The 144,179-nt window shown below is 34.2% G+C and overlaps 11 protein-coding genes, 3 non-coding genes and 1 pseudogene across 19 annotated transcripts; 9 read left to right on the top strand and 6 right to left on the bottom strand.

The window, feature by feature from the left end:
• Window positions 1–5,759: 5,759 nt before the first annotated feature.
• Window positions 5,760–6,587, top strand: LOC112097366. The gene has a single exon (XM_024182563.1). It carries the CDS (start codon window positions 5,760–5,762, stop codon window positions 6,585–6,587), a length of 828 nt encoding a protein of 275 aa, XP_024038331.1.
• Window positions 6,588–19,249: 12,662 nt separating this feature from the next.
• On the top strand, window positions 19,250–19,352 carry LOC112097511. The gene has a single exon (XR_002905043.1). It is a non-coding gene; the product is annotated as a small nucleolar RNA R71 (small nucleolar RNA).
• Window positions 19,353–30,843: 11,491 nt separating this feature from the next.
• Window positions 30,844–36,436, top strand: LOC18038885 (uncharacterized protein At5g02240). The gene is made up of 7 exons (XM_006429049.2): window positions 30,844–31,276; window positions 32,416–32,687; window positions 32,783–32,819; window positions 32,922–33,019; window positions 33,218–33,279; window positions 35,860–35,983; window positions 36,104–36,436. The coding sequence occupies exons 1-7, from the start codon at window positions 30,994–30,996 to the stop codon at window positions 36,221–36,223; spliced, it is 996 nt and encodes a 331-aa protein (XP_006429112.1). The 5' UTR covers window positions 30,844–30,993; the 3' UTR covers window positions 36,224–36,436.
• Window positions 36,437–36,979: 543 nt separating this feature from the next.
• Window positions 36,980–41,252, top strand: LOC18038778 (UPF0161 protein At3g09310). Its single transcript, XM_006429045.2, has 4 exons — window positions 36,980–37,253; window positions 37,361–37,423; window positions 37,511–37,651; window positions 40,676–41,252. Exons 1-4 carry the CDS (start codon window positions 37,052–37,054, stop codon window positions 40,732–40,734), a joined length of 465 nt encoding a protein of 154 aa, XP_006429108.1. The 5' UTR covers window positions 36,980–37,051; the 3' UTR covers window positions 40,735–41,252.
• On the top strand, window positions 37,908–39,625 carry LOC112097228 (annotated as a pseudogene).
• Window positions 41,253–48,742: 7,490 nt separating the features above from the next.
• On the bottom strand, window positions 48,743–51,791 carry LOC18038777 (scarecrow-like protein 9). 2 transcript variants are annotated; one of them, XR_002904900.1, is made up of 3 exons: window positions 51,615–51,791; window positions 48,934–51,478; window positions 48,743–48,842 (listed from the first exon to the last, which is right to left on the bottom strand). XR_002904900.1 is itself a non-coding variant. In XM_006429042.2 (2 exons), the coding sequence occupies exon 2, from the start codon at window positions 51,252–51,254 to the stop codon at window positions 49,011–49,013; it is 2,244 nt and encodes a 747-aa protein (XP_006429105.1). In that variant the 5' UTR covers window positions 51,255–51,478; window positions 51,615–51,791; the 3' UTR covers window positions 48,743–49,010. The 2 variants fall into 2 exon arrangements, 1 of the variants encoding a protein (XP_006429105.1); XM_006429042.2 differs by having other exon boundaries at window positions 48,743–51,478.
• A 16,737-nt stretch (window positions 51,792–68,528) lies between these two features.
• On the bottom strand, window positions 68,529–73,217 carry LOC18039035 (oxysterol-binding protein-related protein 3A). Its single transcript, XM_006429039.2, has 10 exons — window positions 72,972–73,217; window positions 72,272–72,365; window positions 71,796–71,912; window positions 71,622–71,694; window positions 71,199–71,317; window positions 70,856–70,977; window positions 69,855–70,031; window positions 69,412–69,556; window positions 69,104–69,282; window positions 68,529–68,918 (listed from the first exon to the last, which is right to left on the bottom strand). The coding sequence occupies exons 1-10, from the start codon at window positions 73,067–73,069 to the stop codon at window positions 68,672–68,674; spliced, it is 1,371 nt and encodes a 456-aa protein (XP_006429102.1). The 5' UTR covers window positions 73,070–73,217; the 3' UTR covers window positions 68,529–68,671.
• A 4,204-nt stretch (window positions 73,218–77,421) lies between these two features.
• On the top strand, window positions 77,422–80,514 carry LOC18039566 (RHOMBOID-like protein 1). 4 transcript variants are annotated; one of them, XM_024181477.1, is made up of 6 exons: window positions 77,422–78,081; window positions 78,186–78,349; window positions 78,549–78,712; window positions 78,800–79,056; window positions 79,639–79,753; window positions 80,152–80,514. In XM_024181477.1, the coding sequence occupies exons 1-6, from the start codon at window positions 77,741–77,743 to the stop codon at window positions 80,272–80,274; spliced, it is 1,164 nt and encodes a 387-aa protein (XP_024037245.1). In that variant the 5' UTR covers window positions 77,422–77,740; the 3' UTR covers window positions 80,275–80,514. The 4 variants fall into 4 exon arrangements, with proteins under 4 accessions (XP_024037245.1, XP_006429099.1, XP_024037246.1 ...); XM_006429036.2 differs by having other exon boundaries at window positions 79,627–79,753; XM_006429037.2 differs by having other exon boundaries at window positions 78,017–78,103; window positions 79,627–79,753.
• A 116-nt stretch (window positions 80,515–80,630) lies between these two features.
• Window positions 80,631–89,131, top strand: LOC18039738 (ribonuclease II, chloroplastic/mitochondrial). 2 transcript variants are annotated; one of them, XR_002904802.1, is made up of 15 exons: window positions 80,632–81,088; window positions 81,823–81,979; window positions 82,113–82,226; window positions 82,311–82,388; window positions 82,457–82,588; window positions 84,015–84,236; window positions 84,405–84,587; window positions 85,057–85,119; window positions 85,202–85,308; window positions 85,392–85,541; window positions 86,249–86,408; window positions 86,516–86,911; window positions 87,395–87,619; window positions 88,349–88,542; window positions 88,631–89,131. XR_002904802.1 is itself a non-coding variant. In XM_006429034.2 (14 exons), the coding sequence occupies exons 1-14, from the start codon at window positions 80,814–80,816 to the stop codon at window positions 88,469–88,471; spliced, it is 2,385 nt and encodes a 794-aa protein (XP_006429097.1). In that variant the 5' UTR covers window positions 80,631–80,813; the 3' UTR covers window positions 88,472–89,131. The 2 variants fall into 2 exon arrangements, 1 of the variants encoding a protein (XP_006429097.1); XM_006429034.2 differs by having other exon boundaries at window positions 80,631–81,088; window positions 88,349–89,131.
• Window positions 89,132–104,027: 14,896 nt separating this feature from the next.
• LOC112097476 lies at window positions 104,028–104,134 on the bottom strand. The gene has a single exon (XR_002905008.1). It is a non-coding gene; the product is annotated as a small nucleolar RNA R71 (small nucleolar RNA).
• A 16,836-nt stretch (window positions 104,135–120,970) lies between these two features.
• LOC18038946 (expansin-A4) lies at window positions 120,971–123,083 on the top strand. Its single transcript, XM_006429032.2, has 3 exons — window positions 120,971–121,228; window positions 121,338–121,656; window positions 122,367–123,083. Exons 1-3 carry the CDS (start codon window positions 121,078–121,080, stop codon window positions 122,674–122,676), a joined length of 780 nt encoding a protein of 259 aa, XP_006429095.1. The 5' UTR covers window positions 120,971–121,077; the 3' UTR covers window positions 122,677–123,083.
• Window positions 123,084–126,776: 3,693 nt separating this feature from the next.
• TRNAK-UUU lies at window positions 126,777–126,849 on the bottom strand. Its single transcript has one exon. It is a non-coding gene; the product is annotated as a tRNA-Lys (tRNA).
• A 142-nt stretch (window positions 126,850–126,991) lies between these two features.
• Window positions 126,992–129,396, bottom strand: LOC18038945 (ABC transporter I family member 20). Its single transcript, XM_006429030.2, has 7 exons — window positions 129,113–129,396; window positions 128,889–129,022; window positions 128,435–128,554; window positions 128,220–128,315; window positions 127,930–128,082; window positions 127,713–127,790; window positions 126,992–127,575 (listed from the first exon to the last, which is right to left on the bottom strand). The coding sequence occupies exons 1-7, from the start codon at window positions 129,339–129,341 to the stop codon at window positions 127,339–127,341; spliced, it is 1,047 nt and encodes a 348-aa protein (XP_006429093.1). The 5' UTR covers window positions 129,342–129,396; the 3' UTR covers window positions 126,992–127,338.
• Window positions 129,397–137,143: 7,747 nt separating this feature from the next.
• Window positions 137,144–139,364, top strand: LOC18039234 (trafficking protein particle complex subunit 4). The gene is made up of 3 exons (XM_024182220.1): window positions 137,144–137,353; window positions 137,453–137,621; window positions 138,971–139,364. The coding sequence occupies exons 1-3, from the start codon at window positions 137,294–137,296 to the stop codon at window positions 139,165–139,167; spliced, it is 426 nt and encodes a 141-aa protein (XP_024037988.1). The 5' UTR covers window positions 137,144–137,293; the 3' UTR covers window positions 139,168–139,364.
• Window positions 139,365–139,583: 219 nt separating this feature from the next.
• On the bottom strand, window positions 139,584–143,044 carry LOC18039233 (probable serine/threonine-protein kinase PBL11). Its single transcript, XM_006429028.2, has 6 exons — window positions 142,638–143,044; window positions 141,667–141,992; window positions 141,162–141,297; window positions 140,871–141,013; window positions 140,632–140,755; window positions 139,584–140,313 (listed from the first exon to the last, which is right to left on the bottom strand). The coding sequence occupies exons 1-6, from the start codon at window positions 142,687–142,689 to the stop codon at window positions 139,898–139,900; spliced, it is 1,197 nt and encodes a 398-aa protein (XP_006429091.1). The 5' UTR covers window positions 142,690–143,044; the 3' UTR covers window positions 139,584–139,897.
• Window positions 143,045–144,179: the final 1,135 nt, after the last annotated feature.

Raw genomic sequence — 144,179 nt, 5'->3', positions numbered from 1 at the left:
TAACATAAAATAATTTTATATATAATATAGTCTGTACTACAACAGACATAATATTATGTTTTAGTTTAAGGTATACAACGTAATGCAATATTATTAATTTGATATACATAAATGTGTTAATTTTTGTCAACTATGGAGTTGAAAATGTCTTAGGGATTCAAGTCCCTATGTAGATTTAAAAAGCAAAAAGGTGACCGACAAAAAATAAGTAGGTTTGTTGGCAAGCAATTTGAACTAGGCTAATAAATATTTCCTTCATAAAGTTATAATCTAAAAAGATAAAATCTCATGTGTTGAAAATAAAAAGTTCTAAATTTGAACCTACTTGTGTGAAGAGGAGATTGAGTTACCGTTATGTTAAATTATAATAATAATAACAATAATAACAATATTATAATATAAGCAGGTCTGTTATTGTTCATATATGTGAATTGTTGCTTTCTCAACAAGTGGTCGACCCAGACACTTAATGGGGAAGACTTTGTTAAAAAAAAAAAAAATTTAATTTTGAGTACCTATTATGTTTTTATTGTTCATTTAAGTACATTTAAAGTCTCAAAAAACTCAATTTCTATTTTTTTTTCTTAAAATTTAAAAAATGATAGTAATAAATTATTTATTTTAAATGTTAGACTTTATTGTGACCACATTTGTGAAAGTATTTTTTTTTCTAAGTAATCCCTACCAAATATCATTTGTGAAAGTATACTTCTTTTAAGTAATCTCCACCAAATATTTTAAAAAATAAAATTATATAGTTATTGGGATTTGAACCAAGTTTTCAAAACTACTAAATAATACTCTTACTACTAAACTATAAGTATTTTATCATATAAAAAATGTACCTACTATCATAAATTTGAATCCAAAAACTTTTTCAATAGGCACACCCTTTGGTACACATGTGAGTCACCAATTAATCAAAACAATAAAAATTTCAGCTGAAGGAAGCTTGAACTAATTGATAAGTTTGTTTCTAGAAGAGAAATGAATTATAATATTATTAGCAAAGGAAGAAAAATATATAGACATTAGCGGGAAGAACACTTATATTTGTTAATAATAGAAGAATATTAATGGGGAGAACGCTTTCATTTGTGAATAATAAAGGCCTGTTCGGTATTGTTTTTAAAATGATGTTTTCTGAAAACAAAAATGAGAACAAAAATAGTGTTTTGTAGTCACTGAATTTTGAGTTTAAATATGCGTCTGATATCATTTCCTGTATCATGTATTTTAAAATTGAAAACAATAATATGTGTTTGGTGAACACATCTGAAAAAGGTAAAAACAGTGAGTATGTGTTCGATAATATCATTTTCAGAAACAATTTTTAATAAATATTTAGCTAATATTTATAGTTAAAAAGTACAACAGGTAACGTTCATTATCCCTTCTTTTAACAACACAAGCAAATGATATCATAAAGCAACCATAAAAGCATTTACCATACCAGATCCCAGGATTGCTTTGAATTGATCTTTGGCACATCGGCTCAATAAAATAATTAACTACATTTATTTTGAGAACCAACATTGTCAATCTGTCATCCATTGGTAATATTTTCACATCTGAAATACATACTAGTTAAGATTATAACTTATTTCTACATCTACACAACTTTGATATAATCCTGCATTTGCTTGGGTGTAGAGCGTCTCCAAATTCCTGCTAAAGATTGAATGACGAGGGCTGGAAACTGCACATGGTACTGCTATCACCGGGTTTCCAAAGTGCTGAGAGGCAAGAACAACTCCAAGCACCGAGTTCTGATACATGAAAGCATTAGAATAAGACTTAATGATAATTAAATAAGAATAAAAGAGGCTAGCTCCTCTATGAAAGTGTTATATGATTGACAGCAGACCCAAGAACCATGATTAAACAAATGAGAGGTCATTTTGCTTTTAATACTTAGCTATATGCATTTGCTTTTCTACATTCAATTATTGATGTGGAACGCTGTAGGGAATCACTTTTAGATAAAATAAGGAGCTTTTCTGTTTTAGAAATTGACCAATACATAATAATAATTATCTGCATGCCAACCTCAATAGAGATGGTTTGACAAGATGCCATATCAATCCCGAGCATCATTTTAAGTACATATCCAAAGAAAAATCCAGATGCATGAAGAAAAAATGCTGCTAGCCTAGCATCACTCGCGGACCAGATATAAGGATTAAAGAAGCAATATGAGCAATTGCATTGCCATAAAAGAATTGCAACAGTTCCTGTAGTAATGGGTAGCATTAAGGGAGTGAAAAACTTAACCAAACTTTGGAAACATTGATTTAGAAATGCACCACCCAGTACAGGAAGAAGCACAGGACATAGCACAATTAATACTAGCAGTTTAGCAAACAAGAACGTTTAGAAAACAATACTGCAATAGGAGAGCTCACCTGCAATATGGACATTAACAAACCCATAGCATTTACTGCAACATATTGTCCATAATGTTTAATGTTTAATGATTGACACTAAAAAGTGTACATTTAAGGAAAATTATCATTGCACCACCTTTATTTTGTCTTATGTTCATCCAACCACTACAAAATTCTAACATGCACTTTGCACCACCTTTCTTTTCACATTTGTATCAATTAGCCACTTTTACATTAACACTATTAAATAATTTTAATAAAATGATAATTTTACCCCCAAATAAATTAAAAGACTATTTTATCTTATAAAAATTTTTAAAATTATAATTATAATCATAAAAATATCCCTAAATTTAATTAAAAATAAATCCCAAATAGAGGTGCTCATCTGATTTTTACGAAATTTAGATTTTACAAAATTTTAATATTTATTTTTATTAAAAATTATAATTTTACAAAATTTTAATAAAAATAAATGAATTTATTTATTAAAAAATTATAATTTTGTAAAATTTTACTAAAATAACTGAATTTATTTCTTAAAAGAATAAATCCAAAAATTTTAATAATTTAGGGGATTTTTATTAAATCCCAAAATTTTGTAATTATTTTTATAATTATAATTTTATATTAAAATAATTTTGATTAAAAATAAAAATTTTAATTTTGGGATTTATTTTCATTAAATTTATGGATTTTTTTATCATTTTAATTTTTTTATTTTTTAAAATTTTTATAAAATAAAATAGTCTTTTAATTTATTTAGGGGTAAATTTGTTATTTTATTAAAATTATTTAATAGTGTTAATGCAGAAGTGACTAGTTGATACAATGTGAAAAGAAATGTGTGCAAGTACATGTTAAAATTTTGTAGTGATTGGATGAATATAAGGCAAAATAAAAGTGGTGTAATGATAATTTCCCTATATTTAATAAGGATAAAATTATTAGTTTTTCACTTATTGTGTCGATTAATATGCTCATTATTTCTAAATTATTTTAATACTCCCTAAATATATTTTTATGTTAAATTAATTCGCAATATGTTAATTTTCATCTTGTAAATATTTTTCAGGAATAAAGATGGAATTGAAATTGAAAGTGGGAACAAAGAAGGACAGCTGAAACAATTTGAAATTCATCAATCGATGAGATGTTATTAAAAATAAAAAAATATAAAAAAAAGAAAAAAAAGAGATTGACAATCATGTTAGTGATGGTCAGGAGGCCATCACACGTCTTGACAATCACATTCTTCAATGTGTGTGTGTGTGTCTATATAATAATAATAATAATAATAATAATAATAATAATAAAAATAAATAAATAAATAAATAAAGATAATGCATTCCTTACCTATAAAAGGTAAGGAAATGCACGGAGCAAGGCATTCAGAAGCTAGTAGAGTTGAGCAGAGAGTGCTTAAGCCAAGAGAGAATAGAATGCAACTGAGGAATTGTGTCTTTTTCTTCTTTTGTTGTGTAATTAACTTTCTTGTAATATATTTCAAAAGTTTGTCAAATAAAAAGAGTGTTTTGTTTTCTTTCAATATGAGTGGCTAATTTTACTAAGCTGAGGAGAAGGCGGAAGATCATAATTTCAAATTATTAAATTTATTACTTTCTCAAGTGAGTTTTTAAGTTTATTTTATTCTTTTCTGGTTATTTTTATGTGATGTTAATTTATAGATTCTCTTGGATCCATATGGTATTTTGACATAATGTCGACACATTAATACAGTTGTGACACATTAGGTACTTTATTTCATATTTATCCACACACATAAGTAGTCAAAAATTAAAGGAAAATTATCATTCATACACCCTAAGATTACATCGTTATCAAAATTACTACAAAACTTTTAGAGTGTATCAGCCGTCCACTCTTAGATGACAAAATATATCTCCCAACCACCATTCCGTCAACTGTCGTTTACTAGTGCTGACGTCATAAGGGTAATATGGTCTTTTAAGATAGAAGCAGTTATAGGAAAATATGACATGTTAGCCATTTACCAGACGGCTGAATGTTTTATTGGACGACACGTCGTTTCACGGGATGACATGTCATTTCATCCATGCAAAACAACGTCGTGTTAAGGGGAAAAAAAGAACGACGACGTTTCACATTGGCGCATCAAAAAGCTTCATTGCAGCCACACACCCAATTTGTTCCTTCATCGAGAGATAGCTTGCACGCATACCAGCTATTCCTACTTATTTTTGTTCCCTTTTCACTAAATACGTTCAATATTTAACCATCAAACAAGTGTAGCTGACATCTGTGGAGGTTGAATTGGAGTTTGAATCAAAGCGTAAGCTGATAACGCTTGAAGACAACAAGTGAAGGATCGAGTTGTTAGGTATGTTCATATATCATACTTGTTTCTTGCAATGCATCTATTATTTAATCAATAGATGTAAGAACTTGTAAAAAATTATTTGAATTTGTCATTTTTTAACTAATGTTAGAAACCCTAGACTGTAGAAACTAACGAAATAGTGAGGAAAGTTTTGTATGTTAATTGAAGTCCTTTTTGCTGTAGAATCTCGTTAATTTCCTATTTTTATTTTTGAAAAAGCTTGAGTTTGGATTTAATTAGGTTATTCTTTATTGCATTTGATATGACAACATATGTCTCCAATGAAGTTAGTGATTCATTTCAAAGGAGAAAAACATTGTGTAGGTTTGATTTACCCTGAAAGTTGTTCTGTTGATAAAATAAGGGTTGAAGCATTAAAGATAATAGGAGTGCATGGGTTAAACGAAGCTGGACAAATCTTGTTAGCTGTTATGAATCCAGATAACAAAGCGAAGGTTGTGGTGGATTCCAATTTTGGGTTAAACAGATTATTCGGGATACATAGCTCAATGGGTTTAAACACATTTGAAGTTGAAGTGGTGCCAGTGTTATACCCTCAATATCCAGATTCTCCATTACTGCAATCGTTGATGTTTAACTTAGGGATACATCTGCCTTTAGAAGTTATAACTACATTAAATGATCAGTTTAATAGAGCAGAGCATCAGAGTACTTCCAAAGTTAGGCATCCAACTAAAGATGAAGATGACTTGTTATCAAATTGGCCAGGCAAGAGATTAGACAGTGGTGATGATGATGAGGGTGATGATGAGGAACCTACTGTGCCTGTTGAAGATGATTTGCTATCAGAATGGTCAGACAAAGGGGTTGGCAGTAATGATGATGATGATGGCGAAGAGGGTGATGGTGAGCAACCACCACCTACTGTGTCTGTTGATGATATTGCGCTTGTAGAGGACAGTGATGACAATGATGGCAGTGAGGGAAGCTAACATGACAGTGATAGCGATGCAGATATTTTTTTGGATGATAATATTAGGGAGTTCCAAATGGTTGTTAATTCTTTAGATGAGGACATGAATTTAGGCAATATGCAGTTTAGAAATTATTTAGAAAAGCATGAGTATAAGTTAGATGCTAATGGAGTACATAGGATGGGTGATGTGTTCAGGGATGTGGATTATTTCAGAAAAGTGCTGCATGAGGTGATGGTTAGGAAATGGTTCAATATTAACATCAAATACAGTGAACCGAAGAGATATTATGCAACTTGTAAAGAGCCTGATTGTCCATGGTTTGTTAATGGTGCGAGATTGAATGACCGAAATGGATTTTGGTTGCGAGGATACCATAAAAAGCATGAGTGCAGGCTTACTAAGAAATCTGTGAAGGCGACTTCTACATGGATTTCTGAAATGATAAAAGGACATGTTGCTATTGATGCTAATGTCAAGATATCTCTTCTTAGGACTTATATCCAGGAAAAATTTAGATTGAAGATTGAGAAGCTAACAATGTTTAGGGCTAGAGAAAAAGCAAGGGTTTTGGTGTACGGTGATCATTCTAAGGGCTATGAGAAGCTATTTCAGTATGCTGTAGCCATTCATCAGGCTGATCCAGCAGCCATTTGCAAGGTGTTATGCGATGCAGTGAGTTATCCCAAGAAATGTTTATTTAAAAGATTCTTTGTCGCATTTCCTGCACAAAAGAATGCTTTCCTCAATGGTTGCCGACCCTTCATTGGAATTGATGGCTGCCACCTGAAGGGGAAATATGGAGGAGTGTTATTGGCTGCTATTGCTACAGATGCTAACAAAGGGATTGTCCCATTGGCTGTATGTGTGTGCGAAATTGAAAATATTGAAACATGGACCTAGTTTCTTAAACATTTGCACAACTATTTAGATGATGAAAGGCAAGTCACATTGATTAGTGATAGGCAAAAGGGACTGTTGAATGCGATTCCAAACACATGGCCTTCTGCCTATCATAGGGCATGTTGTAGGCATGTGTATGCTAACTTTGCTAAAGACCATGTTGGTGCCAAGTTGCGGAATCTTTTTTGGAGGGCAGCCAAAAGCAGTAACATGCATGACTTTAATGAGGCAATGGCATTGATTAAGGAAGAAAAGATAGCGGCTTATTGTTGTGCAAATTTTAATGTACTCGCAAGCGCACGAATCTATTGTAGTATAGACTAATGGTGACGAGTGTCGATCCCACGATGAGGTGGATTTTAATTATATATAGAATTAATTTTGTAAATGGGTAGTTGGATTTATGGTGGAAATGATTTGGAATATGCTAATACTTAAATTAAAATGGCGAGAATAAATTCTAAAATTGGAATTGCAATGGAGAGAATAAATTGAAGAGAAAATCTATTAAATTGACGTACTTGGGTATCTGGATCCGTATCAACATTCATCATGGGCTAAATAATCCGTATTAATGCCAATTAAATCATGAGGGGGGAATCCACACCTCATGAACCACGCTCTAATCAATATGGTGCTAAGGGCTTATCGTGCCAAATAATAATAACTTTGTACCAGAAGGCCGGTGAAACCAAGGCGGTACTAGACAAGATTAGTATTATTTGTCGACGAAAAGTCAAAACATCCACAAAAACTAGAGGGGAAGAGAAAATAAATTTATCAAATAAAGCCCATGACACATGTTGAGACTTCACCTTCAACCCAAGCTTGAAAGAAAATTAGCCACTCATAATTGAACTAGGGGCAAAATGAGAATTTATTAAAATACGAAGAAAATACAAGATGGAGAAGGAATTACAGAAAATGGATCCCAAAAATGGATTCAGAGATATCAAATTAGGGGGGAGAGGCCCCCTTTTTATAGATACATGGAGTAAATCATAGCCATCGGATTAAAAACAGTTTGGACGCTCAGGATTGCGCCACGTCATCAGTCAACAGTCCACGGTTTGACCACGCGGATGAACAGTAACACGGTTTGACCCGACTTTGAACAGTAACGCGGTTTGACCCAGATGAACAGTAACGAGGTTTGGTTGAAAATAATCCTGTGTGATGCATGCACCGTATGCAAGATTTTTCGTCCACTGATATGCTGCCACGTCACCATCAACAGTATATAAGAATTTTAGTCCAACAGGATCGTGACACCTCATCAATCAATGCCACGTCATCAGTCCGTCTATGTGAACAGTGTCGTGAACAGTAACGTATACAGTACCGTACACGTGAATAGTACCGTACAAGTGAATAATGCCATTTTTCCTTTTATGCTTCTCTTAAGGTTTTCGACCGTCCTGAGTTCAAAAGTGATGTCCGTTTTGCCATCTGATTTCTCGTTTATTGTGAAATGACTATGATGCCCCTAAAATACATAAAATACTTAATTAAAATAAAACACATGTAATTAAATCACAAGAAGGTTAAATACATAAAAGTAAGGGTTGTTAGTAAGACTTGAAATGTAAAATGACAGTTTTCTCCTTTATAAATATGCATTTTCTAACACTCAACACACCCCCAACCAGCTTATTGCTAGTCCCTAGCAAATGAAGCGAAAATAAAATTCAAATTCAAAATGATTTTTTTTTTCTTTAAATTTAGAAACACTCGTGTTTATTCAATCAGATTAATGATAGCAATCAAATAAAAGTATAAGCATTATCTCCAGTCTAAAGTAACATCACACCTACATCAATCATCCACATGAATCAGCCCAGTAGACTTTGTTATAGCTACTTTCAAGAATGACATGTCAAACCCTAAAATCTCACTGGAAGTAGTGACACTCTCACAAAGAAATTAAACCCAATAAAAATAGTCACTCCAATGAATGGTAATTGAGAGAAAATAATGAAGAAGTGATATCACATGCTCTCGCCAAGATGAAATAAATATGCCCTCAGCTTAAAAATAATACAATCTCAAGTCAAATAAAAATTGTTAGTCAACCCAATTTATTTATTTATTTTTTATATGCACCACTACATCTTTTTAGCCCATATAACTAGCTTCTACTTCATATTATAGTTCCCTAAAATCAGGAAGGACTTTTATTAGGATGTAACGTAGGCTAGGGACATGGTTAACAAAGAAAGGAAATAAGGAAAACAAAGTGTATGTTTGAGAAAAATGCAGAGAATTTTTTTTTTTTGGAAGTTGCAAGGTGGATTTCACCTATTATTGTTATTTTTATTCTTTTAAAACAACAATTTTTGTTTTGTTGTTTTTTTTTTTTTGCTATAACTTCACTGAACAACATAATTATTTACATTTTCTCAAACATAAATAGGTGATGGAACTTATAAGATATCGTGTAATACTCCAAATCGGAGTGGGTCAAGATGATAAGTTGACAAAGAAAATATTTTTTTTTTAAAGGCTCAAAAGGGTTAACTATGGATATTTAATAAAAGGGATGGCTAGAAAGGCTCAAATGGATCAAAGATGGCCTTTCCATCGTCTTTTAGGGCTCTAAATAACCTTCCATATCTACTAGTTAGATGGGCCTCCAAATGTAACAATACACATTTTTTTCTTTTTTTATTTTATTTTACAATTTTTTTTAAGGGTTAACTCAAAAGCAATTTAGAGATCGTGTGTAAAATAATAAACTGCTAAGCTGTATAAAGAGTGGGCAAAAGGGGTATTCTCCAAGAAAAATAATAGGCTCAAAAACTTACTTGGTACTTATTATGACATGTTCATTCCTTCAAGCAACTCACATTTGTCTCCGACATCAACATGTAAAGTAGCAAACATAGCGTAACATCACTTAAGACTAGGGATGGCAATGGGCACCGCCCGCAGCGGGTTTGCCATTACCAAACCCAAACCCGCACAAAATTTAAATTACCAAACCCACCCGCAACCCGCAGCGGGTTTTAATTTTTTTAAAAAAACCCACCCGCAGCGGGTTTTAACAATTACCAAACCCGCAATGGTATCCGGCGGATTTTTTGCGGGTTTCCGTATTTAAAATCACAAATATTTAATATATAAATTTATAATAATAACCTCAAGTTCCATATAACATATTCAATTTTATATTTAAACAATGTAAATGAAAAATTAAAATTTCCACATCAATTCAACACAAATTCTCAAATTTAAGTATAAATTATACAAATCTATTTAAAAAACACAAACTAATATCTAAAAATAATAATTACATTTCATATTATCATTTAAAACAAGATCAAAGAGAATATATTTATTTTATTCACCACCATAAGCACCCATCTAACACAATGCCTAAAATAATAATTAAGATTAATATTTTCAAATACTAATTCGAAGGGAAATGCCTTTAGTTTTCTTTAGGTTATGACTTTAGAATAAGAGATGAGCCATATACACACATACACAACTTTGAGCCTTTTGCTATTTGGTAATTTGATTAATTACATTATTTTGTTTATATATTTTTATATTTAAATTAAATTAAAAATATTTGAAAAAAATTATTGCGGGTTTGGTGGATATCCATGCGGGTATCCACCGGGTATAAGGTTAATACCAAACCCACCCGCATCTATATGCGGGTTTTAATTTATAATACTAAACCCGCCCGCAACGGATAAAATTACCCGCAACGGGCGGGTTTTGGCGGGTGGGTTTGGGCGGGTTTGCGGATTTGCGGGTACAATTGCCATCCCTACTTAAGACCAAAGATAATACAAATACTAAAATTTGAAATTAATCATGTCATCCAATGTTAAAACAAATCACAAATTTTTTTTTTAAACAACATTCTACCCCCCAACCTATTCTAAACATGAAAGGAAAATATGCATGCAGAAATGTGAAAATGATGCATAAAAACTAATTAGAAAAGTTACACGTAAAATGATAGAAAACGAAAATGATTTTTTTTTTTAAAAAGATGCGTTTCTAGAGGAACTACACTCCATATTCAGCCATCTTCGACTCAAAAGTTGGAAAATGTATATTTATAGAGGAGAAATTAAAAAGAAGAAAAATAAACATAAACACATAATAAAGAAAAAAAAATGTCTGAATTTTTTTTTTAAAGTTTTTTTTAATAATTTTTTTTTAAAACGATGAAGATGCGTTTCTAGAGTCACTACACTCCATATTCAGCCATCTTCAACACAAAAAGTTAGCAACAGTTAGTTTCTACAACTAAAAATTAGTAAAAACTTAACCAAAATTCCACAATTGTCGACTATTCCCCCCCCCCAACCAGAACGAAACATTGTCCTCAATGTTTGAAATGAAAGAAGTAGAGTTTAGAAGACATCACCTGGGTGGTGCAACACAGAAGAAAATATTTACAGGCGGAGAGTTAAATCTAATTTGTACTTCTTACTGCTGCTACTGTTACCATCATTATTTGGACACTCCAACACAAAGGTCCAGGGGTCTGGCTCCGGTCTATAAGCTTGTAACCGATTAAGTAGCTCATTAGCAGTGTGAGCACAAATAAAGAGTTTTTTCACATTAGTGGGAATAAAATAATTTTTTATTGCATGGTTAAGAAATGCGATAAAGTCATCATAAAAGTTATTGACATTTAACAAACCGATGGGTTTCTGGTGGATGTGCAGATGGGCCCAAGATGCTAGTGTGATAAGTGCCTCTAGTGTTGCAAGATCTCCTGGAAGGAAAATAAAAGCATCAGCATGATTAAGCATTTCAATTATTCTTTCTTGCATACCTGAGACGACTAACTCTTCTCCAGTTGATGAGTCAGACGAATTGCCTAATGGTTTTAGGACTCTTGGGATAATGCCTAACACTTGACTTCCTCTGATAAAAGCTGCTTCTGAGACCATTTTTGATAACCCTCGGTTACCTCCTCCATATACCAAGTGTAATTTTCTCGCTGCTATGCTTCGACCAAGATCTATAGCTGCCTCAACGAACTCTTTATGTTTGCCATAGGTAAATCCAGAAAGCACACAAATGTTCTTGAATTGTCTATTGGGAGTAGCTGCCATTGTGATACTTTTCGAAAACAATTTGTGAGTGCTTGACAAAGAAAATCACATTTAAGAGTCTTGGTGATAGTGGGTCACAGTTGTGTATGAGGTAACATGTCAGTGTCAAATAACGCGTAAAGCACGTGGCTCGCAAGTCAAAAAGAAAACAGTAAAAAGGAAAAAGCAAACAGTAATAAAATTATTAAAGACAATAATGCAAACAATAAGACAATAGTGAAATAAAATAACAATAAAGTAAAAGGATATTTACAGGTAGTTGCGACTGTGGCTCACATCTTCCTTTGGTTTTACGTCCAGAAACGGCTTGAACGCCCTCTATGGATCGAGGATAGGCTTCATATCCAGTTTTCTTATAAACTGGCAAACAGGGTCGTTTATAGTCAGATTCTCGAGACTATATCGTACATGCTCTTTCTGGAATAATGGCCATAACTGGAGAATCGCTCCTTGCACATATCCACTGGGATGCGTTTCAAGAGACAAAAGGATATCATCCAATGACTCCTTATTCAAGCCATCCCTAATGAATTTAATCTTATCTTCCCTGTTATCAGACATCATTCCTAAAGAACATGGGTTTTTATTGCAACTCATTCTGGCACACTTATGACAAGCAACAGAAATTTTTCGAGCTCGTCGTTTTCTTGCATAATTTCATTTACCACAACCAGGCATGTATGCAATAAATTTTGGAGGTAACTCACCTGCCAATCGTACTTTAGCCTCGATTAACCAACGGATGTCAGCAGGTATGTTATTCCTTATGAATAATCGCATGCGTTCGGACCGAGCTTTATAGATCGTAAGGAGGGCATTCTGAGGAAGTGAAGGGAATCGCTTGTGAAGTTTCGCTAGAATCTCGTTTTTGTCCATACCTTCGCCTCAGAATATCAGTTATTATGGGAAACTGAAGTAACCGACTTGATTGTCACGGAGTACCGTTATCCGCCACTTCACCGGGGTAACAAACTAAAACACACAAACAGAAAAACAAATTAAAACACACAAAGAAAATTAAAATCGTCCTCTTATTGAATTTACCTCAAGCTCCAACTGGATGTCGTAAACACTTCTCTCAATGTCTCTGAGTTGGCTTTCTAAACCCTCAACATAGGCTACTAACTCTAGTGGTTGTAGAGCCCAAATGCGATGTATTTTACAAAATTGAATCTGCCTTTTGAGATGAGTTTTGACACGTTGAAGTGGTTTAAGAATGTTCAGGAGGAACGGTCTAAGTAAGGTACTCATGATTAAAAACGATAAAAGAAAACTTAATAGTTAAATAAACACACTTACGAAAAAATAATTTCAATTAGCAGAAGAATAATATAAAGAAAGAAAAAAAAATCAAATCAACGAAAAGAAAAAAAAATCAATTCAAATCTGGTGGGTCACTCAAATTTATTTCGGTGTCTTCTCCATGTGGTTGGTATTCTAGATATGGCTTTAATCTTTGACCATTAACTTTAAACGTGACACCATTCTTTGGGTCCTTAATTTCAATTGCCCAATGTGGAAAAACAGTATGAACAATAAATGAGCCAGACCAACGAGAGCGTAACTTACCTGGGAATAGGTACAAGTGAGAATTGAATAAAAGCACTTTCTGACCTGGAGTGAATGATTTTCTCATAATTTGCTTATCATGGAAGACTTTCATTCGTTGCTTGTAAATCTTGGCATTTTCGTATGCATCATTGCAAATTTCTTCAAGTTCTGCCAGCTGTAATCTTCTTTCTGAGCTGGCTTGCTGCATGTCAAAATTAAATTTCTTGATGGCCCAATATGCACGATGCTGGAGTTCCACAGGTAGGTGGCAAGCTTTTCCATATACTAGCCTGTAGGGTGACATCCTAATCGGGGTCTTGAAAGCCGTTCTGTATGCCAATAATGCATCATCAAGTCTTAATGACCAATCTTTTCTGTCCGGCCTCACCGTCTTTTCTAATATGTGCTTTATTTCTCGATTGGATATCTCAACTTGGCCACTGGTTTGCGGATGATACGGGGTTGCCACTTTGTGTGTGATTGAATACTTTGTCAAAAGTACTTTGAATGCTTTGTTACAAAAGTGGGCACCACCATCACTGACTATTGCTCGAGGGAATCCAAAGCGTGAAACAATGTTGCTTTTCAAAAATCTTATCACCACCTTGTGATAATTGGTTCTGCATGGAATTGCTTCTACCCATTTTGATACGTAGTCAACAGCAACCAATATGTATTGGTGGCCAAAAGAAGAGGGAAATGGTCCCATAAAGTCGATACCCCATACATCAAAAATCTCAACCACTAAAATTGGATTTAGTGGCATCATATTCCTTCGCGTAATGCTCCCCATTCGTTGACACCTATCACATGAAGAACAGAAAGTGTAAGCATCTCGAAATATAGTTGGCCAATAAAAACCACATTGTAAAACTTTAGTTGCTGTTTTCTTAGCACTGAAATGGCCTCCACAAGCTTGTTCATGGCAGAATGAAAGAATATTCTGAATTTCATTTTCTGGGACACATCGTCTAACAATTTGATCAGCACAATACTTGAACAAATACGGGTCATCCCAAAAGAAATTCTTTATTTCTGCAAAGAATTTAGCCTTGTCTTGCTTGGTCCAATGCTCTGGAAGTTTACCTGTAACAAGATAATTAACTATATCAGCATACCAAGGTAATACTTCCACACTCATTAATTGTTCATCTGGAAATGACTCATTTAATGGTAATGATTCTATAATTGTGTCAAAATGGAGACGAGAGAGATGGTCCGCCACAACATTTTCTGTCCCTTTCTTATCTTTGAATTCCAAGTCAAATTCCTGCAAAAGTAACACCCAACGAATTAGTCTAGCTTTTGCATCTTTCTTTGTGAGAAGATATTTAAGAGCAGCATGATCTGTGAATATAATTATTTTACAACCAATGAGATAGGATCGAAATTTTTCCAATGCAAACACTACTGCTAGCATTTCTTTTTCAGTAGTTGAATAGTTCAAATGTGCATCATTTAATGTCATACTAGCATAGTAAATAACGTGGGGAATTCGATCAACTCTTTGTCCTAATACTGCTCCTACTGCATAATCAGATGCATCACACATGAGCTCAAATTGTAAACTCCAGTTTGGGGGCTGAATGATGGGTGATAATGTCAACAATTGCTTTAGTTTTTCAAATGCCACAAGACATGAATCATTAAAGACAAAAGGTGCATCCTTAGCAAGTAAATTGCATAAGGGTCTAGAAACTTTGCTAAAATCTTTAATGAAACGTCTATAGAAACCAGCATGCCCAAGGAAAGATCTTACTTCTCTGACTGTTTTGGGTGGAGGAAGATTAGAAATGAGATCCACCTTGGCTTTGTCAACCTCAATACCTTTGCTCGAAATGATGTGACCGAGAATAATACCTTGTTTTACCATAAAATGACACTTCTCCCAATTTAAGATCAAGTTCTTCTCAATACATCTCTGCAGAACTAGTGTTAGATGATGTAAACATTGATCAAACGAATCACCAAACACAGAAAAATCATCCATAAAGACTTCAAGGAATCGTTCAACCATATCAGAAAAAATGCTCAACATGCATCGTTGAAATGTAGTAGGTGCATTACATAATCCAAATGGCATTCTCCTATATGCAAATGTGCCAAAAGGGCAAGTGAAAGTAGTTTTCTCTTGATCTTTTGGTGCTATGGGAATCTGATTATATCCTGAGTAGCCATCTAGAAAGCAATAAAATTCATGGCCTGCTAATCTATCAAGCATTTGATCAATAAATGGTAAAAAAAAATGGTCTTTACGTGTGACAGAATTCAACTTTCTATAATCAATGCATACACGCCATCCTGTAGTTACTCTAGTGGGTATCAATTCATTATCAGCATTCGTAACTACTGTGACTCTTGACTTTTTGGGGACAACTTGTACAGGACTGACCCATGAACTATCAGAAATTGGGTAAATGATACCTGCGTCTAATAGCTTAAGGACTTCTGTTCTAACAACTTCTTTCATGTTAGGATTTAACCGACGTTGCATCTCCCTAGTAGTTTTAGCATTTTCATCAAGGTGAATGTAATGCATGCAGTCTACTGGGTTTATACCTTTTATGTCTGCTATGATCCATCCTAATGCCCTTTTGTGCTCTTTCAAAACATCTAACAACTTACCTTTTTGTTCGTCATTTAGGGATGATGAGATGATTACCGGTAGAGTACTTTCTTCTCCCAAAAACGCATATTCCAAAGTGTTGGGCAATGGTTTGAGCTCGAGTTTCGGTGGTGATTCTGATGATGGAATGAGTTGCTTCTCTGATGGTGCTAGTTGCTCAACTCTTGACTTCTATTTATTAGTGTCCATAGATGGTTCTAAGTCAAGTAGGGCGTTGACCTCATCGACCGATCTGTCAATATCAAAATCCAAATCAAAGTGAGTTAAACATGTTTGTAAAGGATCATCACTAAGGTTTGAAACAAAAGTATTATCAACTAATGCTTCTATTAAATCCACATCAACAATTCCATCATCTGCATTGTGAGGTTGTTTGATAATGTTGAAGATATTCAGCTCCATAGTCATGTTGCCGAAGGACAACTGCATATTTCCAGTCCTGCATTGAATGTGAGCATCCGCAGTTGCCAAGAAAGGTCGGCCTAGAATAATGGGGATGTGCTTCCTCGAGTCCTGTATTGGTTGAGTGTCAATTACAATGAAATCAACAGGAAAATAAAACTTGTCTACCTGGATAAGCACGTCCTCCACAATACCACGAGGTATTTTTGTGGACTGATCTGCAAGTTGTAACACCACTGGAGTTGGGTGTAATTCTCCAAGTCCAAGTTTCGCGAATACTGAATAAGGCAACAGATTTACACTAGCTCCTAAATCCAACAAAGCATTCTCAATTGTGTGGTTCCCTATACTACATAAGATAGTGGGGGAGCCTGGGTCTTTGCATTTTAAAGGAATTTTATGTTGGAGTATAGAACTAACGTTTTCTGTTAAAAATGCCTTCTTTTGAACATGCATATTTCTCTTTTTAGTACAAAGGTCTTTAAGAAACTTGGCATAAGATGGAAGTTATTTAATAGCATCAAGCAAATGGATGTTAACACTTACCTGTTTGAAGATTTCGAGAATCTCACCTGTGGATTTTCCTTTCTTTCCTTTCGCTAACCTCTGAGGAAATGGAGCTTTAGGAACATATTCTCGTGGGTTGGTTTCTTCTTTTTCCTCCGGTGGTGAGTCCTCAACATTCACAGGCATAATTTGATTTTCTTTTGTCACCGGCATCTCCACTTTGTTGTCGACTTCTTTTCCTTTTCGCAAGGTCATTACTGCTTTGACTTCTCCATGCTGCTGTGGTGAACTGGTACTTGCTTCATGTACTCCTTTAGGATTAGGTACTGGTTGACTTGAAAACTTACCTTTCTCAACGGTCATTGCCAAGGTCTGAATAGAAGAAGCAAGTTATCCCACCATCTTCTCGAGGCTTGAAACTGATTGGGCTTGTGAGTTGAAGCCCGCTCTCAATTCATTTCGTAGTCCATCAATGGTGCGGTTCTGTTGCTCAATCGTAGAGTGAGTAAGATTCTTGAGATTCTGGAATGAATCCTCCCATGGTCTAGGTTGAGAGTAGTTCTGGTTCTGATTGTATGGTGTAAATGGGGGCTGAGAGGCTTGAGGATTTTGCGGAATTGGTTGCATTGGTGGAGCTGGAGCTGCTGGTCCATTCTGTTGGAATCCTTGAGACCATGAAAAATTGGGGTGGTTGTTGTGCAAATTTTAATGTACTCGCAAGCGCACGAATCTATTGTAGTATAGACTAATGGTGACGAGTGTCGATCCCACGAGGAGGTGGATTTTAATTATATATAGAATTAATTTTGTAAATGGGTAGTTGGATTTATGGTGGAAATGATTTGGAATATGCTAATACTTAAATTAAAATGGCGAGAATAAATTCTAAAATTGGAATTGCAATGGAGAGAATAAATTAAAGAGAAAATCTATTAAATTGACGTACTTGGGTATTTGGATCCGTATCAACATGCATCATGGGCTAAATAATCCATATTAATATCAATTAAATCATGAGGGGGGAATCCACACCTCATGAACCACGCTCTAATCAATATGGTGCTAAGGGCTTATCGTGCCAAATAATAATAACCTTATACTAGAGAGCCGGTGTAACCAAGGCGGTATCTAGACAAGACTATTATTATTTGTCGACGAGAAGTCAAAACATCCACAAAAATTAGAGGGGAAGAGAAAATAAATTTACCAAATAAAGCCCATGACACATGTTGAGACTTCACCTTCAACCCAAGCTTGAAAGAAAATTAGCCACTCATAGTTGAACTAGGGGCAAAATGGGAATTTATTAAAATACGAAGAAAATACAAGATGGAGAAGGAATTACAGAAAATGGATCCCAAAAATGGATTCAGAGATATCAAATTAGGGGGGAGAGGCCCCCTTTTTATAGATACATGGAGTAAATCATGGCCATCGGATTAAAAACAGTTTGGACGCTCAGGATTGCGCCACGTCATCAGTCAACAGTCCACGGTTTGACCACGCGGATGAACAGTAACACGGTTTGACCCGACTTTGAACAGTAACGCGGTTTGACCCGGATGAACAGTAACGCGGTTTGGTTGAAAATAATCCTGTGTGATGCATGCACCGTACGCGAGATTTTTCGTCCACTGATATGCTGCCACGTCACCATCAACAGTACATAAGAATTTTAGTCCAACAGGATCGTGACACCTCATCAGTCAATGCCACATCATCGGTCAATGCCACGTCATCATCCGTCTATGTGAACAGTGTCGTGAACAGTAACGTATACAGTACCGTACACGTGAATAGTACCGTACATGTGAATAGTGTCATTTTTCCTTTTATGCTCCTCTTAAGGTTTTCGACTGTCATGAGTTCAAAAGTGATGTCCGTTTTGCCGTCTGATCTCTCCTTTATTGTGAAATGACTATAATGCCCCTAAAATACATAAAATACTTAATTAAAATAAAACACATGTAATTAAATCACAAGAAGGTTAAATACATAAAAGTAAGGGTTGTTAGTAAGACTTGAAATGTAAAATGACGGTTTTCTCCTTTATAAATATGCATTTTCTAACACTCAACAGTGGTCTCTCCATCCAGGATTATATGTGTTGGAGTATGGGTTGTAATTTGATGGTTTTCTCATTATACCTATGGCATTGGCTTGATCTGAGTATGAGTCAAGGTCATGTGGTTCAGTTGATTTAGCAGTCGATAACGATGCTATTTGTCGAGCAAGACCTTCAACCATCTCTTTGACTTCTTTGATTCCTGAAGTTGATTCGCCAATTTGAACCTCATTCACTCCTTTAATTCTTCTAGTAGTCCTGAGTGATCGATTCCGTTGTTGGGAATTATCTGCTTGTCGCTGGAAGAATTCCCAAATTTCTGATGCACTTTTTGACATTAGCTCTCCCCCACTTGTTGCCATTAGCCATTCTTGCACATTTGGTAGTAATCCCTCTAAAAAGTATTGGCATTGGTGCCATTTCTCGTACTCATGATGTGGACACTTCAAGAGTAGCCCATTAAATCGCTCCCATGTTTCGAAAAATTGTTCGTCTTCTCTCTGGGTAAACTCCGAGATTTCCCTGCGAATAGCATTGGTTTTATGCACTGGGAAATATTTATTCAAAAATTTAGTTACCATTTGTTCCCATGATGAAATGCTATTAGCAGGTAAAGTATTTAACCATGAACGAGCTCTATCTTTTAAAGAAAATGGGAATAGTCTAAGTTTAACATCATCGTCTGAAAAAATTTCATATTTAAAAGTTTGACAAATGGCATGAAAATCATTCAGATGATTATATGGATCCTCATTTTCTAGGCCATAAAATGTTGGGAGACAATTTAGCACACTGGGTTTTAATTCAAAACTCCTAGCAGCTACATTTGGGTATCTTATGCATGATGTGCTCAAATTAGCTAAGGGACTAAAATAGTCTTTAAATGGCTTCTCCTGTGGTGCTTGTAAATCCATTTCAAATTTATTTTTAATGTGCTTTTGTGTGCGAAGTGTTTTTTCTAATTCAAGGTATATAAGTTCAAGATTAGGTAATAATGACCTACGACCATGCATGCAAAACAAATAAAATAAAAATAAAGATGGGAACAAAACAAATAAAAATAAAGAAAAGAGAGAAATTACGATACTAACCTTATTGCGCTATTACAACCTTTCTATAAAAATACACAAAAATAAATACGTGAAATAAATTAACTAAAAATAAATTAATAGGATAAAAAAATTACAAAGAAAAATAAATTCAAAATTAAATTACAGAATTTTAAAGAAGAGAAAAAGAAAAGAAATATTAACCTTTAAATGTAGATTCACTTTTTTTTCTTTTTTTTAATAAAAATAAAAAATACAAGAAAACAAATAAAAGAAATTATTCACAAAAATTAATTATATGAATTAAAAGTACTTACCTCCCCGGCAACGGCGCCAAAAATTTGTTGTGCAAATTTTAATGTACTCGCAAGCGCACGAATCTATTGTAGTATAGACTAATGGTGACGAGTGTCGATCCCACGATGAGGTGGATTTTAATTATATATAGAATTAATTTTGTAAATGGGTAGTTGGATTTATGGTGGAAATGATTTGGAATATGCTAATACTTAAATTAAAATGGCGAGAATAAATTCTAAAATTGGAATTGCAATGGAGAGAATAAATTGAAGAGAAAATCTATTAAATTGACGTACTTGGGTATCTGGATCCGTATCAACATTCATCATGGGCTAAATAATCCGTATTAATGCCAATTAAATCATGAGGGGAGAATCCACACCTCATTAACCACGCTCTAATCAATATGGTGCTAAGGGCTTATCGTGCCAAATAATAATAACCTTGTACCAGAGGGCCGGTGAAACCAAGGCGGTACTAGACAAGATTAGTATTATTTGTCGACGAGAAGTCAAAACATCCACAAAAACTAGAGGGGAAGAGAAAATAAATTTACCAAATAAAGCCCATGACACATGTTGAGACTTCACCTTCAACCCAAGCTTGAAAGAAAATTAGCCACTCATAATTGAACTAGGGGCAAAATGAGAATTTATTAAAATATGAAGAAAATACAAGATGAAGAAGGAATTACAGAAAATGGATCCCAAAAATGGATTCAGAGATATCAAATTAGGGGGGAGAGGCCCCCTTTTTATAGATACATGGAATAAATCATAGCCATCGGATTAAAAACAGTTTGGACGCTCAGGATTGCGCCACGTCATCAGTCAACAGTCCACGGTTTGACCACGCGGATGAACAGTAACACGGTTTGACCCGACTTTGAACAGTAACGCGGTTTGACCCGGATGAACAGTAACGCGGTTTGGTTGAAAATAATCCTGTGTGATGCATGCACCGTACGCGAGATTTTTCGTCCACTGATATGCTGCCACGTCACCATCAACAGTACATAAGAATTTTAGTCCAACAGGATCGTGACACCTCATCAGTCAATGCCACGTCATCATCCGTCTATGTGAACAGTGTCGTGAACAGTAACGTATACAGTACCGTACACGTGAATAGTACCGTACAAGTGAACAATGTCATTTTTCCTTTTATGCTCCTCCTAAGGTTTTCGACCGTCCTGAGTTCAAAAGTGATGTCCGTTTTGCCATCTGATTTCTCGTTTATTGTGAAATGACTATGATGCCCCTAAAATACATAAAATACTTAATTAAAATAAAACACATGTAATTAAATCATAAGAAGGTTAAATACATAAAAGTAAGGGTTGTTAGTAAGACTTGAAATGTAAAATGATGGTTTTCTCCTTTATAAATATGCATTTTCTAACACTCAACACTTATAATTGCCTGGAAAGAGAACTGTAAGGGTACACTTGGTCTATACATGCATATGACAGAAATTGTAAAGTTGAGAAAACTGACAATAATGCATCCGAGTATTTCAACAGCTGGATTTTGCCTTATAGAGATAGGCATGTGCTATCGATGCTTGAGGAGATTAGTTGTAGACTTATGAAAAGATTCACAAAGAAAAAAAATGAACCAAACACTTGGGCAAAATCTGTTGCTCTGAGGATTTATAAAGAGCTGAATAAATCTTACAAGAAAGGAGAGAAAATGACTGTGCACCCTTCGGGAGACTTGAATTTTCAAGTCATGGATAAATCTTATTATCCAGCTAGGAAGTTTGTTGTGAAATTAGAGGATAGAACGTGTGACTGTGGGTATTGGGAAATTGCCGGTTTACCTTGCTCTCACGCCATGGCTTGCATAGGTTATGCGAGACACGAAATTGAGGAGTACATACTATTTTGCTTCACCAAGCAAGCTTACATTAATACGTACTTGGTTATGTTTAGTCCAATTCATGATGAGCGTACATGGGACCGTGGTGAAAGGCCACGAATTGATCCCCCAATTGTGCAAAAAAAGATTAGGAGACCAAAGAAATATAGGAAGAGAGCAGCAACTGAACCTTAAAAATGCAACAGGAGATTCTTTGTCAATTGTTCAGTTTGTAGTGGCTCCAACCAAAATGTAAGATCTTGTCCATTGAGGTCTTCTGTTGCACAGGCAGCTCGAGCAAGGAGTACTAATTCTCAAGTATGTTGTTTATATTGTTTTCATTGTTATTTAACATAATAGTCATCGCATTTTTCTAAAGGTCACGCTAACTAAGCATGGTGATCAGCAGTATGCAAATGCTTAACTTGACTGTTTATATTGTTTACAGTTCTCAGCCGGAAATGTTTCAACCCAGCCAGCAAGTTTTTCAAGCCAACCAGCAACTCTTTCAGCCCAGCCAGCAAGTTTTTCAAGCCAATTAGCAACTCTTTCAGTCCAGCCAGCAAGTTTTTCAAGCCAACTAGCAACTCTTTCAGGCCAGCCATCTTAGCAGACAGTACAAGCAAGTGGTCCAGGCGAGGGCTCCAATATTGGATCAAAGAAAAGAAAAAATAAAAGTACTACTGCAGTTGCTGGAACAACCAAAAAAAGAGGTTGAGTTTCATTAATTTGTTTTAATATATAATTCACAGTTCATAATGCATACATAAGAGTTTGATTAATTTTTTCTTTTGTAATTTACGAAGGAAAAGGAAAACAGAAGTCAACACATCCCAAGCTAACCAATTCCAAAATCCATCACAGTCGTCAACTGTAATAAGTGCTTTAACATGAGTTTGATACTCAATATGTTGGGAAACATGTCATCAATTTCAGTTTCTTAAACACTTATGTTGGTTATGTTATTTCATTTTGTCAATTTCAGTTTCCTAAACTTAACTATGCTCTTGCATGAGCTAAACCGTGTTTTGGATTTTTATTGAACAATAATTTGAAGAAGATATGTTATTTGCACGGTTTGGATGTTAATTAATTACACTATCACTGTTTCGATTGATTATTGACAACATTATTGTTAAGGATATATTTTGTTAGGAACATTACATGAGCTAATCCATTACTGTTGAAACTTTATTACAAGCCATATTACTTTCTCATAAAGACAGTTACAAATACACACACCAACAGAATTAAGATATATTTAAGCCTTCCTTCAATGAGTTTCAACCTCTTTTTTATTTTCACCACATCATCATTTAGCTTCAGGTTTTGCTCGTATGCCATCTCATCATTAGTAGTCGGATATATGAGAGATTTCGTAGTGAACCATTCCCAAAAATCACAGTGCTTCACTCCACAATGCTTCCACCTGCATGACCAAAACAATGCATTAAGATTTTGCAATGTAGTTGACACCATGACCACTGCTTGCACGTCACACTTGCAATATTTTGGCTGACATTTCACTTTTTTATATCTTTTAAATCTACTAACACCAGAACTTGATGCTTCACTGGAGGCCATTTTCAAGGAAATGTGCTGTTGATTTATTGATGTTAAGGAGTAGCAATTTTTTTATTTCTTTCAATGAGGTGTGTGTTGTTGTTGTTGTTGAGGAGTATCTAATTTGGGTTCTTTCAATGAGGTGTGTGATGATTTGTTGTTGTTAAAGAGTTGCTAATTTTTACTTGCTTTCAATGAGGTTTGTGTTGCTGTTTTTGGCTCATTATATAGCCAAAATTGTTACCGTTGTTGAGTCCAACGGCTACATTTATCATTGTTTCATCTTTGGGGTAGTCTTGCCTTTTTAACATTAATTTCATGTTTAAGGGCAATATCATCATTTTGTTTCAATTCTGTTAAGTTGTAAACGGCAGTTGACGGAATGGTGGTTGGGAGATATATTTTGTCATCTAAGGGTGGACGACTGATACACTCTAAAAGTTTTGTAGTAATTTTGATAACGATGTAATCTTAGGATGTATGAATGATAATTTCCCAAAATTAAATGATATAATAATTAACTGGTTAAAGTGAGGCAAAATATAGAAAAATGAGAGAGTATTAAAATTATAGTTTGAATATTGAGAGTGGATCTTGTAACCTTAGCATATTTTTAAATTGATTTCGAGTGATTTCTTTTCTTGCAACTAATTTTCTTTATTTAACAAATTGACAATTATATTTTAAATTCTCTGTGGTTCGACCCCGGACTCACCGAGTTATATTATAACTAGACACTCTTATACTTGGGAGTAATACACTTTTTAGTCGTGTTATTTAAGTTATGTAACTACCAAAGTCATGTTTAAGTCTAGAATTAAGTTGTAAATAGCTATCTAACTTAAAAAACAATTTGGACTCAATACTTTATGAATTTATCCCAAAGAGAAACGAAATCACAACAAATAAAGAAAAGAACAAATAAAATCAATCAACAGTCATATGAACAAAACTCAGAAAAATAAAATCAATTAAAAATCATATGAACAAACCTAAAAAAAAAATCAATTACAATAATATGAACAAAACATAGAAAAATAAAATCAATTAACAACTATATGAGCAAAACCTAAAAAAAAAAATCAATTTACAATCATATGAACAAAATAGACGAAGCAAAAGTTACCCAAATAAATGTCGCAGTAGTAGCACCAACAGCACCAGCTAAATCAGAAAAGAGACGAGCACCACCACCACACAAAGCCAAGATGCTGCAGCTGTAGCATCAGATTTCTCTCTGAACCTAGCAGCAGTCGTTGATGCTAAATTACAACAGCAATAGAGCATATATGCACCAGTAGTACCACACCGAGCCGAGACGTAGCAGTGGCAACTTTCTCTCTCAACACAACAGTCGATTCTGCTTGAAGAACAGTGACATGGAGAGAGGTGTGACGGTCAATTGTGGATGAAGAAGAAGAGTATTCATGGAGTGAGAGAGTGCAGATTTAAATCTGGATTATCAGAGGGTGGTTAAAGAAACATAGAATTTTGTTTTATAATTTATTTTGTAATATAATTTGTGATTAATTGAGAATGTGTTTAACATGTTCTTAGTCTTATACCTATAAATTAAAATATGAATTCTTTGTTTTATAATTTGTTTTGTGAATCTAATTGACCGAACAAGTATTTAATTTGTATTTCCAAAACAAAAATGAAAACAAGCTTATGAAAATGATACTGAACATGCCTTAAAAGAACATAAATAGAGGTAGCATTTTTATTTGGTGGAATCCACATCTACGATCAATGATTTACAACACTCCTTGGATTCACCATTTAATTATTAGATGTGCCTAATACTGCCTCGTTAAAACCTTGCTAGTAAAACCCAGTAGAACAAAACCTAATTGAAAGAAAAAGAGTACAATGAACGTTAAAAAATGATTATATAATTCTTTTCTTCAAAATATGCTCCCCTTGATAATGTTGGTTGTGCTTTAAATTATGGTTCTTCTCTTATAAGATTGCGCTCCTCTTGAGAGTGCTCTTGCTGATGAGTACTTCTCTTGATGGCAACATGTATTAATCTAATAGTTTGTTGAAGCGACACATGTTGATACCATATATTATTTTCTCAAATGTAGATGTTGGTAAATCTTTTATAAATATGTCAGCTAAATTACTCGTTGAGCGTATCTGTTTGATATTAATCTTCTTACTTTGTTGAAACTCATGAGTATAGATGAATTTGGGCGAAATATGTTTTGATCTATCCCTTTTAATATATCCTTTAATAAGTTGAGCTAGACATGCAGTATTATCTTCATATATCACTATTAGGATATTTGAATATGAAGATATTCTACAAATACCTCAAATATGATGGATTACAGATCGTAACTATATGTATTCTCGACTAATTTCATGTATTGCAAGAATTTCAGAGTGATTAGAGGATGTTACAACAAAAGTCTGTTTTGTAGACTTCCAAGAAATTGTTATACCATTAAACATAAAAACATATTTGTTTGTGAATGAGCTTTATGTGGACAAAATAAATAACCTCCATCAGCATAACGAACAAGATCTAGATTTTTTTGTTAATTTATTAAAATAAAATAAAACTAAATCAATTGTTCTTCGATGATAACAAAAAATGTGTTTAACACTATTCAAGTGTCTTCTAGCTCGTTCGGAGTTGAATCTAGCTAACAAGTTAACAAAAAATGCTATGTCCAATCTGGTACATTGTGCTAAATACATTATAGCATCAATTGCATTTAGACATGATATTTTAAGACCAAATATCTATTCATCCTCCTTTTTAGGACGAAATAGATCTTGTTTAGGATCAAGATATCGAACCATCATTGAGGTACTTAGTGGGTAAGCTTTATCCATGTTAAAGCGTTTTAAAATTTTCTCAATATAAGTTGACTGATGGATAACGATGTCATTAGGTTTGTGCTTGGTTTGCAACTTGTGACAATAATTAGTTTTCCCAAATTTTTCATTTCAAATTCATTTTGTAAATAGTCAGCTGTGTTTTGGAGCTCTTTAGAGGGTTCTTATTAAATTCAAATCATCAACATAAACTATAGTAATAACAATACTAGATTATGATTGTTTTATAAAAACACATGGACAGATAGAATTATTAACATAACCCTCTTTTATCAAATATTCACTGAGGTGATTATACCACATGTGTCTAGATTGTTTTAATCCATACAAATCTTTTTATAGCTTTACTGAATATAAGCTATGATATGATAACTGACAAGATTTTGGCATTTTAAATAAGTTGTCACCACATATATGAGATGTATATCATGATTTTCTGATACAGTCAAACCAATTAAAAAATCAAAATGTAATTACATACGTTACTGGAGAATATGTCTCATTATAATCAATACCAAGTCTCTATGAAAAACCTTGCACAATAAGTCGTGCTTTATATTTTATGACATTTTCATTATGTTTCCATACAAACTCCCATTTGTACCCTATAGGTTTGACACCCTCAGGTGTTTACAATATAGGTCCAAATACTTCACGTTTGGCTAAAGAAGTCAACTTTACTTGGATTGCTTCTTTCCACTTAAACAAATCATGCATCAGTCTACATTCATCAATGGTTTGCAGATTATGATCATTTATAATGTCAGTGGCTATTGTAAATACAAATACATTATTGATGATAATTTCTTTATTTCCAGCCACTTTTAGGGCTTGTGCCATATCTTGGGCATGTTCATTTTCAAGAGGTCTTTCAGTTTGTTTGGTCTCATCAAGGACTAAATGCCTATTCAATAGATTACCCTGTATATAATCAACAGAAATCTTATTATTTCTATATTCAAGTGCCTTTTCAAGGCTTTGTTCTTCATGAAGAGTTTGTTATTGTTAGGGTTTTTAGTTTTTTCATAGACCATTTGCTCTTTTGAAGCAATTTTTTCTTTTAGATTTTTAATATTGTTTGCAATATAACCCTATTTAATTATTTCTCTTTTTCGTGGAACACTATTTTTTGAACCCATTGGTCTACCATGCTTCGGCGTGCCATATGCAATTCTTCAGCTGCACTTTTCATTAATTGTTTTTCAGGTATAATGACTTGACTAGGCACATTAGCAGTTGATATATATGCTTTCATTACTTTTACCACATCTGTAAATGCATCTAGTAATTGTTATGCAATTTATTACAAATGAACTATCCTATGCACTTCATTTTCACTTTAAGATGTGTATGGATATAAATGAGACAAACGGGTCACTTTCCACTAAAAGATCATGCCTAACCTCATGGATCTTTTTTCTTTCTCTCAATATAGGAAAATTTCTCTCATCACAATGACAATCCACAAATCATGCAGTAAATATATCACCCATAAATGGTTCCAGATATTTAATAATAGATGGTGAGTCAAATCCCATATAAATTCTCAATCGATATTGGGGTTTTATTTTAATAGATTGTAGGGGCGCAATTAGTAATTATACTACACAACCAAAAGTGCATAAATGAGATATATCTAGTTAATGTCCTAATATTAATTACAATGGGGAATATTCATAATAGGCAATAGGCCTCAAGTGGATCAATGCCACATTGTGCAAAATGGCATGTTCCCATGTTGAAATAGATAATTGACTTCGTAATAATAAAATTTTAGCAACCTATAGACGTTTCATGAGAGATTATACTAATCCATTCTGAGGATGCACATGTGGTATTGGGTGTTCTACATCAATCCCGATTGTCATGCAGTAATCATCAAATGTTTTTTAAGAAACTCATCAACATTATCTAAACGTATGGTCTTGATTGGATAATTTAGAAATTGTGCATGTAACATGATTATTTGTGCGAGCAATCTTGCAAATGCAACATTACGTGTAGATAATAAACAAACTTGTGACTATTGTGCAGATGCATCAATCAAAATCATAAAATAACAAAATAGACCACTTGGTGGGTGAATAAATCCATAAATATCTCCTTGAATCCTTTGTAAAAATGATTGAGATTCAGAATTAATTTTACTGGGTAATGGTCTAATTATTAATTTTCCTTGTGAACAGGCAGTATAATTATTCTCATTGGACAATAAAATTTTCAAATCTTTCAATGCGTGTCCAAAGAGTTTTCAATAATTGCACGCATTATTGTTGATCCAAGGTGACCAAGACAATGATGCCAAAGTATAAAAGATTTTGGATCATATAATTTATACCTTTAATGACTACATAACTTTCTGTTAATTTTATCGTCGTATAATATACGGCAGATAAGAGAATTAAAATCTTTTCTAATATTTGTTTATTTCCAAGCATATTAGAAGTAATGTATGGATATTCTACATTATTCTCATTCATTGTCTCTATATCAAAATTATTATGATGAATGTCTTTAAAACCAAGTATTTTTTTTTTATTTAGGTGAATATAGAGCATTATAAATATCTAATTTAATTCCTTTCGTTAATATGATCATTGATCTTCTTGTACCTTTAATAAGATCTACTGAACCTGATATTGTATTCACACATGCTTTAATTAAATTTGAATTAGAAAAATACCTCTTGTTTCGAAGAATCGTATGTGTAGTTGCACTGTCAATCAAATAAATTTTTCCATCAAATATTTTATTGAAATCCATATCTAGAGTGAGGTCGTGCTGATAATGTGTTATAAATTTGAATGTAAAACTTTTTCAATTGGTACACCTCTTGGTACACATGTGGCATAACAATAAACATGTCAACAGAAGCAAGCTTGAGGCAATGGATAAGTTTGTTTCGAGGAGCTAAATGAATTGTAATGTTATTAGTGGAGAAAGAGCAATATATAGGCATTAGTGGAAGGAACACTTACATTTCTTAATAATATAAAAACATTAATGGAAAGACCACTTCCATTTGGTGGAATCCACATCCACAATCCACAATTTACAACACCCATTTTTTTATTTAACTCCTTCAAAAGAGGCTTAAGATACATTTTAAAAGAAAAAAAAATCATAACATAGGAGCCCGTGATCCTAACTAAAACTGTCAAAATAGGTCGTCAGGTCATATCCGTGTCGTGTCAAATTTTGGTCAACCTAAAAACGGCTCATTCAATAATCATGTCAAAATATTAAGACCCAAACCTGACACTGAAAAATAAATAGGTTTTCTAAAATATCTATATATTTAACAAATGTTACACACACACACACACACTCTAAACTATTACACATTTACACTATTAAAGTTTTAATTATATATATGAAAATAATACTATATATTAATGTCATAAAATATATATGTGTACCAATATTTTACACATTTACACTATTAAGTTCTAAATCTATATGCAATTTTATAAATAAAACACTTATATATGTTTATCATTCCAAAAAAATAAAAATAAAAAGAGAGAATTATGTCCAATATTTAAATTTTGATGATAAAAACTTAGAAATTAATTTAAAAAGAAAAATATAATCGTGTCATTGATCAGCTAAATGAGTTAAGAAATTTAATCATAACCCAACATGAAAAAAAATCATGTCGATTCGGACTCGACCCATTTAATAATTGTGTCAAATTTAATAGACTATACCTATTTATTTATATCATATTAGTATCAAATAATCGGATCGTGTCAAATTTTAGAATCTCTAGTCTCAACATGGTTACTAGGGAGGTCCACTGCAAATATAGGAAAAAAAATAATGGTCGGATTATTTTTCTTTTGTTAAAGAAAGGGGAGGCCAGCGGGTACGTACTCTAGCATGTATTGTACCCCTAACGGGCTGAAACAAAAGGCCGCCTTATTGGCCTTAAGGAGGAAGGCCTACCCAAGATCGGGCTCGATCAGGATCCATTAGCCAGGGGTTAAAGCAATTGGGCTTTAATAGCACATTAAAGACTTGGCCAACCGCAGAAGTCTGTAAAATTGAACAAAAATCAAATGAATTTCTTTAAATTCAACTCGATTACTTAAACGCCTAATTAGAGTCAATTTTGGCATCAAAATCTAATGCAACCAAATCCTTTTCTTTTCTTTTTTTTTGAATGGCTAATGCTACCAAATCAATTATACTAATCTTCAATCAAACGGTGTTAATCATTAATGACTGACGAACTAATACTATTCCAAAAAAAAAAAAAAACCGAAGTAATACGAATATAATCAACTTTGAGTAGTCTTAATTAGTCAGATTATCAAAAACTGTGGAGCAGCGCGTGGTAAAAAATGGTGAGTGGAAAAAACTTACGACAAGAGATAAGGTGACATCAGAGAGAAGAGGATAAGAAAATCAATGTAACAACCAACCAACCAACCTGATTGATTAACGGCTACGAAGGAAAAAGGAGGGGCAGTTGCGCGTCGCTCGTCACAGTTTCGCTCCTGTGATTGACTGACGGCCGGATGGACAAGTAAGCTAATTCTTGATCAATGGCTACGCTTACACGCGTCACATTCATTTCCGCATCGTCACCATCAGGCAGCATTGGTCACTCTCGTAATAAATGCCGTCAGGTGGCGTCATCAATACCATTCCTCAACAGCCTTCCAGAATTTTCTTCTCACGCTTTCCGCGCTCGCTATTCTCCTTCTTCACTAACATCACTTCCGAGAACGAGATACCGAAGGAGTTGCGTCAGTAAAACCGAAGCAGTCAAAGTTTTATCGATGGCTAAGAGTACCGTTCTTGTCACCGGCGCTGGTGGTCGAACCGGTAATTTTTTACCTTTTTTTTGTTTTCTTAATTATGTGATTATCCAAATTAATTGTCATTTTTTAGCTTGCTATAAAATCCTATATCCCGTGATCATTTTTCGCTGGCGTCAGAGTGCGTAAGCTTTTCTTAATTCTAAATTTTAAAATCTGTTGAATACAATTGAGTTGATGGATTAGGAGCCTAATTGTTATGTTTAACAGTCTGTTTAGTACATCACTGCAAAACAGTGACTAAGCAAAACTGTTTCCGTAGTTGAAACTTAGCCAACATGAGCTTGTTAGTTACCTACTCAACAGTATGAGATTTTTTGTTTTTTTCCTTTTTCTTGATTTTGTGGTGAATTTTTGATGAGGTAAAATTACAATTAGGCTCTAAATACGCAGGCAGGTTACAGGCCTAGAATTGGTGCTGTTGGTTGAGATAAGCTTGTCAAAGTTGGTTGTTTGGTTTCCGTTTCATTGGTTGATCAGTTCAACTGGATCTGGATGCCATCTCTTTTTATGACTTATGATCTAGTTTTGTCTCCTCACACTGGTCTATTGTTGTGGCTTCCTTTGCATTTTTAGCTAGCTTGCTGATTTTGATGAATTCCCATTCACCAAAAGTAATTTTAATCCATTGGGTATGTACATTTTGCTCATTCCATAAAAGTGAAGTCAGTTAAATGATTAACAAGCTTGTTACATGGTGAATTTTAAGGGATTGAGGAAAAAAAAAAACTACATATTCTTGCAATTTTACATTTTTCTGTCAGATATCCAATTGGTGACATATGATTGCCTGATGCCTTTTTATTTATTAGATGGAATTGATTTCATTGTACCAAATGGCAAATGGACATTTGACAAACGACAATGCTTGAGTTTTGTTGTCTATCTGGGACTTTCTGTTAATTCACTAGATTATTGCGGTGTAGTAATCATCGATCTGTGTATATTCTCTGATTATAACATGAATACAAGTTTCACTAACATTTAAATTATTCTGGTATGACATATAGTTGCTTTCTCTGCAGAAATGAAAAGGATAAAGACATACATAGTTCCTTCTTGTCTTATGGATCATCAATTTATCATTTCTTCTTCTTTTCTCTTCATTTTTCTCTATTGACATCTTCCCATTGCGGACTTCGGCAGGTCAAATAGTTTATAAGAAATTAAAGGAGAGGTCAGAGCAATATGCTGCTAGAGGTTTGGTCAGAACTGAGGAGAGCAAGCAGAAAATTGGCGGAGCAGATGATCTTTTTATTGGTGACATAAGGGACTCTAATAGCATCATTCCTGCAATCCAAGGAATCGATGCTCTCTTAATTCTCACAAGTGCAGTACCAAAGATGAAACCTGATTTTGATCCTGCCAAAGGTGGAAGGCCTGAGTTCTACTTTGAAGAGGGTGCATATCCTGAACAGGTAATATTTACGTGTATTCTTGTTTGAGAATTCTGACATTTATTTTTTTCTCCTTGTTTTCTTCCTTACTTTAATGAGATATGTTTGCTTCTTAGGTTGATTGGATTGGTCAGAAAAATCAAATTGATGCTGGTGAGTATCTACTTTCTTTCTTTTCATTAATTCAAAATACTTCGTTTTACTTTTTTTTCGCAAAATTAAATAGTAGATGAATTAAACAATTTTCATGAACAGCTAAGGCTGCTGGAGTGAAGCAAATTGTGTTGGTTGGATCGATGGGAGGAACAAATCTTAATCATCCCTTGAACAGTTTGGGCAATGGCAATATATTGGTTCGTAATCTTTTCTTATATATTTTTAGATTAATAACTTGTAGCTATTTAGTCTATGTTTTGTTAGAGTCATTCCTTGTTTGTTGTATGAATCTATCTTTTAGTTTTTCCCCTTTGTTGTTATGCCTATCTTTCTTTTTCAGAGGGGGTAAACAATTTTCGAAGAGAACTGCTGTTTTAATTATGCTCTGTTTACAGGTTTGGAAAAGAAAGGCTGAGCAGTATTTGGCTGACTCTGGTATTCCATACACAATTATAAGGTATTCAAATTATAATTCATGTTTATTATCATAATAACTTTATTTTTCAAGAAAATTAATAAAATTTGAAAAACGTGTGGAATGGGGAAAAAAACATATTTAGATAGAAAACTAGAAAAGTATAACTTCAATGTAATATTAAAACATTACTTAAAAATAGAAAAAAAACAACTATAATGTAATCATACAAATAGTTCTATGATTTTTCTTTTCTATTATTCTTGTGGGACCAAAAAATAGAAAGAATAATTTGTTTTGTTGATAAGGTGGGACCAATAAATTTTTGTGTTTTGCATTTGTGAATAATTTGTTTTGTTGATAAGGTGGGACCAATAAATTTTTGTGTTTTGCATTTGTAAAGAAAAAGTGAAAAAAAATGTATACTACTAATTTTCATATAAAAACAGAATTGATTCAAAAGTAAAGTCTACTGAACATGTTTAACTCTTTTTCGTGTTTGTCAAAGAAAACACTATTAGTAAAAAAACAAAAAAAACTGCTTCCCCCCTTCCCCTTTTTTGCCAATTGTTTTCAATTTTACAAAAAGAGAAAAAAGGTACAACTTGGTTGGGAAGCCTTATTTTTTACTAAGATTTTGTGTTCTATGAAAATGAGTTCTATTTGGTTTTCAATCTCTCTTACAAATGTGAAAAAGCACAATACTTGCTTTCTCTCTTAAACTGCAGCTTGAGTGTAGGTCCCACATTCTATTTTGCAAATATTATATGTAAAATTTCAAATATTTAAATCTCACATGTCGTAAGAAAAAGATATTTTTTTTAAATTTTTTTGGTACAAGTAGAAGAAAAATGAAAAATAGTTTTCCATACAACTTTTTACTACATAATCTAATTTAATTTATGGACTTAATGTATTCTTAGAGAATCACCCAGTTGATTGATCTCTGCATATGGTTCAATTCCATAGGAATAATTAAGTCTTCTCTTCCATCTCTTTGTTGATCCTTTTATAGTATTTCTCTTTCAAAAATTTCTTACAGAGAAGAGAACAAGCATTGTAAACTTAAAAGAAGAAAAAGAAAATTATTTCTTTTAGACCATTTGGGTGGATGAATTTGCTTGTTGTTCCACATTACTCTATCAATTTAACTTTTTGATAAACCCTTTTAGTTACAGATTGACAATTTGTTAAAGCTCTTAAAATATGATAAATTCTTATGATGTTTAGTCAATTAGGCTGAGGAAAATGATGGTTCATCTGTGGGACGATTATTAATTTTCTTTTCTTTTCTCATTATTTTTAATCTATTTGATACCAACTTTAACTGTGAGGCACTGTTTCATCAAAATAATAAGATTAGTTGTATCTGCCAAACTTGGCAATGTCTATTTGTCCTCTTTTTCAGAGGACTGGAAGTGTTGAATCTTGAAGCATTATTTACTATTTATTTATCATCACATAACAACATTTTTTATTTCCTTTTCTCTATGCACATTTGTGATTCTTCTACCACAAATTTTTTTTCTCTTCGGTCTGAGAAAGAAAAAAACATTTTGAAGAAAGATAACATAAAACAACGGACTGAGGTTGAGAGGAAAGAAAAATTGAAGAGAGTACTAAGTATAATTAGTGGGGTCCATTAATGAAAAAAAAAAAAATCCATTTCATCCTTCAACCTTGAATCAAGCTTTAATATGATAGTTAGAATTTTGTGTCAAATCGTTATGCATGGGCAAGAAAAAAAGAAAAAGAAAAAGTTGACTGCTGTATCTGCCCTGTCCCTTTTATATATAGTGAGCAATTTTGCCCAACATATGGTGAGCAAACAGGCACGTACCATAATTCTGTGACTTGCTATTAATAGTGTTGAAGTGTACCATAATTCTGTGACTTGCTACTAATAGTGTTGAAGTTGTGGATTAACTTGATAACACTATGTAATAGTGTCGCTCACCATAATGTGAGCAATGTTACCCACTAGATCATTACTCATTCTTAATCCTAAATTTTTTCTAAGCAAAAGTCCAGTACAATTATCACGAAGTGGTGGATATCCAAGGAGTGTGTTGTGAAGTGTATCTCCACCTTGAGAATCGGGTTGGGTAATAGACGCCAATCAATTTGGAGGGTGTAACACACACACATCAACCTAGTTGTCTTCAAACAAAAGTTTTGAAACAACGCCTCACAATTCCATTATTCTGTTTTTTGATTCAAACAATAGTTTCTAAACTCAAATGGCTTCTTCGATATACAAATCATCATATATTTCTTGAAAGTTTTGGGTAAGAAAAGATCATTTGATGATCCCTCCTCCCAATTTGGTGCATTTGATGTGCAAAAGGCTACTGTAAATATGTAATAAATTGCTCTCAGTCACTCTATCTCTCTCTCTCTCTCTCTCTCTCTCTCACTCACACACACACACACACACAGAGGCAGGCTCGCATAGATTTGAGACATGAGATGCATCCCAGGGTAGATTAGCTCAGGTTGACCTCAAATTGAAACCAATGCAAGGGTGGTGATTTTGGCAAGCTATTGAAGTAACATGTTGCTCATTGTAAGTTATTAGTTATTTAATTTTAGACCTCTGAGACTCTTCTGTTTATTGTCTAGGGCCGGAGGCCTTCAGGATAAAGAAGGTGGTATCCGAGAATTGCTTGTCGGTAAGGATGATGAACTTCTTCAGACAGAAACAAGGACAATTGCCAGGGCCGATGTTGCCGAAGTCTGCATTCAGGTATGAACATAAGAATTGTGCTAATGCAAGAATGCACATTAATTTATTTCAAGATAATCTCAATCTTTTTAGAGTAATGTGAGTGGTTATTTACATGCGCTTTTTGTTCTCCCTCAACAGGCACTACAGTTTGAGGAGGCCAAATTTAAGGCATTTGATCTGGCCTCAAAGCCTGAGGGAACTGGCACACCCACAAAGGATTTTAAAGCTCTCTTTTCTCAAATTACTACTCGTTTCTGAGTCTCAGTCGCCATTCTCCTCCTGAGTTTTTATGTTAGAAAACTGTAATGCCTTGTATTAAAAAGGGGAATGAATAAATGAATGCCGAAGATTTCTAAAAGCTGGTGTAAAACAATTTTATGCGAAAGATATTCTCCGCACTTGCATTGGATAGTTGTCTATTGGTATTGGAACTTTTCACATGGATGAATAGAGTGGATTCGGTGCTTTTGATTTTCAAGCTTCTCCTAAGGTAAGATCAAATATAAAATATATTAAGCGCTGAAAAAGGACTTCTCTCTCTCTCTTTTTTTTTTTTTTTTAAATAGTTCAAGTTCTCACAAAAGTATTGAGGGGGCTAAATGTTCTTAATATTTATAAAATTTTTTTTATTGCGAAATACGAGTGGAGTATAAAAGTGAGAGATTATTTGTCTGGATATGTATTTTACAGAATTTAATATAATAATATAAGTTTCAATTATGTATATTTGATTGTAAATATTAACATAATATATTTGTTATAATAATAATTATTATTAATATTTGTATAATATAGTAATTTAATGTATAATCAATATTAAAAAAAAAAATACTTCACTCATTAAAATTCGAATCCGTGACTGGAGACTAAAACGACTGTTAGAGCGATATCTCAACGTCACACATTAGTTTGATTTGATACTCGGGTGCTCACTTCTTTTGAATTTTTGTTTTGCAGTTGTCTCTAAGTTACGTAAGCGCCGTCGTTTCATCCAACTTTAAAAAAAAAAAAAAAAAAAAAACTCTAAATCAGTAAATCGCAAAGTGAGCGCGCAAATGAGCTCAACAGAAGACTTGGACAGTTGAAATGGCGGTTTCACTTAACTGCCATAACAAACCCTTGTCCACCTCGCTTCATTTCCAGAACCCTAATTTCAGTTCATCCAAATATCACCGTAAAAACCAAAACCATATTTCCGCTTTTCGCCTTCCCGCGAAAACCAAAACGCACCGTATCGTAACCGTCCGTGGATTGGGCACTGACTCGGATCCGAACACTCCGCAAGAAGGTCTGAGGTCCCCCTCACTCTCTCTTCTCTCGACAGAAAAAAAGGAAAAAATTCAATATTTTAACTTCTTGACTCTGAAATTTGATGGGTTTTGGATTTTTAATTAGATGATAAAGAGGTCAATAGTTTGGGAGTCAGAGCTGCACTATCTATGCTGAGCTTTTACAAAAGTAAGTCCCTTTCGCTTTTTATCTTGTTAATTTTTGAATTTTTGGTGAATTCTATCAAATCATTGAAATGGGTATTGGTGAAAACAGGGGAAATCTCGCCACTGATGCCGAGGAGTTGTAGATATGTGCCAACATGTAGTGAGTACTCAATGCAAGCGTACAAGAAATATGGAGTTGTAAAGGGCACTGTCTTGACTGCTTGGCGTCTCTGTCGCTGCAATCCTCTTGGTAATTCAGTTGCTTTATTCTCCTTTTTGAAATTCATTTTTGGAACCCTTTTGTCCGTTGTTTACGTTGGTTGGTTTAGAATAATAGCTTCTTGGATTGAACTTTTTGATAACAAATAAGAAATAGCAAAATAGGTCATATTCAAAACCATCTAACTCTTTCTTTAGTCTAACTCATAAGTACTATCATTTTGTTTGTGTTTGTGCATTTGTGTCTCTTTATGTTTGGCCTAGGTTTAAAATTCAGCAGTTCCAAGATTCTGTCAACTTTACACTTGGAATTGCTTATTGGATTCATAAAAGAGACAAATTCATGATATAGTCTACATCAATGCTCTAAACACGGTACAAGAGTGTTGCTTCTAGGGGTTTTAGCTTGCTTCTTAATTTCTTGTTAAATCTATCATGGAAAAAAGCATTAATAACAAAGTGAAAATACATGAGGTTACGAGAATCACTCCTTTCTTCAGCTCAACCACTGAGTTTTCTTTCCCTCTAACTTTATTTGATACATATTGGTTCAAGTTTCATCCTATAGAACGCCTCTTCTTCTGTCAGGTCACTAATTTAACGGCTGATTTTTTCCACTCAATAATTTTCCCCAAGCTTAAGCACTTTCTTTCTATTACTCTTCTTCACTGTCTTCCTCTTGCCGATAGTCTCATGTGGCCCTTAGATGCCGCAAAACCAGCCATCTACTACTTCCCAAAGACGGTGTTTCAGTCACTGTTGCTGAGTCTAACACCGACTTCAATTATCTCTGTGGAAATGCAATTCATGAAGCTGTTGAATTTCTTCCTTTGACACCCTTGACATCCCAGTTGTCAACCTCTGACGATAAAGCAGCGGTAATTGCTATCCAAATAACAATGTTTCCAAATGAAGGGTTTTGCATTGGCATTTCAACTCACCATATTATATTCGATGGAAGAAGTTCAGTAATGTTTATGAAGTCTTGGGCTTCTTAATGCAAACAAGATGAAGAAAACCCCTCTTTATCACCAGAACTTACTCTATCGTTTGACTGGACTGTCATCAGAGATCCAACGGGGATTGACATGGTGTTCATTAACAATTGGTTAGCTTTTACTGTGTCAGATACCAATCCCAACAAACGAAGCTTGAAGAGTTTGCCAAGCTTTGTCGATTTGGACAATTTGGTTCAAGCTACATTTGTGTTGACATGTGAAGATATTAAGGAACTTAGGGATAACATATTGTCTGTTTTGGATAAGGTTAATGGAAATGAAGTGAAAAAATTCGACAAACTACATTTATCAACTTTTGTGCTTACAGGTGCTTATGTATACTCTTGCATGGTTAAAGCCAAAGGAGCAGAAAACAATAGAGATGTTTTGTTTGGGTTCACAGCAGATTATAGGAAGTGTTTGGATCTCCCAATCCCAATGAATTATTTCGGTAATTGTGTTGGGACTCGTGCCATGGTTGCAAAAACTAGAGATTTCATGGAGGAAACTGGAGTTTTATTTGTTGCAGAGAAGTTAAGTGATATGATCAAAGAGTTAGAGGATGGATTAACTCTAGAAGGATTTGAGGAAAAGCTTGTGAAGTTAATGCCCATGATGAAATCAGTAGCACAAGGAGCACAGGGGCTTGGGGTTATTGGCTCCAACCGCTTTGATGCTTACAAATCTGATTTTGGGTGAGGAAGGCCAGAGAAGGTGGAAATTTTGACAGTATTCAGCGCAGGATCTATCTCTTTGGTGGAGAGTAGAGATGGTCCTGGGGTTGTCGAGATTGATTTGGTCTTAGAGAAGCAAGAGTTGGATATTTTTGCTTCTTTATTTGAGCAGGAGCTAAAAGAGCTTATTTAAGTTAGAAAGCTATTTTTAGTAGCCAGATTGCGAGTCTATAAACATTTGAACTACTGGTTGGTATTTTTGGCGTGAGTTTTGTATGTTATAAAAGACCTACTTTCTTTGATGATGTAAGACACCCCTTCAGATACACATAATTAGGCTCCCAATGTCAGAGTTATTAAGCATATAATGTCATTTTGAAGCTTTCGACAAGATCCAAAAAACTCTTATTTTCTCATCATACTTATTAAGTTTCATCTAGAACTTTTGTTCTCAATCTCTTTTGCTTTCATTTTGCCATTCAATTAAAACCAAAGACATCAAGTTTTGTGCTTCTAGTTCTTAATGGTCCATAATTAATATCCTCCATATGGTTTTTTCAGGTGCTCTTTGTTGACTTGAGTATTTTTCTTTTTGTGTGTGGTTAGGAGATCCATCAGATTTTGAACTGTTCATTCCCTTGAAGCTTAAAAGTATTCAACTCCCAATAAAACTCTTAACATCTGTCGTTTTTTCATTTTTTAATTATTTATTAAACACAGACTACTATCATATAATGAATCACACCATGATCTATAGAACTAAGGACATTTATGTTCATTCCCAATGGTTTCTCTGAATGTGATGTATATCTCCTCTTTTACCTTAACCTGGTATTCCTTTCTCTTCCCACATTATTTATTCCTTTTACCCTAAGAAAAAATTTATTTTGTGGTGAGCTAAGAGAATATTTCAATAAAATTTCAAACTTGTCCCTTTTCTAACTTGTTGGCTAGAGCAAGCCAATAACTAGAGGGCCATATGTCAATAAAGAAGAAAGAAGTACAATTTAGTGGTGTAATGAGGTTGGATGTTGCAAATAATGAACTAAATATTGCTCTAGATTATGCTAGCGTGCGTTTTTTTTTTTTTTTAATATGATATTTTTGAATTAGCCTGAGATCGCAATAGACTTGAATGTCTAAATATGGAAAAACATGTTTTTCTTTTTAAGATTTAAATATAAGTGTTAAGTTGTTTGTCTTTCTAAAATTAAAAATAAAAAGGAGAAATCTAGAAACCAATTCTTACACATCTTTGCCCTTATGAATTTTAACAATTATACTGAATGGATAGCTCTTTCTAGCCAAGGTTGACGTTTTTTTCCAATTCCTTACTATATGAGCTTTTCCAGATTACTTCTGAAATAATTCATTTTTCTTTAGGTGGGTCCGGATTTGATCCTCCTCGATGGTTTGATGAGGAAAGTCCACCTGAAGTATGACAGCATATAGTCTAATAGCTGCCAAGCAAAATGGTACTTTTCAGAGTCTTGAGGCTAAAGGTTCAGAGAACAATTGCTTATTTGGCCAAGTAAGCGGTAGGCATGCGGATAAAGTACTTACTTTGCATTGATTCTTTTTTCAGTCTGTGTCCCAAGATTGTAAATTACACTTTCATACTCAAGAATACAATGTAGAGTCCCTGCTTAATTATGAGTTTTTCTTAATATACAATTATATAGTGGTTTACTATTAGATTTTATGTGTTAATTTTCAAGGCTTTTGGCTAGAACAGTTACAGTTTGCTGGGCTCTCAGTCTTTTGTTTTGCAAATTTATGAAAACTTCAATCCGGATCCCTGAAGCCTTGACAGCTAGGTAGAAAATAGTTATTAATGTAATTAGCCACAGTCTTCTTTATTCGCTGACGTCAGAGAATTAGTATGTTGTTGTCACAGACTTGAGCTTTAAAGGAATTACTAGATTTGTAAATCGAAATACCAAGATATAGTGAGAAACTAGACTCGGTGGTGTCTGATTTCTGAACTGATGTTTGGTCCTCTGAAAGATCTCTCTTTTATATAGTGGTTCTTGTCTATGTATTCTGTTCAGAATATGGTTGAATCAGAGTTTTCATTTGTATTTATAGCCAAAAAAAGAAAGAATAACTTTTCATATGGAACAGCTCTTGCCATGGAACTTGTATACCAGAGGCTAAACAACTTAGACAAATATTTATCTACCAAATATTCTCGAGAACTTGTTGAGAAAAGGGAACTTCCAGAAGTGTTGTTGACCTTCATGCCTAAATTATCGTTCTTTCCTTTGTATCTTCTTTATATTCATGTAAACTCTGTTCTTGTTTTCGCTTACCTTAAGTTTTATACTTGTTGTACAAAATGTGTAAAAGCCAACAAAGGAATGCGCATGAATAGTGAAGTTGAAAAGTCATGCTTCCCAATAGTAGGGAGCAGGAGTCATACTCCCCAAGAGCGGGAACCAATAGAAACCGTGCTCCCCAAGAATGAGGACTAACAGCCATGCTCCTAAAAAATGGAGACTAGGAGCCATGCTCCTCAAGAGTGGGTACCATAGTCATACTTCCGAAGAGTGAGGACTAGAGATTGTGCTCTATCAAGTGTAGGGACTAAAATTAGAATGAGGACTAACAGCCATGCTCCTCAAAAGTGGAGACTAGGAGCCATGCTCCTCAAGAGTGGGTACCACAGTCATACTTCCGAAGAGTGAGGACTAGAGATTGTGCTCTACCAAGTGTAGGGACTAGAATTCATGTGCTCTAAGAGTAGAGAATAACAAAATAAGTCATGGACCATAAGCTCATGGGGACCGAGTCTATGGTCCCATGAGCTTATGATTTATAACTTATTTTGCTATTCCCTATTCTCGAGATGTATAAATTCTGGTCTTCACACTTGGTGGAGCACGATCTTTGGTCCCCACTCTTAAAAAGCATGGCTCCTGCTAAACACTCTTGGGGAGCATGGTTACTGGTTTCTACTCTTGGGAAGTATGGTTGCTGGTCCCTATTCTTAGTTGTTGGTCTCCATTCTAGGGGAGGGTGACTCCTGCTCCCCACTCTTAGGGGGCATGGCTTCTACTCCCTACTCTTGGGGAGCATGGCTTCTGTCGGTCCCCACTCTTGGAAAGTATGGTTTCTACTGGTCTCCATTCCTGGGGAGTATGGCTTCTGCTCCCCATTCTTGTTGAGCATGACTATTCAACTTCATCATTTCCACACACTCCTTTGTTGACTTTTTACACATTTTGTACAACAGCTGCTCCCCAACTCTTAATTTCTATTTCTACTAGAATCAAAAGCATAAGAGCTCAAGTCATTTCTTTCTTTATGCCTTCTATATAAACTATCTTTTACACCATTTGTCGGCATTGTTGAGTTTACATCTCTTTGGCTTTCACTTTCCCTGATGAGTATATTTTGTTTTTCTTTTAAAATTTTCAATGTCTTCAAATTATAAGGATAATGCGAACTCATTCTACCATGACTACTCTGATGATAATTATTATCCTGTATCAACCGACCAACCACCTCTTATTGTAAATTTTACTCTCGCATTATATCCCTGCTAACCAAACTAACTTCTAGTCTAACTCTGATTGGTCCATCGATAAGGTAGGGAATAGGATATTTGAAAAATTCATCTCATCCCTTTGAGTCAAATATGAGATCCTAAATTCAATTGAATTTAAAAAAGTACAAACTAGTGAGCTTACCAGTCAGCCTCCTTCTAGGGCTATTGTTTTTCACCCTGACTTTTTTTGATATGGCGTTCGGTTACCATTACACCCTTTTTTGAGGTACATATTTATATGTCTCAACTTTGCTCTGACACAGTTTTGTCCCAATGTTTGGTGCATCATGATTGCTATGTGTGTTGCATGAAAATTAAGAGGCTAGTTTTGAGGTACAATTTATTTGCCTCAACTATGCTCTTAACACAGTTTTGTCCCAATGTTTGGTGCATTATGATTGCTATGTGTGTTGCATGAAAATTAAGAGGGTTCTCTAGCCCTGCATTTAGTCAATTTCGGTGAGTTTACCAACTAATGAGCCTTTCATGTGGTAAAAGATCTTCTTTCATGCAGTTTTAGGTTTTTGGTGCAACCCTTGAACAATTGCAACTGCGTGGGAGGATGATCCCACAGCTTGAGGTGATGATTCTAGAGCTTGAAAGGATGGCTTATTCCTGAGTTTTCTACTGATCTTTGAGGCTGAATACTTGTCTATTTTCTTCTTTTTCCTAACAATGTCGTCTCCCGAAGGCATAGTTAAAAAAAAAAAAAAAGTAAAATGTTACAATATTTATGTAGCATAAAAATTGTTATTCTTGAAGAGAAGCTCACCTGCTAGTGGAATAATAGCAGAAGCAGGAAGTCCCAAGCAGTTAGAAAGCCTATTTGAGAAAGATATTTTTAGAACCACAAGTTTTTCAGGGTCTTTAAATCTTCGTCGATCTAACCTTGCTCAGCAAGATCGATAGAGGCATAGCTCTATGACACTATTATAAAGAACATTAAGCACATAGAGTAAAAAAAACATATTCTGCAAAGATTTCCTATGAAGTTACTTGGGGTGGAAAAGTTAATTGGAACTCGATACGTAGGATACATGTCACGAAAATTCATTAACTCTCAATCCCCAAAGACAAAAAGCCAAGAATCCTTCTAGGAGCCATCTCGTTGAAATTGACTAAATGTAGAGCATAGGAAACCTCTTAATTTCTATGCGACATACACGCCAATTATGGTGTACCAAACATTGGGGTAAAGCTGTGCCGGAGCACAGTTAAAGCAGATAAGCATGTATCTAAAAAAAAAGTGTAATGGTAACCTAACGCCATATTGGAGAAAGTTAGGGTAAAAAGCGACGGACCCAGAAGGATGCTAACTGGCAAGCTCACTAGTTTTGCTTTTAAGTTCAATTGAACTATGGATCTCGTATTTACTCTAAGCGATGATATGGATTTTTCAAATATCGTATGCCCTGCCTCATCGATGGACCAGTCAGAATCAGATTGAAAGTTGGTTTGGTTATTAAGGATGGTTTGGTTATTAAGGATAATAATGCTGGAGTAAAATTTACAGTAAGGGGTGGCTGGTTAGTTGATATAAGATAATAAAAATCATCATCATCAAAGTATTCATGGTAGAAGGAGTTAAGACTATCCTTGGAATTTGATATAGGATAATAAAAGTAGTCATTTGATATAGGATAAGGGGTGGTTGGTCAGTTGATATAGAATAATAAAAATCTTCATCATTAAAGTAGTCATGGTAGAAGGAGTTAGGATTATCTTTGGAATTTGAAGACATTAAAAATTCCAAAAGAAAAACACTCACTAGGAAAAGTGAAAGTCAAAGAGATGAAAACTCAATGATATCGATGAATGGTGTAAAAATTGGTTTATATAGAAAGTATGGAGGGAGAAACAACTTGAGCTTTTATGCTTCTTATTCTAGTGGAACTAGAAACTAAGAGCTGAGGAGCAGCTATTGTACAAAACATATAAAAAGTCAACAAAAGAGTGTGCAGGAATAGTGAAGTTGAAAAGTCATGCTCCTCAAGAGTGGGGAGCAGGAGCCATGCTTCCCAAGAATAGGGACCAACAGAAATCATGCTCCCCAAAAGTGGGGAGTAGTAACTATGCCCCTCAAGAGTGAGAGCAGGAGCCATGCTCCACAAGAATGATGGGGGCTGGAATTCATGCACCCCAAGAGTAGGGGATAGCAAAATAAATCATGGACCATAAGCCCATTGGGATTGTAGATCCGATTTTAGATCATGGACCACCCAAAAAGACCAAGTCTAAGTAGAGGAGCTATTGTTGTATTAAGGCCAGTTAAATAAAAATCAACAATTAAAGGATATTGCTTGGTTCAGAAGTAGAATAGATGAGGCTTGACATGGATAGAATCAGTTAGAAAATAAAAAAATATTTTATAATTAGAATCCTAAATGATAGAGGACAATTAGGATGAGTTTCAATTAGACATGGATCATATCTGTAGAGAGCTATAAATAAATGGTCTCTCTTAGTTGGGGAACAAGCATGGAAAAAAAGTAAGGAAGAGAGTGGGAGTTTAATTGTAATTGCGATCCTAATGAAAGATTTGTTTTCACTACCCGTTGACGTAAGCCAAGAGTAAAACCATGCTAATTATTTGTCTTTTTATTATATCGCCCCCACCTAAATTAATTCTATAGTTGACCGGATTTTTACGTAACACTACTTATTCACGGTGTTTTTTTGTATGGTGGAATGATGACTGAATAGTGAGAATTGGAAAGGCCTAAATATTTAACCCGCTTATAAGAAAATGAAACATTTTCGGCATTGTACACATCGTTATATTTTTAAAACCAAGAGATACATGATGATTGGCATTAGGGATGGCAATGGGCACCGCCCGCAGCGGGTTTGCCATTACCAAACCCAAATTCGTACAAAATTTAAATTACCAAATCCACCTGCAACCCAGAGCAGATTTTAATTTTTTTTTAAAAACCCACCCGCATTAGGTTTTGACAATTATCAAACCCGCAATGGTACCCGGCGGATTTTTTTGCGGGTTTCTATATTTAAAATCACAAATGTTTAATATATAAATTTATAATAATAACCTCAAATTTCATATAACATACTCAATTTTATATTTAAACAATGTAAATAAAAAAATAAAATTTTAACATCAATCCAATACAAATTCTCAAATTTAAGTATAAATTACACAAATCTATTTGAAAAACACTAACTAGTATCTAAAAATAATAATTACATTTCGTATTATCATTTAAAACAAGCTCGAAGAGAAAATATTCATTTCAGTTACCATCATAAGCACCCATCTAACACAATGCCTACAATAATAATTAAGATTAATATCTTCAAATACTAATTCGAAGAAAAGAATTACAATAATAAAATAATTCATGTATTAAGTTAAAGAAAAATAGTACGTATAAAATTATAATAGATATATAATAATCCATGAATTAAGTTGGGCGTAGGGCGCTGGCTCACTGTCACAAGGTCACGGCTGAAAAAAAAAAAAAGAATGATTGAATGAAGACAGAGATAAGAGATGGTCAGATGGGTGTGCGGCTAAGTCAAAGGAAAATGCATTTAGTTTTCTTTTAGGTCACGACTTTAAAATAGGAGATGTGCCACGTACACACATACACAACTTTAGGCCTTTGGCTATTTGGTAATTTGAATAATAACATTATTTTCTTTATACATTTTTAGATTAAAATTAAATTAAAAATATTTAGAAAAAATATTGTGGGTCTAATGGATATCCATGCGGGTATCCACCGAATATAAGGTTAATACCAAATCCACCCGCATCCATGTGCGAGTTTTTATTTATAATATTAAACCCGCCCGCAACGGATAAAATTACCTGCATCGGACGGGTTTGGGCAAATTTACGGGTTTGCTGGTTTACGGGTACAATTGCCATCCCTAATTGGCATCTTGTAATGATGGTTGTTGTCATCATTTGTCATAGAAATGAGTTGGTAGTCTTTGCTATAAGCAAACATTAGATTATCATAGTAGTATTAATTCTCTTTCACTAGTTCTTTTCAGTCGATGGCTAGGTTTGTATGCCTCTTTCTAGAATCATGAGGTGTGAAATCATAAATAACCGCAAAATATAAGTGGTTTGTGTGGTAGAACTCTGGCTCTGAACTGGCCAATCATTGGATTTTGCCAGCTCTAAATTCCTTTTCAACGTCTTCTTTTCTTATTCGCCATATTGCTCTCGATATTTCTAGTGAGATTCCCTTGACAAATTTTAGATTTGCAGTTTGTATCTTTGTGCGATGTATTCGTCCAATGGAATGAATTATTTCTGTGCCTCCCATCTTTTCTTTTCCACACATCACAGATTCTACTTTGTGGGTTCTTATGAATCTTGTCTATAGACCTTGTTTTAAGGCAACTAAGGATCTGCTTAGAACTTTGTTATATTAAAAAAAAAAAAGTTATTGGATTTCTTCTCCAAAGAGAATATTATTACTAGGGTATAGTCGTTAGTTATATCTACCCTTAATTCTCGACTACTTCCTTAAATTTTTCGTTACGTACCTATTGTATGCATATACAATGATAAAATTTGGGATGTTACCGAAAACTTGGGATTTACAACTAGAAGTGCGGTGGAGCTCTAACTTACTGTGCTGGTAAATATAGCTGTAGCCCAGTGAACGACAACTTGTTAAACAAAATTTGACCCCATTCCACTAGAAATCCTACCTTCTTATTTGCAACGGTTGATGTCCTTGTCGTTGCTGTCTCATCCAATATTATCGTCTCTAACTTGAGAAAAGAAAAAAGAGATAACGACCATGAAATTGAGAGTAAAAGAGTTGGACATTTTCCAATTATTATAGTGGTAACCGATCCCCACTGAAAAAGCAAGAAGCTTAGGCTAAGGTTCCGCCATGTAATTGGTTGCCTCTGTTGGACGAATCAATCCCAAATTTTAATAGTGGGTATCGACTTCATTCTCGAGAATAAATATCCATCTTACAGGACCACTAGTCCACTATCCTCAACTGCAGGTCTCTCTGGAACTTAGGTACCAATTTTCAATACAACCAATACTTGATTGAAGTAATGGCAAGTGTTAGTTTGATGGGTTTTCTAGAATGTGGAAGAGTTAATAGATGACCTGGAATGTTAATTTTGCAACCTTGTAGTGGCTAGACTTTGTTTATATTTTTGTTTTGTCGTATGTGGTTAGATGACATATTGGTAGGCCTAAGAATGCCTTAGTTGATTACTCTCTCTCTTTGTGGCAGTGGAAGCAAAAGGTTTAAAAATCAAATCCTACGCGCACCATGTTTGGAGGTTTAAGCAATTTGCATATGGTACAAAAAGATAGGAGAATAAAGACCACATGCTACTGAAATAAGAAGCTGAAAGCATTGCTGGTGGACAAATTCACATTAGGCGATTGGAACTTGTATGGAATATTAAAAGGCTCAAGAAGATGCTGATTGAAACTCTGGAAGCTCTCTCTCTTTCTGTCTCTGTATGAATATGATCTGTTTAGTGGATATTGAAAGCTCAGTTTTGGCTTCTATGAATTTGATTTGTGTACAACCAAAATTGAACCAGTCATCAAACTTGGAAGGAGCAAATAAGACATTCATTACCATTTGGGCACAAATACTAAAAACAAAAAATTAGAGCTTACAAAGAAAAAGGTCCATTAATAACATGCACATTGCACATTATAGCAGCATAGCTAGCCTATAGAGCAATCAGTATTGCTTAAGATTCAAGAATGATAATGAAGCTGAACTCTCACACGCATACTGTTTTCTGGAACAACTGAGGAAAAGTCTGAGCTTCATGTTGAACCGTTAATTTTTGACAGTTCCATCTACATGTTAATTTTTGACACGGTAAATATATTTTAGCCTGTTAAAATACAGATGGAACAATAAGAACTCAGCCACAATACAACATCTGCAAAGATATTATACATGTTCTGGTTCTCCATTCTAGTTGAAGTGAACCAAGAAACTTCATTTGTCAATACTTCGCTACCATATATACCTGCCATGTTGGCAAACATGTCACTAGCATTGCTTAACAGTAACAACATATAAACAGATCAAGGCTAATGAAAACCGATGAAAAGTCTTACATTTGCAATACTATATCCCCAAGAGCGATCTAAGGGGTCAGGACAACAATCAGATTCTAACAAGCATGATTTTCAAGCTACACAGGTTTCCAAGCTGAAAGAGCATAGATGATCCGTCCCTTCCATCCCTGCAGCAGCCACCGGTTATCTTCATCAATAACAAAGTCCTTGTGGTAACCTGACCTCACTCGATCAGTTGCCTTCTTCACTATATCTCGGTCTAAAGGAAGCTGAACAAACCCAGCCCTGAGGTTACGGACCTGCCACTGCTTGTACGTCTCTGGCCTCTCCACTCTTTCCCAGCCCTCACAAGCTACAACATTCAAGGCCTCCCTGCCAAAGATGTCTTTCTCGATCACCATCCTCTCACGATCTTCACGAGGTACAATTGTTTCAAGCATATCAAACATTGCAGAGAAGTGAAACAGAGCCTCTCGGAACCGGGTGACAAAGAAGGGTGCATTGTAGGCTCCATTCGTAATCCCGTGAATAAACATATGAGGATTAATCTTCCTTATAAAATTGAGAAAAATATTTCTTGAACTATCCACTGCAATAGTTTCATCAAGCAAGTTCTTGGCTCGATACAAGCAATTAACAACCAGGACTTCATCTCTGTCAATTTTGAGTTCTTCAAGTTGAATGGTGTCCCACCTTTTTGCTATGGCATTGTACTCAAAAGGCACATTGAAATCCTTTGCATAATCAGCCAAGCGACGGCCTGTTTCCTCAACTCGCTCCGCCGGCCGGAAACCAGGTTGGGGAAATTCTATTCCGGTAATTCGTAGCTTCGGAGGTCCACCTGGTCTCATTGAGATTCGCTGAATAAAGGTGGGCCACTGGAAACCATACAGGATACCAAAATCTATGATATGAAGTCTCATTGAATTTTGTGCCAAGCTCATTATTGTCTTGTTTGCAGTAAAATTAGACAACTTTCTGAAAGGGCATGCGGCAAGATATAGCTGATAAGCTTTCAAGATATCAGCAGCTGACGTTCTCTTATTAACAAAGCCTTTGTAGATCTGGCTACCAGTACCAGCCAAGCGTGCCTCAAGGCCATCAGCGAAGCATTTAGCCAATCTCTGATTTCCATCCCCAAAAGGAGAAGAATGCTGCCTTATCTGCTTCAAAAATTCATGTGCACTTCTTCGGTCATCAGCGGCAACAGCTTGTGCACAATGAATCAAGAGACTTCTCAAATCCACCACCTCTTTTTTCCCACTTTGTTTCTTGCCACGACCCTTTGCACCGTTAGATCCTTTTGATTGTCCTTTCTGCTGCACAGTTTTGCTAGATGCATTTTTCAAGGCCTCACGAAGAGCAACAGTAGGAGACTGACCTCCTGAACAAAGCAATACCATATCAAACATCTCTGTCCGCAGTGGGGATTCTGAATAAATTGCTGCCTGCTTGCTACTTCTTTCTTCTTCTAAATCTACATCCTCTCTGTAAGGATTCTTTCTTCCCCTTGATCCATTAGATGAAACATCTTCCACCTCTTCTTTCTCCTCCTTCACTGCAACCTCGTTAGTCTCTCCCTTCGGCACCCACGATGACAACCGATTAGCCTCCAAATTGACAAACAACTCATTTTCACTGGGTAGGAATTTATTAGCCTCCTCAACTCCCTTCCTGAACTGCCATATAGATTGGCTCTCATTATTCCAATCAGGAAGCTGAAGAGAACTGCTTGGAGAGTCCACCAGTCCATCCACACTTGTAATTACACTATTTGAAGAGCTATAAGATGATTGAGGCATGGTAGAAAGCGGAAGAGATTGTAATTGAGAATTAAAATACTCCCCTGAATTCTGGATGAAATTATTATCAATTAAATAACTACTCACATCACTGCCACCATAAATGTAACCGTGCAAATTTCTAGAGGTATCACCATCTGGGCTCTCCCCATTTTGATGAAAATAAGTCAAACTATGATCAGGGGAAGGAGGGTACTTCTTGCCAAGAACGTCATAGAATGATTTCTCAGCAGCTTGAAGGTCCAAAGACTCTTGAAGCATGCAATTCTTCTCCTCTATATCCTCTTCCATAAGCATCTGGTTTATGTATCTCAGAACTGCATCTGAAAAATCACAATCTTCTGGAGAATCCTCTTCATGATTCACAGTTGAGCTTGAGACAACATTGATTGGTGTCGGATCAGGTTGACGGTACCTACAGTCCCTAAACCTTTGATCTAGAAAAATATTCTCAAATCTTCCTGCAACAAGGTTCTGATTTGGGAAAACCGACACAGGTTGATTACTCAATTGGATCCCATTTCCAGAACCCGGAAATCCCCTCAACCTCGGATCCATAATCACCAACTTTTAAATACAACCCAATAAATCTAGAACCTCCAATGGCAAGTATCCAATCCCCAGTCAATCAAACAACCAAAATTCCTTCAATAAGTTAGCTTCCTGCTCTAAAAAATCCCAACTTTGTAGACCCTTAATAAACAAGCATTAAACCTTTTCAGATTCCCACTTTTAGAATTTATCACAAGAAACTTGCATATAGAGAAAACCCATCAACAACCCTGATTCATGAAACAAAATTAACTCTTTCAAGTTTTTAACAGTCAACATTTAGAAGAAAATACACAAAAACTTAAAACATTATTAAATTCTAATAAATTAATACTAAACATTCAAAATAAAATAAAATGAACATACCTCAGTTGAAACCCAGATGGTGATAGAGAGAGAAGAAACTGAAGACTTAAGTTAAGTGGGAGACTTGCTTGGGACTGAGAGACTTCAGGTAGTTATGTTTGTGTTGTGTCTTAAAAGGAGTGTTAGACTGTAAGTGAAAGAGAAAAGCGGCATGCTACGTTAATCACGGCCGTTGAATTTTAGCTGTCTTCCCAAATCTTGAGACGCAATGAAACTCTAGTAATTTACTAATTTACCCACTCAAATATGAACACGTGTTTTTCGACTAGTACGTTTTTGGTTTATGTGCACTGAACGCTGAACAATCTCAGTCGAGCACTCTCGCTGTCAACTTTTGTAGTAAGTCAATTGTCTTTTTTGCCCTCTAAGTCTTTTGCGCCGTTGCGCGTGTGTAGGGCAAATGATGAGGCTCAAGTGTGTGGACGACACGTGGGGAGATGGCATTTTTTTGGCACAAAAGTGAGTAAAGACGTTCAAGTGAAGACGAACAACTATTGAAGTGCGTGTCTCTCGTAGGTTGACCTGTTATTTTCGGTGGAATCTGACGTGTCGTGCTGCGTTGGCATTTGTCTTTTCTTTTTAAAATTAATTAGGTTGCTTTCCTATTGTCCAGTTTCCAGTACGTGACATGGCCCTCACCTCACCTCACCTCCCTCGTATTTAATTTTAAAGTTTAGGAACTCAATTTAGTTTCTTTTCTTCCGTGGGGTTCTTTTGAACCCTTCAATCTCTTTTCTACACATTTTTTTAATTAAAAAATTTATCATTTAAATATTTTTTAAAAATTATTTATTTCTCTTTCTCTTGTCAATTTTATAAATATTAAAATTTACCCGGTTCAAAGCCCTACCCCATCTTATATGGAGGCAGAGCTATCGTCCGTTGATAAAATGTAACCCATTAAAAAAAAAAAAAGAATGATTATCGGAGGCCACCGGCTATCTGAGACCCACATAAATTTATGTTAACATGATTCCACGTCCCCACATTTAAAGTTTTCTACATTATGACCCAAAAGAAATGTTATCATATTATTATGATCCATTGTAATGAAGACAGAAAAGTTTAACAACTTTTTTAATTTTCCCTTCCTGCTGTTGGTGGATGGCAGATCCAAATCCCATTTCAAATCACAGAATATTTTTTGTAACATTGATTCTTTTTCACTTTTTTTTTTTCTGTCTTACTCCCGGGATATAATTAATATACTTTGATTCTGCAGAATGGGGAAAGCATATTATGAATTAACAGAGCACTTGTTATCGAAAATAATGTGTGAAGCACAGAACATTATTATTCAAAGAATCAAAGGCTTACATAACTATCATTTACAGTGAAGCGGATTACTAGGCATCTGACATAATTTTCATTTACACAATATCTATATGTTGCAATGTGAATCTTTACATGGTGATAACAGTGAGAAAGGATGTAACCATTAACCCTGCCCATTTTCTTATTCGACAAGAGGAAGATGGGGAAGCGTTAAACGGCTACTTTGACCTGCGCCTGGGCTTGCACTTGAGACCAGAATGCATAGGCGGCAAGGACCCTGTCTAAGAGCTGCTGTGGTACAGGCTCTTCTCTCCTTTTCTGTGGAGAGATTCTTGCCGTGCGCACTAAACTCTTCCATTTATCCTCTGGCAACCGAATGAGCAAAGGATTATTTTGAGAATTGCTAGCCGGAGGGAGATAATGTTGGGAAAATATGCTCTTTAAAAATATATATGTTTATTGAATTGTAATAAATAATTTTTCTGATTAATAAAATAAATAAGGTATTTTATTCAAGTATCTTAATTGCATTAATATTTTGAATAAAGTTCATTTAATCATATTATATGTATTTATGTGATCACCATGTGGATTCACATAAGATATAAATACAAGTTATCTTATGATTAAATAAATTAAGTTCGTAGTTGATAAATAAAGTTGGACACTTTATTTAGGTATAAATTATAATAAATTCATTGAATGATTTGTCTTAATCATGTATGAATTTATTGATGTAGTACGAGTACATTGAACAAGATCACATATGGGATTTAATTAACTTTGTAATAACTGTCAGATTTATCAAATTTCATTTTTCATAGGCATTGATTTTACTGTAATCATAATCTTGAGTTAGTTATGATTTCATGATTGTAATTATTATTCCATTTGAGTTATCAATGGGCACGACACACACTTGTAGTCAATATCACATGGTATCTTAGTGGGAGCAATTATGAGTATTGGAGTTATAGATTAACAATATAGAATTTGTACAACACATCTCTTGATGGGTTTTCGGCACTTGATCATAAAATTTTCTGGCCAGAGTGTGTCAACATATTTAGTATGTTGAAAATGATCATTAGAGAAAATCATTAAGAATCAAGGAACAAGATGTAATTAAATTGATTGGACAGTTGCGATATCAATTTTATTAACGATGTGGTACAAATGATTATGCAATAAAGAAATTAATATGGCATGAGTCGAATTATTATTTGAAAACATTATCCTAGATAGCATACAATTATGGAGGTCAATTCCAATTTTTTAGTAGAGTAGATTTGGAATTAAATAATTGGACTAATTTAATTACATGTCTAATTATTGTAGCCGCTATTGTATGTACCCATATGATTCCCAGGTTAGCTAATTTAATTGACTGCACCGCTACTGGATTAATAAGCAAGATAACTAGTTATTTAGGTTAAAAGCCTAAATATATTATTTAATGGAAGACTCCATTTAATATGTTTGTGTGTAAGGGGTTTTGTGTTATTTTATAAGGTGGTCCCCTATAACACAAGAACAAGTAACGCCACTTTTGGTTTTATTATTTTTTAATTTAAATCAAATGTGATTTAATAGAATTAAAATTTAATAAATATGGAGCCTAAGATTAATTCAGCGAAAAACCCAAATCAGATTGTCAATGTATAATTTTCTAGATTACGAATTCTTATGTATTGTATGAGATCAGTCCTAAAAGTTTTTATAAAAAAATTTAAAAAAATTGATTTTTCTCCAACAGATGATAACATATGAAAAACAACATATGATTTTTGAGTTATTGATTCTTGCTAGTATAGTACTAAATCAATTACTCGCCTTGAGATCTACACATGTACGATGCTTTCCACTGTCAAAAGCACGCAATTTAACATTACGCCATATATAAAACAAGAAAAAATTTGAACAATTCACTTAGTGCAACTTAGCATCCTAAATGAAGTGAAAGGGTAAACATGAAACAGACCTTTCAGTTCCAAGTTTCTCAACTGCTTGTACTAGTGCTTCGATTTCTAAAACAAAGAAAGGTCTTCTAGTTTGGCGCCATACAATTTCATGATGCTTAGATTTTTTATGAAATGGAACTATAGCCAATGCCTCCATGGCAACTGCTGGAACAGCAACCAAAGCTTGGGAATCTGGCATGATATTATTGATGAAAATGTCATCACTAGGCTAAATGGCAGTAGAGTAATTATCAATAGACCACCTGTTTTCATCAGTTGAGGAAGAGGAGTAACATCATAAGGCATCGGTTGCACAGACCTTGATATCATATGCCTGATCATTGAACAAATTCACATAAGTTTGTTCTTAGTATAGAAACCTAAGAAAACAAGTGTAATAGCCCAATTCTCCTAAGAGTATTTAAGTCTTTTTAATTTTTAGTGATCTTTTTTACCCTAGTATAAATAGAATAATATGTCTTTCTCATTATATGAGAAAAAGGGAAAGAGAAATCGGTTGAGGGAAAAAAAACGACAGAAAAAAGAAAAAGAAAAAACAGAGAGAGAGATGAAGAGAAAAGAGAGAAAAGAAAAGAAAAGAAAAAGAGAAGAAGAAAGTCTTCTTCGTCTTAGTTATTCCATAGGCAACACATGAGATTAAGTTGTATTTTTTGAATTGAATATTGTTGGGAGAAGTTTTTGAGGTAATTTTTAATTTTTGGTTTTCTCTATTAATTCGTTATGGAGAAGCATGATTAGATATTTGCAATACGAGTAGAAACCTAAAATTTTATAGGAAATATGCTGACAGTGCATTATTACGAAAATTATAGTAATTTTTGGATATGTTAAACTAGACATCATTTAGAATGTTTTGAAACTTGTTTCAAGTTAATCGGATAAGATTTCAATTAATTACGATTTTTCAAACTTAATTATGAAAGTCTGGAAATTTCTGATTTTAGTGAATAACATGAATTACAAAATTAGTTTTACCATAGCTAGACATCTTCAAAATTTATGAAATTTGGATCAGTGATTTTTACATATGTTTAGTATGATTCTGTAAATTTTCATGATTTTATGATAAAACAATAAATTGTTTTGTACTTTCAAAGCAAGCATGTTCAAAACAAAAAATCGTTTAACAGTATTGATGATGTCTGAAACGTAAATGATTTTCAATAGTTTTTCAAGGAATTAAATTATGAAATTTTTATCAAAGAATTTTCAATATGTCAACATATGGTCTGTAAAATTTGATATTTTTCCAGTAAGGGAATAATTTATTAAAAATCAAAGAATATGAATTGTTCTGTTTTGAGGGCCGAATATTGAGGACTTTTGAGGGTGAATTTAGGAGCTGTTTAAAATGAGATATTTGATGACATTAGAGTTTATGATTGAAACTTGATTTTATCTTATGAGGATTTTATTGATGATTTTATGATAAGGAGCAGTTGTTGAGTGTTAGAAAATGCATATTTATAAAAAAGAAGACCGTCATTTTACATTTCAAGTCTTACTAACAACCTTTACTTTTATGTATTTAACCTTCTTGTGATTTAATTACATGTGTTTTATTTTAATTAAGTATTTTATGTATTTTAGGGGCATTATAGTCATTTCACAATAAAGGAGAGATCAGACGGCAAAACGGACATCACTTTTGAACTCAGGACAGTCAAAAACCTTAGGAGGAGCATAAAAGGAAAAATGGCACTATTCACATGTACGGTACTATTCACGTGTACGGTACTGTCTACGTTACTGTTCACGACACTGTTCACATAGACGGATCAATGACGTGGCATTGACCGATGATGTGGCATTGACTGATGAGGTGTCACGATCCTGTTGGGCTAAAATTCTTATGTACTGTTGATGGTGACGTGGCAGCATATCAGTGGACGAAAAATCTCGCGTACGGTACATGCATCACACAGGATTATTTTCAACCAAACTGCGTTACTGTTCATCCGGGTCAAACCGTGTTACTGTTCATCCACGTGGTCAAACCGCGTACTGTTGACTGATGACGTGGCGCAATCCTGAGCGTCCAAACTGTTTTTAATCCGATGGCCATGATTTACTTGATGTATCTATAAAAAGGAGGCCTCTCCCCCCTAATTTGATATCTCTGAATCCATTTTTGGGATCCATTTTCTGTAATTCCTTCTCCATCTTGTATTTTCTTCGTATTTTAATAAATTTTCTTTTTGCCCCTAGTTCAATTATGAGTGGCTAATTTTCTTTCAAGCTTGGGTTGAAGGTGAAGTCTCAACATGTGTCATGGGCTTTATTTGGTAAATTTATTTTCTCTTCCCCTCTAGTTTTTGTGGATGTTTTGACTTCTCGTCGACAAATAATACTAATCTTGTCTAGTACCGCCTTGGTTTCACCGGCCCTCTAGTACAAGGTTATTATTATTTGGCACGATAAGCCCTTAGCACCATATTAATTAGAGCGTGGTTCATGAGGTGTGGATTCCCCCCTCATGATTTAATTGGCATTAATAAAGATTATTTAGCCCATGATGCATGTTGATACGGATGCAGATACCCAAGTACGTCATTTCAATAGATTTCGCTTCAATTTATTCTCGCCATTGCAATTCCAATTTTAGAATTTATTATCGCCATCTCAATTCCAATTTTAGGATAATTTAAATCACTTCCACCACAATTTCAACCACCCATTTACAAAATTAATTCTACATATAATTAAAATCCACCTCCTCGTGGGATCGACACTCGTCACCATTGATCTATACTACAATAGATTCGTGCGCTTGCGAGTACATTAAAATTTGCACAACAGCAGTCACGGGAGCCACACAAGTCCAGCAGAGGACATAAGCCAAATCCCAAGTACATGACGTGAAGACTTGAGCCTTGGCCTTGCATGGTTCATGCACGCATGATTACATGTGAGAATAACCATCGTGCAAGGATTGTGGATAAGATCACATCCTTAGGATTGAGGATAATATCAAATCCTTAGTAGTTGTTGTTTAGGTTTGTGTTTCGTAAAAGTAGCAAGGGTGTTATTTCAGTTTACGTATTTTGATTGCAGCCGTTATTGTAGGCTGAGTTTGTTATGTTTAGTATTATAAATAAAGGCTCCAACATAATAAAAGGAGGCAGAAAATTATTCAAACTCTTTGTCTTGTGGTTGTTGTTCTCACCCGAAGAAGAACATTTTAATTTTATTGATTGATTGTAGCTAGCTACTGACTAGGACCGCATCATTTTAGGTTGGTGATATCAATACGCATTTGTTACATGATAATGTCAAGAGATAAGTTAACTAGACTTTTAAATGAATCACAATAAACAATATATATATATATATATATATATATATATATATATATATATATATATATATATATATATGTTTGATTTATCTGAAAAACCTATTTTCGATATGTACGTATATGGATTTATATATTTCTACCCATGCGTTTTATGTGATGTGTTGTTGTGTGTGTGATTATGTACATGGGCATATGTTGTGTGAGGATTCATGGGTATAAGCACGAAAATGCATTAAGTTTTTTATAAATGAGAAAGTGAATTTTAACAAATGAAATTTCTACTTTATGAGATTTTGCATTGGGGGCCATCTCTTAAAGTTGTGTGGGGGCCGCCTCTCGAGGGCCGACGTGCCGCGAAGTGCCACGCACAGCTCAAAGTGTCACATTGCAAGATATGTATTTTTTTGAAAGAAAATGTGAAAGTTTGAAAGTGACAGAAAGAGATTTTGATGAATTTGTTTTACAGTATTTCCAAAAGATCATGGCATATCATCCATGTGCATTATGTATAAGTATGTATGTATTTTGGTATAAGAAAACTAGTTTGCTTACTGAGTTTTGTACTCATTATAATTTATTGTGATTCAGTTTCCAGAAGTCAGGATTAATTCGTGATGAGTGAGAAGATGGGCTTAAATTAAGGATGGTAGATGGTTTGGCTAAATTCTTAAATTATTCCATTGGCTTTTGTATTTGAGGATTGAATTGTTATCGGTTGTAAAGGGTTATTTAAATTTATATGTGAGTTGTGGTCAGATTTTCCCTTGGGTTTCGGGCTGGGGTGTTACAATAAGCCCCAAAGAACCCTCTTCAGCCTATAAAACACCAATCTAGGTAAATCAATATAGAGGGATAACCGACCTTTATTAAGTTGTTATGTTCATAAGCCGACATTTATTGTAACCTTACCCAGTTAGACCTTGACTAGTGCCATCAGATAATAAAGGGCAATCATTGGAGTGTGAAGGTGGAGTAATATGTACATGTTTAGGCTCCAACACACCCAATCTATGACGCTTGTCACCATGACAAATCCATGTCTGAAGCAAAGTTTTGGTGTCATCTCTAACTCTTTTTCCCTGAAGGCGGATACCAACATGTAGACCATCTCCAAGTACAGCAATCATTGCCTCCATGACCATCCTTTACAAAAAAAAAAATATTTTTGATATCAGCAATGGGTAACTATAGCCCCAACATAATCATAAGGAAAGAACTTGGGTTAAGGGACCAAAATGGCACCTATATACATAGTAAGGGAGCAACATAAACCCAAAATGGAAGAAAAGAAAGTCACATATGGGAGTATCGCAAACCTTCAATGAACCAACAGTTGCAGTTGCAGGAATCTCAATACGAAGGTCTGGAACTTTGAGTGACTTGATACGAAGTTTCATTGAGTCCAAAAACAAAGGCATGTCAGAGCCTTCCATGATAAATAACCTAATCGTAATATCAGATGTTCCAAATAATCTTTTTACAGGCTTTTTACCATTGCAACCTCTAGAAGGTTCAGGAGGTACCTGTTGAAATCCTGCCAATGATCATTCTTTCACTGTATGCAAAAGCTAACATTATTCTGCCAAAATTGGACATATTCCCAAAGCCTAAACCTAAACAGAAACATAGAAAATACAAAACAAAAAAACTGGAAGTCGTCTGTATTTTCATCTCCGCAGTGGTTATCACCATTGCTTCTGTAATCAAGAGAATTAAATATGTCTTTACACTGAAACCCTCCATCAGATGTTGATAGAGGGATTTGATTAAACAACTTTATCTTTTTGGTTGAAGAAATCCTCTAAGATCTTTGATGAGTATTATAGGATCTCCCATTGAAATAAACTAGTTTCCGTTTCCAATCTAAAAACATCAATCTAAAAATAGAAACTGATATTAATTCATAAGTTTTTGAATTCAAGAACTTTTTCCACAACACTAATAGGAAAAATACATATATACAACAATAACAATAGTGTATAATCTAACTTTTATTAAACCATGAATAAACAATTCATCAATTTTAAGAGAAGCCCTACCCTTCATCTTTGGAGCAGCACTCCCGTGTCCAAACCCGGATAGATTCTCACTCCTTCGGTGCACAACATTAGGTGATGGTCTATAAGCTATCACTATGGTTCCTAGTTATGAGCACTGAACAGATGTTTCGTCATCATCTCTTCTAGCTACTTCTATATCAACAAATACTCAGAGAAATGATCAAAAGTTTTGCGGCCCCTAAACAAAAGAGCTACTATCTGAACTGACAAGAGCAAGAGGTTTCATGTGCAGTTCCTCTGTATCCAAGCAGCCTTTAACTAATGCCCTAGACTGAGGGGACCCTCCGCATACTTTGCCAGAAGGACTCCGACATGCATTTCTACTATTGAAATTGGGCCACTTTGTAGTAGAATATATTTTTTCTGACCTTCTACTCTGATTAATCAACAATTCAGCTTCGAACTTTGGTTCTATTCAACTGATAACATGGCCTCCAATAAATTTTCTCAAGCAAGGGAAGTCTCCAGAATAGCTTCCACTCGAATTTGTGCTACTCACAGTAGGAAACTTATCAGCAAAACATATTTTCTCCAGCTGATCAAATTTTTTTGATATTGTATTGGTATCAAAATTAAAAATTTTGTCATCATGTGACAATTCCTTCACTGTGTAGGTTTGACGGTGCCCTCGCAACCCACGCATATAGGGAAAGTTATTCTTCTCGAAAGTTTAATGTTCAAGAGGCTTAGTCTTCAATAATTTTCCCTCGTCCTCTTTTTCCAACTCAACATTGTTATTTTGATCATCCTTACTAGCAATATTAGGAGCAGAACTATCAGCATCTTACAACAATTCACCAGCTATACTAGCTAGAATTTCAAACGTACAAACTTGATTGTCCTCATGTGTCTTCTTAATTGGTACCTTCCCCTGCCATCATTAATAAAAAATTAGAAATCAGGACGCATGTTCTTTATACACAAAGATAAAACAAAGGCATCTTGAAGCAGAAGCAATTGTTTACCCTGGATGATCTAGATGCATGAGGAACTATCGGTACCTCATAGCCATTGAAACCATGATATAACTTCCTTGGCAACGCCATATCTCAGAAACTAAGCAAATTATTAAAAACAAGCCTGGTCGCTTGAGTCACACACCTAGAATACTCCCTGATAACAAAGCATAGTTGAATATGATCAGTAGTTTTCCAATAAATAACACTATGACTTCAGAAGAAAGATATTGTTTGCAAACACAACGAAGATGACAAGTAAATTTAGCCATTTGAGATTAAGATAAGAAGAAGACCAAGCTTGGCAGTCCAGTGCCATGAAAAGGAAAAACGTGAAAAAACAAGCAAAGGAAATAACATCTCATCAAATAACAAGCACTACTTCTTTGAGAAGTAATGCAAGAGATGCTGCAAAAATCATTCCAAATTCTATAGTTTGATTATTGTAATATCACATTCCCTTAGTCTAAATAAACAATTTCACAAGCACTTATGTTTTACCTGTAGGAGAAAAATCATTTTTTTAAATTTTTATAAAAATTTTTAGGATCGATCTCATCCAATACATAAGAATTCATAATCTAGAAAATTATATCTTGACAATTTGATTTTGCTTTTTCGCTGAATTAATCTAGACTTCCAGGTCACGATCCGTACCACCACTCTTGTTAGATCATGATCTGTCACCACCATGAAATGTAAGTTATGCAACCTATGAGGGGGGTGAATTGGGTTTTTAAAATTTATGCAATACAATTCGCACAACAATTTAATCTATTGTCTTAATCAAATAAAAAATAATAAATTCAATCAAGCACAATATTAAAAGAGTAAGGGAAGAGAACAAACACAAGAATTTTTACGTGGTTCGGCTATCCCCGCCTACGTCCACGCCTCCAAGCTCACCCGGCTTGAGGATTTCACTATCCAAACCTCCTAAGGCTTCAAATATTTACAATTGACTTCCAATATGTCAATGGACCTTTACAATAAGAGATTATATCCCCAATCTCTTCACCCCAAGTGTTTCTCACACTTGTACATTCACAATTTGATGAGAAATGAAAATCACAATAATGAAACTCTCTTTAAGAGTGGATAAACAAATTATAGCTCAATGATAATTCAACAAATGATGATTTACAAAATGGAAGCTCAATATATGTTATATGATCTTGTTTTTCCTTGTATTCGTTCTTAAAATGAAGTTGGAGTTGAGTTTTTATAGTTAAAGTCCGAAAACTAGCCGTTATAGGCAAATTCCAGTGCCCAAGCGGTTAGCGCTTGATTTATCCAGCTAGCCGCTCATGAACAGTGATATTTTTTAATTTTGCTACAGAAACACTGTTCACTAAAATTATATTTTGGCCCAAAACTTTCTATAATTATACTACGGACTAAAACGTCATAAAACTTTACAAATAGGTCTAATTTCAGAATTTCCTAATAATAGTTGTCTTTCCAAAACTTTTTGAAATTATGATATGGCCCCAAAGATATTATTCTTTCGCAAAAAGGTCTTTTTCAACATAATACCCATATTTTTTAAAGTTATCAAAACCTTTCACTTTAGTCTAAAATATTCATAAATTATAGTATAGCTCAAAACATTTCAAATGTTTGTAAAAAGGTCCAACTCCGAAATTCAATAATAATACTTATTAAAATAAAAGATTTCAAAACTTTGCATTTAAGTCCAAATTACTCAAAACCACAAGGTACTTTATCTTATAAAAATAAAACCTTTTAGTTCATAAAAAGTAATTAATTAAATTAATCTCTTGAGCTTCTCAAATGCTAAATCATGCATCAATTAAATCATACCGGCTTTACAAGAATTTATCGTACTAATTTGTCGGTTGAGCTCTAAACTTTATTCTTGATTTCGCCGTTGTCCGTTAAGTGTTTTGAGCTTGATTTCACTTGATTCACTTGCATAAATATTACCCTTCAAAAACTAGTGAAAATGTGAAATACAATATCTATTAAATCACTTAATACATATGTTTGTTATCATCAAAATTACATTATATGTAGCTCTTTAGGCTAACACACCAATCTTATTAGATCACGATCTGTCACCAATGATCTTCTAAGTTATGACTCAATATTGATCTGCACTTGACGTGTGGGGCCTTTATCGCTACTAAAAGCAACTAGTAAGAGAAAATATCTCTCTCAAAATTAGAGAGAGAAAATATTTTTCTCTGATCCGTATAATGTGGCTACTTACTTTCTTTTAGAGAAAATAAGCCCTTTTATATCTCAATTTGATAGAAACCCTAGGCTCCATATTTATTAATTTTTTAATTCTATTAAATCACATTTGATTTAAATTAAAAAATAATAAAACTAAAAGTGACGTTACTTGTTCTTGTGTTATAAGGTCCCATATTATAAATAACACAAGTCCCCTTACACACAAGCATATCAAATAGAGTCTCTCACTAAATAATATATTTAAGCAGTTAATTCAAATAGCTAGTTATCTTCCTTATTAATTTAATAGCGGTGCAATCAATTAAATGAGCTAACCCGAGGATTATATGGGTACATACAATAGTAGCTACAATAATTAGGCATGTAATTAAACTAGCTCAATTATTTAATTTCAAATCTACTCCACTAAAAGATTGAAATTGACCTCCATAATTGTATGTTATCTATGATAGTATTTTCGAATAATATTTCGACCCATGCCACATTGATTTTTTTACTGCATAATTCTTTCTACCACATCGTTAATTAAATCGATATCTCAATTGTCAAATCAATTTAATTACATCTTGTTTCTTGATACTTACTGATTTTCTCTAATGATCATTTTCAACGTACTAAATATGTTGACACACTCTGGCCAGAGAATTCTATGATCAAGTGCCGAAAACTCATCAAAAGATGTGTTGTACAAATTCTATATTGTTAATCTATAACTCCAATAGTTATAATTGCTCCCACCAAGATACCGGGTGATCTTGACTACAAGTGTGTGTCGTGCCCATTGGTAACTCAAATGGAATAACAAATTACAATCATGAAATCATAACTAACTCAAGATTAAGATTACAATAAAATCAATACCTATGAGAAATGAGAATTGATAAGTCTGACAGTTATTATAAAGTTAATTAAATCTCATATGTGATCATGTTCAATATACTCGTACTACATCAATAAATTCATACATGATTAAAATAAATCATTCAATAAATTTATTACAGTCTATAGCTAAATAAAGTGTCCAACTTTATTTATCAACTGCGAACTTAATTTATTTAATCATAAGATAACTTATATTTATTTCTTCTGTGAATCCATATGGTGATCACATAAATACATATAATATGATTAAATGGATTTTACTCAAAATATTAATGCAATTAAAATATTTGAATAAAATATATTATTTATTTTATTAATCAAAAAAATTATTTATTACAATTAAATAAACTCATATACTTTTAAAGAGTATATTTTCCCAACATTGCCAAATAAGATTCAGAAAATGCAGCAATCTAAACTTTCTTAATTGTCACTATCTAAGAATAAATAATTCATCAAAATTTTAAGCTGGAAGAATCTATTGATCAACTGTAAAATCTTATCAGTAATCTGCAATTGTCAACTATGATTAGAATAAAAATTACTTTCTGCAATTGTCAACTATGATTAGAATAAAAATTACTTTCTATATTAAAAAAAAAAATGAATGTAGTGGTAGAGACAGAGATGCTTACAGTCAAAAGGGCATTGAAGAAAATTCACCTCGTACCCTATAGCCTTCAGTTCTTGGTTTATTTTTAAACAAATCAATGAACTTTCATTACGATCGAACTGTACCTCTCGGACATCAAAATGTTCCAATTAAAAATAGAATATTTGCCTGAAAACAGACAGCCTTTAGCAAAATCAAACACATTAAACTTTATCTAAACAGTTAATTCGATTATACATTTAGTCATTTACAGTTATTTTTCTGTCTGATGACTGATCAACCAAAAACCTCCTGAAAAACACCCATCTGCTTTTTCTTAAACCCACTAAAAAACTCTTGCCACATTTAAATTAAAGACTTTGTGAGCTTTCTTTGACCCATGAAGCTTTTGACTGGAATAACCGGTGGCAGCATATGAGTTTAACGCTAGCTACGGTTGAGACAAAACAGTTGATCATTTCCTTCCGTTCGGGATGATTAACTCCTCGTTCTACAGTTGACACGTGGTGGCCTTTCCTTGCTTCGGGGTTAATCTTGTCTCATTCACATAAAAACACACATTTTAGTTTGGAGAACATTGCCGTCAATTTAAGCCTTTTTGTGCGTGTTTTTTGGACGTGTGAAATGCTTTCAAGTTACTACTTACGTTATTACAACATTGAATGATATTTTGATGTTATTAAGGTGATCCGGAAAAGAACTTGCTTCCCATGTTTTTTTTTCTAACCCTCTCTCTATGTCCATCAATTAAAGCAATATTTCTTTTTCCCTTATTAAAGTTCTTAATTTGGTATGCACAAAATGTGTCCAATTTTGCCAGTTAAAACCATATTGAATCGTTTCTTTAATCAACCCAAGCACAATCCCCACTGAATCATCCAAGAATCTTGGTTGTTGCTAAAGAATATTAGGTGGTCAAGATTTATGCGTGAGTTAAAATCAGATTTCATAAGGTCACTCTTGAGATTGAGACAAAGCTTATGTCCGAAATAATGGTGCGTTTACTTTTTGGATTAAGGAATTGGAATTTAGAATTTAAATAATTAATGGTGGTGTTTACTTCATAAAATTGAGGCATGAATCAGAATCAAAATCATCAAACCCACCACAATTTTGAAATGAGAAATGAAAGATTGATTCTCATGGGGGGTTAATAATGAGTCTCTCATTCCCTAGACTTTCAATTCTACCCCCTTTACATTTCAATATTCTCAAAATACCCCAATTAATAATAATAATAATAATAATGTCATTATTATTATTTTAATATTATTTATTCAAATTTATTAATTTTTATTTATTATAATAATAATAATGACATTATTATTAGTATTATTAACTATTGTTGTTATTATTTTATATTATTATTGTTGTCGTTTTAATTAATATTATTGTCATTATTATTAAGGACTTTTTAATAATTTATAACAATTTAATTCATTCTGATTCTAATTATAAGACAAAGAAAACATATTAAATAGCTTATCAAACATATTATTCGATTCATATAATTTAAATAAATAATTTCTTTCAATTTCAAATTCTTACTCTCGTTTCTATCTATTCCAATTTCAATTTAGTAAATGCACCATGAAAAAGGCAAGAGCCAAAATACGAAAAACAAGATCGTGATGCCACGTGGCTCGCAGATTTTCTACCCACTATACAAATAACGGTTTACATATCTCGAAATTTGCGTGACAATTATAATTTTAACAGTCCCTTCCATGTGAAGCCTCTGGGCAAGTCAATCCAGCTCAATTAGCCAAGAACCCGACACAGGGACTAAATAATAGAATAATAGACAATTATCTACAGACCACTTATTTTTTTCATATTTTTTTAAAAATACACAATTCTTTTTTTTTTGGTGAATTCCAATCCGTCCACTTCCATTTCTATGCCGTTATAACTTTGCTGATGTCATAGGGCTAAAATGGTCATTTCATCATGTACAACAAAAAACGACATTGTTTAACTTGGTCATCAATTCTTCTTCTTTGGGATTGGAAGCCGCAGACAGAAATCAATTCTTCTTGGTTGAATTTCACCTAAAATTACATTTTCTTACACCCATCCACTTCTGTTTATACGCTGTTATAACTTTACTGATGTCAAAAGGCTAAAATTGTCATTTCATCCTGTACAACAAAAAACGACGTTGTTTAACTTGGTCATCAATTCTTCTTCTTCGGGATTGGAAGCCGCAGACAGAAACCAAAGAATAACATCACAAAAATCTCAAAGCAAAGTATAAAAGCTCTCTCTCGCTGGCTTTATCTCTACTAAGACAAAACGCATCGTACCGCAATGCTCTTCGTTTTCGGCCTAAATAACAGGTTTCAAATTTTTTTTTTTTTTTTAACTTTCCTTTTAGCTGAGATTCGATTTTTAGATAGTAATGAAATCGGCTTAAAAATAGAAAGTTGGGTTCTTTTGTAATTAATATTTTGTTACCTTAATTGAATGAATAATGGTTTGGGTTTTTGTGTTATTTATGAATTTTTTTATTTGTTTTTTACTTAATTTTCTTTTGGGTAAAATTGCTAGTTTTTGGGTTTTGTTTTATTGATGCTATGATTCAAAACATACACTACATTGTTTGTGCACGATTTATCATTGACTATTGGTTTCATCACTCTCAGTGCGGTATATTAACATCATTCTATATTCAATACAAATATTTTATTTTTGAAAAGTGGATGTGATCGCATTTGACATGTGTTATTTTTAATCTGCATTAGTGTTCTTTGATGCAATCTTAGCCTATGTAATTGAGTTGATATAATGGTGTTAAAATTTGTGTAACAATAAAAGAATTGCTTATCTGCTATTGTGCGTCTTTTTTGATGAAGTTTTTCTCACTTTCATGATATGGCAACAGAAAGTGGGAAAAGCTTTGCGAGGAGAGACTGTCTCTGGAGATTGACCAGATGCTGCGTTTGATTGAATGAATGAATGGGGCTGTTGGATGTTTGGATGTGTAGATTCTGTGTTTGAATATGGTATGGTTGTAAGCTTCAATGTGTAAAACTGTCATTTTATATTTGGAGGCAAAAAAGTCATTATCTAGGGTAAAACTGTAATTTTATATTTAGGGATAAAAAAGTCATTTGACTAATATTCCGCTAGTTCTCTTCACAGCATGAAAACAGAGGTGGACGGATGCAAAAAAATATAACTTCAGGTGGAATTCAACCAAAAGAAGAAAAAATTGTATATTTTTTTAAAAACACCACAACATGAAAATGGAGGTGGACGAATGCAAAAAAAATATAACTTCAGATGAAATTTAACCAAAAGAAGAAAGAATTGTATATTTAAAAAAAACGAACAAAAAAAAATAATCGGTAGATAATTGCCCTAGAATAATTTCATCAATGGAAAAACAATGGAAATAATAAAAAAAAAGGAAAAATATGAATACAACCTGGACAGATTGCAGGACTAGCAACTTCTAAATATAAGGCAAGTGTTAAGTTACATGTAATGTAACTTACACCCACTCACATAAACAGTGAGTGGACCTCACACCACCCACTGTTCATGTGAGTGGCGTAAGTTACATTGCATATAACTTAAGGGGATCCCAAATATAAAGGTAGAATGATGTGATTGAAGTTGGATGCAATGTCGACGAAAAACCAAGCTCCATTTTCCGATTTAAAAGATTCTATCACAATTGAAACTAGGTAACACAATAACAATAATACTGCATAAAGAATCAAATAATGCATAAAATACATCATAGGAAATCATTGCGTGATTTACTCATTCAGCAGCCGAGTCTTCATATTGCCACGGGTTGAACTCGGTTGTCTCAGGGTTAATCTCTCCAAGGCTTTCTGAATTATCTAGAGTAGCCCGAAGTTCAGAATACTTGCCATTGTACCGGTACACTTCCAAGTCACCCCAAGGAGTAGGGGTGACTTCATCACTAAGGTCAAACCATTTTGGAGTAAACATATCATCTTTGGCCTCACGGATTCTTTTTTCAGCTCTCTGTCTCTCCTCCAATCTATAACAGCATCAACAAAATAAAGACACAAGTTCTTTCATTATTCTTAAATCAAATGTGAAAAAGGAATCAATTTTGCCATATTAGAGACCTTTCTCTTTATGAAGATAAATTTAGTGCGTGCGTGTGTGTGTCTGTGTGTGTGTATACGCGCGCGTGTGTGCGTGAGAGAGAGAGAGAGAGACCTGCTCTTCTCGGAACCAGCTTTGGAAAGGTCACCCTTCTCCAGTGCATATCTATCAGGACGTAAACGAGAATCTGATGGCAACAACTTCTTAGGAGCAGTGTCAAAGCTGTTTAACTTGTGCGTAAAATATGTGTACTGGTATTTGTCATCTTCAGGAGCATCAGCCACTCTCCAAACCTGCAAAACATTTCAAATTAGCTTAATTAAGGAAAAAAAAAGAGTTTCTCAGTCTGATGATTTAACACTATAAAACTTGGCCAAAAGAGGGTACAAACAACCAAAGAAACTCAAAATAACCAAACTGACCTCCTTCAATTCGGTGCCTGGAAGTGGCTCCCCCTCTGAGTCGCAGGGCTGGTAACTCATTGATTCATTCCATTTCCCAGTCATCAATATCTTGGGTTGTTCAGCAGCATCATATACATATCCATCCACTTCATAGCGACCAGCTCTGAAAAAGACATGTTTACTTTAAAAACCAACATAACATAATTATGATCTAAAGCTATCTTGGAATAAATTAGGAAAAGAAATCACAACTTGAGCTACTTTAATATTCCTTTCTTTTCATATACAAACCTGCAGGATCTAGTCATATGTTTTTGAAACATTATGAGATACATATCACCACTAAACATTACTTACGCCAAAAAATTGACAATGCTGGTATTTGCTAAAATCAGCAAGCATGTATAATATCCAATTACTAGCTGAGGAGCTCAATATTAACAGGGAAAAAGAAATAGTACCCAAACCATCCACATGGTTGAAAATATAACACAACTTTGTCGCCCGTGGTCAAGTTAGTCATGACCATATCCCCCGGTGAATCAATCCAAGTTCGTCCAAAAATTAAATTGTGAACCTTTGTGGGAGGGGGCACCAAATCGAGAACCACCCCATCTCTTTTAAGTGTCACACGTGTCCTGCACAAAAGAATTACTCCAGAAACTAAGTACATAAACAACATTCGAAGTCTTCTTACACATGAACAAAGATACAGAGAGATAATCTTCCAAGTTAAAAAATTAATTAGTTGTGAATTTCATTTATACACAGAAGGGAATTTCACAACATGGGAATTATAATCTTGCAAGCTAAAATGTACTAGGTCATCAATTTCATTCAGTACACAGAAATAACTCACAAATGGGAGAAAAATATATTTCAAAACAGTACACTTGTGAGAGCAGAATATTATGCCCAGTTCCTGCCTATGTGAATGCACTCAAAGAACTCCTTTGCCCCTTGGATCTATCAGAGGATTGTGTCGAATCAGCAGAAGCAAACTGGGTCTCAAGTTTAAATAACTCCCATTTTGGACAACTCTAATTCAAGTGTGGGTAAAATGGCAAAAAATCATATATTTTTAGAAACTAGGGCATAGAAACGTCACTTCTCTAAACATATCAATTGTATGCTACATTTAAGCATCTTCAAACCAAAATCAATAATTGCAAGTTAGAGAGAGAGAGAGACAGACAGACAAATTAATCACAATTACACTTACAATGTGTGATGCTAATAAGGTGAAAGCTTCCTGACTATTGTTATCAAACAAAACTTCCCAAAAAAAAAAATTGGGACCTTTATTTGTACGAAATAAAAACTAGAAACCAGAGAACAAAAACAAGTTCACATTTGCAATGTGACACACATTAACATCAAGAACTTCATTGAGATTTTAAAGCTATTATAAGATATCAGCAAAAATCTAGCCCTAGAAATTAACAAACGATATTTGTATTACCTTCCAACTGGATAAACATCAATCGAGTTTCCTAAAAATTTTGTTCTCAACTTTGAAGTCACATCATAAATGAAGTGCTCATTTTCGGCATGACCAGCACTCATTGGGGGGTGATGACTAACCTGAAACAGAAATATGAATTAGAGGGACTCAAAAACACGAATGACTTTAATAAATAAATATGTGGGGGGCAGAGGTGGGGAAGACTAGGAATACTAACTTTTTTTAAAGATAACTCCACTAAAATCTAAGCCATATACAAAAGGGAATAAAAGCTCATTGCCACAAAAAATCATCCAGAATAAAGAAAACTGATTAGAGAATTATGTCCAAGAAAACTCACTTGTTCAGCTATAAATGTAACACCACCATGATTAACCATTTCAAAAGTTTCACCAAGAACTGGATTAAATGGCTTCCAGGCCCGTCGATAGGCAAAGTAGATTGATAAAGCCCATGATGCTGCAATCAGCAACTGTGAGTCCCACAACTTATGAAATGCAAATATATAGACATAAAGTCCTCTCCAGGACATCCACATTTTCTTCCAATCTGAACCAAGATTTATTTGTACAAACAATTGCTAAAGGAATAAAAAGAATATTCAACTTCTTTGTGTATAGAGTTGCATCATCATCAAAATTGACAATTTTTTGTCTTTAACAATTCTTGGTACGAAGAATTGTTTGTCCAGATTTTACAAAAATGCGGATACAGCATTGAGAGGTAGACCCAAATAGACACAGGGGTTCAGTATAATTCTTACAAGCATATACCAATCTCATGTATGGATCCTCGCATTCATCTGCCAGATCCAGAAGGTGGGAGTACTCCATCAACTGGCAAAACAACGTACAGTTTACAAAATCCTACGGACGTAAAAACTCAAAATAAAAGAACAACTAAATTGCAGAACTGTTGCAATTCAGAAAACACAAACCTCTGCCATTCTCTGCAGCACTGAATTTGGCTCTGAAATAAATACAGGAAGAGTCACCAACGATTGAACATCAGCACCTATATACTTTTGCATCATCTTCCAGTAATTGTCCCTTTCCTGGAAAATAAAAGAATCTAGAAATGAAGATGCAGCCAAAGAAAAATCATTTTCTGCCAGATATAGGTACAGATGCATTTGAACATCATAACTAATGTTCTATTCTATCAGTGTATGCTATATCACTGTCAAATAAATGTGGCACATCACAGGACAACAAAAACTTTGATTCACCAACTAAAAAATGCACACAATACATTTGCACAGAACCTCGGCAATTGCCTTATGTTTTTCTTGTGAAGACTGATACAAGACAAGGACTCAAGATTATGACAAAACCATGATCCTAGGGCGTATTGCATATGATACAATCATAAACTTCGGAAATAAAACAAGAGGTAAAGTAATCTGCTCCTCACCTCCTGTTTCCATCTTCCTCTTCTTGCTTCATCTTCAGCATCTTCCGTGCTCCCTTCAGGATTAACAACTTCCAGCCCTTCATAGCCCAATAAACTAAAGAACAGAAACACCATATCATCAAGTCACCATTTGAGAAAGAAGTGACAGAAAGACCAAATGATAGGTATCCTACACTAAAGAAACTCATAAGATGATAAGGATAATATGTAAAAGCAAATGACTGACCCAATTTCTTCACCAACTCAATAATTCAAAAGAACAAGTGCTATACCACAACAGTCTATTTTAGCAGAAGTAATAGTTACAGCTAATCGAGTTACATGATTAATTCAAACTAAGCATGTATATTTGGAACAATTGTGCTTCTGCTTAACTTCCAAAGCATAACAGCTATAGTGATTTCATTTCAAACCAACTTAATCTCAAATTTACCCTAAATAAGGTTGATCTATGGGCGTACTTCGAGCACAAGGCAAAATGACTATTGTTATAATAATAATAACATTAGTTACAGCATCAATCACAAGATCAAGCAACTAATTGGAGCACATAGAGCCGAAATACGAATCTCATGAAGCAAAATCAACGTACAATTTATATATACAACCCTAACATGCTAAAATTAGAAGCTGAAGCACTGAAACTCAAAATCAAATCAGCTGATAGATATCAAATCGGAATCGGAATATGAATATATACCCGTTGACCGATTTACTCATGGCGGAGCCGATAGTCGACCAACCGGCGGCGATGGAGGCGAAGAAACCGCCGCCTTGCTTAGATCCATCGGAAGCCATGTCTCAATTAACAATCTCAGGAGAAAATACTCGCAGCTATCGAATGAATACGTAGCTTAGAGAGAATAGAGAGAGAGACGTTTTAATCGGGGCGCCTGATTTTTAAGATATGGGGAATTTTTTTTTTAATTATTATTATTTTATAGATCAACAGCTTGGACTGGCAAATATGCTTGTTGGCGGTTCTTTGATTTCAAGTCAAAAAGGAGACCTCTCAAAGCGCGTGGCTTCCCATTTCTAGAAATACGTTCACGCGTTTATTGGAGAGCGTGGGATATATGACTATCGTTGTAAATATCTAGGGGATAATAACATCCGGATCCCTAATATTTTTTAGGTTTTCTCTAATAATTAGATAGTTCGTCTTTTCTTCTTGTTTATTTTTATATCATAAATACATAGTATACAAATTTACGAATAGGTATATCAAAAGTTTTAATTAGACTTGAAGTTTAGTCCAATCTCTTTCAGGATCTATATTTGATATATTATAGTTAAAGTTAAGCATGGATATTCAAAAATTTCATTATATTCTCCAATTTAATGTTCTTGAGAGTTTGTCTCGATATATCATAGTTAAAATTCAATCTGAATATTAAGAAATTCTATTGTATTATAGTTAAAATATTGCCAAGATATTTATACTACCAAAGGAATAAAAAAATTACTCTCGCATAGCATGAGGAGAAGATTCAAACTATCAGCTTCAGTTAAAAAATAATGAAGTATCTACCATTAGACTAAAAAATAGTTGATAATTATATACATTGTCAATTTAGATTAAATAAGCCCTTAATTCCTATGGACATTAACTATTACATTTATTGAGTTTTGCTCACATTAAGCATATGACTCTTTTGATAAAATGATGAACTCCCAAGAGTCTAGTGTAGAGGTGGGCAATCCAATTAAGTTTACTTGAACCAAATCAGAGCTGAAATTTATTTTGGATTAGGTTCGATTTGGGTTAACCGTTATTTTTCAAATGGGTTGCAAATTAATATCCAATCAATATATATATATATATATATATATATATATAAAGTGGTTGTTAAGTTACATCATTATATAACATACATTAACCCAACAGTTGTTACTAGTAACATAAAAGTATAATCAACAAACTAATTATGTGTTACTAATAGTAACTATTAGGTTGAAATATGTTACATAATTATGTAACTTAAGTAAGGTAAAAAAAAGTCAAAATCCTTAAGCTTAACCTAATCGGACAATAAATTGACACACACACCTACCAAGAACCAACCACACGCACTCACCCATTGAGAACATTAAGCTAATAAAGCCGCCCAGTCGCTACCTTTTCCTTTGTTCAGGTGCACTGGTGCTCCTAACCATTACAATCACTATTGTCAAACTGAAACCAGACGTCGTTTGTAGCTTCTCTGCCTATGTTCGACCGCTATTGTACATGCCTCAGTCTCCATTCATCCATCATTAGTTGTGAAAGTCACAAGATAAGGTTATTGGTAATAATCCTAATTATAATATTAGGATTTACTTGCGATTATAATATTTTATGGTGTATGATTTTGAGGATATTGTTGGCAAGTTTACTTTTTTTGCTTCAATAGCAATTTTTTATGTTAAATCTACGTTCTTATTCACATGAACTACAATCTTGAGATATATGCAAAATCATATGTGTTTTATGCATAATTTCATAATATCTTGGTGACAATAAATTTTATAAAAATCTTCCAAACTTGTACAATTCATTTCTAGAACTTAACCTATTTGTCTTGGGTGGTGATTGAAATGAATTGTTAATCTTATTGTCATTTGGAGGATTTGTAAGTTAAGTAGTTTGCTACTTTGGTGTGTGTGTGTGTGCCCGCACACACTTCAATATTTACTTCCTTGGACTATTTAAATATTTGACTTTAGAATTCAAATTTTTATAACTAAATTTTATATTCATTTTGTTCATTATTGAGGCTAAATTTGAAATCTAATTTGGAACTTTAGGTTATAAACCGAATTGCAACCCAAACCAAGTTTGCAACCTAAAGTAAATATTCAATCCAATCTGAATGCTAACCCGAACATACAATCTAAACCGAATCAAAATTAGAACCGCTCCAAATAAAATTAAAATTGAAATCTAATTCTTTCTAGGTTCATGTTTACAATTCAATTTTGAATTCCCCACTCTAAATGGGTTGCAACTCGAACTAGAACTCAAACAACCTAAATCGAAACATGATTTATTCATCTCTTTAGTGGCAAAACTTTTTTGAGTCTTTGTATACATTATTGTGGATTGATCATTCTGACTATAGAGATTTAAGTTAAAAAATCACAAAATTGTTCTAAACGTGTTCTCATAGATTCATAAGTGTAAATATATCCATACTTTTTGTGTAATGTTCAAAAGAAAAATAAGGGTCAGAGACTGGTTTGATTAAATAGAGAAATTATGTCTTCATTCGAAAATTACAAAATAATTAAGGAGCTAAAAGTTACTACGCTAATATCCACTTTATGTTTGCTTCGTGGAAATTTGCCTAACGAGGCCAAGTCACAAGTGTACAAGTTGCAGTGCCGGCTACATGCGGCCAGGTACGGTGTGATGCACCTTCGCCGCCTTCAAAAGAGATTACGTGGACTCGTCAATCCGGGATTAATTTTTATGTGATCGTTTCACAGTTGATGGAATCCTAACCGTTCAATCTAAATACCGTTCAAACGCAATGCGGTGATCTGTCCCTACGTTTCCTTTATTTTAAGCGAAGTGGGGAAGTGAATGATTCAATAAGTGATTATCATATGAGTGATAACGCACTAATCTCGTACTGTAATGACCAGTAATAGAATAATTCAAAGAAAATTTCTAAAATCTACCAGTCATAGAAGCTTTTATTTCCTAATTCATGTTACATAAATTCATAGACAAGCAAATAAATAGTAAGTAATGTATAATTTATAAAGGCGATTTAGTAATAACATAAAAAGTCCATTAATTCATATAAATATTTATAGATATATTACCTTATACTTTGTTAGTATCACACAAATCTTTTTTTTTTCTTTTTCCTCATTAAAGATTGGCTTGCGCAGGATCAAGCTGCTTTAGGGCTAGTTTGGGATTACTGTAATTTTGAGAATAATTATTGTTAGCTATACTGTAGAAATAAGATAATCAATTAAGTGTTTGGTAAATTTTATTTTTCAGAAATACTGTAAATTTTAAAACCAGTTATAAACGTTTGGTAAGTTTTACTGTTAAATTACTGAGAGAAAACAAATTACTAAAATATACATAATGTAAGATAAAATTTATTAATATATATAAAAACATGTACATACAATATTTTTAATTGTGTATCATAATAATTTTAACTAAAAATTAAATTTATAATATATTGATTTTAATTTTTAATTTTTTGTCTTAAAAAAATTGATAATTAAATTTCGAATATAGTGAAACAAATTTAATAATAATTCGAACAATAAATTGATCTTAAGAAATTAATATTGATAAATTATAACAAAAATTTTATTAAAATATTGATTTTGTTTCCAATTTGAATCAGGATAATTTTGGATTTATGTCATAATTTTAAGGATATTTATGGAATTTATTAAAGGATAAAATTAATTTTTAAAATCAAAATCTAAAAGTTAATTATTTCCTACTTTTCAAAATCAACTGTAGGAGAGGTTGATTTTGATAAAAATTATTTTGATTTTTTATTTTTACCAAATACTAAAATTAATTTTTATGTTTTCAAAATTACTTTTAAACTTCCCAAAAACAATCTTAAACGGGCCCTTAGTGGTTGTCATGATTAAAGTTTTCTGCCAATCTCGCCAAAATAATTAAAGCATAATTACGAAAATAAGAATGATAGAATTGTAAATTTTTGTATAAATTTATCTTATATAAATTTATGTGATATAAATTAATTGATTAGATGAAAATAAAAAATAATAAAATAAATCCTATGAGTCAAGAATCATTTAACCTAATTAATAAAATTATATCAGATCAATTTATACAAAATATATTTACATAAAAAATTTGTAACTTTATTATTACTATTGCAATAATGTACACATAAGATACTTTAAAATATTTTAAAATTAAGTAGAAGCCATAAAGTTACTGGCCCTTGGACCTCGATAATTTATTAACGTAAATCATGTCAATTATTTCTATTTGAAACTTTCCGATTTGGAGCATAGTCAATTAGCCACTGTCACCACATCGGTCCATCTTTCATGTCTTTATGACGTAACAGGAAACAACTTGACCTTTATTTCCACAATATAAAACACAACCAAAATCTTGGCACATATACACTATTCATGATCGGAAGATGATAACAATGGTGCCCACGTGTCTTGATGTAATGAACTTTGAACCAACTTTTCTTTTGAATTAATTTTCCCCGTTCAGACACAAATATAATACAATAATAATAATTCCAAATTTCATGACCAAGCAATCTTTTACGTAACACAAAAGAAAAAATAATTTGTCAAAAGTTATTTAATTGGATTAGGAATTGAAGCAGGTGCAGATGATTTAGTTGGTAAGGCCGTTGACTTACCGCCGATTTTCTGTCTCTGTGTACACATTTGACGCCAATTTAGCGGCTTCTGCGCAAAAATTTTGATCAGTCCTGTTGCTCAAATTTTATTCCAATGGCTGCGAGAGAATCTCCACCGGGGATCCAAATCAAGGTCAGTTCAAAGGGCGGCGGCGGCAGCGGCAGCGGCAACACAGTACACCCAGTAGAAGAAATGGACCGGCCGGAAGGAGTCTCAGCACCACCGCCGGCTGTTTACGGAGAGATCAAGCATTCTAAGAAATGGGTCACTTGGTTAATCCCTTGTTTTGTGGTTGCAAATATTGCCATGTTCGTCATCACCATGTACGTCAACAATTGTCCCAAGAACTCGGTTTCTTGTGTTGCAAGATTTTTAGGTCGATTCTCGTTTCAGCCCTTCAAGGAGAATCCTCTTCTTGGTCCCTCTTCGGTTACGTAAGCACAATATTTTTCCAAAGTATGTTCGTATATGTAGTGTTTCTGCTTAATTTTGAAAACACGGCAGCTAAAGCAAACTAGTTGTCTGTTTATTGGTTTAGGTTGCAGAAGATGGGGGCTTTAGATGTGAGTAAAGTGGTTGACAAACACCAGGGGTGGCGGCTTATCACTTGCAATTGGTTACATGGAGGAGTTTTTCATATACTGGCAAATATGTTGAGCCTTTTAGTTATTGGAATTCGGCTCGAGCAAGAATTTGGGTTCAGTATGTATTTCTAGCCTGTGCATTTATTATGAAACTGGCACTTCTAAGTAATATACTAATAATGAATTTCAGAGAATTGACGACTTGCTTCTAGTTCAAATTGTTGACCTTGTGTGAGTTATCTTGTTGATCCATTATGCTTACTGAAATTTCCAATTCATATTGATACTCATCTTGGTCCAAACCCATTGTTTTACAGTTCGGGTTGGGTTGTTATATATCATCTCTGGATTTGGAGGGAGTTTGCTTTCAGCTCTGTTTATACAGTCAAATATCTCCGTTGGTGCTTCCGGTGCACTTTTTGGCTTACTTGGAAGCATGCTTTCTGAACTCATCACTAACTGGACAATATATACTAATAAGGTACTCACTGCAAGGGCTTTCTATTGACTATGTAAGTGAAGTTACACCGTTCATTCAATAATGTGCAATCTCCTGTGGCATGTTCAGATAGCAGCATTTTTGACTCTCGTGGTCATCATTGCAATCAATTTAGCTGTCGGAATCCTCCCGCATGTTGACAACTTTGCTCATATTGGAGGATTTATTTCTGGGTTTCTTCTCGGGTTTGTGTTTCTTATTCGCCCCCAGTTTGGATGGGTTGAACAGAGATATGCTCTGTCTGGTTATTCAGCTTTGTCTAGAAGAAAATTCAAGACGTATCAGTGCATACTCTGGATAGTTTCTCTCGTCCTTGTAATTGTTGGGTAAGCATTTGAAAACATTTTTTTTCATCCTTTGATTAAAATGCGTTTAAAAGACTGTTAAAAAGAACTTTGATTACTAAAAGTTACATTTGAAACTAGATAAGTTTGCTAAAGTACTCTGATATAGACTTGTCTGGTAATAGCTCTTTTAGTCTCTAGCCTCTAGACTCCAGGCTATTTTCAGTGTAGATCGTCTGAAGTAAAGTAAAGAATTCGTTGCTCAATTCTCCGCATTTCTGCACCTTTGATATTTATGGAGCAAGTAACTCCTCATCTTTCTCATTACTGGAAACCGAGCAAATTTTTTTCCACAACACTTCATCAAATATTTCCATTGTAAATTTCCCCTATTGGCCAGTAATTTATCCTGGTTTTTGCTTCTTGTGAACATAGAGTTGATTGTAGCTGATTTGGTATAATCACAGTCCGCGGCTGTAATTAATCTTCAGCAATGTAGTTTTCACCCATCGCTCTACGTCTCATCGCTGGAACTTTGAGTATCATATCGATATAGCTGGTGTTGTAAAATCTGAGTTGCTTTCAAATTACGAAGATGCGCTAACTTTGCAGGTTAACTCTCAGCTTGGTTATGCTTCTTCGAGGAGTTGATGCAAATGATCATTGTTCCTGGTGTCATTATTTGTCCTGTGTCCCTACTTCAAGATGGAGCTGTAGAACAGAGCCTGCGTTCTGCTCGGTAACTCTACTAATACTCTCTTTTCATTTCTGTTGTTTTCTTGACGTACTTTGATCATTATAAAAATTGAGATAAAATTTTAAAGGATCCCTTGTTGATTGGAGTGATTCGTCTAAATGGGTAGTTAATTTTCCCTAGAGTTAAAGGTTAAGGAAATGATGAGATGGTGGGTATGCAAATGCAAACATAATCAAGCAAGGTATCTGCAAGTCGTTGTAAATGATGAAATTTATTGAACAAAATGAGAGCAAATGTGTTCCAAGTTTCTGTCAATATGTGAGATTGATTTGTCTATGCCAATGCACATTTGGAACAGAAGAGAAGAGACTTGTTTCTGAAATTGTCGTCTCTAATTAATTATACGTGTCATGTTTTGATTCGTGTAAATATTACTGCAGACCACCCAAGATGGTAACCAGCTAAATGTAACGTGCTCGAGCAATGGAAAATCCAACCTTTACATTTTGTCAAATCCAAGCAGTTCCCAGATCCAAAGTTTGTGCACTGAGCTTTGCAGCTGACGTTGTATGCTGAAGACACAAGACTGATATAGAAGTTGACAGTAGTTGTTTAGAGTGTGTACACAAAAGACTGCAATTCTATTTTCCCGGATACCATTTTAGTTCACATTATACAGGCTCTATCCCCTTCTTGTATTGTTTTTATTTTGTAAATTTCCTTTAGACTCTTTTCATATGTTTACTCAATGTTCAATTTCTGAGAGCCTGTGAATATTGGCAGATCAGAATCTCTTTGTGATTGATGGGGTGTACACAGTTTATATACGGGGTGTATTCAGTGTTCGAATAATAAATAACAGGCCCAATTAGTCGCAGTCTTACCCAAAATATTAAAAATTAAATAAAAATCTTTTATTATTATTATCATACGCTCTTACAACTCCCTGTCATCGTCGGCTTCGCTCTTTTCACTCATAAACTAAATCCTCATGGATTATCTGCTCATTGCCTTATACGAGCAGCACTAACAATTTTTTTTCCCCTGCTGTCGTTTCCTTCTTTTCACTCAATCCATGAACTGCAATTTCATTTAACTGGAGATGATGGCCGTTAGAGCCGTTAACTCTTGCTCCATGTTTCGCTCCGCTGCGTGTCCTCCTCTCGTTTCGTTCAAAATTCAATGCTGTTATTACCATTTCCGGTCTTTGCAACTTCGCCGCAACAAGTCCAATTTAGGGTTTCGGCTCCCGGCATGTCGCTCCGAGCGACAGTTTTTGAACCGTTCCGGTTCCCAGAGCTGTTCGGTTCACAGTCTTGTTGATAGTGTCATGCAGGAACTCGTAGCAATCCGTAAACGTTTGAGAGTTTTCGCTAAGTATGTTTAATCTTTTTTCTTTCGAAATATTGAAATAATATAACTTGTTATTATTCTTTGTTGATGTTGTGTTGTTCAACTATGAATGTACAGGAATTTTGAGGACGCCCTGTTTAGTATCTAATAAATTGTATTTTTGACGAAAGAAATTACGATCAATATAAGCATGGTTTTAATATTCTGCTCGATGTTATGAAGCGTCTGTTATGCGGTTTCAAAAATTACAGCTTATTAAGTGGATTGCTGATAGTTGATATGAAGAAGTTTAATTGAGTATCTCTTTTTGCTTCATTTTGAATTAAAATGTAGAAAATGGCTTCTGGTTAGACTGTTGGAAGAAACTATTGCTCCTATTTTGCATGTGGCATTAGTGAACCCGAAGTGATAATTTTTGGCTGCATTGCTGATGAAAAAATGAACTTATCCCCTTGGTGGTTCTAGAAAATTTTCATCCTTTACACCGTCTTTTTCTGTGTATTCAAAGTGACCTGGTTATTACCTCTGAAGACTCTGTAATTTCGCCTTTCTTTTGGAGGAAATCAATGGAATGCAATGTATTGTCTGCCTTTCATTTAAGATAAAGAATTCCTGACTTCTACTTTTAAGAAGAGGCTGAAGCATGAGTCCCAAATGGCTTGGGGGAATTGGAACAGCAAACGCACAATCGATGCACTTTTTTTTTTCACTACAAGTTTGCTTGATACATTTGACATGGTAGTTAATTGGCTTTGCAGGGTGAAGGTATCAAGTGGTGAACTTCTTGAAGATAAGCTTGAAAACCAAGTACTTCAGAAAGGATTGCTGCTGGAGTTCAAGAAAGACTCTGATAGGGTATTGCTCGCTGTTGCACAGCGACCTGATGGCAAAAAGAATTGGATGGTGTATGATCAGGTTCTAGTAGAAACACCTAATGCGGCATGTTCTCTAGGTTGCTAGGTGTTGGAACTTTACTGTTTATTTCCTTATTCTGAGAAGTTCTGGGGTTTGCAGCTAAGTGAAACTGTTTCTTGATCTTTTTGTGCAGAATGGTGCCTCATGCTCCATTAAACCACAACAAGTTACATTCGTTGTTCCAGGTGTTGAAAAGTTTGACCACAAAGATATTTCAAACTTCCTTCAGAAAGCTGAGGATAATCTGGTTGGTTTCTCTTTCATTATGCAAAATATTAACTGTTCTGTTGTTTTCCAATCTGGTTGATTGGTATTTATATTTTTGATGCAGGACCCAACACTGCTTGAGTTTGCTTGGGTTGAGCTTCTTGAAAAGAATAAGTCAGTCACTCCTGAAGAATTAGCAGAGGTACTCTTTTTTCAGTTAACAGAGAGCTGTCCTGTCGCTCCTTTTGATGATCGCAGCTTACTCTGCAGATGATTTTTGGTAGTGCGGAGCCTCTGGAGAGCTATTGTGCCCATCTTCTGCTATCTAAAGATGAAATCTATTTCAGTGTGCAGGCCACTAATGGCTCTCGCTCTATCTACGCACCCCGACCCACTGTGCAGGTAACTTTCTGGTATTTTTGAAATTTTAATAAGTTTGGTTCACTAGAGGTTGGGTTGTTTAGGATTCACAGTCACACAAGGCCTCCTGGGCTTGGGCTTAACTGGAAAATCTTATCTTAAAGGGTTTCCTATATTTGGTGCTTCAAGAGTTAGGTTTGTTTCTCCACATCAAGTAAAATTCCCTCTCCAGTTAATAGCTTTGCTGATGAAGCCAAGTTGCTCCAACAGGATCATTTTTTATTAAGCAATGGTCAATATCCTTCTCCAGTAGGGTGATTGGGGTCCCATACTAGAACTGCCAATGAGTGGAGTTTTGGCTGGGTAATTTGGTCTTACTTCCTATTGCACACTTCAGACGCTTGGAATCTAATCAGTCTAATTTTATTCAGAATCTATTTAGTATCTTAACCAGCTAGAATAACGAATTTAGTGCTGGTTCAGTTTTGTTTAAGCACACTTACGAACATCTAGCTGTGCTTAATCATCTCAGTCTAGCTTGGGGAGGTTGGCAGATTCAGTTCAGTGTGTTATCTTCCTGTGTTAAGTTATTTTCTTTACCGTCTATTACTTTGTGAGCGAAATCTTTTGATTTTCTGCTTCATTGTTTTCTTAATTAGGTACAGTGTGTAGAAATTAGATTTTCCTTGAAGCTAATGTTGTTTTATGGCATATTTCATAATTTGGCACATGCCTTAACTTCATAGAAGTTTGATTACTTAGGTGGCGTTTGTTTTTTTAACTTAATGACTTAAAGTGACTTAACTTAATTAATTAAGTTAATTAGAGATGTTTGTTTTTATAACTTGATGAGACTTTTTAGATAATTTTGACTTAATAAAATAAGCTAATTTTTTTGGCTTTTTACTTAATGGAGAAATCTGAATTAAGTCAATTACTTGCTAATGTCAAAAATATCCTTGTATTATAATTTATTTTTCATGTCTATCCCAAAACTCACCCATAGATATTTACCCCACATAAAAATATCCCTGTTTTTTCTTTCTTATATTATATACGATAAAATTTGAAATTTATGGTATTCTATATATTAAAATTCCAAAATAATTATGTATTCACTTGAATATGGTTTTACTTATAAATGTTAAAATATTGTGGTATTTAATATATTATTTATTTGACATTCAAATTTAATAAGGATACAAATGTAAAAGTACATATTTTCAGCTTTTTAAGTTGAAAAAAACAAACAACTTAATACTTATTTTCCGAGATTCAGACGAAAAAACAAACATATTATTCAGATTCAGACATTCAGACCTATTCAGAATTCAGACTAACTCAGGTCTATTCAGATTTCAGACAAAAAAACAAACGCCACCTTAGCATATCCGTGTATAATATCTTAATTTTTGATTATCGCTATCTGTTCATTGAGCACATACTATTCCATTTGTGTAAAAACTAGGTAGAAGAGCTTTTACATAGGAAGCTGGCCAAGGAGGCTGCAGAGAGAGAATTTCAGGAGTTTTTGCAATTGCTGAAGTCTGCTAAGGCAATGCCTGCACATGCAAAACCTCTCAAATCTTCATGGATGGCAGAAGAGAAACTCCGACATAAAATTGAGTCTCTGGAAGCATATGCTATTGATGCATGTAAAGATAATGATCAAAAGAAAACTGCAGGGATGGTAACTTTTCTTACTTGACTGGATTTGATCTGATGTAGGAATAAGTGTCCTTGATTATAGAATGACAAAGATGAACTTCTTATAGCATTGTTCATGTAATCCATGCATATCAATTGTATTCCTTACTTCTGGACCTCAGATTAATATTTCCTTTTTCCTTGTTGTCAGATACTTAAGGAATTGGGACTAGCGAGAACAGCATCTTCAGCATTGAACCTCCTTATAGATATTGGGTATTTTCCTGTACATGTCAACCTGGACATTTTAAAGTTCAACATTCGCACAGATCATTCTCAAGAGGTTACATCAGCTGCTGAAAGTCTTCTGGCAGATTTGTCTGACCCAGATGAGGTGAGCTTTCTTCCTGCTGCATGCAATTTTGAGGAACTTACATGAATACCTGATCAGATGGTAGTATATCTCTTATAATAATTATTTTATGATTAAGCTATCAAAACTTTTCTAGGGTTCAATATACCTATTTTCTCTGACTTTTGACCTTTTCCTCTCCAAGATAGAGAAAACATAATTAATCTTTAAATTCTCACATTGATAGGAAAAATCATCACCAAAAAGAAAAAAGGGCAAAATTGAATAGTTGTCATTGGGAAATATCCTGTAATTTACAGATAGTGGGGCTACTGCAGAGAGATGAGATGTCACATGTCTTTTGCTAAAATGTCATATAAATTGGATATGGTAAATGCATCAATGCCGTGAGCAAAATACGATATTAAATTTTGATACTGCATGGTTCTTTTTTATGATATCTTTGGAAACTCATGTTGCTACATGCTTACTTGGTGTTCCTTGTGTTCAGCTGAACAGAAAAGATCTTACTCATTTGAAAGTTTATGCCATTGATGTTGATGAGGCTGATGAGGTAATTTTTACTATAGTTGTCTGAGGTTGGTGCTTCAATTCATTGATGTGATCTTGAACTGATTTGGTGCATTGTTATGCAGCTTGATGATGCCCTGAGTGCCATGAGGCTGCAGGATGGAAGGATTAAAGTTTACATACATGTTGCTGATCCAACTAAATATATTGAACCTGGGAGTTTATCGGACAAGTATCCTTGCAAATCCATAGTGCATTTTGAATGAAAAAGAATTCTGAGTATCTTCAATCATTTGATACATTTTATGATTGTAGGGATGCAATGAAAAGAGGAACTTCTGTTTTCTTGCCCACTGCCACTTATCCCATGTTTCCAGAGAAACTTGCTATGGAGGGAATGAGTTTGAGACAAGGAGAAGTTTGCAATGCTGTTACCGTGTCTGTTGTTCTGCATTCTGATGGCAGGTAAATTTTAATTTCAAGTCAATGTGCTTATTTAAGTTTGTGCTTACAAAGTTACAATGCCATATTTGGAATTTGTGAATGTTTGAGATGTGTCGCCTTTCACATTAGAGGATCTGTGGAGCGCCCTTTGCATCCTAGGAATTATATAATATGATGACTATGGGTTGTTGAGTTTTAGGAGGTTCCAAAGTTTAGTCAGTTGTTTCCTATATTTCTGAGCTTTGATGCTTTCAGACGTGCTTTTTATATTACTTAAATGATTCTGTGTTAGTTACTTGAGCTATGTTAAATTGGGTCTTCTAGGTATTTAGTTTATAACCTCTTTGCTACATTACCATAACATTGTAGTTGTCTATAAAATGACATTTCCAACCACCCTTAAAGTGAGAATAAAGAGAATTCAAAACCACCCAACTGATTATTGTTAAGAACTCATAGAATGGGTATGATTTCACCGGGTAGTTATTTTTTCCAATTGTCGGATAAATATGATTGATGAGAATGGTATGTGAAAATTTCATGATATTCAGTTTTGTGAACTTTGATGGAGACTATTTATCTGAAGTATCATGATTGCATTTAGTTACTGTTATAATCATGGATAGTCCTCTTCACTCACTGATAGCCCATACATAATATACTCATATCTTAAGTGTAAAGATGAAATTTTCATTAATGAAGAAAATGTTGCAACTGCTATACTATAGCATTGCAGAATACTCTGTGGATAACTCCATTATCAAACCAACCTACATGCTAACGTATGAGAGTGCAACTGAGCTGCTTCATCTAAATTTAGAAGAGGAGGCTGAACTAAAGATTCTATCCGAGGCAGCTGCTCTCCGGTTACAATGGCGTCTCCAACAGGTTCTTCCTTATATGTAGATCAATTTTGACTCCAAATAGTGTAAAGTGTGATTTCTGAGTTCCAACTTGTTTTGACATCTTATCCTCATTAACTATGGGTTTTGCAGGGTGCAATTGACACAGCGACGTTAGAGACTCGCATCAAGGTAGCTAACCCAGAAGATCCAGAACCGATAATCAATTTGTATGTTGAAGACCAGGCTGACCCTGCAATGCGACTTGTTTCTGAGATGATGATACTTTGTGGGGAAGCTATAGCTACCTATGGCTCATTCAATAACCTTGCTTTACCCTACAGAGGACAGCCTCAATCAAATATTGATGTATCCGCATTTGCACATCTTCCTGAAGGACCTGTTCGGAGCTCTGCTATTGTAAAAATAATGCGTGCTGCTGCAATTGATTTTAGGAAGCCTGTACGCCATGGAGTTCTGGGGCTTCCTGGTTATGTGCAATTTACTTCTCCTATTCGTAGGTACATGGATCTTCTTGCTCATTATCAGGTTAGTTTCTTCTTCTTTTCCCTTTCTTTCTTTTTTCTTAATGCACGTATGTGATAATGGATTATGGACGTTCTAGATGCTGAGTGTTATTCCCGAACTGCAACTGTTTTATACAGTCTTTTCATTTAATTAGTTTGTTTCATGACCATGCAGAAAGTGCCATTAAATGTGCTTGGCATGACTGCTGGCATCAAGTAGATGGACCAAACATAGCTAGTGCATGTAGGCTCTTCATGCAAGTGCCTTGGTTTCCTAGGTTTTTAAGTTTTTTTCTTTCTCTAAAACAAATAACTAAGTTAAATTGAAAAAAAAAGGAAGATGGATTTGATGGTTTTGTTGGTAATGTGACCATTGATTGATCACCAGACAACTACCTCCACTGAACCCTGTCCTACTTTAGTAAATTGGTAACTTATTAATGGGAGCGGAGAAATAGACCAAATTCTTTCTATGAAACTTATTTATATCTCTTAACATGTGTAGGTAAAAGCATGTCTTAGAGGTGAATCTCCTCCCTTCTCTGCTGGCCAGCTTGAAGGGATGGCTTCTATAGTGAACATGCAGACTAGAATTGCAAGGAGGCTCAGCAACACAAGTCTTCGGTATTGGATAATAGAATTTTTGAGAAGGCAACCGAAAGAGAGGCAATATCGTGCATTGATCCTTAGATTTATCAAAGACCGTACTGCAGCCTTGTTATTGGTTGAGGTAATTCAGAATGTATCGGTTACTTGCTATCCATGCTAACTTGATCTACATGCTGTGTTCTGGTGTTCTGGAACAACAAATAAAATACTGATCCCAAGGCAGCCTGCTAACTGAGAGATCTTTACTGATGTTGTAAGATAGTAACCAGTAGCCTCGGAATGTCTGCTTTCAACTTCATTAACTTATTCGGACTCAGTTGGACCACTTCCTTTCTGGTTTAATCTAGTTGTTGAGTCATTGCTGTTCATCATATTTCTCAAACCATTGAAGGGCTCATTCCTGTTAATTTCTCCAGACCATTTAATCATGCCTGGAACCGAAAACTCTTTATATCATGTGTTTACCAACCTCAAAAACTCTTTATGATTCTTGTTATTGTCAAAGCAATTTCCATTAACTAGGCATTTATTTTTGAAATTAGAAGGATGGGCGTACAATTTCTTGTCCTACACCATCATGTTGCAGTTATAGGATAGGATTGTGTCAGGAATTTCTCAAAAATTACATGCAGTATGCAATTATGCATAAATAGTTTTCCTGTATTAAATAGCCCCTTCTTTTCCAGTAACTGTAGAATTGAAAAATATCTTCTCTTTTGGAACATCGTGATCGGACAATAATGGTGTTTTATTAAATTATAAATGTTATTTTGTAATAGCTAATATGCTCGTGAGCATATTACACTCAACTGTATGGAGGACTAAAGTGTTAACTGCTAAATGTTTGCAGGTGGGACTTCAAGCCGCTGCATGGGTATCTGTGGGAGCACAAATTGGAGATGAGGTAGAAGTTAAGGTGGAAGAAGCTCATCCCCGCGATGATATTATTTATCTCAAGGAGGTTGTTAGGTAGTAAAAAGTAAAGTCTTTGGAATAACTTATAATCAAGGAGACATTGGAATACGCTCCTGTGAATTAAAATGGGTAAGAAGCATTCTGTTATTCAGCTAACTTCGAAAATAGTTCCTCTCAATGACCTTGGTAGAATGATTAGGTTTTCTGTTCCTGGCAGCTTATCTGTTGAACTCCTCTAGAATCCCAGATGATTAGACAAGCCAACAATCATTGCTTGCAAGATATATATATCTCTCTAAGCACCATCATTTTTCAAAAGGGTCACGGCTGAAGTGGTGTAGATCACAAGCACACATTCTTTCAGATTGCTCTTTCTCCAACCATGCCATGGAAACCTGAATTCTGCTGACACACAGATTCTGGGTTTTTGAGCTTTGGAGATTTTGTTCAATAAATGGCTGACATGTATAGATCACACATCATATGGTTAGCCTTCTGTCTTGATTCATAAGAGTGGAAAGTTAAATTGTAAGTTCTGAAACCAAGGAAATGCTGTCTATCTCATGTAATAGGTGCTAGTATTGGTTGATGTAGCAAAGCCAGTTAAAATTTGTAATCTACGAGTAATTTGATTTGTTTTCCGTCACTAGTTGATTGAACAACATGGCAGTAACTCAGTATTTCTGCTGGTGGATTACATTCCTTTTTGTTGGATTCCTACCGTGTGCATTTATTTACATTTTTTAAGGGGGAACGCGATTCAGCAGAACAGCCGAGTAAATTTGTGTTTGAAGTTTGAACTGTTTGTTGTGCATATTCTAAAATCTCGGAATGTCGGCTAACTGCGAAACCACAATGAATGTTTCGAAAGTTTTCACGGGACTTGTTTCACACTATCTTTACCAATAAACATGTCTCAGTAAATAATTCTCTTGGGTTTCACATGAATTATAAACTGTACGGGGAAGTTGCATCAACTGGTAGGGACTGAATCTGAAATGAGGGTTTCTGTCACGAAGCATTATGCATGTGGGGTGTGTGCTTGCAATAAAAGGTAACATTACTAAAAGCATGACCCTAGTGACCAATGACTACAGTACTTTGTCACCCTTTCTGATATCTAACCTTGTGCTTTTGAGCCCTTTTGGGCATCCATAGAAATGCATTTTGGCTTGTAGTTGTTAAAATGAGGCTAGGGATTAATTAGCTTTTAAAGTTGCTTGCCAATTTTAAGTAAGTTGAATAGAGACCGAAAAAGGCTATCACATAGGCTGGGTGGTGGTGCCAACAAGCCTAAACCCTATTCGCTTGCTTAAAAAGAATTGCAGATATGTGAATTGAGAAGGGGGAGAAAAACATCGCTTTACCAATTCCATCATCTAGGAGAAATCGACTTATAACCGACATGTCCTTTACAAGACTAGAAGAGAACCGACATAACGATTTGTAGAAAACAAAGATTGTTGGTTTGGTCTAAACTGAAATTGAGTTCGAACTTCGGAAGTGCCCCAATCTGAGTCTGTAAGCATAATTAGCATGTGAAGTTTGGCGTTGTAGTAGATTGAAAACATCATAAAGCAACCATGATATAGAAAGTAAAGCGTGCCCCGACTCTTTTGATTGTGAAAGTATAAGTACAATGCTGACCCTGCTGGCTACATTGAGCAACTCTAGTGCTATCACCGTTGCAACATTGTCGTCCCATTAGATTATAGGTTAGGTGTATGATGAACTATGAAGCCCTTAAAAGTAAGGGACAATTTAAAGTAAACCATTAGCCAATTCCGTACATGGATATAACTTATTCTTAAAAATTGGCTTATAAGGTGGTGTAATGCATCGAAATACTTATAAGCTCACATGTCAAATCTTAATTTAGTAATGTGAAACTCGAAAAAGAGTCATAACAATCCACTCCTCTTTTAGAAATGACGATCATCGGGGCTCATATGTTGGGCTCGGTGAGATCCTAGGCATAGCGAGCAGCATCCTTCCCCAGTTTACTCCCTCTGTGATGAGGGAATTTCATAAGAAATGCCTACTCTAATGCCAATTGTTAACGCAAACAAAGAACTCGTCCTCAGAAAAACGACTTGAAAGAAGGAGCCCAAGTGTTCATAAGCTCATATATCAAGTGAAATAGAACCCAATTAGACTTCTTCCATTTACTATAGAACTATTGTCAATACTCTTCTTTTTGTTCGTAATTATCGATGGAAATTGTTGAGAAAATGAGTAGTGTATCAATATTCTTCTTTTAGATTTCATAATCGTACTACACGGAGGAAACTTCCTTCACAAGATGAATAATTACTCAAACCAACTCCTTGATTTGCGTAATAGATGAAAAAAATACTGAGGGTACGGCCCAATTATGCTCGTACAATAAATCTCTAGTCATGTTTGTTAAATTTTTTCTACATGATATATAATAGAAAATTTACTAACCCCGAAATCTCGAACCTTAATTACTCAATAAGCTAGCTTGATATGAAAACATGTACAGCACTCATATAATTGCTATAAGTAATCAATTTTGGGGACCATGGAAGGTCAAAGATTGCATCAGAGGTTTCCTATAGATGATAAAGGACATGCCATGGGCACTACTCTCAATTCCTTCACAAAATGTCTTATAAATTTTTCTTCATATATCATTAATGATCCCATATACTATATATTATTTTGGCCTGTGGCTCCCTCATAAATTTAATGCATACTCAAAACTCAGGCCACGAGAATGCTCATCCAAGAAGAAACGAAAAATGTATACTTCAGTGGGTGAGAAAGACAAATCAACTTGATCCTTTGAATGAGTTATGCCAATAGAAGATCACTGAAAATATTCCTATATCGACTTGAAAGATTCAATGGGATTAAAAATTTCTTTGAAGTGTGCAAGATGAGAGGTCATGAATAATGCTGGGCTACCAAACATATCCAGGAGACGCAATACATGTGCCTATCTGTTTTGGACGACCCATCTCAAGTTTGGACCAGTTTCAATAAATTCTGAATTTTAATAGTTATATAAGTATTCTTTTTCAATTTGAATAATATAATAATTATGAGGAATTTAATGAGTTTTTTCTTATTTTATTATTATTTTTTTAACAAAGGTAGGGGTAGGTATAGTTCATTTTGATTTTTAACCTCTACCTACTTCAAGATTCTAACTTGGTTAGCTAGATAAAAAAGCTGCTTGAAAACCAGTCAACCATGCTTTTGGGGTAATAAGTGTTTAAAACATGAATAATACCAAATACAGAAACTCTTATACATACAATATTTGTATAAATTGAGGGGCCATATTAGAGTATCTCCAAAATGCCATCTACTAATACTTTTCCAATGTTTGTTTGCTTACTTATATAGCAAATAGAAAAATAAATATCTCTTCCAAAATACTTCTCAAATAAAAATAAGTTTATATTATTCTAATCAAAATTTTTCCTAAAAAAAAAAACATTTATAGCACTTACCTCTCTTCAATAATGATAATATAAAAAATAAGATTAAAGATGGAGAATGCAACTTTTCTAAATTGAAGAGAGATAAGGACAATCGACATTTGAAGAATATTATTTTTTAACAATCTTTTAGGACTTTATTGGTGATATAACTCTTCAAATGAGATTTATGTAGCTTTAACTCAGAAGTGAAATCTTTTTAAAGAGCATTTTAGAAATGCTCTTAAACACGTTCTATATTATATATTTATTTTATTTTATTCTCTTGAAAATGAGATATGCGACAATGATACAAATTACTAATTTGTTGTTTTGTGCAAATAAAAGGTTCTAAAACCTACATATTGTTTATCACATTTTTGTTATCGGTTTTCAAATTAAGCTTTTCAATTTTGATGGTTTTTGACTCAAAAACATGTTTTCAAAACAGTATTGGTCTAAAGATTTATACAACACACATATATATATTCAAAGAGATTGTTTTTTGGAAGGATAAAATGTAAAAAAACATTGGAAACACTATTTTATCATTTTTCAACTTTCTTCACTAAAAATGAAAAAGAAAAGCACAGGATTCGTTTTTCATAAGTTATTTTAGGAAAAGAGCTTGCCACACATGTTTGTGTTTAAATTCGACAAAAAAAAATAATATTTGAATATGTATGGGTAAATTTCGAATCACCCCTTGTGAAATGAGATTTTTCAAAATGTTATCAAATTATTGTAAACCTAAACTTATCACTTTTTCTGTTCAAAAAATAAGAAAAAAACCAAATTAATGAAAAAATCTGTATCTTCTTAACAAAAAAAAAAAAAGGAAGCAAGTTGAAAATTACAATAAGTTGAAGAATATTTTAAATTATCATATTATAAGGGGGTAATCTAAAATTAACCCAAAAACTACCAAACAAGATTTTAAATGTCTTATTATAAATATCGTTAGCGTTCTAATTATTATAATATATATGAGTGTTTAAAAAATAAAAAAACTCTGCTAAGAGATTTTTATATTTATCTATGATTCAAATTTACTATTAAAAAAATATTGATGGCCAAAACTGATGACAAATAATTAAAAAGGGAAACCAACAAATAAAATAAAATAAAACTATTGGAAGGTCTAGTTTGTGTGGCCCTTCTTTATAAGTACATTATGTTTCCTAAAATTAAATGTTGACAATAACATGCAATTCAATTGGATGCTTTTGAATTAAATAGCATAACTAGTGAAATTTGATCATTACACTAAGGTAGTGTTTACTTTCTGGAGTGGGAGTGTGGAGTGTGGATTTCTCCCACTCCAGTGTTTACTTACCATTTTTAAGGGAGGAGTGGGATTCCCACTCCCATGGAGGGAGGTGGGAGTGGGAATCCACTCCCCTCTCTTCCATTTTTACCCTCATAATTAAAATAAATAAATAATATTTAATAAAATAAATAATATCATATTTATTAAAAGTAATAATTATAGCATATTTATTTTATTAAATTTAATAAAATAAAAATAAATAAATATTATATTTAAATTAATAATATGAAACATTAATTTTAATAAATATTAATTAATTAATTAATAATAATAAATATTTTATTCTAAGACAATATTAATTTTGTACTATATTATCAATAATAATGTTTCATTTGTGTTGTTATTATTAATAATTTTTATTCACATAATTTAAATTTAAATTAAAATTAATAAAAAATTATGATTTACATAATTAAGAATATTATTAATTATTATTAATTTATAAATATAATAAAATATTTATTTTATTTTCCAAATATATTTTTTATTAATTTTTAATTACAAATTATAATTCTTTACATAAGGATAAATTTATAATTTAAAACAATTTACTTCCAATTCAAGATAAAGTAAATAAATAATTAGGATTCTCATTGACAATCCATACTTTCATTTAGTCTAAGTAAACACCTTACTCCCACTCCCACTCCAATCCAAAAAGTAAACACAATATAAGGGGTTTCAATGTATAATTTTTTAGGTAGTTTTATTTGGTTGATTATTTAAATTCAAATCTTAAAAAAAAAAAATTACTTTGCCAAATCCCTATCAAATGATACGATTTTAGTGATAAATTTGCTTCAAAATTATCATTGTAGTGTCGTTTTCGCCGGGCCCAATATCCCGATGAAATTCGACAAATCAAGTGGATGCGGAGGAGAGGGAAGCACACATGGATATACGAACAAATCTAACGGGCATTAATATTGATGGCTCAATCAAAAAAATAAAAAATAGATGTCCAAATTAGTGCGCATGTCTTGTCGCCTATCTTTTAAAAAGTGTAAGGATAAATTTTGAATTCTCACTTAATTTAATTATCTTCAATTTTTTTTAAATTTAAATTATTTTTATTTTTAATTAAAAGATAAAGAAAAAATAGAAGTAAATTAATAATTATTTTCTTCTTAAGAAAAATAAACGGTAAATTAAAATTTTTAAGAGTAAGGGAATAATTTTAAGATAATGAGAGAGGTAATCCAAAATGAACTCAAAACTGAAAAAGCTTGAAACCCACATGCTTGTTTGTATAATTTCTCAGCCCCCACGCTCTCTTGCTTCTATTTCTCTTGACAATTCTTTCTCTTTCTCTTTCGTGTGAGAAAAATTTTTCTTTCAAAAATTTCGGCTTCAATTATATGATTTTTTTAAAAAACTTTTTAGTCCATGCTTGAATTAAGGCCATGAAGTCTTTAATGTCTCATGTCTCATGTGCTTGTGTTTTTCATTTTGTTTTTTCCTATCTACCATGTGATGTGCAAATGCAAATGCCTAAATTACTATTATTTGTAATGTAGATTTGCCCTTTAATACCAACCGGATTTTGTTTCTTGTATGTTAAGGTATTTCATATTATATGTTTCCTTCTTATGACTTTCATGAACCTTTGATACAGAGCGTGTAAATAAGTTTATAGGAGACTTTTATTTATTTTTACTAAAATTAATATATAGTACTTAGTTCTTTAATGTCTTCATAATAGTTAATAACCCTCATGCTAATATAATTTTATAGTATTATCCTTTTGGAAAAGCATTGGAAATAATTGAAATGTAATGGCATTTATACAAATGCAAAATAAAAAGAATACAATATTAATCAAATAAATCACTATACTATTAATTACTTTCTAGTTCAACCTGAGGCTTTGTTGAGAATAGTTTGTAAATTTATGCCGACTAGAAAATAAGATCTCTATTCTAATATATAAGGAAATATATCTATTTCTACTCATAAATATGGGAGAAAATATTAAATTGAGTCCCAAATAGAGACTTGAACCACAAATCTCATCTTTATTGAGAGCTTTTTTTTTTCTTTTTTTTTTGGGTACCAATTAACCAAAGGCTTGAGTCGCATTTTAGATATTTCATTCTCAAAGTACCGTGAAAATCGAATGGACACATTAACCCATTAATCTCAGTTCTAAATTAATTTTTAAAAATTTAAAAAAAAAAAAGCGTCGGGAAAGAATTGAGGTGTAAAATATTTTAGAAAATCAAAACAGGAAAAAGAAAAGCAATTACTTTTTCAACAATAAGTTTCAAATCTTCTAAAAGTGCAAGTGATATGATCATGAGTGAGTCAAAAGTATGTTAGCACCTTTTCTACCAATATATACAGAGTCAAAAGTCACAAGTGGATCCGCAACATTGCTCAGTCAAAATCTAGAAGCTTAAAAGTCAGCAGGGAAAGAACAGGCGCACGTTATAATATTCCATGAATTTTAAAAACTAATGCAATTATTTAATGTGTGTTTATAATCTAAACAGCTAATTCACCGACAATTGTAATACGGTATTGATGCTTAATTAGTAATTAATCTCACAATTCTCAAGTGGTACGGAACCTTGCTTTGAGATGAGTCAATCAAAAATTCTTATTTTATAAATTTGAAATTATTATTCTTCATGTATACTGTAACATTCTATTTGGAACCCTAAACCACTAAAGAAATGAAGCACCGCAGTTGGAAAATTGAAACAACCCAAGCTCGTTGATTATCCCAAAATATAAAATAACGACACAACCGATTAAAAATATGTTGAATTTGTCTTAATTAAGCAAACTGGGATATGATATGAAATTGAATTATTTAATAAACCCTAATCCAATGTTCAAGCAAAAATGATTGGACTGATAACATGGGTTTCGTATTACATTACATGAAGAAATTAAATATAATCATGCAAATCCCATGTGACGCTTTCATTGGCTAAAATTGCTTTTGGGTCTCATAATAGATTGACTTCTTCATTAATTTATCATATTTAAACACTTATATTAAAAGCACTTGTACAAGAAGTTTAAATAATTAATTTGAAATGCACTATCGACTTATATATACACATGTTTTTGGTTACTTTTCTACGTAACAATACAGAATATATATACACACAAACATTAGAAATATACAAATATGTCAATTGTAACAGTTGTGAAAGCAGACCAAAGTGTCAATTAGCTCTCTTAAGATTTAAGAATGGTTAGTGGGCGTCGCATGCATGTGCTTGCATGTACTAGTTTTGGAAGCTTACAAAAGGTCTTTATTTGCTTAATTTACAAGCAAAATAATTAGTTTTGAGAAGTAGATTCCCAAATTTTTATCATTTCTTCTTTTTTTCCTCTCTCTTATCCGTCTTCATTGATGTGTTGTACTCAAATAACAAATAGCAATCAAGTTAGATTTGGCTTATAATTAATGTAAAATAACTTTATCAGTAGTTAATTAAAACAATCCGAAAATACATTTTTCCTTTTTTAAAGATATTTAAAAATAGAAGTAAGAGTTAGTATAAGTCGTGTTCTGTTATTAATAAAATTTTAGATATTTTTATGTTTAATTACCAATTGGTCATTTGAGTTGTATCCTATATTAACTAGAAAAATGAAGTTAATGGTGTGTGTAGTAATTCTCTAGTAGGGTTGGCAATGAGATGGGATGTGATAGAATTTATCAATCATAGTCTCGTCCCGTATATGCAAGTGGGATTAAAAAACGTCTCACTTCCGTCCCTATATTTTTTTTTTTTGATAAAAATATGTTCTGATCCCGTCCTAAAAGCAGGATCTCATCCCAATTGAAAAAATTCTCATTCTTAGGCCGCAATGAGACATGATGGGACGAAATTTGCCAATTCCACTCCCATCCCGTATATGCAAGTGAGATAAAAAAAATGTCACACTCCCGTCCCTAAATTTTTTTATAAGACAAAAATATGTCTCAATATCGTCCCAAATGGAATGGGATCCCGCAGAATCTCATCTCATCGGGTAAAATTGTCATCTCTATTCTCTAGTGTGGGTGTTCTCTTTTTTTTTTTTATACGGACATACTTTTAAACTGTATGCTTTAGTAGAGTCAGATTTTATTATTATCAAATTATGAAATAACTCTATTAAGTTCATCAACATGTCCGCATTAAAAAAATTGAGAGTGTCCGTACATTAAAATGATTATATATCTATATTGTAGAATTTTATGATGTAAAAACATCAGTGGCTTGCATGGTCTGACCTCTGCACTCTTATTGATCAATATATATATACACGTAAGAATTACCCTAGTTCACAAGGAAAGGAAATCTTATCAAACTAGGAAACATATAACACGTAACTTGCTATATATATATATATATACACGTATACACGTGAGTTAACACCCCCCCTCAAGTTGGAGCATGGAGATCACAAATGCCCAACTTGCGAAGAAGAAACTCGAACTCTTTGCTGCCAAGTGCCTTTGTGAAGATATCAGCTAGCTGAATATGAGTAGACACATAGGCAGGCCGTATGTTGCTTCGTTGAATTTCGTCTCGGACAAAATGATAGTCAACTTCGATGTGCTTGGTCTGTTCATGAAACACGGGATTGGCAGCTAGATGAAGAGCAGCCTGGCTGTCACAATACATGTGCATGGGTCGTGAGTGATCAACTCCGAGAGACATCAACAACCCTTTGAGCCACTTGAGCTCACATGTAATTGTTGCCATGGCATGATACTCGGCCTCAGCAGAGGATCGCGCAACAGTGTGTTGTTTCTTAGATTTCCAGGATATAGGAGAGGATCCAAGCATGACAAACCACCCAGATAAAGAACGCCGAGATAAGGGGCAGCTTGCCCAATCAGAATCACACCACCCATAGAGTTGCAAATCACAATCTAAGCATAAAAACACACCTTGACCAGGGTTACCTTTCAGATAGCGAACTACCCGCAAAGTTGAGTCCCAATGTCGCTCCCGCGGGTGCTGCATAAATTGAGAAAGCAGATGAACCGAATAAGACAACTCTGGCCTTGTAGCGGAAAGATAAATTAATCTACCAACGAGTCGTCTATATGTCGCAGGATCAGAAAAATAAAGGCCTTCGGCCAAAGCTAGCTGATGATTCGGTTCCAAGGGAAATGGGGCTGGTTTTGCACCAAGTAATCCAGCCTCAGAGATAATATCTAACGCATACTTCCGCTGAGACAGGAAGATTCCTGTCGGATTTCTTGCAACTTCAATACCCAAAAAATATTTCAATGGACTCAGATCTTTCATATAAAAACAATCACTCAAATACATTTTGAATACTCGAATAGTTTCACTGTTGTTTTCCGAAACAATTATGTCATCAACATACACAAGCACAAGTAGATGTATGTTATCCAGATGCAAGGTAAAAAGAGAATAATCCAAGCTCGATTGAGCAAAGCTGTAAGTCTTCAAAACTGCTGCCAACTTTGCAAACCAACAACAAGGAGCTTGCTTTAATCCATATAATGACTTTCTTAGACTACAAACCATTCCAGATTCGTTTGAGGTGAAACCAGGCGGTAAGCGCATGTAAACTTCTTCATTAAGCTCACTGTGTAAGGAAGCATTGTGAACATCCATCTGATGAAGCCCCAATTCTTAGCCGCAACAACAGCCAAAAAAGTTTGAACTGTAACAAGTTTTGCAACAGCAGCAAATGTCTCTGTGTAATCAATTCCTTCAACTTGCTTGTTCCCAAGGATCACCAAGCGAGTTTTGAATCTTTCAATTGTACCGTTGGCATTGTCCTTAATCCGGTACACCCACTTACAGCCTATAGCACGCTTTCCAGGTGGTAGAGACACAACAGTCCATGTGTTATTATTTTCCAGTGCCTGCAATTCAGAATACATGGCCTCACGCCATTTAGGATCTCTTATGGCTTCAGCAAAAGAGGTAGGCTCAACTCTTGCAGTAATCGCTACTAGAAAAGCACAATGTCGAATAGAAAAATTATTACAATTAACATAATCAAGTATGGGATAAGGACTACCTGCAGGAAGTGATTGAGTGTGTGAGCATGAAGAGGGCCGCGAAGAGGGACTCAAATGCTAAACAGTATGTAAGACATAATCTTTTAACTTAATCGATTATTGCCGCTGTCTAAGATGGCGCCCCAACGCCGGTTGTTGTTGCAATGATGTCTCAATAACTTCAATGCCCCCCCTGTCATCAGAAGCATGCTTATCAAAAGTAGGAGAAGCGGGTACTGGTGATGGAGTATTAAGAACATCGCATGTATCCTGTGAATCTGGTAAGACAACAGGAGCGCTTAAATCATGTGATAAATCCTCAGCTAAAACCGGTTCATCACGCTTAGGTGCAAGCATGACAGTAGCAGTTGGTTCGGTTAGAGCCTTGTAGGGAAAGTCATGCTCAACGAACGTTACATCCCGGGAAGTAAAGAATGACGCACTCTCCAAATCATATAAATACCATCCCTTTTTACCAAAGGGATAGCCTATGAATATACAGCGACGACTTCGACTAGCGAATTTATCACCGCGATGACCACGGTTGTAGGCATAAGCGAGGCAACCAAATGACCGAATATTTGCATAAGATGGTGCCTTGCCAAATAGTCGTTCATAAGGAGTCTGGCCGTCAAGAAGAACAGAAGGTGTTCGATTGATCAAGTAGCAAGCAGTTAAGACACACTCACCCCAGAATTCAATGGGTAAGAAAGCCTGAAAGCGCAGAGCGCGAGCAACATTGAGAATATGCCGATGCTTGCGTTCAACTCGACCATTCTGTTGAGAAGTACCCACACAAGATGTTTGATGATGAATGCCATGCTCAGCAAAGAAATCAGATAAGTGTATAAATTCTGTCCCATTGTCTGTCCGTATGATTTTAACAAGTTTATGGAATTGTCTAGAGACCATACTCAAAAAATTGCGTAATACACGCCCAACCTCATTCTTCACGATTAGCAGATATGTCCAAACACCGCGAGAAAAATCATCAACAATAGTCAAGAAATAATGAGCACCACAAGAACTAGCTGTGCGATAAAGTCCCCACAAGTCACAATGAATCAATTTAAAAATATCTGAAGCTTTGTTATGGCTTAAAACAAATTTGTCATGATGCTATTTTGCTCGAAAGCATACATCACAATTCTGAAAACTAGACAGACAAGAAGCCGAATCAATAAATGGAAGCAGCTAAACAACTTTAGAGGAAGGATGCCCCAACCTTCGATGCCATAAATCACAAGCTCGGTTGGCAACACTAGATAGACCGGAGGCCGAACCAATGTCCCAAAAATAATAGAGTCCCTCTCGCTGCTCACCCGCTCCAATCAGCATCCTCGTAATGCGGTCCTGTATCACACATAATTGATCATAAAATTGGATAAAACAATTGACATCTCGAATAAGTTGCGATACAGAAATTAAATTGCAAGTTAAACTTGGCATAAATAAAACATTATTTAGTCGTAGGTGGCTCGCAAGCACAACTGTTCCTTCTGTATTTGCTATTGTCACATTTCCATCAGGTAGCCGAATAGAACAGGGAATAACATATATACTGTCGCGTAAGATTTTTCTGTTTCCTATCATGTGATGTGAGGCCCCAGTATTAAGAATCCACTCCATTGAATTACGCTTACCACTGATTCGTGAGTGGCTGTCTTTTTTACTGTTCAAAAGATTAAGCAATGTGTTCCACTGCTCACTGCTCAAACCGCTGAGACTGCTTGCAGCTGATTCCGTGCGTTCTCCAGACGGATTGTTAGACCCTGTCGCGACTTGAGCAACGTTGGCTCGAGCAAGACCTCCACGACCACGCCCATTGTTTCCACCATTTTGTCGTGAATTGCCGCGACCACAACCTGCATTCCTCGTGGCTTTCGGTCGTTCACCCCACCATTCGAAATACCCAATAAGCTGGAAACAAGAAGATGCTTCATGTCCAATCTTGTTGCAATGGGTACAAAGTACAGAAGTCTTATCACGGTTATCATGTGATCCTTGCGCGGCTTGAACGGCAAATGCTACAGGTTCACTTCGTTCTTCTTTAGCACATGTCATTGACTGAACCTGCTCCTCCTGAATGACTATGGCATAGCACGGTTCAACTTTGGCAGCGGCTCGGTGCTTAGAATATGGGACCGCACACCACCGTACACGGCTTCATCAAGACCCATCAAGAATTGATGCAACTTTTTTTCATCTCGTTTCTTATCCCATTCCACACCTAGATTACGCGTACAATTGCCGCATAGACAAGCAGGCGATTGCTCGTAGTTACTAAATTCTTCCCACAACATCTTGAGTTTTCCATAATAATTCAAAATAGTCATACCTTGCTGCTTGCAATTCGCCAACTCAGATTTGAGTTGCTGCACACGTGGTCCATTCCCAACAGAGAACCTTTCCTTGATATCATCCCACAACAACTTAGCAACTTCTGTATAAGTCACAGTTGATCGCAGGTTCGGTTCAATTGTATTTTGTATCCAGGAGACCAACATTGAATTCACCATCCACCAATCCTCTAAATCAGCCGAGTCATCAGCAGGAGGTTTCACGGTTCCATCAACAAAACTGAATTTCTTCTTGGCGCGCAATGCAGTCCGCATAGCCCTTGCCCACTCGTCATAGTTGGTTCCTCGAAGTTGCACTTGAGTAATGATAGTTCCAGGATTATCACTGGCCGAGAGAAAGTAAGGAGACATCATTGTCTTGCCCAATCCACTTCCGCTAGCCTTTTTATCTTTTGTTTTTGTTTGAGTTTGGTCTTCCATCTCGCTCTGATACCATGTAGAATTTTACGATGTAAAAACAGCAGTGGCTTGCATGGTCTGACCTCTGCACTCTTATTGATCAATATATATATACACACGTAAGAATTACCCTAGTTCACAAGGAAAGAAAATCCTATCAACCTAGGAAACATATAACACGTAACTTGCTAACGTAACTTGCTATACATATATATATACACGTATACACGTGAGTTAACATATATATAGAGATAAATTGATTGATTGATTGTTAGAGTGCAATTTATGCACTAGTTTTGCATTATTTACTTCCCTTAATATCAATGTTTTGTACTTAATAATAGTGATTTACTTGTGTTTTACTTTTGTAGGTTCAATTCTATTGATTGATGATAAAATTGAGCTATAAGATGATGTTTAAGGATGATTGTTCCCTTGGAGAAATTATGAGCGTCAGAAGAACTTTGTTGATAAGGCGTGGGCGCGTGCTGTCAACTGCGGACCTGCAGTTTTTAGTTTAACGTGTTTTGTATTTTTGGTTATTTTTGTAATTACGAATTTAATATTTCAGATATTATGATTTTATTTTAAATAGAATTCTAAAAGAGAAGAGAGAGAGAGTATTTAAGGGAGGAATCTATTGTGAAAAAGGGGGGATTTTTGGATTGGAGAAAAAGAAAGAAACCCTAGATTTAATTTTTCTCTCCTCTCTATGAAGAACTAAACCTATTTTTCTGGTTGAAGGATAACGAAGCTTTGATTCATCACTACTGTGAGATCTTTCTTGTGCTTTAATTGTTTTATTACTTTTTGGGTATTTGTTTATTCTCTGAATTAGTTTCATGATTATGTTTGTTAATTAGGTAATTGGCCACTATTTAATTATCAACTTAATCTATTGTCAATTAAAGGATTCATCGTATGAAGAATTTAATGCTTGTGACAAATAACATAACAGAGAGTTGTGTTGTGAGAATAAACAATCTAATTTAAATGAATCATCATATGTGTTGATTAGGATTTGGGTCTCTCTGGTTTTTCAGGCTGTCAATTGATTAAATTCTATGATCGTATCTAGGGTTGTCTATTGATTAGGGAAATAACCAACGGTCGTACCTTGGTTATCGACTAGTTAAGGAGAGATTGGCTATTAGAGGGTCTCAGTAGCTATAACCGGTCTATTCATGACTAATAATAATCTATATTTGAATCAATGATCAGTAGTCGAATCAAGCTGAGTTAATTCCTTCAACCAGAGCTTTCTCTAATTTGAATTACAACTTTAATTTGCATTCTTGTTATTTTAATTTGATTTTTATTATTGTCAATAATTCCCCCATTTTACGTTTTACGTTTCAAAAGGATTTAATTAATTACCGATCTCTGTGGACACGACCCTGCTCAATCACTATACACAATTTATTTAGAGTATGAATTTATTTTTGTTGGCTTCGACACCCATCAAATTTTGGCGCCGTTGCCGGGGATTGGTGTCATTTATTTAATCCTTTTTACGTTTTACTTGGTGTATGGTTCGTTCTTCTCGTACAGGTACACTTTCGTTTGATCCTGAAATTGAGAAGACAGCTCGCCAGCTGAGACAGCAGACGAAGCAAGCTAAACAACGATCATCGTCGCCTTTGCTTTCTGAAATAGATACAGTACCTGATTTAGTTGAATCATCTAGCGATTCAGAAGAACAAGTGATGGATAAACCTGCACCTGTAGAAAGAACTCTTAGAGAGTTAGCTGAACCAGACTTGAATCAACAACCACTCTGCATTCAATATATAGATTTGGAGGTAAATTTTGAATTAAAGTCTGGTCTTATTCATTTATTACCCAAGTTTCATGGTTTTGCAGGTGAAGATCCTCATAAACATCTTAAGGAGTTTCATGTTGTGTGCTCAAGTATGAGGCCACAAGGCGTGACTGAAGAGCAGATTAAGCTGCGTGCTTTTCCGTTCTCTGTAGATGGGCTAGCTAAAGATTGGCTATACTACTTGCCTCCTGGATCGATTACAACGTGGAATGGTTTGAAGAAGCAGTTCCTTGAGAAGTACTTTCCTGCTTCAAGAGCTGCCAACATCAGAAAAGATATTTGTGGGATCAGACAACTTCCTGGGGAGACTTTGTATGAGTATTGGGAGCGATTCAAACAATTGTGTGCCAGCTGTCCTCAGCATCAGATTTCTGATCAACTTCTTATTCAATATTTTTACGAAGGACTGTCATTGATGGATATGAGTATGATAGATGCTGCTAGTGGAGGCGTGTTGGTGAACAAGACCCCTACTCAAGCAAGGGAGTTGATCTCAAATATGGCTGCCAATGCACAACAATTTGGCAGCAGACAAGATGCCACTTCAAGAACGGTGAATGAGGTAAATATTTCTTCTGTTGAACAACGTTTAGATAAACTTACTTCTCTTGTGGAAAAGTTTGTTGTAGGTAATGTGCAACAGGTGAAGACTTGTGGCATTTGTTACAATATGGGTCATTCAACTGATATGTGTCCTAAACTTCAAGAAGAACCCGCTGAACAAGCCAATGCAGTTGGAGGATTTCCAGGCATGCCTCAGAGGAGGTATGATCCTTATGCACAAACATACAATCCGGGATGGAAGGATCATCCCAACTTCAACTATGGAGTTAGGCCATCAGGATTCCCACAACAGTATCCACCAAGACAACCAACACCTCCACAGTCAAACTCCAAGTCAGGTATATCTCTTGAAGAAATTGTTAAATAACTTGCGACTAACACTCAACAATTTCAGCAGGCAACTACAGCAAGCATTCAGAACTTGGAGAACCAAGTGAGTCAATTGGCAACTACGATGAGCCGTCTAGAGTCTCAAGTATCTGGGAAATTGCCTTCACAATCTGAGGTGAATCCAAAGCAAAACGCCAGTGCCGTCATCCTTAGAAGTGGGAAGGAGTTGCAAGAGCCTAGTAAGAAAGTGACAGAGCATGTAGAAGATGGGCTTGAAAAGAATGAATTGATGCCTAAATCTCAGGATGCGCAACCCACAAGAGCGAAACCCCTACCTATTGTGATACCTCCTCCTTTTCCAAGCCGGTTTGCAAAATCCAAGAAGGAGGAACAAGAGAAAGACATCCTTGAGACATTTCGCAAGGTTGAGGTAAATATTCCCTTATTAGAGGCTATAAAACAAATACCTCGATACGCTAAATTTCTTAAGGAACTGTGCACCTCCAAGAGAAAATTAAGAGGAGATGAAAGAGTTCATATGGGGGAGAATGTTTCAGCAGTTCTCCAAAAGAAATTACCTCCCAAGTGCAAGGATCCAGGTATGTTTACTATCCCTTGCAAAATTAGTAGTGTTAGAGTTGAGAAGGCTATGTTAGATCTAGGAGCTTCTATTAATGTCATGCCTCGTTCTATTTATTCGTCTTTGAATATTGGTGCATTAAAAGAAACTGGCGTGATAATTCAACTAGCTGATAGGTCTAATGCATATCCTGATGGGGTATTAGAAAATGTCTTAGTACAAGTTAATGAGTTGGTTTTTCCTGCTGATTTTTATGTACTTGATATGGAAGATGATAACTCCTCTAATTCTGTCCCAATTTTGCTAGGAAGACCTTTTCTTAAGACTGCTAGAACTAAAATGGATGTACATAAAGAGACTCTTACTATGGAGTTTGATGGAGAGGTTATAGAGTTCAATATGTATGATGCCATGAAATATCCCAGTGAGGAACATTCGGTATTTTCTATAGATGTTATTAACCCTATAGTGCATGAAGTTTTTTATTTGGATGTTGAAGATTCATTGGTAGCTGCTTTAAATAACAGTTTGGGCCTCAAAGGATTGCAAAAGGATGAAAATGAGTTTGTTTTAAATTCTGTATTGCAAGAGACAATTTATGAATTAAATTCTTTGAGAACTTTAACTCATCATATGTCTAATAATGAATTACCTTCATCTAATGCAAAACTTCTTCCATCTATTTTGCAGGCACCAAAAATAGGGCTTAAACCATTGCCTAGTCATCTAAAGTACATGTTTTTAGGAGATGATGAGACACTTCCGGTGATCATCTCTTCAAAGCTTAGTACTTTGGAGGAAGAGAAACTTATTAGAGTGCTATGAGATTACAAAAAGGCTATTGGGTGGACAATTGCAGATATTAAAGGGATAAGTCCGTCCACGTGCATGCATAGAATACTGCTGGAGGAAGATGCGAAACATTCAATTCAAGCTCAACGCCGTTTGAATCCACTCATGATGGAAGTAGTGAAGAAAGAAATTCTAAAACTTCTTGATGCAGGTATAATCTATCCAATTTCGGATAGCAAATGGGTAAGTCCGGTACAAGTGGTACCAAAGAAAACTGGTATAACAATTGTGGAGAATTCTTATGGTGAGTTAGTTCCTACCCGAGTTCAGAATGGGTGGAGGGTTTATATTGATTTTAGAAAGCTTAATTCACTCACTAGGAAGGATCATTTTCCTATTCCTTTTATTGATCAGATGCTTGAAAGGTTGGCAGGAAAATCTCACTTTTGTTGTCTTGATGGCTATTCAGGTTTTCATCAGATACCAGTTGCGCCTGAGGATCAGGAGAAGACTACCTTCACATGTCCTTTTGGAACCTTTGCGTACCGACGTATGCCATTTGGTCTTTGTAATGCTCCCGCCACTTTTCAGAGGTGCATGGTCAGTATTTTTTTAGACTATATAGAAAACACTATAGAGGTATTTATGGACGATTTTACAGTCTATGCTGATTCTTTCGATGATTGTCTCTATAATCTGAAGAAAGTGCTTGAAAAATGTATTGAAACAAACCTTGTCTTGAATTATGAAAAATGTCATTTAATGGTAGATCAAGGCATTATTTTGGGTCATGTAGTCTCTGCTAGAGGAATTGAGGCAGATAAAGCTAAAATAGATGTTATTAAATCTTTACCTTATCCCACATGTGTGCGGGAAGTTCATTCTTTCCTTGGTCATGCAGGTTTCTATAGACGATTTATCAAGGATTTTTCGAAGATAGCTCAGCCTTTATGCAAGCTTCTTCAGAAAGATGTGACGTTTAATTTTAATGAAGCATGCAAGGTAGCATTTGATAAACTTAAGGAGTTGTTGACTTCAGCTCCAATTATACAGCCACCAGACTGGAGCCTCCTTTTTGAGATAATGTGCGACGCCAGTAATTATGTTGTTGGTGCTGTTCTCGGACAAAGGGTTGGAAGAGCTGCTCATGTGATATATTACGCATCAAGAACACTTGATAGTGCTCAGTGCAATTACTCAACAACGGAAAAAGAACTTTTAGCTATTGTTTTTGCTTTAGAAAAATTCCGTTCATATTTATTGGGTACTAAAGTGATTATTTTTTCTGACCATGCAGCTCTCAGATATTTGCTCGCCAAGAAAGAAGCGAAACCGAGACTTATCCGCTGGATCCTATTACTTCAAGAATTCAACTTGGAGATCCGTGACAAGAAAGGAACAGAAAACTTAGTTGCAGACCACCTTAGTAGATTGACCACGAGTGAAGAAGCAGCACCTTTGAAAGATGATTTTCCAGATGAGCATCTCTTTGTAACTCAAGGTATGGTTCCTTGGTACGCTGACATTGTCAATTACTTAGTTACAAGAACACTACCTAGTGATCTGACGAGGGCTCAAAAGGATAAAATTAAGAGCGATGCTAAATACTATGTTTGGGATGACCCTTACTTGTGGAAACATTGCTCTGACCAAGTCATCAGAAGGTGCATATCTGAGTTTGAAATTCCTTCTATTCTTCAATTTTGTCACTCATATGCATGTGGTGGTCATTTTGGTCCCAAAAGGACAGCATCCAAGGTGTTAGAATGTGGTTTATTTTGGCCTAATTTATTTCGTGATTCATATATGTTTTGTAAGTCGTGTGAGAGTTGTCAAAAGACTGGTAATTTAAGTCATAGAAATCAAATGCCACTTACCCATATTCTTGTATGTGAAATATTCGATGTGTGGGGCATTGATTTTATGGGACCTTTTCCCTCATCTTTTGGCAATTCTTACATTCTTTTAGCAGTGGATTACGTTTCTAAGTGGGTAGAGGCTAAGGCCACCCGGACTGACAATGCTAAAGTTGTTGTAGATTTTGTCAAGTCTAATATTTTTGCCAGGTTTGGTGTACCGAGAGCGATGATAAGTGATAGAGGCACTCATTTCTGTAATCGAGTGGTGGAAGCTCTGTTCAAAAGATATCATGTTACCCACCGAGTGTCTACCGCCTATCATCCACAGACAAGTGGACAAGCTGAGATATCAAACAGAGAAATCAAGTCTATTCTTGAAAAGACAGTTAGTCCAAATCGAAAGGATTGGAGTTTGCGATTAGATGATGCATTATGGGCGTATCGCACCGCTTACAAAACTCCCATAGGTATGTCTCCTTATCGTTTAGTATTTGGTAAGCCTTATCATTTACCTGTAGAACTTGAGCACAGAGCATACTGGGCGGTTAAGCAATGCAATATGCGGATGGATGAAGCGGGAAAGCAGAGGAAGTTGCAGCTGCAAGAGTTGGAGGAGATTAGAAATGAATCCTACGAGAGTTCGCGATTTTATAAGGAAAAGACGAAGACATTTCATGACAGAATGATTTTGAGAAAGGAGTTCTCTGTTGGTCAAAAAGTTTTTCTCTTTCACTCTAAACTTAAACTTTTTCCTGGTAAATTACGTTCTCGTTGGGTAGGACCTTTTATTGTTACTAATGTTTTTCCTCATGGTGCAGTTGAGATTCGGAGTCTAATCTCTAATAAAGCCTTTAAGGTTAATGGTCATCGTTTAAAACCTTTTTACGAAGGTTTTTCGGTGAATATTGTGGAGGAATTGGCTCTCGAAAACCTATTTATGGAGATTGATACATAAATGTGTCTAGCCAAAGACATAACACAAAGGCGCTTTTTGGGAGGCAACCCAAATGATTTGTTTATTTTGGTTTTTGTTTTATCTTCTTTAAAAGAAAAAAAATGAAAAAAATGAGTTTGCTTATTTTGGTCAGAAGAAAATTTTTGATAAGGCGTGCCCACGTACTTATTAGAAAAGTACTTCTGAAATTTTTAGTGTCTCAAAGTGATTCATTACTAAAAAAAAAAAAACTAAAAATCGAAAATCATCATTTATTTATTTATTTTCGTTCCTTTCTTTCTTTTATATATTTATTTATATATACCAAAAATCGAAAATCACTGTTCACAAATCCCTAATTCAAAAATTACTGTTGATTATCGTTTTACAGCAGCATTAGCCCCAGCCGCAACCAGCAGCATCAGCTCCAGCCTTCACCGCGCAACCAGCAGCAGCAGACGAGTACGCCCAGAACCAGCAGCAAGCTCCAGCATCCCCAGCCCGCGCGCGCAGCGCGAATCAGCCCCAGTCGCCGCGCACAGCATCGCGCACCGCAACCAGCAGCAGCGCGAATCAGCCTCAGCGCAGCACATCAGTCCCGCGCGCGCAGCGCAACAGATCCGCAACGCAGACCTGCAACGCGAACTGGCTCTCGCGCGCAACACAGCAACGAACCAGCACCCGCAAAGCAAGCCTCAGCAGCGCGCACAACCAGCCCCAACTCGCGCAACAAGCTCCAGCCGAGTAGCAAGCGCAACACAACCAGCCTACGCCCTGTATTCCAGCCGGGTAAATCGAAATCCATGAGTGCAATTATTGTAACAATGCCGAAGAGGAAAGCATCTACTTCCAAGTCGTCGAAAAAGACACCCGTCGCAAAGAAATCTAAGATTGCCGCTCCCACTACGGTTCCATGGAACATAATTTCAGATTCACGCCAAGCCGTGCGACAAAGATCGAAGCATGGAAAAGGCATGAGTGTTTTGCCACTTGTGGAATCCAATCTCGGAGGGTGCCTCGCATTCGCGACTCAACAAGAGAAAGAGAGGTACAAAGATATTTCCATGCGCAAAATACTTCCAGCTAAGTATATTCATTACCCGACTCTTGAAAAATTAAATGTTAAAGATAATTTTGATTCTTTGATAGATAAGATTGGGTTGCGTAAGTTTGTTGATGTTGATTGCTTGGGTTATGTTGAGTTGATTAGGGAGTTTTATGCTACTTTTCAATTCACTATGCCGAATGATTTTACTCTGCATACCCCGGATGTCATTAAGTTTAGGTTAATGGGACGAAATTTTTCACACTCTATCACGGATTTTAACCTAGCTTTAGGATTCATTGATGATGATTATTCTACTAGTGATGAATATTTAGGAACAACTTGTGACTTTAGCGAAAATTTTGAGCCTTATGGTCTTTGGCGTAATTTATCTGTTGATCACAATGCCTATGACCCGAGTAAATCAAAGAGTTCTTTCTTACGTGATTCTGTTTTGAAATGTGTGCATCGATTCTTAGCATATAATTTTTTAGGCAAGAAAGATCACTCAGGAATTTTCTCTAAAACTGAATTTTATTTTATCTGGTGCATGTTAAATGATGTGAGGCCTAATTTAGGTTTTTGGTTAGCGGATCAATTTCAAAGTGTGCTTAAACGGTATAGGACTTTATTTCTTGGTCCATACATTACTCTGTTAGCTATAAACCTATGTGTGCTTGATCCTGACAATAATGATTTGCATCCTGCTTGCAAAAAGGAATTTTTGGATATGTCTGTGTTTGAAAGAACAGGTGTGGTCGAATTCAAGGAGGGGAGATTTCAGTTTACTGAACCATGACCCATTCAACTTCCGAAGAAGCTTTATGCTAGGAGTGGTGCTACCTCTGATGACGAGTTTGACGACGACACTGTTGCCCCGCCAACTATTCCTTCTACATCCGCACCACCTTTGAGCATTCAGTTAGAGAAAATGGAGCAGAATTTGGCCGCATACTTCGAGAGTGTGGGATTTACCCCACCATTTCCGCCAAACCCATAGACGTTATGTGGAACAAAGCTCACAATTCAGGGAAGTTTCTTTTTGCCCTTAAACTTTTATCCTTACATTTTAATTTTTATGTGAGCTTTGATTATCTTACATTGGGGACAATGTAAGTTCTTGGTGTGGGGGAGGGATTTTTGCATTATTGATGTCTGGAAGTAGTATTTTCACTCTACTCATTTATTTTCACTCTACTCATCCTTAAATGATTTTGGAGTTAGTATGCTTTATATATTATTATTTTATCTTTTCTTTTCTTTCTCACTATTTTTTTTCCCATCTATCTCAAATTATTTACATCTATTTTTTTTTCATATCATACTCTTTCATCACTCACATTTTATCTTTCATTTTTTTTTACTACATACATCTTTCTCACTTATTATCATTTTTACCTTTCCTTTTATATCTCATTCATACCTTCATCTCATTCTACACCACTATTGATGATTGATTCATTTGAAGAGTGTACATGATTTGATGGCAAATTTACCAACTTTGTGAGGATTTGAGCCTATGAGCAACCACTTTGCTCTAATTATTTTTGTTATGTGAATATCAATCCTAGTTTGTTTATTCTAGAGCTTGCTTTATTATGCATGTTGAAGCCACATTACGGGATTTTATGCATTAAAATGATAAGGGCAAACCATTTACCATTTTTCTATTCTCGCATTTTCCTTTTTCTTTACCCGAATACCTTTATTTGCTACCTTTGTTTGAGCCTTAACCATTACCCATCTAATTCTCTCCGTCTACTTAACCATTTTTCTTCTTTTTGAGCCTCAATTTAATGAGATTTTTGGACTCATTGTATGGATATATTTTGTTGCTTTTTCTACCTTGTATTAAAGTTTCTCAATTAGATCAACAAGCATTATGCTTGAATTCAATTGTGCAAGGTTCGTTTCTTTTGTTTGATTCGAAAAAAAAAACAAACAAACAAAAAAGAAAAAAAAAACCAAAAATCGAAAAAAAATGTTTACATTCTTGGTGACTTGAGTAGAAATAAGCATTTTGATATCATAAGTTCATTCAATGAGTTTATTCTTCTCGTTTTGATCTCTTTTTCTTTCGTAAACCTTTCTTTTTCATTTAACCCCATTACAACCCTTTTAAGACCCTTAGATTTTTGCATTTTATTCATGTTTTGTGGATTGAGATGTGATATATAAGCAAGCTTATGGTAATAGCATTCTTTGATTTGATTTGAGTGCATAAATGACACCCTAAACACTTTGAGTGCATGGAGTGAAGTCAATGAGAGGGTTATTAAATCTTGTTGCACTTGAATTTTGAATGGATCTTCTTGGTGGTTGAATGTTCTTATTCTATCTTATGAGATTCTATGCTTTAAAAATCCTTGTCTCTCGAATGTTGATCGACTTAATTTCTTGAGGTATGCTTGCTTAAAATTGTTTTTGGATGAGTTGAGATGAGAATTTAGTGGAGATTTGAGATTAGTCTTGAGTTATATGCTTGAGGACAAGCATCATCTTGGTGTGGGGGAATTTGTTAGAGTGCAATTTATGCACTAGTTTGCATTATTTACTTCCCTTAATATCAATGTTTTGCACTTAATAATAGTGATTTACTTGTGTTTTACTTTTGTAGGTTCAATTCTATTGATTGATGATAAAATTGAGCTATAAGATGATGTTTAAGGATGATTGTTCCCTTGGAGAAATTATGAGCGTCAGAAGAACTTTGTTGATAAGGCGTGGGCGCGTGCTGTCAACTGCGGACCTGCAGTTTTTAGTTTAACGTGTTTTGTATTTTTGGTTATTTTTGTAATTACGAATTTAATATTTCAGATATTAGGATTTTATTTTAAATAGAATTCTAAAAGAGAAGAGAGAGAGAGTATTTAAGGGAGGAATCTATTGTGAAAAAGGGGAGATTTTTGGATTGGAGAAAAAGAAAGAAACCCTAGATTTAATTTTTCTCTCCTCTCTATGAAGAACTAAACCTATTTTTCTGGTTGAAGGATAACGAAGCTTTGATTCATCACTACTGTGAGATCTTTCTTGTGCTTTAATTGTTTTATTACTTTTTGGGTATTTGTTTATTCTCTGAATTAGTTTCATGATTATGTTTGTTAATTAGGTAATTGGCCACTATTTAATTATCAACTTAATCTATTGTCAATTAAAGGATTCATCGTATGAAGAATTTAATGCTTGTGACAAATAACATAGCAGAGAGTTGTGTTGTGAGAATAAACAATCTAATTTAAATGAATCATCATATGTGTTGATTAGGATTTGGGTCTCTCTGGTTTTTCAGGCTGTCAATTGATTAAATTCTATGATCGTATCTAGGGTTGTCTATTGATTAGGGAAATAACCAACGGTCGTACCTTGGTTATCGACTAGTTAAGGAGAGATTGGCTATTAGAGGGTCTCAGTAGCTATAACCGGTCTATTCATGAGTAATAATAATCTATATTTGAATCAATGATCAGTAGTCGAATCAAGCTGAGTTAATTCCTTCAACCAGAGCTTTCTCTAATTTGAATTACAACTTTAATTTGCATTCTTGTTATTTTAATTTGATTTTTATTATTGTCAACAATTCCCCCATTTTACGTTTTACGTTTCAAAAGGATTTAATTAATTACCGATCTCTGCGAACACGACCCTGCTCAATTAATATACACAATTTATTTAGAGTAGGAATTTATTTTTGTTGGCTTCGACACCCATCATTGATAGATAGCCACTTCACAAAAAAAAAATTGTTAATTTTTTGAGTTGACAACCAAGATCGGAGAACCTCTACCAAATAGTATCGGAGCTAGACTTTGGTACATGGTTGAAATATGATGGTTTTAAAATATCACTCAAAAAGTGAGGATAGATCTCAAGGGCACTACAACGACAATTACCCGTTTATAGTTCAATTAAAATGGACGTCAATTAAGTTAATTCAGGTTATGGTTACTATACAATTCATGTAACAAAAAATTTGGGAGATATAGCATAAATTTGGAGAGACGCTCCAAATATAACATAAATACCTAATTACATCCTTTACGATATACAATTTGATCTACCCAAACGTTTCACCTTCTTCTGATCGAACCACCCAGCTACTATACAAATATTTTCCATGCAACAACTGTAGAGCTAGCTAGTAATTAAGAAGTCCTTAACAACCCCACCAAAAGAAAGCACTTATGAGTTTTGACATTTCAATGGCCTTTTAATAAATATTTGGGCACAAATAGAACAACCGTGAGCATAATTATTAGTAGTTAAGCAATTGAACGTGAAAAGAGAAAGAAGCAAAATCTGAGCAAGTATTGAATATTTATTGATGGCACCTTCACATGTCTCGGCAATGCTTGTGGGTTCGTGGGGTTGGTGATGTGTCGGTGGAGTTCCTTCAATTCACACCCATGACGTGGCCGATTCGCTAGATCGGGTTGGTCGTCGGTGACTGGGACTCTCTATACTGTTTTTTTGGATTCGGTATGATACCATTTGGGTCCCTTCATTCTTAGTTTTTACAAAGTAGGATTATAGTTCGTCCATTTATATCAAATAGGCCTTCGACTCTTTGTGAAATGAGCAAAATACCTATTAGCTAGTATTTTATTATATATTATGTATGAAGACTAAGAGACTGTTTGTTAAATATCTAAAGTCTGAAATTGTATTGATTTCAGACATTTTTCTAAAATATACTTGTTTGTTTTTTGGAACTTATGTATGATTTTCAAACATTTACATCTGAATAGAAAAAATAAACTTTTGTGACTTTTATCTTAATAGAAAAAGGTTTGAATGACAAGTAAATATTATATTCTAAAAATATCTCTATAAAATAACTTATTTCCTAAACTATAAAATCTAATCCTCTTTTTTTGTTTTAATGCATAAGGACATAAATATCAAATAACCAAGTTTAAGATATTTTTTATTGTAAAAACAAACAAGATCCCACTTATATTCAAATATTTTAAAAAAAGAAAAATAAATGTCATTTAGATTTTCGTATTCAGACTTTAAAAAAATTCAGGCTTATTTAGATTTCAGACAAAAAAAACAAATGCTACCTAAGTATGACTCAATTTTACTCAATGATGAGTTATTTTAAATGCATTTGTTTCACAACTTAACGCTAAAAACTTGATAAGTTATATCTAGATAAACACAATTGATTCATAAAAGAGTCATATTTAAATCTTATTAGATTCTTATACATCTTTTCTTATTGATAATATTCATAAAGTTAAATATGTAAAATCAATTTTTTTAATTTTAAGATATTTGAATCAAGTGCTTAAAAAATAAACAATTTATTTAGATTGATATATACTTATGCATGCAGATTTAGTCAAATTAATTCATATTTATTTAGGATTCAGATTAAAGAAAATATTGTCTTGTGTTGTGATTGTTAAAGATAAGAATCAGAGACCTATTTTATATAAATAGACATTAGTGTCCTTATTTTTTTAAGAACATAAGATGTTAGGGATCCAAACGTTATCAACCCTTGTAGATATCTGCAACTTACTTAGCATCTTTGATTTCAATTAATGAACACCAAACACCAGAGGCACCGTTGGTGAGACTGATCAATAGTTCAACGAGAAATTGGGAATGTTGTAGCACAATATTAATTGTTGCAGATGAAAGCAACATATTGACCCATTAGCTAAATCGAGTTTTTTTTTCTTTTTTAACACTAAAAAGGATTTTAGATGTGTTTTAAAATATAAGAAAATCTTGATTAATTTTATCATACAACAAGAAACCCAATAAACATTTCGTATATATGAATGAACGATCCAATAAGCATTGAAGAAGTCTATCAATCTTGTTCATTCCACTAAAATAACAAAGAAAAAGATGGATAAGAAACCCAACAATAGTAGCTCCAAAATAAAAGATATACAAGATATTCTTAAATGTTTTATTCATAAACGATCCTTAACTAACATTAAACATTATCCACGACACATGCATGAGTACACGAGAGATGAGACAATTATAAGATATCTTATTTTAAGGATGGAATTTATAAAGTATACGTTAATGTATTAAAAATATATTTTAAATTGGAGGAAATAAAATTAAAAATAATATAAAGCAATTAGTGAGGGCACATGGAGGTGGGTTCTTTAGATTGGGGAGAAGAAGTTTGGGGGAAGAAAGAAGAAACCAAAACAATAATTCGATTCACATGCATTTGAGTTTTGAGATTTTGGACTCTTTTTTTTTCCCCCAATTAAATTATCATATATATTTTAGAAATATGACCATTTGCAAATTTCTCCTTTGGCCTTTTGGCTTACCGGTGTAAAGGGGTGAGGGAGAGGCCACATTGCCCTTTTTGTCTTTGTTGTGACCCTTCCCGTATGCAAAAGTATACTCATCACTATACGTGAGGATTAGGGATGGCAATTGTACACGCAAATCCGCCCAAACCCACCCGCCAAAACCCGCCCGTTGCGGGTAATTTTATCCGTTGCGGGCGGGTTTAGTATTATAAATTAAAACCCGCATATGGATGCGGGTGGGTTTGGTATTAACCTTATACCCGGTGGATACCCGCATGGATATCCACCAAACCCGCAATAATTTTTTTCAAATATTTTTAATTTAATTTAAATATAAAAATATATAAAGAAAATAATGTAATTAATCAAATTACCAAATAGCCAAAGGCTCAAAGTTGTGTATGTGTGTATATGGCTCATCTCTTATTCTAAAGTCATAACCTAAAGAAAACTAAAGGCATTTCCCTTCGAATTAGTATTTGAAAATAATAATCTTAATTATTATTTTAGGCATTGTGTTAGATGGGTGCTTATGGTGGTGAATAAAATAAATATATTCTTTTTGATCTTGTTTTAAATGATAATATGAAATGTAATTATTATTTTTAGATATTAGTTTGTGTTTTTTAAATAGATTTGTATAATTTATACTTAAATTTGAGAATTTGTGTTGAATTGATGTGGAAATTTTAATTTTTCATTTACATTGTTTAAATATAAAATTGAATATGTTATATGGAACTTGAGGTTATTATTATAAATTTATATATTAAATATTTGTGATTTTAAATACGGAAACCCGCAAAAGATCCGCTGGATACCATTGCGGGTTTGGTAATTGTTAAAACCCGCTGCGGGTGGGTTTTTTTAAAAAAATTAAAACCCGCTGCGGGTTGCGGGTGGGTTTGGTAATTCAAAATTTGTGCGGGTTTGGGTTTGGTAATGGCAAACCCGCTGCGGGCGGTGCCCATTGCCATCCCTAGTGAGGATAGACATCACAAAATTTTATTTTAAAATTATTAATGTTTATCGACTACTGAATAATTTTTTTTTATTATAATTTTGTGACATTCAATTTCTTTCTCTCCCACGTGAGTGGAATGCGAATCGGATATCATTTATTTTCATTTAAAAGATTTTATTAACTGAATTAATTAGCACCCACAACTACTGAATCAATCCATTTTACATAACGAGTAAATTTATATTGCCATTGTTGTAAATCAAACACCCCCTAACTTTAATACCAAACTTAACTTGAGTCTTAATTTTAAATGATAAACTCAAAAAAAAACATCAGAAAAAATCGAGGACTCTTTAACTTTGATTTAGCGACCCGATAAATTTGAATTGGTAGGTACAACTAAAATAAGAATAAATGAAATAAAAATTGAATCTGACAAAAAAATTAAAATATTAAACCATCAGGAAATCTAATGAAAAAAGTAGAGGAAATTTTTTTATGTATTTTGTTTTCATGGTCGCAATATATGAAATTTGTCATTGTCAATGCAATGCTTAAATTCTATGTTGAAAAGAATGTTTGGCAACAAATGGATAGGAATTATGGCTTGATGTAATATTGAATAGGGTTAATGCCAATATGCGACTGCCCATCAAAGTGACACTTCAAAATGCTTGTGAGTATTTAAAAAAAAAACAAAAAAATAAGTTGGAGATTAGTGTTTCTTATTGAGTTTTAAGAACATATTTATTATTCTCAGGAAATTTATAAAAATAGCCAAAAAAAATTAAGTGTTTTTCAACTTTAAACCCTCAAAGTTTTTTCTATCATAACTAGCCAAACACCCTATTTTTGGACTACATTACCCTCATCACTTTCATCAAATTTACAAAGGCATGCCACTATTCCCTTTTCAATTCTAGCACTTCCACCACTTTTCTCTTTTCAACTTAACAAACTTCATCACTCAACAAACTCCATCACTCTCAATAAATTAACAAATTTTATCAAACAATCATTACATAATTGAAGATATAATTATCAATTGGAGAGCTTCTTAAGGTTAGTTTATACTCTTACCATAACCTAAACTTTTAATCTATTGATTTTATCATTTGGGTTCAAAATTGAAGTGAGTTTTTATTGCAAACGTTGTTATTTTTCATTAACAAAATAATGTGACGTGTTAAAGTAGTTAGTTTGAGTTGATAAATGAAAATCAATCATTGAAACCCCTGAAAAATCGAGCAAAACAGAAGCCCAGAACAAGTGAGACAGGCGCTTGTCGCACATATAAGCCCACTAGTTTTATGTGTGACAGGCACCTGTCTCACTTGTTATCATTGGTTTTATGTGAGACAGACAAGTGGGACAGGTGCCTGTCTCACTTGTTCCCACTGGTTTTATGTGAGACAGGCACCTGTTCCACTGCCTGTCTCACTAAATTTGAGTTATTTTCCGAAAGTAATAACTTGGGCTACATATGTCCGTTTTAGGCGTATAATATATCGTTTTGAAGCTTACGATGAGACGAAGCAAATCCAAAATTGTATACTTCATTTCATCCACATAAATGCACTGCATATTCACTTTACTAGGTTTTATAGCGTGAAATCTTATCTCTTTTGTTTTTTTTTTATAGGTTTAATGGATTTCGTTGTACTTCAATTATGTTATGACGGTTGGTGCGACAGTCGCGGCCTCCCGCGCGAGATGCTCCCCTTCACTTCCCCTTCCCTTTCTCTTCTCTTTCTCTTCCCTTCCTTTCCCTTTCCCACATGCATGTCACCCACCACCGCCATTAAACACCACCAACAACAACAACAGCCCAAACAACAACAACAACAACAACAACATCAACAACAACAACAATGGCAATAACAACTCACATAGGGTTTCTAATTTTTGTCTTTGATTTTGGAGATCTCCGACGATTTTTAACGTGATTTAGCTTCTTTCAGCCGCCGACAACTTCCTCCGCTGCCGATCTCCGCCGCCGACGATGTATACGGGATTCCAGTGATGAGATTTTGGTGAGAGGGGGAGGAATTTGCTTGAGGGAAACGTGAGAATGAGGGGGGTAATTTCATCCACAATTTGGTGATTTGGCTAATGTTGATTGAAAAAACTTGGAGGAGTTAAAGTTGAAAAATACTTAATTTTTTTGGCTATTTTTATAAATTTTCCATTATTGTCACTCATAAATGGAAGCAATTTTTCTATGGCTCAAATTCTATGTTCAGATTTCATGAATGCTTGAATTAATTTGAAAAAAAAAATCTGAATTATTCTCACTAATAATTTTATGCACCCATCAAAATTTATTCCCCTTTAATGCCGTGTTTACAAATATGTTTTTGTTATAAACTCATAAAATTTTAAATTCATAAAATGAAGCTTTAATAACCAAAATCCCACCGAACAAAGTAAGACGTGGCACGCCCTCGTCCTTTCGACCTTTACTTAGATAGAGTTGCTATAATTAATTTATTAAATGCTGTAAAATAGTAAAATAAATAAATAATTATTTTTTATTCAGAAAAAGCCTGAACGGAAAAAGAATGGGGAAGCGAGTAGCCGCGCGAAAAGGATACGCGGGTCCCACGTAGCGTGAGGCGGTGAGGGGCATCCAGAGCAGCAAGCAAAATACCAAATGCGAACATGGTCTCTGTTGGTTTTGTTATGTTACCACAAGGAAAGGACAAAATGGTCCCCACAATTTACGCGGTTTTCTCCATTTGGGCTTTTTCCTTTTTCTTTTTCTTTTTTATTTTTCATCCAATTTTGGCGAGTAGCTTTTTTCATTGGGGTCCCTTGACATGGCATCGGTTTTCATTTTAAAAGGTCATTGTTAAAAAAATAATATTGGAAAATAATAAAAATTAAGATAAAAGAAAAAAAAATGAAATAAGGCCAAAAGTGTGATGAAATCCCAACGGTGAGATAATAGCGCCGCTTGGAAACGAAGTGAAGTGGGTTCAAGTTGGCTTGATTAAATGATATGCGATAGTGCATGTCGTAAGCTGCCTAATATGTTTAATATTTCTATTTAAAGAATTCAAATCGACTTATCTTCTTGACAAAATATTTATCGTAAAAGGATAAAATTCATCACTTACCATTTTCAACATTCTTACCAATCTCGCATGTTCCCACTATATTATCTTAATTATCATCAGCTTAAAATTAACTTTATTCTCTTTTTATTATTATTAGCGAAAAATGCATTCGCAAAGAACAAAAAAAAAAACTAAAAATAATAATTTATTATCAACAATGATCATTATTTATCATCATTAAATAAATTATTATTTTTAGTTATTTATTTTTTGTTGGTTGAGCTTGAGCCCAAAACCACAAAAAATTAAAAAAAAAAAAAAAGGAAGGAGGACCAACTAAACTAATCCGAATCTCAACTTTACCATCTTTTTACTCACAACACCAGTCATAAAAAGTAGAACATATTCACTCAACTAAGTCCATAGAATATATTCAACGTAACGGATGATAGAAGAAGTCAAAGCAATGAACCTAAAAGTATTACCATCTAACGACGCTTAAACTCGCATCAAGTGTGAACACGAAGAAACCAAAGCCCCCGTGTTTCAATCAACCAGCACATGGCAGCGCCATCCATTTGATCGCCCTACCCCTCATGTGTGGGGTCGCATGTAATCCCCCATTGGTCCACTAAAAACAAAAAAAAATTAAAATTAAAAAAGAATAGATCTGAAGAGACGACGAAGACTAGCAGTAACAAATGGGGGCATTAAATTACATTCACTCTCGAGTGTCTATTCACATTCACTAACCCTTTTCTTTTTTCACTCTTTACCCTAACGTACCCCTTTAAGTACCCCCACTTCCTTCCCGCTTTCTCCATTCGCCACCTCCTGCGCGCTCACTCACTCACTCACTCAACTCTCTGTCTCCCTCTCTTCAACTCCAACAATGGCTCTTTTCAGAATGCTCTGCTTTTTCTCACTGGCACTCTCCTTATTTGCGACGGCCAACGCCAAGATTCCCGGTGTCTTCGCCGGTGGCCCCTGGCAATCGGCCCACGCCACTTTTTACGGTGGCAGCGACGCTTCCGGCACTATGGGTATACTTTAGTTCTATCTCCTTACATCTCTCCATTTCTCATTTCTTTTTTTTCTTTTTTTTCAAAGAACTTTTCTAACGGTGATATGTGTATATATTTTTTTGTGCAGGTGGTGCTTGTGGGTACGGGAATCTGTACAGCCAGGGCTATGGAGTGAACACGGCGGCTCTCAGTACGGCGCTGTTCAACAACGGCTTGAGCTGCGGCGCGTGCTTCGAGTTAAAGTGCGGCGGCGACCCGCAATGGTGTAACCCGGGTAACCCGGCCATTCTGATCACGGCGACAAACTTTTGCCCCCCGAACTTCGCTCAGCCCTCCGATAATGGCGGGTGGTGCAACCCTCCTCGCCCTCATTTCGATCTGGCCATGCCTATGTTCCTCAAGCTCGCCCAGTACCGCGCTGGTATCGTCCCCGTTTCTTACCGCAGGTGAGTGTTGGAGTTACTGTCGATTTTACTCAAATGCCCCTGCTAAAGTTTACATTTTTATTTAATATGTGTTTTCTTTTCTTTGTCTCCAAGTTTTGTTTGAATGTCTTCTTTGGAAGAAATACCGGAAACCCGGGAAAAAGTCGGGCTGTTTAATGTGTGTTTTTATTTTAATATTTTCCCTTTTCTTTTCTTCGCAAACAAACAGAACCCGGAAATAAGTTTACTGATCAGTAGTTTATGTCGTTTATCCCAACATAGCCAACGGCAAACCGTTCAGCCCTTGTGCCTTTTTCACCCTTGTACTTTTCGGTGTTGTTTAAATTATAATTATTTTTATAACTAAAATATGCTCGCATGTATGTAATTGTTTAATTTGTACGAGGACATTGTCGTCAAATAAAATAAGGGTGCTTTAGTAATTTTACGTTTCTCAAATATTACCGGAAAATCAGGATTGGGTGGTGGTTCTAAGTCAGAAAATCTGGGGCACAGTTCACGTTCTCCCACGCGTGTGTCTGTTCACAATTTTTTTGGGACCTTGTACCTAATTACTGAAATATTTATTTTTTAATTTTTTTAACCAGTCAAGGTTTTAGTCTTCAAACGGGGCCTAAAAGTTGCCCTCAAACCGTAGGGCACTGTTAGGGCAGGTCTTAACTGCGACGTTACCCATTTTTTAAATAATTATTATTATTTTGTCTTTGCAGGGTGCCCTGCAGAAAGCGAGGCGGAATCAGATTCACAATTAACGGTTTCCGTTACTTCAACTTGGTCTTGGTCACCAACGTCGCGGGCGCAGGGGATATCGTGCGCGTGAGCGTGAAAGGGGCCAACACCCAATGGCTGAGCATGAGCCGCAACTGGGGACAAAACTGGCAATCCAACGCTCAGCTCGTGGGCCAGGCACTTTCGTTTAGAGTCACGGGCAGTGACAGAAGGACCTCAACCTCTTGGAACGTGGCGCCAGCGAATTGGCAGTTCGGTCAAACCTTTTCGGGAAAGAATTTCCGCGTCTAGTGATTTTTAATCTTTTTTCAACATTTTCATGTTTCCCGCCTTCCAAGATTTTTTTCTCCTTTATTTTCCCGGAAAAAAAATTGAAGCGAAGGAAAAGGGAGTTATGGGGGGTCGTGTTAGGTTTTTAAAGTAAAAGTGGGTCAAAATCAAAATGATGGTGATAGGTAGTAGAAAAAAGTGACAAAAGGATGTAGTGTGTGTGGGTGGGGTAACTTCTGTTTATTTTCAGTTTTTACTGTTCTTGTTTTGTTTGACTTGTTTACCGGGGCTGGTGGTAATAGTAAAAACCAGTCTCGTGGGTGAAAGTGTAGTGGCTGAAGTGGCTGCAGGAACAAACTAAAAAAACATTGTAGCCCGCAGCTGATATGATTTACTATATATGGTATAATTAATCTTCAATGTTTCAATTGTCTATTGTTAAGTAATAATGCTAATGTTGTTATAAGTAATAATGCTAAAGTTGTTATACTTAGAGATAATTAATTTCTTTTGAATATTAACATATTAATTATAATAATTTCACCAAATTTTCTACATGAAAACTTGTAATACTTCAAGCTCAGGACAAGTCAAATAATTACCAAACAAGAAGAGTGGAGGCAAGTTGAAAGTTGTTGAAGGCAAAAACCATCTTGAAATGGGCAAAATGCAAACAGTGCCACCCATTTGTCGGTGGATGTGTTCAGAGCACCATGTGCGTTTGTTCTGAGCTTTAATATTTTTTGCATCATAAATGCATGCATTTTTATCATACTTGATCGCTTCAAAATCGAGCATAATGTGAATGGTCTGTTCATTAAAAGAAAATCTTGAAAGCAGAAATAATTACTTTGTGAAACTTTGCCTCCTATGCCCACTTAGTGTTTTTAGAATGTTAATGTGTTTATACGATACAAAGAGTTTTGGGGGCAATCAACTCACAACTACAAAGAGAAAGGGTGTTACTGTTAGAATAAAGTTTGTGGGGCTTTTATTTTTGCAGCAAAATCCCACATTTTTTATGTAATTATAAACAATGCTATAATACATGACACCGTCTACTTAATCGGTAACTTTTAACTTTTATTTACAAAAACACATGATCACATCACATGTGACATTTTTTTTGGGTGGGGGGGGCATGATACTCACATTTCAAGCTTATACATAATTACCTTCCAAGTTTCAAATACATTGGTATTCCGATTTTACTTTAAGGGAAAAAAAAAAAAGGTGACAGTTTTGGTAAACAATAGGCCGGTGATAGGTTCTGTTAGGATAAGTGCGTGCTCCCAACGAGGGAGAGATTAAAAAAAAAAGAAAAGAAAAGAAATCCCGTCTGCTTGTACAGAAAGAAAAGTATATACATACATGTACAAAATATCGGGCATTTATACCCTTATCAAATATGTCATCAATAAAGAACCTTCGGTATGAAAAAAAAAAAAAAAAAAAAACAATAGGTAATATCAAATATGGACCCACTTCACATTTTGATTTCAGAAGCCTAAAGGCATGGCAACAAAATTCTGTTAGGATATATATGTTCTATCTTTCTATTTGCTGGTACACTTGACACAAGATTGAGAACCATTTAACAGATGGGCTTGTAGGGTGTATAGGGACAGTCGACAAAGGAACTTGAATATATACCAAGATGATGATGATGATGATGATCCTTTCGTTTTGTTTGAAAGTCAGGAATCCTAGCTAGCAATTGTCCGCTACAACTTGAACTTGCAAGTGCAATTTTATGTTAAATTTTGTATTTTCTGGTTACATGAACACAAAAGATTGTGTATTTAGCCCACTGACCATTGGATGGGTTAGCATTGTGGCTTGGGCCGAATGTGATTAGTCCAATAGTAGAGCTTCCAACATCCGTTTAGAACTCTTAGGGTGCATTTGGCAGCTCGTAGTATATTGTATTGCAATATTGCATTGCATTAAAGTATTATTCTTATATAATGATGCTTGACATTAAAGTAAATAGGACTCAAATCAAATCAATTTTGCCTATATATATGCCTTATATTCTCATACAAAATATTCTAGAGGAAAATGCTTATGTTCTCTCACTAAAATTCTTTATTTTAAATTTATATTTCCAAAAATTCGATAGCTAGTTTGACCATTGAAAGGTTTATGCAGGCAAAGACATTCTCTAATATTTTTCTTGTGTTTGTAGAGTATCATCTGACAAATTCATCCTCATCACCTAAGGAAGTAGACTCATAGGAGAAAATCCAAAAACCCATTAAGACCGGTCCAAAGAAGAAATTCATCATTGTCAGATTCAATAAAAAGGAAGCTTAGTCCTAAGAGGACCATCATTTGTTGTAATTACTACATAATAATTTGGGACAAAATTTGCACCAACAAGAACATAAATTTTTTTTGGTTCATAAAATAAAATTTATAAAATTGAAGAGGCTGATAGTGAGAATATAATGAAAAAGTAGTGTTTTAGTCCAATTGTTTTTCTTTTGGAAGTCAAATTACTATTGTAATTACTATACTCTTACTCATTCTAAAGAAATTACTTTTTTTTTCTTTAATTACGAATTGACATTACTTTTTTTTTTAATTACAAATCAAAACTATTTTTATTCTCCCTTTTAATATGAACATTACCGCTTGACTTTTTTTTTTTTTAAATGAAAAAGGCCAAAAAGCCTTTTATCGGATCTAAATCAATGACTTGCGCCCAACCACAGAGTTAATGAATCACTGAGTTAAAAAAGGAGCCACTAGATGGATGAGATAGATTTATATCTATCTATTCATGTATATATATTATGGTGGTATTTGGTTGGGAGGAGAGAATGTAGGAGAGGAAATTAATTTAAATTTTCTTTTTATTTCTATTGTTTGGTTTGACAAAATATATAAGAATTTAATTTCCATTAAAATTTAATATCCATCATAATGTAGAATTTGAATTCCATACTAAATAGTAAAGAATTTAAATTCCTCTTATATTAGAAACTAAAGTTTCTAAAATTACCCTTCAATTTTTTAACTTATTTAATGCCATTAATAATAATAATTATTTATAATTTTATTTTATTGATTTAATATTATAAATGGACATCCACCGAAAATTCATCGAACCACCGCCGGACCATGCTGGAAGGTCACTGTACCACCGTCGGGCTTCACCGGAAAGTCGCCGGACCTTCGCCGCCGGCCACTGGACCGCCATTTTATTATATATATATATATATATATATATACACATATTATTACTCATATAAATAGTTTAATATTTAAGGTAAAATGATAAATTTGTCTAAAGAAAAAAATTATAATTCATTTCCTTATTAAATTTTATATCAAACCAAACAACAAAATCTAATTTCACTACTCTTCTCCATTCCTTTCTTCTCCCTTCCTCTCCATTCCACTCTTTTCATCTCCTCCCTTTTCTTCAAACCAAACATGACCTATAAGTATATGCAGCTAAGCGGATAAGATAGATCTACACCTATGTATGTATGTATATTATAAGTGTGTGCAGTAGACTCATAGCGACTAATGGCCCGCAAGGGAATAAGAATTTGAATTTAATTAATAAGTATCTGTTAACTAGGATTTATTCATACTGGAATTGGTAAATATCACTGAAATGAATTTATTATAAAGAAACTCTCGTCCGCTTGTTGTAGCGTCCTCACATTCAAGTGAAATGAACATGGTTGAGACCGTGCTTTTGTCCATTTACAAAAGCTGAATGTGGTGGGGCATTTTGCAATAATAAGAAGTTTAAAGATGAATTTGGATTTGAAATAAAGTTTATATTTATGTGTTTATGCTGCATTCTTGGTGTTTGGTTACCAATAAAACAGAGAGATTGTGAAATAGGAAAATGATAGAATGCAAACGAATCTCTTAGATTTGTGTTATAACCAAATTTACCTAAAGAAATACAAATTATAACGACCATAGTAAAGGCAATTAATTCATACTGTAAGCTTTCAAAAATAAGAAACAAAATATGGGATTTTTTTTTTTTAAGAGGAAAAAAAAAAGAAAAAGCAACAAATATGGCCTAGTAATCAGGCTTATGGGCCGACTATGATAAGGGCCAAAAAAAAAAAGGTAGAAAATAAACTGAAATACGCCGTCTGTGGGAATCGAACCCACGACCACATGGTTAAAAGCCATGCGCTCTACCGGCTGAGCTAAGACGGCCGATTGCTTTGTCTCCAGAAAAACCATATATCGCATCGTTGATTTACATACACGACCACAACGCCTACCACCGCCAAGTCAAGCTTTGAGGAAGCAATGACACAGAGCAATGGCAATTGAATTAAGTTCATACATTCTCAAATCACGTTACATTGTAATTTTATTGATATTGAGAGCTCAAAGAGCAAAGACTTGATAATCCATCTGATTTCGTTAAATAAATCAGATGATCTTTGCTGATTACATTTGATTTAATTGTGTAAACTCAGATTCAAAAGGAACAATAGAAGACACGTATAAATAAATCAGTTGTGATACAGATAGACGATGCACATTCGCTAGCACAATTTGCCTGTTCTGTCAACTGTCATTCTGCTGGATGAGAGAGCCTAGGCAATTGAGAGCCTGCTATAATCTTCAAAACCAATTTTTTAACTATGTACCAATGCGGCAACAGAACCTGTTTTGAGCTCGAGATAAACAAATATACTACCTCAGAACTCTGTTTGTGCTAAGAACAAAGTTTTCTTCACCGGCAACTGTGGAGTGCAGCCTTCCTGCTGCCCAACCATTGTTCATTACACGAACCGCGGCCTGGGCAGGATCCCGAGTTACACGGCTTCCGTGAATTTGTTTATCGAATTCTGGAAGACCACTCGCCCTTCTCTCTCTCCTTCTCTTCCTTTCCTCATCTCTTTCCTTCCTCAGCCAACTCTCCACTGTTCTCTGCAAGTTATGCAATTTTAACTAAGAAAGTAAGCACAGAATCCAAATTAAAATAAGCTAAGAAAAGCCATCTCAATCAACGATGAAAAGGCGAGGGCAGAAAGTCAAGATTCCATGTTTAGATATGGAAAGCTAACCATTAGTGACAACTTGCTAGCCTCCTTAACTTTATCCATCGGCATTGCTAATTGCAACTTCCCATGAGCTACATACACCTGCAGATAATGCAAGAGTTTTGACGGTGAGAAGTATATATAATAACCCATATTTAAAAGATATTATTACCTTCTCAAAAAAGAAGAAGATATTATTACAATACTAGATAGTTCTTGAAAACGAGAAACCAAGACATACAATATGTGATGGCCAGTTCTCCAGACCATCAAATATGTGGGTTGCGTAGATAATTGTGGCACCGCGCTCTTCACATTCTTTTCTCAGAAACCTGAGGAGGTCAGCTCTTGCTAGCACATCAAGATCAACAGTTATCTCATCCAGAAGAAGAACCTAGGTAAGAGGAAGGTACATGAATAAATTCTTAAGAATATAAAGATTCTAAAGAATTCCACAAAGCGAGAAAATGAAAGCATAAGGAATGAACCAAATATAGCTGATACAATTGAAGTATTGAAAGAAGGAAATACCTTGAATGGCTTGAGGAGGCCCATGCAAATTTGAACACGTCTTCTCTGACCATCAGACACCTTGTGCATCCTCCATGATAGATTAATGTCTAACACCTAAACAATCAAGAAAACAAGATGCATATATATATTTTTTCCTTTTAAATACTGGCCAAGCCCCAGAAATCAATAGAGGTTAGCAGCTACGATTAAAAGAGAAGTCATAAGATTTTCACCTTGATCAGTTCAGCTCTTCTCTGTGGATCAATTCCTGCAACTCCAAAAATCATTTTCTCCGCTGACACATCCATTTGAATCGGAACCTCAAACCCAGCAAATGCAACCTCTCGCCTCCACTGCAAAAACATAGCTATATTTGGTTTAATTATCATGCTTCCACTTAATTTTGAAATCACAACCATTAAGGAGTTTGCTAGACACTCTTTAGCTAACAATTAGCCACAAATGATTCCATTTCAATGTTCACAGCAGTGGTGGATTAAAAACCATGAAACCTAAATCTCAAACAAACGCTAACTCAATATGATATTGCTACAACAAAATATAGTCACATTCATCCAATGCAAGTCAAGATTCACTTTGGATCACTGAATTTATATTTTAGTGAGAATTTCAAATAAACTTTTTTTTTGGGGTTAAAAATTAAAAGATAAAATAAAAATAACCAACCTCTCCTCCAAGATAGGAGAGATCACCAGACGAAGTCAAAGCGGTGTCGTGGAAAGCAGACCTTCCCAGTGCTTTCACCATTTCTGGTTCTACCATGTGCTTCCCTCCAATTATCTTTAATATCGTTGTTTTTCCTGTATTTAATCGATTAAATAAATAATTATCATTTTTTTTCAGTTTATGACAAACAATTAAAGTAAAAGAAGAGGAAAAATGGAATAAACCAGCGCCGTTGGATCCAACGAGGAGGCACCGGTCTCCAGCATTGAGAGTGAGAGTGAAATCGTTGATTAATGGAGTGGACCCCGGCGGAGGATGGCCGTCGATTCCCGGATACGTGAACTTCAGTGCGTTGATCTCCACCGTTGGTTTTGAATTCTCCATCACGGCCATCTTTCTTTCTTCGTCTTCTTCAGTTTTGTGAAATGGAGTAATGTCTGCTATACATGTCATTCGCAAGCTCACCTAACCAGGCACCGTCTTCGTTATTAAAAAAAAAAAAAAACAAAATAAAATAAAATAACACACGTCTTTTGTCTGACGGTTCTTTAGAAACCACAAAGTGAGAAAACGCTGCGTATTGAGGCCAAATTTTAAAAGCCTTTTTCTACGTGGCCCTATGACAGCCGTCTGTAAATAATTTATGCACTTTTGTTCTAATAAATGAGGATAAAAAGAGTTTGGTGGTGCTTGGTTTGAACTTTGAAGGAGAGGAGCGAAAAAATTAATTATTATTGTTTGGTTTCACATTAAATTTGAAAGGAAAAAATATTATATATTTTTTATTTGGATAAATATATCCATCATCTTTCATGTTAATATTGTTAATAAATAAAAAATAATTAAACTATGAATTAATTTAATTTAGAAAATAAATTAATAACAAAACCTTTAATTTTATATTATATTTTTAATTAATTCATTATTATTTTATAATCAAAATAAGTAACATTGCAATAACTAGTTATATATTTAAGGTAGTTTTTAAATATTTATAATTATTGAAAATAATAATATATTAGCTATTGAAATTACCCAGTTAAATAGAGAATTTTATTTATTTTTAAATTACAGCATCAGGTCCTCCACAACAGTTGATCGCCGCCGGCATTGACCGCCATTTATTTTATTGCATTAAATACATAATAATGATCGAAAATGGACGATTTACTCATGGGAAGTGTTATCTTGCAGAAAATACAGTATATGGTCGAAAATATGAGAGTTAAAAATTTTCCAAACATGTAAACACGATTTGAGGTAAATAACAACGTGTATTAGCATTTCTAATTTCATGGAGTTGTAGATCGGCTCATGAGGATTCCATTGGTACCGATTTTGGGTGAAGCGCGTCTCCGGTGTAACTCCGACGAGTCTCCGGTGACTGTCCGACGATCACTTTACTACTTTTTCTTTTTTCAAATAAGTTTATCCTATTAATTTAAGAAAATAAATATAAATTATTTGCACTTTAACTTATTTAAAATTAATTTTATGTAGAGGATAATATTGAAATTTAATAATCCAATAGATGAGGAATTTGAAATCCTTACCCATTGATGCGGAATACAAGTTCTTCAATTTGATGAAAATTGAATTTTAATGGAAATTCAATTCCTTCAAACTTTGATCCAACCAAACAGTGGAAAGTGGAAAAAAAAAATCAAATTCTTTTCCTCTCCTCACTCCTCTACCTGGAAGCAAACATGGCCTTAAGGTAATTATCATTTTCATCCTTATAGTAGCCCATGCTAAGGTAACCAATACGTCTTCAAGTTTAACACTAGTCTCAATTTTGTGTATAGAACATAGAATACCACAATTAGGGAAGGCAAAATCCTATGGGGATGGGGTCTTGAGGGATTTTTTTCATTGGGTTATTATCATTTTATTACTTTAAAAATTGACAAATATCAAATGATTACAAGAAGTATTGTCTTCTATCATTTTCCTACTACATTTTTATAAAAAATATCATTTTACTACTTTTCTGTTACAACCGTTAGTTGACCAGTTAGTTGACTAACAAAATACCGATTTTACCTTTTATGATTAAAAAAAAAAATACTTGAAGCTTATTTACAAAATCAGCTCTTCAACATTTATTCGATCATCTAAGTTTCATTTCCAACATTAAAATATAAAAATGGAATCATTAATAAGACGAATTTGTAATCCATTTATAAAAATAGATACAAAATACCAACATAATTCTTTTTGCTAGAATTATGATATATTGATTACAAATTTATCTTATAAATTATTCCATATCTATATCCTAACGTTGGAAATAAAACTTGGATGATCCAATAAATGTGAAAGAACTGATTTTGTAAATAAGCTTCAAGTATTTTTTTTAATCATGAAGGGTAAAATTGGTATTTTGTTAGTCAACTAACGGTTGTAACAGAAAAGTAGTAAAATGATATTTTTTTTGTAAAAATATAATAGGAAAGTCATAGGGGACAATACTTCTTGTAGTCATTTGATATTTATTAATTTTTGAAGTAGTGAAATGATAATAACCCTATCTCATTTGAGAAGGGTATATAGATAATTTTATATTTAATCTCTTATTTGAGGGAGGGAAAACACTATTTTTTTATCTAATTTCTTATTCAGGGAATGAATGAGAATAAGTTGGAATCCCCATTACTGCCCTATCTTCCCTTTTCCCCATTTTAATTTTTTATTTTATTTTTATTTTTGTAGAATTATTATGGAATAAATAATAAAATTTAAATTGTAAAATATTAGATACTTAGGTAAATAACAATATCAAAATATTTATACAAATAAGATAAATATTAGTTAATATAAAGACTTTAATGTAATTTAAACTTAACCACTGCCTAAAGTCCACAACCTCGCAAACTTATAATCCACAAATCAAGCTCTAAGCCACTCTCTCGTGGTCTCACTTATCATTTCTAAATTATTTTCGCTGCAGCCAGAACTACCTTGTCTTTATCTCATCATATCTTAGTGGCACATCGCGTCATTAGGGGCAAAGTAGCCTAGCTCGCAGTGTTTTTCATGCCTTAGTTAGTGACCAAGAGGTATCAATGTATCATTGCTCACGGATAACATTCACGTCAATATTATATAAAAAATCACATTATTTGAATTTTTTAAAAAGCATTATTTAAATATTATATATACCCAAAGTTTGATGGAGTAGAATGAAATAAGACCCATTCATGATCGTTCTCATTTAAGTTAAGAAACTAAAAAAACGTATCAACTACTTGGTGATCTAGGATTCTCGGGACCCTTTGTTATTATTTGGAGACCCCATTCCATCCCCTCAGGTAATTCTAACATGGATGGGGAAGGAATAGGAACATATGCGGGATATCGGGGATAGATACCGAGATGTCGGTCCCCTTCCCTCAACTCGCCTCCCTATTGCCATCCCTAACTATACTCAAGTCAAGTGTGTCTTAAGGAAAATGATTTAGTATTTAGATGAGTACTGAATTAATAGTTATTCGGTAAGAGAAATAAAAAAAAATAAAAGCACAAAATAAATCTTAGTATTGATTATTTGTTTGGCAAAAGTAAAGCTCGGCATTGAATTCTAATATGCGTTTGAGTCATTTTCTATTTTATGGGAACAAAAATTAATAAAACTTGGTTCACATTTTCTATGAGAATGTGAAAGAACAAATCATTTTTGTTTGGATTATTATCTATTAACTATTTCAAAAATTATAAAATATCAAATGACTACTGTATCTTTGAAAAACCTTTTATTTTACAATGTTTTTATTAACACAAAACAAATAATCCAACATTGATGTCATGCTAACATTATAGGGGTAAAAGTATCCTTACATTCAAAACCAAGATATAATTGTATGTACTTTAAAATTACAAGGGCAGTACAGTTATTATTGGTTAAAAAACAAGGAAAAAAAAAGGGATTACGTGAGTCCTAAATATCCAGTGTCATCATCTTCTTCTTAAAATTTTTTAATGCATACAAGCCATGCATGACATTGATGAGTGTCATCTCAAAGAAGAATTGGAGGAATTTACATGATAGTCGTGGGTGTGGAATTTCTTTATTTTTGTTTATAATTTATCTCTAGGGATACAAGATAAATTTGGAAGTGTGTTTTACATATTATTTTTTTTAGATTTGTTTTTCAATTGATTATTTTGATTTGGTTATGGAATGATGGTTTTATTATTACGAGTTTAAAGGATTCTGACAAAATAGAAACTGAGATTGATAAAAAGCATATTAATCTTCAAGCTTTGATGGCAATTTCAATTTGCTATCTTCAAGCTTTAATAACGGTTTCAATTTGATATTTTGATGAGAGCAAGATTAGCAATTTAGCACAGAAGAAAGATAATTAATCACACATATTCTTCAGCTGGCTTTGATTTTTTTTTCTTAGACTTTTATTTTATTAAAAATTTAATTAATTTTTAAAGTAAGGGCATAGTGTTAAACATTAGTAAAATGAAGCATTTTACAAAGATATAGTAGCAAAATAATATACACTAATATTTTTTATAATTATTTGATATTTTATAATTTCTAAAATAGTCAAATAATAATAACTCTTTTTGTTTTACTTTATGTATGAAGAAAGTTAAATTGATGTGCTCTATAACTTTGTGTTTGTGAAAAATACACTTGTGGAGACTACAACTTATCATTTACTTTTGACATCTTAGATATCCTATGCCTTTCACAATCCCAATGTTTAAGTGGGTTGATTGACACCAATGGGCCTTTGATCCAGTAGGAGAACCCTTGCACTTGCAATATTGAGAGTAAGGGTTCAAGCTTCCATAAAAGCATTATGATAGTTAGTTTTAGTTCTCCCTCGATTATCAAATAATTGAGTGGAACCAGTCTATTCCTCACGAAATGTGAGTGAAGTGGATACCCCGCGAATATTAGAGAGAGTTTAAAGAATCTGGGTCTCGCTTTAGAGGAGTACATGCCATGACGAATGTCCCAATTATATAATCTGTTTGTAAATATTAATTGTAATATCTGATGTAATATCAATAACAGTCATGTATAACAGTATTAAAAAAAAAAGTGAGTTGATTGACAAGTCACTTGTGTGTACGGTTGATTTTAAGTATAAACTAAATTTAGGAGGTCATCTAGGGTTCTATATTTTAGAAAGATTCAATTTTTTTTGGTTATTTTCCCAATAATATTCGAATTAATTTTTTTTAAGCCATATATAATAGAAAAATCTATTTTCTAGATATTTCTCTAATTAATAACCATCCTATAATTTAGATTTTTTATAGGAATTCTATATTTGATAATCTTAATGTTAAAGAGGTATAATTAATAATATCGTCTAAATATTAATTAATTAATTATTAATTTTTCTAAGGAAAAAAATTAACTTCTTTATCTTTATAGTTTCTTAAAAGGATGTAATTGACAATAATTTTTTTTTTGCACTCTTCTCTACAAAGAAAATTATTACATTTATTGGCTCAATTTTAAAATTAAAAAAATAGTTTCTTGAAATAATATTTATAAAGCAAGTAGAAAGATATCTTCTTAATTATTTCTTCTTTAAATTTCTTAAGAAAGATATCTTCTTAATTATTTCTTCTTTAAATTTCTTATGATCATGTTGATTTAATTCAAGATATAGTTAAAGATTGATTGAATTTTAAGTTTTTTTTTTCTTTAAGTTCAAGTTGCTCTTTTTTTTTTTTTTAAAGTTCAAGATGCTAAAAGCAAAAAGGCCTCATAAAAAATTTGACCCGGCCTTGGTCTGATCGAGTTAACCCAAAAATTTCAGACTTCGGCCTGAATTCCAGGGTCCAAGGCCGGGTTAGGTTTCAAGGTATCAAGGCCCAATTATGTTTTGATCAATGTTAGTTCTACCCAAAAGTCTTGACGCAACGATTGACCCTTAAATTAATTTTTAATTTAAAAAATAAAAACACAACACTTAAACACATTACACAGAGTCACAGACAATTCACGCGCGTCTTATGTATATTTGTCTCTACTTCATATTAAAATTATTTGGGCAATTTACATAAATAACCACAAAATTTTATGATTTTTCCATTTTAACCCCATAAACTAATTTCTATCAACATTAGCCAAAAATAAAATTTTCAGACCAAAATACCCCTCTCACTCTCTCCCCCAAGACTCTCTCTTTCACGTAATCTCTCCTAGAGCCAAGAACACCCATAGTCGGCAGCGACGGCTCCACCCATCATCGGCGTCTGATCTACCTTCTACGGCAGGCTGTCTGTCGCACCAAATTACAGTTTTTATTTTTTTTTTAACGTGAAATTAATTTTTCTATTATTTTATTATAAATGTAATCTAATAATGTTAAAAATATTATAGATACATGGTGAAATCAAAAGTATAAAGAAACAAATTGGGCAGGATGAAGTTAGCTTATGTCGATCACTTTCCGGGGCGAATTTCGAGCATATGTAACTTTTCTACGGTCGTAAAAGCCATCGAGCGAAAATTAACAAAACAGCAGCTGTATCTGTTCAAGAAAGACATATTTGAGCATTTCTTGAAGTGCTGAAGCTTTCCGTTTAGTGGTGTAATTTTGCACAATATTTTTCCTAACAAAAAAAAAACATTCACATACTCCATACGGCCATATTTTAACGTCTTCCACAAACTATCATAACACAATTCAAGCACAACTGAATCCATTAAGCCTGAAATTATAAAAAAAAATTAATTGCGCACTATCAAACTAATAAAGAGTCAGTTGCAATGAACATGCACCTGTCGCACTATCAAACTATCAAACAACTGAATCCATTAAGCCTGAAATTATTAAAAAAAAATTTAATTGCGCACTATCAAACCAATAAAGAGTCAGTTATAATGAATCTGCCTTTTGATGTGACCGATAGACTGTCGCATGAATTTAGTGCGACATGTGCATGTCGCACCAAGATTCAATCGCACTAAAACTCTCCGTAAGTTTAGAAAATAACTCTTACCACTTAGTGATGCAGATTGGTGTTGGATCCCGATGGATTATGATTGGAGTTCACTTTTACCGTTCGCCGTCGGCGTTTGCCTTTGCCTTTTGCCATCGTCGGCGTTGATTCAAGAGTGTAAAGCTGCGTTTGGTTTGATAAAAGGGGAGAAGGAAAGTTACTTTAGTTTGTAAATAAAGATAATTTGGGGAGAAAACTTTGTGTTTGGCTAATGTTGATAGAAAAAAATTTAAAGGGTTAATTGTGAAAATAACAAAAGTTTTTGGGTTACTTTTATAAATTTCCCAAATTATTTTATAATTGATTTATTTCCTTCTTTGTAATTTGGTTAAATTGTTATAAAATGTTGCATTGTTGTTAAAGCTAAATAATGTATTAAATTCCTTACAACCAAATTTAACATAAAAATAGAAAGTATTATTAACAAAGAATCAAGAATAGGAGTCTCATTTTAAAACAATAATTAAAAGAATAAAAAAGAATGGTCCAACCCTAACTTGATGAGGGCCGCGCTTGGCCTAACCCTTCAAACTAAGAGTTGGATTTTTTAAGGGATCAAGCCCTTCATTTCGGTTATAGGATCAGCCTAAGGCTTGGACAACCATGAGCCCAACCCGATTTATTGACATCCCTATTTATGTGTTAATTGCATATGCTTTTCTTTTATGTTATGCCCAAAAAGAATAATGATTTTATACAAGGGATCTGCTACCTTACATAGTGTGGGTTCCACTTGGACCTACCAGCCTTGTGAAAGGTTATATCTTACGTTGCATGTAAGGTAGCAAAAGCCTTTATACAAACCATTTTATACAAAGACGTGGCATTACATGAGTGGTTTAATTAATGGCTCACATTATTTTTTTAATTTTTTTTATATTTTTATTCAACTAATTATATAATGTTAGATCTGTTTATACAAAAATAATTTGTACAAATTATTGCAACTATACTATTCCTAATCTAACTAATTATTTCATTTCATTCAACTAATTCTTTTATATTTTCATTCAATTAATTATATAATGTTAGATATGTTTATACAAAAATAATTTGTACAAACTATTGTAACTATACTATTCCTAATCCAAAATCACTTCTTTTAATCATTTGTGCTTAAATATTGTGAGTATTTTTGTCTAGTAAAATAAAATTAGAAAACATAAAAAACTTTTAAATTAACCATCACCAAATAAGTTTTTAACTTTAAGAAAAATAATCCATTCACCATAGCACCGTAGTCCATATCATTAGCAGGGATGAATTAAAGGAAATTAATAAAGCTGTAAATTTACTTGTTATTGTTCCAATCCACAGGGAATAATTTGTTAATAAAGAAAAAATTACAAAGACCTTTTGACTCTCTTCTTCTTGTTCTTCTTGCTTCCAAGTTAATAGATTCAGAAAAAAAGCGTTTTCCGATGGCAGCAATTTATAGCCTTTACATCATCAACAAATCCGGCGGCTTGATTTTCTATAAGGTACCATCTCTTTTCTCTCTTTTATCAGCTTCACTTATAGAAAATCAAGAGTACTTTTATTGAAAAAAAAAATATATTTTTTTTTTCTGAAAAAATAAGGATTATGGATCTGCTGGGCGAATGGATACGAATGACAGCTTGAGAGTGGCGAGTTTATGGCATTCGATGCACGTGATCTCTCAACAGTTATCGCCAACCACAGGCTGTTCTGGCATCGAACTCCTTGAAGCTGACACTTTTGATCTCCATTGCTTCCAATCTCTCACTGGTATTTTTTCCCTTTCATTAATTGCTTAAATGCTGCTCTTTTTTTTTTTTTTTGAATAGATGGGCTTTCTTGCATTGTAGAGCTAATTCTATTTACAAGAGAATTTGAATGGAAATTATGAAAGGGAAATTTAGGAAGAGAATGCAATTTGAAGAACAATCGTGATTGGTAAAATGTACTCTCGCATTGCCATTTGTTTTGTGAAGGGAAATTTTGGCTTCAAACGTCATTTATGTACATTTCCCTTTTAACTACAATCCTAGATAGACTTGAATTCATACCAACTGTTAGGATCACTTTAACCTCAACCTTGTGCAAAGGGAGTGAACTCAAAATTATAAAAGTAAATTAAAAAAGGAAAGGAAAGAAAGAAAGAAAGAAAAAAGTACGTATCAAATAGGCCTATTGCATTTCAGATATGTGAGGTAAGAACTCTCGGAATGTATAAGTTATACCCATGGTTAAATGTAGAGTGCATTAGGAAGTAAAATGCTTTCATACAGTTGGAATCCTTTATATATATTTTGTAGTATTTGGATGGTATAGACTAAGATGTTTCTGATAAAAAAGCATTTGAAGTTATTTTTGGTTTAGCGCACATGATATTCGCTCTTAAGATAGCACTCATTGAATTATAAAACCGATTGGAATGGTTTCTGGAGAAGCTTTTGATATGTGCTTCTTAGTTTTATGTTTGCAAGTACTCTCACACCTCAAAAGGGTTGTTCTGACCTTTCTTTTGGTGTCGATTCTTGTGTCTTTTCACCTTTGCAGACTCTTAGTATTGATGTAAATGTAGGGGGAGCAAGTTTTGACATGACCTGCTAACACAAGACAAAGTAATGGGTTTGGTTTGGTTAAAATTGACATGATTATTAAAGGGCCGTTTTTTATCACCTGTTTAATAATCATGTTGGGTTCGGGTTTAGAATTTCCCAGACAATGACCCATTTACGACACAATTAGCAATTTAATTAATCAAATTATTTGTGGTATTTTTCTCCAATGAAACTATGTTGAATTTGTCATATTTTAAACAAAATTGATTAGAGCTTGAGGTTGTAATATAAATATTTTGGATGATATGTTGAATGAGTATTTTTAAAAGAAAATAAAATTAAAAACTATGTTAAATTGTTGATATGATAATAAACAGATTCGGTTCAGGTCGACTCAAATTTTACCCGACATGATTACAAATATTGCCGCACTAGGTTTACAAACATTTGATTAATCATTGAGAGTTGAGATAGTTATAGCATAACTGTTTTTATTGTGATGTAATGCTGGCATTCTTCTCTTACAAATGGTTAATTTATAACATCTTTGTTTTTCATTTCAACATGCAGGGACAAAGTTCTTTGTAGTGTGTGAACCTGGGACTCAGCACATGGAATCTCTATTGAAAGATATCTATGAATTGTACACGGATTATGTATTGAAGAATCCCTTTTATGAGATGGAGATGCCTATACGATGTGAACTATTTGACATCAATCTATCACAGGCAGTACAGAAGGATCGTGTTGCCATGTTGGGGCGATAAACTCCTCTGAAACATACATCATACTAAATTGTATTTGTTATGCTATCTTGATTTGTTTCTTTGCATTCGTGCAGTAGAAGCTTAATTGGTTGTAGTTTGTGTACGAACATTTGACTGATCTTTGACAAAATCTGGTGTTTGGTCATCGATGCAGAAATCATGTAAGATGTTAGATATTTTTGTTTTTGTTTCCACCAGATGATCCATGACTTTATAATTAAGTAGCTGAATCGGGTTCAATTGAAAATTCATCTCACGTATACATTGGGGGGAAAAAAAACCCAAAAATATACAAATAAAGTTTAAAAACAAGATTGAGAAATAAAATACTCTGATTGTATCAGAGATCCATACATCCAATACTGCTACATATACAATCATATGGTTGCATAATCAATCCAAAAACAAAGAAAAGGTACTCAAATGAGCTCAATTACATTTTCATGTAATGTTGTTGAGCTCAATTACATTTTCTCGTAATCTTGTACACATTTCCGCTCTGATTTCAAATGTAACACATATTTGGACTACTCTTAGACTGCTTTCTTGCACGCTCAAAACCTGAATTAGACCAGAAAACATTCACTGCATAAATAGATTATCCTAAACTAGAACTGTACACGGCTCAATCATAGATATGTATAACACGTGTCACGAACTCTTCACCTTCAGGCATGAAATCTTTTTTTTTTTTTAAAGAAAAAAGAATCCTGCACCAAATTACTTTCCTCTAAATACGTAGTGGGGAAGCAGAAGGCCTTGGATAAGTAGTTGCTCGACCCTTGAAATGAACGTGACCTTTTGCCTGGTGTTCTTTTTGGGGACGTTTGTGCATATTTCTCAACTCCTGAAGCTGTTCTAACTCTTTTACCACTTCATCCATGTCTGGCCTTAATTTGGGTTCGACAGATAGACATTGAAGTGCAAGGCTGGCTGCCTTTTGTGCCTGAGGCAGTGAGAACTGGCCTTCTAGACGGGGATCAAGAACACGAAATATTCTGCGTTTGCTGGTCAGGTAAGGTTTTGCCCACTCCACAAGATTGTGTTCTCCAGTTGGCCGGTTTTTGTCTATAGCTCGTCTGCCAGACAATATTTCAAGAAGAACAACTCCAAAGCTGTATATGTCGCTCTTGGCGGTCAGATGACCTTGTCAATAAGAAAATGAAATTAGTGAGCAGGGACATCTATACATTTCCGTTCAGTATATTCCAACAATAAAGGATGATTAAATGCAGTTCAGAACATAGCAGAGATAAATGAGGAAAAATCAATCTTTGATCTACCAGGAAGGCTGGTTGTGGATTAATTATCCAACCATATATTGGACAGTTCTGAAAAGAATGTTAATATTAACAAATAAAGAACATTTATAAGGATAAAAGGCATTAAAACTAATTCTAACAGCAAAAGAAGCAGGTATAGGAATCTAGGATTTGTGGAACAAACAATAGAGGTAAGCAGCACCTGTTGCTAAATACTCGGGAGCAGCATATCCATAGGTACCCATGACCCTAGTAGATACATGGCTCTTATCACCAGTTGGTCCATCCCGTGCCAATCCAAAATCAGAAAGTTTTGCATTGTAGTTCTGGGAAACATAGACAAGCAAATCAGCAGCAGAACAGAGAAGCGCAACTTAACCATAAATCTGAAGGAATTCAACTATTTAAAAACATCGTTCAAAGGTGCAGCCTAAGCCATACCGAATCAAGCAGGATATTAGAAGCCTTGAAGTCACGATATATAACTTTTGGTTCAGCACTGTGAAGGAATGCCAGACCATTTGCAGCACCAAGGGCAATTTTCATCCGGAGGCTCCAAGAAAGAGGCTGGAAGTATGACCCCCCTGTTCCAATATCAATAACAAGGCTTCAATTACAATTTAAAATATTATTAGAGGCAGTACTATTGGAATATGCTTCCTCTCCCACCAAAAAAAAAAAAAAAATTAATGCTAAAAATGCTACAGTGTAGATAGGATGTAAGAAACTTACTCCTAAATAGATGATTTTCCACGCTACCTCGAGGCATGAACTCATAAACCAGAAGCCGGTGATCATCCTCTAAACAGTAACCAACCAACTTCACAAGATTAGGATGATGCAACTGCCCAAGATAGTTAATTTCTGTCTGTATTTCAAAAAATATGATAGAGAATCAATAACATGCTGTAAGAGATGTACTTAGAAGCAGTTCAATTAATGGCTTCTATAAGTTAACATCACCATTTCCTAAAAAACGCACTAAAATATAATGGTCATGTCGCTTGGAATAGTTGATTATAAAGGCTGTACCATGCAGATGCTGTATCATGCAAAGGCAACTTAGAAAAATTAATAATAAGAACTCATTTCATATAAAATCCTAGGTTCTCCTAATCTGCTAAGAGATGTGAAACTCTGGTGTAATTTTAACGCAAGAAGTACTGTGGATAAGAAGTTGATGCCGGTCATGGAAAATAAATGTGAAGATATTAGAGGGGCCAGATTTAAAACTTACTAGCCATTCCTTGTGACCCTGGAAACCTTCTTGGTTAAGCCTCTTCACAGCAATTAACATGCCAGTACCAGGCCTTGTAGAAGTAAGTGAATGCTCGTCAACCCATCCTTTGAAGACAGAACCAAAGCCGCCTTCTCCCAAAACACTATCAGGGCGGAAGTTTCTGGTAGCTGTCTTAAGGTCGCTGTAGCTGAAATTCTTTATATTTGATGACTGCAAGATCTCACCCTCACTCCGTGGTGTTTGAGGCAGGGAAAATGAAGAGGCCTTACCACTGGAACTGCTTAAACTCTTTACATCTCTGCTAGAATATTTTGAATTCACATCTACAAAAGAACAGACACAAGGATTAAGTTTTTCCAGAGAAAAGCAATTCAACATCATAAATCATTCGACCTAATGTGGAACTGCATTTCATTTCGGTTATAAAGGAAAAATCTGTAGTGAACAAGGCTCGAGGCTTAGAAAATCCTAAGTATTTTATTTGAGCCTATTCTGACATTGTATTTCCGTTCTTAAGACAGGTATATTATTGGCTTTTTTGGCCCTAAATGAAAGGTTTACTTTGCTCTCAAAAATAATAATAATAACTCATTACAACAATAATGACTAGCAATTATATTGCAGGAAATCTTCTAATAAAGTCTCAAAAAACAAAATTCCACTGCATTAAACTTCAATTCCAATGAAAACAAAAGGCTTGTAATACCTAAAAACAAAATTCATTACAATAGCCCAATAGACTCACAAAAGGACGTTACAGAAAATTAAAACATTCTTAAACAAACCCATTAACCCCATCTACAAAAACAATCACTATAGAAGTATGTATTAATCTCAATCAATAGAAACAGTCCCCAAAATAGAAGCTTTCAGCAATCGAGATCAATACAATTAACCAAAAAAAAAAAAAAACATATTTATTTAACAATCATCAACTAAACAGCTAACAACACAAACTAGAAAACTACCAGTATGAGAAGGAGTCTCAGCCTTAATCCTGTTGCTACAGCAAGCTCCCATCCAGACAAAACAAAATACCCAGATCTTATTTAAAGAAATTTTTTTCCTTTATGGTTTTGTTTTGTACTCTCTCTTTCTATCCTCAATGAAACAAACAGAACCCAGAACTCCAACTCAACAAATGATCACAAATAGATTTTGGGTGTGATCTTTTTCACTTTTAGGGTGGGATTTGGGTTCAATTCTGGATTAAGAAGCACCCAAATGAGAAGTTAAAAAAAAAAAAAAAGGTCTTTGCTATTGTTGATTACTTGTTTGCTTTTCCCCTCTTTTTGTTAAAACCTTTTTAGACTTCGCCAACCAAAGCCGGTTGACTGGCCTTTTAGCTTCCTTGTCTTTTCTGAGTCCAACAAACAACCATTAACAAGAAAAAAAAAAACAATTCAGGTTCTAAATTTCCAATGTTGCGCTAATAACATATGACCCCTTTTATTTATATATTTTTCCAAATTAAATATATTGTTATTAATTGTATAAAAAAGTCCACAATCCATTTTTGCAGAGGTGCTGAGGTGCCGAGGTGGGGACCTATTTGATTCAAATGGAAAACGTATGCCTTAACATGAGAAAATGTAAGAAATTGGAGATACGATGTTATTATTTCCTCTAATATTTCATTTTTGGATTGATGAGAGAGTTTATTTATGTCACTGGTGACGTGATTAATGGGTAATGACATCCTTACCATTATCTGATTGATTATTTGATTTTGGCTGCGGTGATTCGTGGCCGTTGGATTCTATTTTGAACAATTATTAGTGTAGTTAGATCCCTCAATGATTAGTCAAAATTGATTACTCGCCTTTTTGGTCACAATAGAAAACGTGACAAAAAATTGGTCCGCTCTAGCATGTGCAGTCTCTATCTACCGTTGGATCCATTATAAACTTTTTGGAGATCTATGATTTCAATTTTAAAATTCAGAATATCTTTGATTTTTCTTCCAACTATTTTGTAAGAAGGGCACTGATCTTTATAGGAAAAAAAAACTAAAAATAAAATCTTATAAGCGAATTATTCCAAAAAAAAAACAATTTGGGTTATAATAAATTTATATTATGATTTTAGTTATTTTAATATATAAAAGTGCACAAAAAATTTGTAAGAACTCTTTTATGACTAGTATGAATATTTAAATTTTAATTTTTTTATCAATTTAATTAGCTAATTATCTTTTTGTGGTGAAATAGATATTCCTGTCAAAGTAGAAATTTTAATTATGCTATTTAAACTTGACATCAATACTTTTTTAATTATAAATATCAATAAGTTTCTGACTGTAATATAATTAAAAAATAGTAGGGACTAAAAAATAAAGATCCACCTATATTACAACAGTTATACCGTACCATATTTTTTACACCATACAACAGTTTTACCATATTCAATAATATTTTACTTATTATTTAAAAAAAAAGATGTGATTGCATATTTTAAAATTTCCAAGGACAGGGGTCAATGATGATGCCGGTATTGGCTGGGAATGCAAC

Source organism: Citrus clementina, unplaced genomic scaffold (assembly GCF_000493195.1).
Source record: "Citrus clementina cultivar Clemenules unplaced genomic scaffold, Citrus_clementina_v1.0 scaffold_6, whole genome shotgun sequence".
NCBI lineage: Eukaryota > Viridiplantae > Streptophyta > Magnoliopsida > Sapindales > Rutaceae > Citrus > Citrus x clementina.
Note: the sequence above shows the minus strand (reverse complement) of the source record. Positions and strands in the feature narration are given on the sequence as shown.

Bases quoted from the DNA above. Each gene is read 5' to 3' on its own strand.
- LOC112097366 (XM_024182563.1), top strand. From the start codon at position 5,760: ATGGTTGTTAATTCTTTAGATGAGGACATGAATTTAGGCAATATGCAG.
- LOC18038885 (XM_006429049.2), top strand. From the start codon at position 30,994: ATGGCTACGCTTACACGCGTCACATTCATTTCCGCATCGTCACCATCA. The intron at 32,820-32,921 runs GTGAGTATCTAC...TTTCATGAACAG, and splicing joins GAAAAATCAAATTGATGCTG to CTAAGGCTGCTGGAGTGAAG. The intron at 33,280-35,859 runs GTATTCAAATTA...TTTATTGTCTAG, and splicing joins ATTCCATACACAATTATAAG to GGCCGGAGGCCTTCAGGATA.
- LOC18038778 (XM_006429045.2), top strand. From the start codon at position 37,052: ATGGCGGTTTCACTTAACTGCCATAACAAACCCTTGTCCACCTCGCTT. The intron at 37,424-37,510 runs GTAAGTCCCTTT...TGGTGAAAACAG, and splicing joins TATGCTGAGCTTTTACAAAA to GGGAAATCTCGCCACTGATG. The intron at 37,652-40,675 runs GTAATTCAGTTG...ATTTTTCTTTAG, and splicing joins CTGTCGCTGCAATCCTCTTG to GTGGGTCCGGATTTGATCCT.
- LOC18038777 (XM_006429042.2), bottom strand. From the start codon at position 51,254: ATGGATCCGAGGTTGAGGGGATTTCCGGGTTCTGGAAATGGGATCCAA.
- LOC18039035 (XM_006429039.2), bottom strand. From the start codon at position 73,069: ATGGCTTCCGATGGATCTAAGCAAGGCGGCGGTTTCTTCGCCTCCATC. The intron at 69,557-69,854 runs GTACTATTTCTT...TGTCTTTTTCAG, and splicing joins CAACCATGTGGATGGTTTGG to AGCTGGTCGCTATGAAGTGG. The intron at 69,283-69,411 runs GTCAGTTTGGTT...AATGTTTTGCAG, and splicing joins CAGGCACCGAATTGAAGGAG to GTTTGGAGAGTGGCTGATGC.
- LOC18039566 (XM_006429036.2), top strand. From the start codon at position 77,741: ATGGCTGCGAGAGAATCTCCACCGGGGATCCAAATCAAGGTCAGTTCA. The intron at 79,057-79,626 runs GTAAGCATTTGA...CTAACTTTGCAG, and splicing joins CTCGTCCTTGTAATTGTTGG to GTTAACTCTCAGCTTGGTTA. The intron at 79,754-80,151 runs GTAACTCTACTA...ATATTACTGCAG, and splicing joins CAGAGCCTGCGTTCTGCTCG to ACCACCCAAGATGGTAACCA.
- LOC18039738 (XM_006429034.2), top strand. From the start codon at position 80,814: ATGATGGCCGTTAGAGCCGTTAACTCTTGCTCCATGTTTCGCTCCGCT. The intron at 84,588-85,056 runs GTGAGCTTTCTT...CCTTGTGTTCAG, and splicing joins ATTTGTCTGACCCAGATGAG to CTGAACAGAAAAGATCTTAC. The intron at 85,120-85,201 runs GTAATTTTTACT...ATTGTTATGCAG, and splicing joins ATGTTGATGAGGCTGATGAG to CTTGATGATGCCCTGAGTGC.
- LOC18038946 (XM_006429032.2), top strand. From the start codon at position 121,078: ATGGCTCTTTTCAGAATGCTCTGCTTTTTCTCACTGGCACTCTCCTTA. The intron at 121,229-121,337 runs GTATACTTTAGT...TTTTTTGTGCAG, and splicing joins CGACGCTTCCGGCACTATGG to GTGGTGCTTGTGGGTACGGG. The intron at 121,657-122,366 runs GTGAGTGTTGGA...TTGTCTTTGCAG, and splicing joins GTCCCCGTTTCTTACCGCAG to GGTGCCCTGCAGAAAGCGAG.
- LOC18038945 (XM_006429030.2), bottom strand. From the start codon at position 129,341: ATGACATGTATAGCAGACATTACTCCATTTCACAAAACTGAAGAAGAC. The intron at 128,555-128,888 runs GTTGGTTATTTT...ATGTTTTTGCAG, and splicing joins TCTCCTATCTTGGAGGAGAG to TGGAGGCGAGAGGTTGCATT. The intron at 127,576-127,712 runs GTTAGCTTTCCA...CATAACTTGCAG, and splicing joins CTAGCAAGTTGTCACTAATG to AGAACAGTGGAGAGTTGGCT.
- LOC18039234 (XM_024182220.1), top strand. From the start codon at position 137,294: ATGGCAGCAATTTATAGCCTTTACATCATCAACAAATCCGGCGGCTTG. The intron at 137,354-137,452 runs GTACCATCTCTT...TGAAAAAATAAG, and splicing joins GCGGCTTGATTTTCTATAAG to GATTATGGATCTGCTGGGCG. The intron at 137,622-138,970 runs GTATTTTTTCCC...TTCAACATGCAG, and splicing joins TTGCTTCCAATCTCTCACTG to GGACAAAGTTCTTTGTAGTG.
- LOC18039233 (XM_006429028.2), bottom strand. From the start codon at position 142,689: ATGGGAGCTTGCTGTAGCAACAGGATTAAGGCTGAGACTCCTTCTCAT. The intron at 141,298-141,666 runs GTAAGTTTTAAA...TTTGAAATACAG, and splicing joins AGGGTCACAAGGAATGGCTA to ACAGAAATTAACTATCTTGG. The intron at 140,314-140,631 runs GTGCTGCTTACC...CTTATTGACAAG, and splicing joins TCCCGAGTATTTAGCAACAG to GTCATCTGACCGCCAAGAGC.